Below are 144,179 nucleotides of genomic sequence, written 5' to 3' on the forward strand. Positions count from 1 at the left end.
GGGATTTTTATAGGATACCTATTCTCTCAGAATTTTCTACATTCTAGATTTTGTCGACTGTATCCTGGTGGTGTCATTTAATCCACTCCTTTGTTCTTTGTATATCCTATAAAAATTCTGGAGGAGTGACCAGATAGGGGCTGGGTTTGATCTGGGGGAGCAAGAAGACTTGACAGGTGGTAGTGTGCCCCACACAACTGCATCCCATGAGGAAGCCCAGGATGTCCCCAGCTGTCTCTCTTTTTGTGATGGTAAGAATGATCTGGGGATTCAGTGTTGTCTGATGAATCCACTGTAAAATTCCCCGCCATGTTTTCACGCACTCATTTTAGCAGCCATTAATGATCACAGCTAGATCTATTATCAAATGACCAGAATCAGTGACTTTTTCTGAAGAGCTGAGAGAATTCCATAATGGCACGTATGGTCTCTCGTTTGAAATGAACTACTTGTTCCTTTCATTAATGTACTTTATTAAATTAAATAACATTTAACATGAAACTTGATAACTGACCTTTTTTTCCCCCCTCCTTTTTGTAATTTGAGGTAATTTTGGAACCTTATGAAAGACATTTAAGGTGCTGTGTTCTTTCACAAGCAAAGCCAAAACGTTGTTTTTGGAGCTGTTTTTATCGTGCGTGTGTATTTTTCCCCCATTATTGTCAAGTGTAATTTTAACCTTACACAAATGATCTGTTGATCTGAAATATCATGGGAAAACTTTGACCTAGAACATTTTCAGAGAGGTCAGTTACTGGAAATGCAAGAAAGCTAAGGACACTTGGCAAGGTGGATATATTACATGCTTTAAATCTCTACACAAGTCCATAGCTTTCTTCTTCCTCAGACTTTTCAGTTTTAAATTTGGTTTCTCAATTTCCTGTTAACTAAATCTCAAGAACTCTAACAACATTCAAGACCTGCCTTTATCTGGCCCCAATTCCCCACTTCATCGGTTGTATACCCTACCATTTATGTGCATTTCCCTTCTAGCCAAGCTAGACAAATGTCCATTCCCCTTACACCTCTTCTCTCTGCAAGAATAAAGTACTTGTGCTCTGAACACGCAGGAGTTTTACTTCTCTACTGCTTAAGGTAAACACCTTCTTTATAGATTCACGTATATGCATGCTCTCTTATTGGACTTGCACTGGAAGTTACTCTTTCGTGGTTAACACCTTGTGTTTCTGCTTTTGTGTGTGTGTGTGTGTGTGTGTGTGTGTGTGTGTGTGTGTGTGTTCTTGCTTTTAAAAGAAATGAGCACCTTAATTCCTTCTGGGGTAATAATACCTCCCCCACATGGCCTTGATAATCATGGTGTCCTTTGCCAAATGGTAGTGAGTTCTTGGTCCCAAGCTAGATGGATTGAAATATACTTTCTCCAAAAAATTTTAATTATAAGAAAAGTAACTAAAATATTGATAATAGTTAGAAGTGATTATTGGCAGCCAGATGAGTTTTGCAAGAATAGCTAACACTCACTGAGTGCTTGTCGAAGAACCCTACGTGCTATGTAGAGACTCCTATTTGCAAATGGGGCAGAACTACGTCTTAGTGTTTATTTTGTTCTGTTCAGAGTATTTCTTATCCTTTTTTCTCTCTCATTTACACTTAATGGGTCATTTCTCTACTCCCAATTCATATTCACTCAGCAGCCAAGATTCAAAACAAACCTTAGCCCTAAAGTGCCAGATGAGTTCTTTCAGGCACACTTGGGGGGCTGTTTTCTCTGTCCCCAAAAGAACAGATAAAACTGGAAGGGGAAAAAAGAGTCAGAGGGAGGGTAGAGTGGAAGTCAACACGGAGAAGGAAATAGTCAGAAGGAAGAAGAACAAAAAGTTTCAGAGGTTCAGGGACAAAATGAAAGATTTTCTGATTTTTCCCCTACGAATAACCTGTCACTCAGTAATCCTGGACAGCCGTGGGTTCTCCTGAAGAAAAGGAATAAGGGAACTTGGATCCTTCGTATGAAGATGAGGGCGTTAAAACAACAAACCATACCAAACTTGACTGTAACCACAGTCACACTGGAACTGAATAAAATCCTATACATGAGGCAGTAGTAAAAACCAATATTAATTCTATTTCTTCCTTTCAAGTTAGCTGCACCTATCATATTTCTTTTATTTCAAACTGTACTGGCTTCAGCTTTCAGTACAATGTTAAATAGAAATGTAGTAACAATATAATAATAGCCATCCTTGTTATGTTTCTAACTTTTAATATTTCTTCATTAAATACAATATTGCCTATCAGTCTAAGATACCTGTTTTCATTTTGATGAGTTATCCTCTATTCCTAAATTTTTAAGTGCTTTGCTTAGAAATGGGATAGATTAGTGAGTCTTCCAGTTTTTTACTGGGATGAAAAAATATTTTTTTATTGGTCTTACTGGAGTGATGTTTTTTAATTAAATTCAATAACATTTGAATTGAATTAACCATGATAATGTTGAACAACTTTAAAAAATATAGAGAACTTGGTTTGCAGGTTTGACATTTTCACATCCACATTTATAGATGATTTGGCTCCTCTCAACCCCCCATAATTTTTGTTAGGTATCAAGATTAGCGAAGCTTCAGAAAAAACATGGCAGCATGATGTAGTTAACAACACAGGCTATCCAAGTTCACCTAGTATCCTGGTTTCAACCACTTACTTGCTATGTGACCTTCAACAAGTCACCTGACTGACAAAGATAGGGTGACAGAACAGAATGTAAATGCTCTAAACCTTATGGTTAAAATGGCACAATTAACTAAGGTTGAGAAGGGATGGGAAAGAAAAGATGCATTTGCTACTTCTTTATATTTTCATAGTGTGGGTTAAAATATGTAATTTAAAGCTGATAAATATATCCATCTGTCTATTCTGAGATTTATTAACATAAACAAACCCTAAACTCATATCCAGCAGTGGGGGAAAGGATGCTGAAAGGAAGAAGAAATATATTAATGTAATCATTATTCAGAATAGACTGTCAAAAGCATGGGTTGAAACATAAGAACCAGTGGCTAACTCAGGCATACCACCACCTGTTTTGGCAGATAAAATTTAATGAAATACAGTCATTTGTTTACATATTATGTATGGCTGCTTTTGTGCTACAACAGCAAAGTCAGGTAGCTGTCAGAGATAAGCTCCAAAGCAGCCAAAAACGTTTGTTGACACCTGCTCTAAAGCAACAGAGTACTGAGTAGAGCATATAAAATTACGATCATAAAGATAGCCTCTATTAAAAGATACAAATATTTCATATTATCAAAGAATCACTGACACACAAAATTGCCTAAAAGGGATGACAATGTGATTGACAGCCATCTTCTCAATAGAAACTACGTCAGAAAACAAATGATATATTTTCATAGTAGTGGAAGAAGATAACTAGCCAAGATTAGTTCCTCTACTAGACTATCGTTGAGAAAGAGATTAAAATAAAGACATTATTTTGACAGACAAAAAGTTAGAAAGCTTACTAGTGATAGATCCTCACTTGTACAAGGTTGAAAAATATGTACTTAAGAAAGTAGTTAATAATACTAGAAATAACATTGGAAACGAAGAAAAATGATGAACAAAGAAACTGGTAAGCATGTGAGATCTACATAAATATTGAATAAAACAATATTGATATTGTCTAATTCTAGCTAAAAATCAAAAGGCAGAGCTAAAATATTTGACACAAATACATGCAAGATAAAACAAAGTGGACTAAATCTATGAGGCCCATGTGTCATTCTGGTAGGCTTAATGAAATTAATTTAGATTTTAAGAAAAGATTCACTTTAAAAGTTAAAGAGTAGTTACCAAAAGAAATTCCAAAATAGCAGAGAAGGAAAATGGGGAAAACAAAACAAAACAAAACAAAACAAAACAAAACAAAACAAAAACACATTTGAAAAGCAACTGAAAAACAGGAGAGAGAAAACCAGTAGCCGAGAAATCGTGATGTATCAGAGTCTGTGGGATATGGTTAAAAGAGAGCACAAAGAGAAAACTATGTATCTTACTTATGTACACCATTAATCTAGAAAGTATAAAGCAGATATGCAAAATAAGACAAAAGAATTGTGAAACTGAGTCAAAGAAGAAACCTCATTTAAGGTGCCATCGGAGGACAGAAGGGGGAGCTCTCACCCCCTTGGGTTCCCCACATGAAGAAGCCTCCAGTACTGCTCCAGCAGGAGAGAGGAGGGATTTCTCCTCAACCAGCAACACGTTCAGACAATAAGAAAGTACGGCAACTGAGTCAATGAGAAGCCATCACCCTCCTGAATTCTCACTTCCCTCCAATGGACTTGTGTACAAAGTAGCGCCTCCCAATTTTCTCCTTTTCTCTATAAAGTAACATTCCTTTCCTTTGATCTCTGGACTTGCCTATGGTTTGCCATAGCTTGCATGTGCCGAAGTGCAATTCTTCTGCTATTTCTAAAGAAAGCCAATTTATTGGTAAAATAACTGGCCATTCTATTTTTAAAGGCTGATGGTGAATTACCCCAAATGTGCAGAGGTCATTTTAAAAATCAGAGATTACACTGTTTAGCTCTGTAAATAAAATATGTCATGAATAAAATGGTTACTTAAAAAAATGTATATATAAATTGAGTTCAGGTGAAAATCTAAAAAAATTAACATAGAAAACATAGGGAAAGCTGTCAAAATACACCACGCTGAAATATTTTTTTCAGACTTATTCTATCCACTAAAATCACATAGAACATTTTCATAAATGGCTTGAAGGTGTTTGATAAAATTCAACATCTATTCTTGATTTACAAAAATACACCTAAGTAAGAGGAATGGTTCTTAACACCTTAAGACATATCTACCTGCATCTAAATAGACAGCACTGGAAGTATTCCCATTAATGTCGGGAACAGAGAGGAGGTCCACTCTCAGGGCTATTATTTTATGTTGTCCTGGAAGTACTGGACATTCCAGTTAGGCAAGAGAAAGAGTGTTACAAAAACTAAGAGCAAGTAAATGATCACTATCTTAAAATGATATAATTCTGAGCCTGGAAAAATGGAAGCGAAATGATGGGATAACTATGAAAAACAGTGAGAGTTCGATAAGGTGGCTGAGGAAACTAATGATATACAGAAGTTCACAGTCTTCCCATACACCCACCATAACCAGTTAGAAGGTTAAAGAATTTACAACATGAATAAACCATTTATAACATTAATAAAATTTAAAACATGAGTAAAATCATATACTCTTTGGGAAAAAATCAAAGTCAAGAGACAAACGATAAGATGAATTTTGTTTTTTTGTTTTTGTTTTTGTTTTTTGGAAATCACGATAGACAAAGGGCTTATTTCCTGAACATATGAAGAGCTCCTACAAGTCAGAAACAAAAATACTACCAGGCGCAAATAATTATGGCCAAAAAACAGGTCACAGAAATGAAGATTCAAATGGCTGTGCTAATTTCTCTGACTTCAAATTAATGACAATGGACGTCAAACGGGCTCCTAAGGCTGCCCAGAATTCATACTGGTTTCTGACTTCAGTTATTCTCATACTTTTCATAGATTAATTCATACCTTCTCCTCTATAATCAGACATTACCTTCTCTCCCATTTTCATTCCCCATTGTTACTGCCCAAGTCCAAGCCATCCTATCTCTTACTCGGGTTCCTCTAATAGATTCCTAACTGGGAGCTGCAGCTAGTCAATTACAGGAGTCATTAATAAACTGAGGAAACTTGTATATAGCCATGATTATTTATTCAAACTAGTATTTATTCATATATTTATAGCATATGTATTCAAAAGGCAAATCTCTAACTGAGCACCTACTATATACTAAGCACTGGTCAAGTCTGGAACATGACAGAGAAGAAAACAAAGTCTTTGCACTCACAAAGGTGGGGAGGCTGACAGCTATATAAGTATAGCTTTAACGTGGTGGAAGTCAAAGAAGAAAAATCAAGTGAGGAGGCTGGAATAACCAGTTGATGTTTTCAAAGGCAGGTCAGAGAAGCTCTCCCTGACAGAATGACATCTGAGCAGAGACCTGAAATACTGACGGATGGACCAATCTCAAAGTGGAGAAAACAAATGCAAGCACCAAATAAAGTAAATCCTATGCATTAATCGTGCAATTATAGCACTTACAAAATCTGAAAAATTTGATAGGGCCTGAAAAACCTCTCCTTCTTCACAACTGGTGCCAACAATGAAAATACAAAATTCAGAACTAGTCCACATCTATTTAAGACACAAATAAGTTGGTTGTTGTTGGTATATGTGAGGACTATGAACTTTGGTCCATGATAGGGGGAGTTAAGCTAAACACTGAATTTTTATACCATGCTTAGTTTAAAAATAAACACAAATAACCTTCCTTCCTTCACTCACCCTCTAAGTTTTGGCTGTCTTTACTAAAAAACATCCTTTTAATTTAATCCTGAAAACAACATGGAGAATGACTTTCTTTCAAAACAAGTTTTCCCTTGAAGAGAAACACATGTTCAAAGTACAAACAACATTCCAGTGTCTGACTTAAGGCTACTTAATTTCTGCATGATGACGTCATACTTAGGCTACTGAACATGTTCCTGTATGTATCATTTCTTCTACAAGTCTAGAATTTAGGCCCATTCATGGAAACAGACCTATCATTTTATGCAACTAGAGAATAAAGAGAACCTGTGTACTTCCCAAGTCACAATTTCTCAGAGTAATCAAAATTAATATTCCAACATAATTTTTGAAAATAAAATTTACTAGCTACTTTTAAAATCTGTTTGTAAAGAAAAGGCCTGAGAAGAGCTAAGAAAATTTTAAGAAAAAAAGATCAATGATTAAACCAGGGTATTGAGTATCTAGGGAAAATATAAAGCTATAATAATTTTTAAAATATTTATTGTAGTAATGCTTTTTTTGATTTTGATTTTTTTTAAGTTTCTATTTAAATTGCAGTTAGTTAACATGCAGTGTAATTATTAGTTTCAGGTGCAGAATTTAGTGACTCAACACTTACCTACGGTAACACCAGGTGCTCATCACAAGTGCACTCCTTAATCCCCATTGCCTATTTCACCCATCCCCCCACCCACTGCCCCCTTGGTAACCTTCAGTTTGTTCCCTCTAGTTAAGAATCTGTTTCTTGGTTTGTGTCTCTCTTTTCCCCCCTATGATCATTTGTCTTGTTTCTTAAATTCCACCTATGACTGAAATCATATGCTATTTGTCTTTCTCCGACTAACTTATTTTGCTTAGCATAATACTCACTAGCTCCATCCACGTCGTTGCAAATGGCAAGATTTCATTCCTTTTTATGGGTGAGTAATATTCCGGTGTATATATACCACAAATTCTTTATCCATTCAGCTATAATAATTTAGGGTGTAATACTGGATCGGAGAGATAGATACAAGAGAGCTAGGAGCTAGGAGCAGTTCTGTAATTATAAGGTGACATTTCAAATGAGTAGTGAAAGGGTGGCCCAACTACTCAAAAATAGAATTCATATTCATATTAGAAAAACAGAATAGTTAGATCACCACCACTTATTATACATGTATCAAAATAACCCTAGCTGAGTAACAGATACACATCCTACATCTCAATGACTTAAACAAATACTCACTCACTTCTTGCTCATATGAAGTTCAATAGGTGGCTGGATGAAGTTCAGGTTATCTCTTCCATGCAGTCATGCAAAGACCCTGGCTGATGGAAACTTCATCTTCAAAAGCGATCCTGCAAGGGTGCCCAAGATGTCAGCACCCTGCTGGAAAACAAGGGAAGAAATGTGGAAGACTGCCTGGAACATTTTGTGGGGAGGTGAACATCATGTAATAATTTTTACCCACATTCCATTGGCTAACATTTGCCTCACTGCAATAGGCTGGCAAATGGAAGTTAGCCAGGTACCTAAGGAAACGAAGTAGATGAAGTGAGCACTTAGGTTTGACACAGTACATCTTTCTGGTTACCAAGTATCCTCTACCACAACTGGAACACATTTCTTTCTTTCTTTTTCTTTTTTCAAGGGAGACAACCCAAAGTTCTATCCAGTTACTGCAAACAGCTTCAAGTGCAAGATCTCTGAATGATGGCATGGTTCTTTCCATCAGCTCTGGATATGGCTCCTTGATCTTCAGTGATACTTGCACAAACAACACAGTTACAGAAATGTCTTTACTGCCACCTGGCCCAACATACTATGATGAAACAAGGATAAACTTGTAATAAAAACTACATCTGGTATAAGGTATAGCAGAGACACACAGAAGGCACTGGTCTATAGTAGTTACAAAAAACTTCTGGCAGGAATTTTTAGTTCCCCCTATTCCAGCATTAAGGACATATCCTTGATTTCAACTTGGCTACCTGGGAGGAGCTACTTGTTCAACATTCTTCATAGCTCTGAATCTACTCTTTAGCAGGTTTTTTGTCTATTAGCACATTCGAGATACATGATGGGGACTGACTCTCCTTGGAGGACTTTAAAGTTTTGTAACCCTATCTTCCCTGAACAAGTGTAGGAGCCCTAAAATACTTTTAATGACAGAACATCCAAAAGCTGGTCAAGTCCAGGCTTGCAATTTTTTTTTTTTTTGGCATTACAAATAAGCAGGTTATTGTTTTTGAGAGAAAGGGGATCTATTCAGCTGCATAAGCCCATAGCACTTTCAAAGCTCTTTCCTAAATATAATTCTCAAGGTTGACTTACTTTCCCCCTCCTCTGCCCCGTCTTAAAGCTATCATCCTTAGGAGGAAATGCCACTGTTACTCAGATCTGTGCTGTAGCCAGAAGTCTTAATGGATTTTTGTGCATAATCTCTTGTCCTTTGGGACTAGAAGCAATGGCTTTTTCATCCTATTACTTTTTGTTTTTCTGTCCTTGCAGGCTAACAGGCTACTGTCACATCCCATCTCTTGTTTTCTATCACAATGATAAATGCAGGTCATAAAAGTCAACATTACATTTTCTAGCCTTTCCCTAGAGCTATGGGATCAAGGGCTCAGGTTCAAATTCCAAGTAATTGTAAATGACCTTTCTAAAAACTGTTCTGTCATTGCATTACACAAACCTCATTTTCTAATACTGGATATTAGTTTCCGTCTTGTCTGTGGGGGCAATGCCATGTACAGTACTTTGGATTTATTTTTACAGTAGCACCCTCCTTCCACCAGCCATTTCTGAGAGTAATGATACTTATTCTATCAAAATCTCTATCGAAATCTCTAATTTTTGCTGATTGAACACGATAGGTGTTTGTTATATAACTTAAATCCAATAGGCCTAAGTGGAGGAATAAGTAGAGGACTAGAATTCTCATAGCTACTTAGGTTCCTAGGCTGATGGCTATTCCTTCATTTTAAAAATGGTGTCTTCTAGTGTCTTGCTGGGAATTGACATCCAGCGGGTGGACACAAGAAGAGTGGAGGACAGAAGAGGAGTTTATGGGCTGGACCTGGAAGTGGTTTACAAAATTTCCACACGCATTCCACTAAGCAATTCTTAAGTCACAGGACCTCAACCTAACTTCAAGTGATGCTGAGAAATACAGGTTGGTTGCGTACTAACTGATTTAATTAAGGAGCATACCAATCTGTCAGAATACGTAGGGGTAAGTTCCAGACAAACTAAAGGCTAAATATAACATAAACCTATAAAGAGTACTAGAGGAAAAAAGACCTCTATTTACGTATGTTAATACATTTGCAGAATATGGGGATTCCATGGGCCTACACTGGGCACTCAGGATTCAGATGGGGAACAGAGTGGAGAAAAAGTTTTCATTGATGGTACAAGCCTGAAAGGAGAGGGTACTGCAGCAGGACACAAATGCCCACAAGGACTCTTGCTCCCTACTGAAAAAAGCTTGTCACTATAGGTCACTGTAAGGTCATCAGATACTGTCAAGAGGGCACAGGTAAAAACTCACCGTGGGTTGGGGAACGGTAAATGAAAAAGAAAGAAAAAAACCTGTATCTCTGGTAAGAGTAAGGAAGCTAATGTGTGCCCAGACTATGAGATAGATACCCTACATCGGGGTGGGGCAAAAAAAGTCTTCCAAACAAGACTCACCAAAGATGCAAGAAGAGTTTTGCTGCCACAAAGAGCTGCAGAATCAGTGGATCCACCCATAATCCTTTAACATATGAAAACCACAAAAAATTTCGAACATCAAGAACTTGAAGAATTCTTTCCATGAGTCCTTTCTTGAGGAATCTATTAGAGAATAAACCCAATCCAAACAAAAAATGACTTGGAAAACTCTAGCACTTCATTGAAAATCTAAGATTAAAACTAATCTCAGAAGCAGAGTAATGTTATACGATAATGCTCTATATCATGCATTGTAGGTTCCAATTAAGTAAAAATAATGCAACCAGAAATGGGAGGTGAATGGAGATGAGATGAGGGAAGTTAGAATAAGCTCATTAAAGGTTAATTTAGACAGTGAAATAGAACATGGGCAACACAGTGAATAAAAAAATGTGACAATGGGCATTAAGGTGTAACCACTAGAACAGAAATATTAATCTTGCTAAACACAAAACTAATTTTTTAATAGAAATTAGTTTGAAGAGAAAGTAAAATAATAAGTATGATAATTACAGTAGAAGATGACAGAATTGAAAGCAAACGTATTTGCCTTATCAACAAATGTGCATGGGTTGAATTTGCCTATTAAGTGTTAAGATTTTGAGCTTAGCTCATGAAGACCTAACTATATACTGTACTGAAGAAACACACATAAAACAGAATGATTCAGAAAGGCTAAAAATAAAGGGATGGACAAATGTATTCCAGGAAAATGGGAACACTAAAAACGCAGGGATAGCAACACTGACATCAGATCAAGTAGGAAGCAAACAATAGGGAAAGATTTTCTATGATTTCAAGCGCATATGCAAAAATGAAATAAAAGGAGAAACTGAAATATCTGACTACATACAGTAAGTGACAGAAAAACAACTTTGACAGAAAAACAAAGTAAATAACACAAAATCAGAAGAGTTAACAAACTGGGAAAAAATACTTGCAATACCCGTTAAGAGATAAAGGGCTAGTGTATGTAATATATAAATAAATCTTAAAAATTATGGGGAAAAGTCAAAAACAAAACTCACTAGTAGAAAAAAGGACAAGACATGAAAAAAATTCACAAAACCTGATGTATAAAGTATTTAACAATTTTGAAAATAGTATCCAACTATACCCATAAGAAAATACATAGTAAAACCACAATGGAGAAGTTGTGAAGAAACAGGCCTCTCTCTTGTACTGAAGCACAACCTTCATGTTGGAAAATTGGCAATTTTCAAACAAAACTACATATGCACTTACCTTCTGACATAACATTTCCACTCTAGGAATAAATCCCAAAGAGAGAACTCCAATAATATGAAAACATATACCGTTGTTTGTATTTTCTTTGCAATATTTTTTGTAACTGCAAGACAGGGAAAATAACTTGTACACCCAAACATAGATGAGTGGTTGAATAAATTGACAAGTCTACCTAATGGGGTACTAGAAAGTTTCTTTTAGTTGTTGTTCTTTGTTTTAAATAAGGAAAATCTTTATGGACAAATTTGCAGTGATTTCCAGGATACATTTTAATTAATTATTTTATTTGTTTTTATTTTATTTTTTTTTTTCAACGTTTTTTTTTTTTTTTTTAATTTATTTTTGGGACAGAGAGAGACAGAGCATGAACGGGGGAGGGGCAGAGAGAGAGGGAGACACAGAATCGGAAACAGGCTCCAGGCTCCGAGCCGTCAGCACAGAGCCTGACGCGGGGCTCGAACTCACGGACCGCGAGATCGTGACCTGGCTGAAGTCGGACGCTTAACCGACTGCGCCACCCAGGCGCCCCTATTTGTTTTTATTTTAGAAAAAAGAGTGTGAGTAGGGGAGAGGGGCAGAGAGGGAGAGAGAATCTTAAGCAGGCTCCATGCTCAGCGCCAAGCCCGACGTGGGGCTCAGTCCCACGACATTGGGATCATGACCTGAGCCTAAATCAAGAGTTGGAGGCTCAATGAACTGAGCTACCCAGCTATCCTTCAGGATATATTTTTAAATGAAAAAAGTAGTTTATAAAATCATCTAGGAGTGTTAACTTCTGCATTAAAAAAGGAGAAATAAATACATACACATTTATTCATCTGTGCAAAGAGAAACACAGAAAGGATACACCAGGGACTAATGAGATGGATTATCTAGAGGGAATGGGTGGGAATTGGGTAAAAAGAAAAGAAACAATTGGAAAGAGGAGTTGCCACCATCTCTCAGAGTATACCATTTTGTGCACCTCTGAGTATGGAACAATGTTCATGTTTCACACACATGAAGAAAAAATAAAGTAAAATTACCAAGGATGGAAGAAAAATCCTTTAAGGAAAATACATCAGAAACATGTGAACTAAAGTTCATTTCAAATGATGTACTTACTACATGGAAGGAAGGCATGGAAAATGCACTAACCCAGGTCACTTTTTATTGTTATTACTCTAAAAATTAAATATAATTCACATACCATATATTCATTCTCTTAAAGCACATAATTCAGTGGATTTTTGTATATTCACAAAATTGTGCAACCAACACCACCATCCAATTACAGAACACATTCGCCAACCCAAAAAAGAATGCCTCCATATCCATTAGCGGTCATTCAGTCACTACTCCTCCCTCCCCTAGCCCTTTGTAATCACTAATTTACTTTGGTCCCTATGGATTTACCTATTTTGGATATTTCATGTAAGTGGAACCATGTTTTTGTTTGGCTTCTTTCTTAACCCAATGTTTTCAAAGTTCATTCAAGTCAAGGTATATATCAATACTTCATTCCTTTCTATGGCTGAGTAGTATTCCATGGTGTGTGTGTGTGTGTGTATATATACATACACATACTACTATTGTTATCCAGTCATCTGTTGATGGTTTTTGGGTTGTTTCTTTCCAGCTATTATGAATAATGTTTTATGAACATTCATGTTTTACTTTTTGTTTGAACATTTTTCAATTCTTTTAAGGTCTACAGCTATTAGTGAAAAGGCAGTTCACATGAGACTCTCATTATGCTTGTTGGTACACTTGATGGTATTCCACACATCTTTGAATATCTGTTCATTGTCATTGTTTTTTTTTTTTTTTAAATAGGAAAAAAATTGACCAATCTTTAGCTTCACCAAATATTTCTTCTGCCTGCTCCAATCTGCTATTGGCCACTTATGTTGAATTTTCTGTATCATTTACCGTACTTTTCAATTCCTAATTTTTTTTTCTCTTATAATTTCTATCTCATTGTTGATATTCTCTATATGGTGAGACTGTGTTCTCAGATTTTATTTTAGTTTTTTAAACATTGTTTCCTTTGGTTCTTTGTACATCTCAAAATGGTTTATTTAATGTCTTTGTTGAATAATTCTGAAGTCTGGGCCTCTTGGGGAACAGTTTGTTTGCTTTTATTTCTCCGTATATGGGGCATACTTTGTTTCTGCAGGTCTTCTAGTATTTTAGAAAACTGGTCATTTTAAGTAATATAATGGTGCAAATCTAAAAATCAGATATTCCTCTCTCCCTAGGGCTTGTTGTTCCTGTTTTTTGTTGTCGTTTAAATGTACTTTTGTGAAACTGTCAAGTCTGGATTCTTTGTTGTGTATGGCCACTGAAGTTTCTGCTTCATTAGTTTAGTGGTACACTAATAACTGGACAGAGATTTCCTTCAATGCTGGAATCAACACTTCTCCAATTTTGCTGAGAGGCTCTGTGTGTGTGTACGGGGACACACCTTCAGCACTTAGCCAGGAAGTGGACAATTCCACCTGAGCCTTCATTTCCTGCTTGAGTAGAACCTCAAGGTCAGCTAGAAGTTAAGAGCTTAGCACCTTCTCAGCTCTTTCCTGAACAAAGACACAGCCCTATGCATGCACATGACTTGCTTAATTCCAAGAAATGTCAAAACTTATCAAAGTCCCTAAGGATACTGAATTCTCCAGATTTCCTTTTAAGCTTTTTGATAAACGCATTTGTCTCAACTGTTATTCACTGCCTTAGGCAGATGTGATGTTAAACAATTACCTCTGATAGTTTTTGATAAGTGACATCAGGAGAACAGGCTTTTCACACTGAGCAAGTTCTTGGTCAAGACAGACTTGCAAGTGGGGTCTTCCAGTGGATAACCACACTGGTCAAATAATGACAGTTCTCAGTGAATGTATCTTTGAAGCAGGTCCAACCCTGTTCTTCTTCCTCTAGTGGCTGCCAGGGTGCTGGTTTTCACTATGATTGTGAGCTGCTGGTTCTCAAAACTATCAAGGATCTGAGGAGTGAGAAGTTGAAAATAGGGCAAGTTAAAATGTCACAAAGATCACTGTTCCTATCAAGATGCATCCTTTCCTGAAAAATACTCCCTGGATTGCAGTCAACCTGTGGCTAACTCCATAGTTCAGAACAGGTTGATTCTGACAATATAGTTTTCTCACTGCTTTTTAGGGAGAGAATTCCGGTATGTCTTTACTCCACCATTTTTGCTGACATCATTTCGGGTAACTTTCAAACTTCGTTTTGAGACCATTTGTCCTTGAGCTAAAGAAAAAAGAACTCTAAAACTATACTGAACTTTGGCTAGCAGACTTGTATTTTGCAGAGGCATCAGTTAGCAATTTTGAAACTAACTTCTGTGTATTCTAGGGTTGAGAAAATAAGTAAATATACTGTGGATAAGGAGAACCATCTTTCTCACTGTTAGATAGCAAAAGGACACAAGACAGCCTGAGTAGGCTCCGACTGGCCAAATTAAGGACAATTTGAACATCAAAATAAACAATGGATTTCTAATGCTGACCATTATATAGTAATAGGAATCAGACTGGCCATTCTACATTAAATGACTAGAAGACTGGATAAAATATATAAAACTTAGGTTTTCAGACAATGGACAAAAGGCAGTACGATATAGTAATAACTCAGAGAAAGAAAACAAACCAGTTGAGCGCTTTAGCTCATTGCATGGAGTTTCCAACTACACTGCTGAGGGAAGGAACCCTAGAATAGCTCAGTGGCCTTACTGAAGAGACAGAGTTCGGAGTTTACATAGACTACTGTGACTAGAATTTGAAGCAAAATACTAGAGAAGAAGGAGATGAACAGAAAACAAGTGCTCTGGAGATCTTTGGCAGGACCCTGTCAAGCCTATGGCTTAAGACTGATCTGTGCAATGTATGAGGAATCTGCCAAGGCCAGGAAAAAATTCACCAGAAAAGAGTTTGTGAAACAACCTACAAAGGGCCAGGTGTAGTTTGTGTTCTCATCTCACCAGATATAACAAAAGGATTTGCTAAATAAAAGACAAAGCATCAGGCAGGATGCTCAGAAAGGGAATGCCTCTGGAGTGGAGCCAAATGAACCCTAGGCCAAGGTTTCTCAATCTTGGCACTGCTGACATTTTGGGATGGATAATTTCTTGCTGTATACAAAGTAGAATGTTCACTAGCATCCCCGGCCTATATTCACTAGATGTAACACAAAATATCGCAGATGTTGTGAAATGTTCCCTAAGGGTAAAACTCCCCAAAACTGAGAGCCACTGCAGACAAGATCATTAAAACAGCTATTAACGTCCCACGTGTTCAAGGAAGTAGAGAAAAACCTGAACGTGATAAGAAGACAAATGAAATATTATAACAAAACCAATGGCAAAGAGAGGGGGGGAGAAGAGAAGAGGAGGAGGAGGAGGAGGAGGAGGAGGAGGAGGAGGAGGAGGAGGAGAGCCACGGGTAAAGCAAATGTGGTAATGTTACTGTTTGGAGAACCTGGGTGAAGAATATTGTGCAGTAAAGAATTTGGCTTTGCCCAAAGAGAGAACTGCCTTTGCCACTTGGCTTCTTGGAGGTAATCTGAGGAATACCTGATAGAAGTCTCTTTGTTTAGGGCAGCAGCTAGCTACAATCATTTGGGCAATCAACTGATCATGCTTACATATTGCAGCCACCACAAAAATTCTGGACACCAAAACTTGAGTGAGCTTCTAACACTGGCCAAACTCTAAGCACACTGATGCCAGGATGGTAAAGTGTCCTGAGGACAACAGAAGCTTTGTGTTAGAACCCTCACAGACATGGTCCTATGCATCTCTTCCTTTGAGAGGTTCTAATTTGTACCCTTTCCCTGTAATAAACATTAACTCTGAATAGGTTTCAGTGTGTGTGTGTGTGTGTGTGTGTGTGTGTGTGTAGGTTTCAGTTAGTTCTGGGAGTTTTGTAGCAAATTTTTGAACCTAAGGGTGTTTGGGGAACCCTTCCCCCACAACCCCCACCTCCAAACCTGCAGAAGTGTCAGAAGTATCGGAAGTGACAGTGGTCTTGTGTCTTGTGTGGGCTCTTCCCTCTAACCCTGTAGCTGGGCCCTAATTCCTTGCAGTAGGATAAGAAGTCTAGGGCAGACTTGGTGGTCTGGAGGACAGTACTCTCCAAGTCACAATTTGGCTAAACCTGGGTAGGCATGGACACATTTTTCTTTCACCTTTCCTGTAATAATTTTTCATAATTAAAATTTCAATGGAAATTAATTTTAATTTTATATAATTGACATCTCAAAATAAAATTTTTAAAGCAGGGAAAGTAAATTTTGCATTCAACAGCAAAAAACAATTTTCTTTCTGTATACTCTCTTGAATTCCATTGCTTTAGTTATCTAAATTCTTAAGCTCTTGAAAATGACAGAAATGACTCTCCAGAGCTTATGAATTTCTGCTAACCAGAGGCCTTTTCCTGCCATTAACAGCAACAAGGAATTTCCTTATCTTTAGTTAGTTAACCAAGAACCTTTAATTTCTTCCAGAGAAGCCAAAGTGAAACATTTGAAAGGAGTTTCAAAATCCTGTCTTCCTTTGAAATAACAGTACTGTATAGCGAGAGTAGTCCCTTCCCCTGTGAGGCATCTCATAACCTCATTCAGTTCTCTGGAAATGCTCCTTCAATCATACCTCCTTCAGGATTTGTCCTTATAAATAAATTCCCATCCATGATTCCACAAAAAAAAATGTTTCTATAAAAGCACATTAAAGTAACTACATGTTATACATTCTTGATATAAACAAGTATTTCTATGCAGTGACATATATAACCAATTTTTTGGTCATGTTGCTACACTAAAACACGTATGTTTCCTAAAAACTAGAGATAAAATTCAGAAATCAAAAACTGGGAACTTATTTTAAAAGTCAAAGAGATCACAAATCATTAAAAGTATAATAAAAATTAATATTTATTTTTATAATTTATTGTCTTCATACCCATAATAAAAGTTAACTTAGTTTTGCTAAGAATAACTCTTAGGAAAGATGATCTATTTTAAATAACTATAATTTCCTCATATTTTCCACTGTAAAATATATCTCCTAAACATTCATTTTCAAGGCAAGAAACAAGAGCTACACTTGTCATATTCACTTCATGATAAGTGCACATGACCAAGACCGAGAGAGTTGTGATCTCAGAATTCTTGCACAGAGGGAAGAGTGCGGGTATATTATTAAGAAACAATTTAAGTATGTACTTGATTTGTGCACGGCTTATGTAAACATAACTTTAATAACAGGCTGGTTCACAGAAAGAAGTCCTAATCAATCATCAAATGTAATTTTTTTCCCCTGAAACACAGCAATTTTAGATTGCTGTTCTTTCCGCCTCCTGCTTGCTTCCCATGAAGGATGAAGAGGCAGCTGTGACTGCTGTTTTGTATTTTCAAGTCCTCTCTGTGCACTCTTATTAAACGGATTCTTGAGCTGAAGTTCACTTTGCCGAAAACCTGGGAGGAGAAAGCAAAATTGTGAAAACTAAATGCCTAAAGACCATACAAGAGAAAGACATTTCATTTTCTCACATCAGCGTTTAAAGAAGGAATTTAATTTTACTTCAATGGAATATACCACAATTTAAAATCTAAGTCTAACGGGAATAGTTTGAAATTGTAATATACATATGAATAGGCAATTTCAGGACACATGCCTTCTAATATTTTAAACAGATGTTTATTGTGTATCTCCTCATGTATGTTGTGCTGTCTTATTTGCATTGAGGAAACAGTTTAAGAAAGGAAACAATGCAGACAACATGGAAGGCCAAGAAAAAAAAAAGAAAAAGAAAAAAAAGAAAAGAGCATCTTATATTTTCAAAGGAACATCATTAGTTTAGGATATCTGTGTATGATGTAGCCAGTATTTACTAAAATACTCGATCTGACCATGGTGATGGGAGGAGAGATGAATTTTTAAAGGGCTACTGATTGATTCCACTGCCTTGTTATTGAACATAAAATTATTATGAGATAAATTACTAAATTCACTCCAATTTAAGACAAAGCTCTTTTTCAATCATAAAATTATCCACCAGATACAAGGGTGGCAAGTTGCTTCTAGTCCTTACATCCTCTTAAATTATAAGATACTTAAAACTACATTATTTTGAACAAGAAAGTAGCATTTGTGAGAAACACATCAGCCAGAAAAGACATGAATTAATGCATGTTTATAGAATGAGGGTGGGGGAAAGGGAGACAAAAATGTAACAGAGATTTTAAGTAGCACATGGGAAGTGTAATTTCTCCACTGCAACTGAGACATCATTCACTGTCAAAAGCGTTCTCAAGATCTCCTTAAAAAGTAAATGTCGTAACATTACACAAACAAACGCACACAGTTTGGGACAACATTTCCAAAACATTTATTGTACACAGAATTCAAAACGTCCTGCATGCTACACAAATCACATGTGGTCTAAAAATCTGATATAATACTCAGATTGGCTCTAGTGATGAAGAACAAAGAGTTTAAATGTTAAAAGAAACTGCTTCATAAAAAATGAGATTTAAATAAGGCAGTATTCTAAACTAATATATATTTTAGATAATTAGGTAAAGTATATTTGTAGGTGTAAACACATTATAAATTAAATTCTATAAATATATAAGCTAAGCGAAAAAACAAAAGCCCTTCCACTTGGGTCTCCTCACTGGGAAAATGTGGGGGGTGCCTGCAGTTTACAGTTACTCTGTGTCTGAATACAAGGTAAATGAGGCAGATGCCACGTGTCTGCCAGACCTACTTTTCTTTTCCTCCTGGGTGCACAGCCAGGATGCATTCCCCATCCTGACCACAGCTAGATGAGGCCATGAAGCTGAGTTATAGACAAAGACATGTGAACAAAAGGTCTGATCAGAAAAACCTCACATTCGATCCTTTAATCTCTTTCTCTCTCTCTGCTCCCAGAGAGCACAGAGAAATCCCAGAGGCACGAGATGGAAGGAGGCTGCAAAGAGCACAAAGGCTGTGACGAATGAGAATTCAATCACCACGATTTGGTGGCTGCTTGCTACAGCAGCCAGTCTACTACGAATAAGAGCAAAGTGCCACTCGGAAGGAGGATGCAGCCATCACAACATGTGCATTTGGCACTGGCTCGGCCATTCAGTGGTAGGTGGTAAGGAAATGGATACCCGAGGCTGAAAAGTGGGCACATCTCCCATGCCAATGAAATGGGCAGAACTGTGGCCATTCTCACTGTTGCCAAGTGAGAACCTGGGAGGCAGGCTGTATGCCTATGGAGTTCCCAACACCAGGGTAGGTGGTGGGAAAGAATAAAAGAATTAGTGTACTGATGGCTCTTTGGCAACAGACTACAAAAAAGAGCAGCGTCCAGGAAAGAACTGGCCAGCTCACAGACAGAAACTGAAAGCAACAGAGAATCCAGGTATCTGGGAACTAACTTAAGGTTAAGAAAAGCCTTTGGACTTTGAAAGTTAGACGGGAGACTAAGATTTTAAGCAGTAAAGGCCTCTGGAGATTCAGCCCCAGAGCAAAGTTAAGAGTAGAGTATGGCCTTCTCAACCAAACCTGAGAGTCTCAACACAGCAGACACATGGAATGATGCTTGGGGTGGGGAAAAAATACCCTCAAACATAAAGAAAGCAAGTTTGACAACTTGCTCTAGGAAAAAATTGGTGGTGTGGTGACTAGCTCATGGATGGACTAACGGGAAATGAAGAAGTCAGAAACCCACTAAGTTTTGGAGGGACCTGTGTTGTGAGAGAAACCCTAAGTCTGGGCTGGAAAAACTCTCTTGAATGTTAAAGACTCTGAACGGTCTCCAGGACAATATGTTTTTACCAGTCACTTGGTGCAGCCCCCAAGGAAATTATACCAAATGTCTGCTTCAGGTGTGGCCATAGAACAAAAACCTCCCAAGAAGACAGTCAGAAGCCAGGAAGAACAATGGATAAGGAAGTTCCTCCAGCTCCTCTACAATTTTTGCTCAGTAGTGGTAGACATGTTATGTGCCTCCCAATTCTCTCTTAACTGACTGGAAGTTTATATTGTGGTTACCTTGTCCCTGATCTGCCACTAAATATTTGGTTATGAGCTGGGGACGGGCAGTCTGTGTTTAAGTGGCCAGGCCACCAAACTTGGGGCAGTCCCATCCAGGAAACCGGATGGAAAGTACCGCCTCATCCAGGGGATGGATGATGCTGGGCTGGGACTCTGAGGTGGATTCCCTGGGAAGGAGAGAAGTGTGCTCTGTTTGGGGGAGGGGCAGTGAAATGGAATCTCTCACATCCGGTGAGGGACGTGTTTAAGAAATTCCACTTTCTTTTTTCCTCCTAACCACACAATTAGACAACGTTTCTTAGCTCCCCTGTGGCTAAATGGCACCATATAATTGAATTGTGGCTAATGAATTGTGAGTGTAACTGATTCCTGCCACTTTCTGGCCTGGCCCATGAAAACCTCGTGCACAATTCTCCATGTACTTCTTCCCTTCTGCTGGCCAAAAGGAAACTGCAGGAGGAAGGAGCTACGAGATGAAAGGAGCCTGATCCTTGAATTACTCTATGAAACACAGCCCCTCTGTCAATTCACAGTGGACTGTGATGTGAGTGAAAAATAGATTTTCATTATTTTAAGCCAGTGAGAGTCGGGGATTATGTATAGAAATGAGACTACCCAAATATATTTAATTTGACTTGTTATGAATTAACGTGAAAATACTTTGATTTTACTCTTAACCCAGAAAGTAACATACTTGTTACTGAATATTTAATGGTATGGTGCTAAGACATAACGTATCTCAGTTCAAGAGAAATCAAATAGAGCCAATATGTCCTGGTAAGTTTTATTTACACCTTTCCTCCTGGCACAGATAGGTAATAACAACAACAACAGAAAAACCAATTACAATTTAAAAATCACACTGATAATTAGAAAATGTTCTGTTCCCCTTTCTGTGGGTACATAATTCATTCAGACTATTAAGCAACCCGGAGTTTTTATCCTTCCATTCTGGAAAAGTATCAGTTAACTGTATAGAAAGGGCAGAAAGCCAGTAATACATACCTGGGGTTTTGCTTTTTGGAGCCTGTTCTCTGTAATTTCCAAAAGAAGAAAAGACCATTAGGACTTTAAAAAGATAAATAACTTTACAAAGATAAAATAAAATAAACTAGGGATAAAACTCAAAGGACTATCGCACTCCCTCATCCCCCCAATCAATAAAAAAATGATAACCCCCCCCAAGTTTTAGCTATATCAAAGTTTGATTTTACAATCAGTATTTACAACCAATATTACAACAGAAACATGTGAATTTCCTTCTCACCCCACTTTCTTACAGGGACTTCTGGTCATAAAATATCCTATCTTGGTTACATATGTACTGTCTCCACTCTTGAAGACCATCCAGACAAAAAATTTCGAAAGTCTTCATAAAGCAGGAAAGAGTCACATGTAACAAAAATTAAGATTTACATTTTGTGAGAGATGGAAGGGATAACGGTATGTTATTCTCAAGTGAGAAAAGAAATGGAGCCTTGTGAGGCAGGTTTGGGACACATAAAAACGATTTTAATTAATTTTAAGGTTCCAAATATGGTTGTGTGTCTTTCTACACTTACTGCCCTGGAAAATGTTAACATCACAAGTTTCTGTTCTATTAAAAATTATCCTTGACTTTACAAAAACAATTTTCTGAAGAAAATAGCTGTTACTGAAGAAATAAGCTAACCGTGTGAAGCTATCTCCTACCAGATTAGAATTACAAATGAAATTAAACTTACTGACTTATCACAGGAGAGCTGTGGAAAGTGGTGGTGAATAGCAGGGACAGAGGCAGCAACATTACCAAATACATAGGAGTCCGGAGAAGCTCAGTGAGAGCAAACATTTCATAAGAAAAAGACTGATGTTTAAAATAATGATGGCTCTGGGTTGTCAAAAACAAAGCCCACTGTTCTTTTTTTTTTTATTTTTTTTTTAATGTTTATTTATTTTTGAGACAGAGACAGAGCGTGAACAGGGGAGGGGCAGAGAGAGAGGGAGACACAGAATCGGAAAGAGCCTCCAGGCTCTGAGCTGTCAGCCCAGAGCCCGACACGGGGCTCGACCCACAAACTGTGAGATCATGATCTGAGCCGAAGTCGGATGCTTAACCGAATGAGCCACCCAGGTGCCCCAAAGCCCACTGTTCTTTTCAGAAAGTTCTATTTAAAGAGTAAGATATGTGAGACGTTTTCAAAAGGTTTTCATCAAAAGCAAATTCAAAGTTTGAAGACTTTGGTCATCTAAGGGATAAACTTAAATTAGCTGGACAAATTACCTGGCTACAGGATAAATGTGGCACTGCCATTTAGGTATTTTTAAAAATTTTTATTTTAAGATGTCCCCCTTTTTTTTAAAGTTTATTTATTTATCTTGAGAGAGAGAGGACAAGCAGGGCAGAGAGAGGCAAAGAGACAGAGAATCTCAAGCAGGCTCCAGTCAGCGCAGAGCCCAACATGGGGCTTGAACCCAGAACCATGTGTGATATCATGACCTGAGTTGAAAGTGAGTCAGATGCTCAGCCAACTGAGTCACCCAGGCACCCTCCCATATGTGTATTTGTAAATATGATCCGAATATAACATTCAAAAGGGCCAAGTCTAAACAAAGGATGTGTTCTATAAACTACATGTATGTATGGGAGAGATTCTGTCGTAGTTAGGATGTGCAGATATTTCTTATCTTTAAAAAAATTAAGAACTAATAATTATTTTAGGATAGAAAAAATACTCTTACCTTCTGGAGATTTTAGATCCAGATAAAGAATGGAAAAACACTGACTCAAACTTCCTTGATTCTGTACTTGGCGGGTTTTTGTCTTTTCTTATATTCTGATGGGTTTCAAGTAGATCTTCTTCAGGTAACACTTTTTTGGGGGGGTTTTGTTCCTTAACTGAAGAATGGCAACTACTTTCCTTCTTTCGTGTCCGTCTGACTTTCCCAATGAAGAAGTCATCGCCACTGTCACTATCCTCAGACATTGAAGACTGTTTGTAAAACCTTTCTTCTGTGCTATCATCAAAATACTCCTTTTCTTCTTCCTGTAATTCTTCTCCATCACTGTTATCACCAAGGGAGCTATCGGACCCTTTCCTTTTTTTAGTTTTACTTATTGTTTTCATTTTTGGGTCAGCAGGTGTCTTCCGCGGTTCAGACGGAACTACAGAATCCCTTTCAGAAGGCTTTGATGGAGAATCTGGAATGTCTACAGCATTGGGTCCATGTTCCATCTTGGTTATTTTTTCTTTTGAATTTCTTGGTTTCTTTGCCAATATTTTGGCTTCTTTCTCTTTTTGCTCACTGACAATAGTTCCTTCATGCTGTAACTTACTGGCATCATCATTTGAACACAAAGTGTCCTTGGAATGATTTTCTACTGAAGCATTCTTTGATGAGTTAATTTCAACAACATTTTGTCTTGCATCTTTAAAAGCTTTGACAGCAGCTGCAAAAGAAATAGCACATGACTTGTTTCAGCATTAAAACAGATAATAAAACATAACTGTTTCAGTACAGTATTTCTTCAACTATTTGGATATACTTAATAGGAGAACTGCAATTACATTAAATATATATGATAGATCTGAACCCACAGAAGAACTCTAGTGACTTTAAAAACCAAACTGAGAAGAAATGCTCAGAGGTATTCAATTTAAAACTCTAAAATTAACCATCCTTTCAGGCCTTGGAGTTATGAAAAATAGTGGAAACTTCACTGAATACAAATAAGAAAAATAAAATGGCCACTTCAATTTCTTTAGCAAAATTGTGTTGATATGATTGTGGCACATTATAAATTGTGCTTTCAAACATAAAAATAAATATCTTCTAATCTGTGACAACATTTAATTCTTTCAACGCATTTTATAATAATGAAAATTATGTGAGTACGTGGCCACATCAAAAGTAATATTATGAATTACATTAATATTTAGCAAACCAATTGTATTCAAATTTACCATGAATATATGTTATATATATAAATACATACATATTTATATATTAGAATTTAGGAAAAAATACAGATTTAATTTTTCATTAGACATCAGATAACTTCCATATTATCAGGCACCTTACCACATTTAAAAATATTTGAAGGAGATATTTATAAAAGGTCCTCAAAATGAAAAAAAAAAAAAACCATAGAATAAATAAATCAATAGCCATTTATTCAGAATCATATACCCAAGTGCATTTAGGTACATGGCTTAAAAGTCATTTAATTCATACCTTTTAGCACATCTATTTTTTTCTTCAGAAGAGGATGCACTGCTAGTCTAGCAATTGCTCTTTCAGTTGCAGTAGAATCAGGCTGCAAATTGAAATAATAAACATGGGAATAAAAGCCAGATAGTACTATTAAGAAGTGAATAAAAGAAAATCTATTGTAATTTTTTTAAAACGAAGAGCTAGGTAACAGGAATTTGTCAGTATTCTCATTAGATAAATCACTTGTATAATCCATGATGAAGAAAAAATAAAGCTCATGGTGACAAAAATAATACTGCCCTGAACAATTACATCATCTAATCAGGAACACCTTGGTGGCTCAGCTGGTTAAGCAGCAGACTCTTGCTTTTGGCTCAGGTCATGATTTCATGGTCTGTGAGATCGAGCCCAGGGTTAGGCTCTGTGCTGTCAGTGCAGAGCCTGTTTGGGATTCTCTCTCTCTCTCTGCCCCTCCTCCACTCATACTCTCTTTCTCAAAACAAATAAACTTAAAAAAATTATCATGTCATCCATTAACAAATATTCTTTGTGGTCTTAGTATATTTCCAGAACTGTGGTAGGCATCCTGTGTGATTGGGGGGGGGGGGGGGGGGAGCTCCTGCTTTCAAAGAGCTTAAAAAATCTAGTTAAAAATAGACTAAATCAATATGAAAGAACCAAATAACATATTAGTACTAAGCTGGGTGATTCAAAATATTGTAATGTTTGAAATTCCAGTTAACAGAGATATAGAAATTATCTGATGTTAAATATCTGTATTTTGAATGTCTGAATATCTCTACTGTACTCTCAGAATGTTCTACCAGTGCTTGGCTGATAGCCAACACTTCATAAACTTGATGATGCCTGAATGGAAGCTGATTATATATAATAGTTAATATATTTATGAATTTAGAAAAACCAATGATTTGGGATAATTTCTTTGAATATCATCTGTAGGCTGACAACTTCCAAATTTCTAACTGCTACTCTAACTTGAGATTGAGGCTCCTGTATGAACCTCCTGCTTGACATATTAAAAGAGAATTCTTTGATATCCTTCCCAAAGCTACTTCTTCAGTCTTTCCTATCTTACTGTAATTTCAATTTTGCTGGTTGTTCAGAACTAAAACTTTAAGAATTCTTCTATCACATTTCTCCTTCCTTCACGGCTCACAATTATTCCTTTAGCAAATCCTATAGTTCCAAATGCAAAATAGATTCAGGGCCAGTCACTTCTCACCACTTCTGCTGTTAAGACTTTTGACCAATTCACTGACACCTCTCACCTGCAGCACCAACGAAATATCCTCAAACCTGGTCACTTGCTCCCCTACACCTGATTTTCCATATAGCATCACAGTGAGTTTTTAAAAGGTAACCAGATGATGGTATGTCCTTATCTCTTCTTCTTCAAGCTTTACTGCCTTCTGATGCTTAGGCTATTCCATTATAAGCTCTTCTCTACCTGGAATGGTATACTCCCAAATATATACATGGCTGATCATCTCGTATTATTCATATATCTGCTCAAATGTTATCTGAACTAACACAACACTTGCCATAATTCTTTATTTACTTCACATCACTTAGCACTGCATGTCAGTGAAGGTATTTTCCAATCTGTGAGGCAGGGGCTTTGTTTTCCTCATTGCTACAGACATAGTGCTTGGATCGGTAACTGGTAACAGGCTGGATTCGATAAACATCTCATAAAACAAGTGAATACATTTCACTAGGGTGTCACGTAGAGCTGTCAGCCTCAAATGTCTTTATTTTAAATTTACTCTTCATTGTTAATGGACCAATATAAAGCTTTTTTTTCCCTTAGTAATACAAACTTATGAGCACATTAGTATGTGCAAGATGATGGCAGTTTGAAGTCAACTGTGTTTGAAGGACTTATCCAGGCAATGTACAAGAATCAGTTGCTTTTCTATGAAATAGCTAAAAGGAAAATAAAGAAAACAATCCTATTTACAGTATCATAAAAAATGATAAAATACTTAGGAATAAATACAACAAAGGAAGTGAAAGATCTTTACACTTAAAACTTGGTAAGACTTTAATAACATGAATCAAAGAGGTTGCAAATAATTGTAAAGGTATCTGTAATTATAGATTGGAAAAATTAGTATTGTTAAAATATCCGTAGTTCCAAAACTACCTATAAATTCAATGCAATCCCTATAAAAATGCCAATGGCATTTTTCATAGAAATAAAAAAAAATCCTACAATTTGTATGAAACCACAAAAGACCCCGAATAGCCAGAGCAATCTTGAGAAAGAAGAACAAAGCTGGAGGCATTATGCTTCCTAATCTCAGACTATAGTACCAACTTTTAGTAATAAAATAGTATGGTATTAAAATAAAAACAGACCCATAGACTAATGGAATAGAAAGGAGAACCCAGAAATAAACATTTGCATGTACAGTAAACTGCTATTTGATGAGGGAGTCAAGAATACATGATAGGAGAAAAGACAGTCTTTTAAATAAACAGTATTAGAAAAACTGGATATTCATATGCCAAAGAATGAAACGAGACCCATATCTTACCACTCACAAAAATTAACTTAAACTGGACTAAGAAGAATGAAATGTGAGAAGTGAAACTGTAAAACTCCTAGAAGAACACGTAGGGAAAAAAATTCCATGACACTGGTTGTGGCAATAACTTTTTTTGGATGTGATACCAACGGCACAAGCACCAAAAGCAAAAATAAACTAGTGGGGTAAGATCAAACTACAAACTGGCTGCGAAACATAAAAAACAGTGAACCAAGTGTAAAGGCAATCTACAGAATGGGAGAAAATATTTGCAAACCATATCTCAGATGAGGAGCTAAAATCCAAAATATGGAAGGAACTTATACAACTCAACAGCAAATAAATAAAACCAAATAAAAATAAAATCTGATTTAAAAATGGGCAGAGGACTTGAACAGATACTTTTCCAAGTAAGAAATGGCCAACAGGTACATGAGAGGAAGCTCAACATTACTAATCTCTGGGGAAATGCAAATCACCCAAAACCCCGATGAGAGATCATCTCATACCTGTCAGAATGGCTAGTATCAAAAACAAAAGAGCTAACAAGTGTTGGTGAGCATGAGGAGAAAAGGGAACCCTGGCACACTGCTGGTGAGAATAAAACTAGTACAGACACTAGGGAAAACAGAGGAGGATCCTAAACAAATTAAAAATAGAAGCAAATGAAGTCAGTTATCTCAGAGAGATGCTGTGTTCAATGAAGTATTATTCATGATAGACAAGACATGGGAACAACCAGGAGTCCACTGATAAATGGAGTGAATAAAGAAAATGTGGTGTCTATATACATATATATGTAAGTATATACATATATATATACACATATATATACACAACTGAATATTATTTAGCCATGAGAAAGAAGAAAGTTCTTCCATTTGCAACAATGTGGATGAACCTGGTTGGCATTACAATGAGTGAAATAAATCAGACAGAGAAAGACAAATACTGCATAGTAGGACTTATAGGTGGAATTTAAAAATACCCAAACTCACAGAGACAAGACCAGATTGTTGGTTTCCAGAGACTGGTGTTAGTGGTGCAGGAAAAGTGGTGGAGGGGGAGACTTCGGTCAAAGGGTACAAACCTCCAGTTAAAAGATGAACATCTAGAGATCCAATACTCACCAGGTGATTATACATAACTATACTTTATTATATACTTGCAAGCTTCTGAAAGAGTAAATCTTAAATGTTTTCACCACACAAAAAAATTTAATTATATAAGGTGATAGATGTGTTAATTAATTAACCTTATTATGGTGATCTTTCACAATATATATGTGTATCAAACCATCAAGTTGTAGAACTTAAACTTACACAATGTTTGCTATATGTCAATTATATCTCAATAAAACTAGAAACAAAAAATAAAAAAAAAAATTACCAAAATATTTAAAGTTACTATATCAGCATCTGTAGACAAAAAGAAAAGAAATAGTTTCTCAAATTCTCATTCATTTAGCTGTAAATCTATTTAACAATAACATTGTCTTGTAGTTAATGTGACAAACCTACTTTGTGCACTATGATATCTGCAAATATACATTTCAACATGTCCTTATTACTTCTAATTTTTATAAACTGGAAATTTTGATAAGGTCAGCTACTTAACACCACCACCAAATATCTTAGAGAACAAAGTACTCCTGTTCTACTGAAATCTGAAAAAATGTCAAAGCTATTTAAGAATACTTAAACATCAAGAGATAATACAGTGTAGAAATTTCATGAAAATCTTGGTGAGTATGTGAAGGTGCACAAAACATTTCATTTTTCTGGCAAAATGAAATTGAACACTGAGAGGATCAGCCCTGTCATTTTTAGATCTGACACAAAAAGGACTTTGGAAGGGGTTGAAAATGCATTACCAGAATGTTTGATCTAGAAGAGTTTATTAGAGAAATGAAAAAACACAACAAACAAACACAAACAAAACAAAACAAAAAAAAAGCAGAGCCAGAGATAGTGCCCTGTCTAAAGCCATGCAACTAATGGCAAATCAACAGTAGCCAGAATGCAGAAACTCCTAGAAATTTAAGCTTCTTCCCTTTGCTGACCAGCAATCTTTGTAAAAAGAATGCATTGTACAGATCTCCTTAAGGTACATCTAGTCCTTCAAACTTCCTTACATTTAGTTGCCAGTTGTTTTTAATTAATTTAGATCTGTTCTTGATGGTCTGTTACTAATTTGCAAATCTGAGTAGCTTATGATTTGGGGAGTAGAATTCTAACTGGGAAAAAGGGCAAACCGAAAAACTGTTAATGGCATATACATACTTACATGCTTTATCAATACTAAGGATTTCAGTTAGACCAATAAAAAATGTGACACATGTATTTCTTAAAATATTTGGTTTTAAAAAAGTCTTAGTTAAAAATATCACCTTTTATAAGCGAAAACAACCATTTAAATAAACTTTATTTCTAAGGAAACAATGCCAAATTTAACATTTTAAACTTCTTTTGAAGTTTATTCTTAATACAGCAATTTGAATTCATTCAATGTTTTTGAATTCAAATTTTAACAAGAGGTAAAGGGAATACAGACCAATGATTTTACCCAATAATTACACTAAACAGTCCTGACTTGATTTCAAGATTACCCAGCAAGTTGGGAAGAAGCTAAACTCACAGTCCAGTTTCTGAACTCAGTCTAGTATTCTCTATCAGTTTTCTTCTAAAGTATGTGAGATCACTTTTCTCTCATTCTGTGACTCCCCTCCAAGCCCCCTCCAAGCTTTCTGGAAAGGAATCAAACATAATTATGAACAAAGAGGCTTGTGAACTGAGTGGGTGCAGGTTCGTGGCGCTGGCAGTGCCCTGGGTCTCCGCTGCAAGCCGCCAGGTCTCCATTCTGCTGAGGACACTGGGGGAGGTGTAAGAGCTCACAAGAACAAGCAAGGCAGAAGCTGGCATGAGACCCTTCAAATCCTTTACCCCTCCTTATTTTGTTACTGGTCACCTTTCTGCCTCACTTACGTTTTCCCTCTTTATATTTACTGATACTTACATTTATATAAACATGCCTCAATATGTGAAAGCACGGACTTACACATTAAGGACACAAACATCCTCTTCCGAGGCTCACAATCTTGCCCTAATTTCAAAGGTTAAGACAATAATGTACAAAATAAGTGAATGTGATAAACCTCCTTGGAGAGATGAAAAATGTTATGGTGGTTTATAGAAGAAATTCAGTCATATACCTTAAATTTAAATGAACTCATTTATTGTGAAGCTTAAAATGCTACGTATTCTCTATGAACAGTTTTTACACCTGCATGAAAAAAGCCTTCACAATATTAGAGGATGTGTGAAGGAACCACAGCTTTCCTTATTTAACACTGACACAACATTTGCCATGGAAAATTCTCAGGAAACTGTGGTTTTCACACACCTCCAGATTCTTCCATTTCAAATAAATTACATAAAAAAAGGGAAAACACCTCATCTTTTTATGGAAAAATTTTATTTTGGCATCTGGGTATTTATTATGAACACAAGCATTTGGTGTTCAATTCTGAAAGGAATTTTGAGAATGTACATGTGAATATAAACAACAGTCTAAAAATGAAAAAGCTCTCTTACATGCACTATTCATTCCTGTGAAATGCTGCCTAGAACAAACGGACTCTTAATGCAGTGGTAGAAGTAGAATGCTGGTATGTTTCTGACATTAATTAGACTTAATTTCAATTCTAGGTTTTACCTAAAGATATATGAATGTTTGTATTTATTAAAAATATCTAGGGAGGTAATATGAACCAGTCCTTTCAGCTGATTCAGAAGAACTGTGGCAACCTAAGGCTCTGAGTCCACACTTAAGGCAACGGGAGACCTTTCTAGATTTGTTCAGGTTGTATAAAACCTAGGACACCATGTTTCCAAGATGTAGTCTGACCGACAGGGGACCCATTCCAGCATTTTCTCTTAAACTTTTGTTTTATGGGCAGGACCAGGGTTTAGACCTTGGACCTGCCATCTGCTAATGACTGACTATAGGGGTATTTTTGACCCTTCTGGGCCCCTGTGTCTCATTTGTTAAATGGAATTATTATCATCTTCCCAGAGAAAGCTAATATATAAAAAGCATCTAATGAGTCAGGCAACTAGTAGATGTTAACAGATATTAATTTGCTTCCCCTTATCCTGTGGTTGTTTACTATAACTATCTTTTACTCCCCAGAAGATGACATATTCCTCTAGAAAATACTCTGTGTCTCCTATTCCCTTCCTATATTCCACACTGCCCGGCTGATGGCTTTGCAAGCAACAGATGTTTTTAATTGAGAAGCTCCTGAAATTCTGGCACCAGCTGTCTGGAAATGTCAGAATTATCATCCTTCAACTCTCTAGCTTTAAAATTTCATCATATACATATTAACTGCCTACTTAACCTTTCCACCCCTTTTCTGCATTTCACTATTACGACTACACACACACACACACACAAACCCATGTGTGTGAACATATACACACCTGAATGCTTTCCACATGAGATCACTGTTGTAAGATCAATTGAGATAAGACTGTATATGGAAGAACTGTGCAAGTTGTAAGATATTACACACATTAGTTTGCTCTGCTCTGCTCATCAGACAGCCTCAAATGTGCAGAGCTCTAGGTAACAGACTTCATTTCTGTGAGGTTATCTTCCACTGAGCAGCTTTTCTTTTTTTTTTTTTTTTAATTTTTTTAATGTTTATTTATTTTTGAGACTGAGAGAGACAGAGCATGAACAGGGGAGGAGCAGAGAGAGAGGGAGACACAGAATCTGAAACAGGCTCCAGGCTCTGAGCTGTCAGCACAGAGCCCGATGCGGGGCTCGAACTCAAAGACCGTGAGATCATGACCTGAGCCGAAGTCAGATGCTTAACCGACCAAGCCACCCAGGCGCCCCATGAGTAGCTTTTCTATGACACACTGAAGAACAATCAGTCCTCCCTCCACAACACTGCTATCTGCCTCATTTTATAGAAAATTAGCAAATTTTCATACACAAGAACCAAATCCAGTGGAAGAACATCACAAATGAAATAAAATACTAACAGAACAGGTGAAATCAAATAGCTTGGGAGGAATCTGAAATGGTTTCTAAAGCAGGGCAGTCTCCCTTGGCTTTAAATCCCTGCAGGATTCCATCAAGAACTTTGATGAAATAAAACAATTTTTCCTCCCTTCCTCTCTACCTTCCCATCCTCCCTTCCTTTGTTTGGAGGAAGGTACTAACAGGGCAAAAATATAATCAGGTTTCACTTGACACTTCACAGTGAGATCCTAAACTTTTTACCTGAACTGCTATTAAAAATCTCATGACTACAAATATGGTCCTATGCAAATGATTTTACTTATACAAAGTAACAATGATAAGCTAACATAGACATTTGTTTCCCCATTTTTTGGACAAAAGATATTTCACACAATGGAAAAGCTGAACAAAGGGTTGTACGTAGAAGATACTCTAAAAAACTGATGTGCTTTAAAAAAAATATTTATTTTTTGAGAAAACGCGCACGTGTGCGAGCAGGGGTAGGCAGAGAGAGAGAGAGAGAGAGAGAGAGAGAGAGAGAGAATCTCAAGCAGGCACCGTGCTGTCAGTGCAGAGCCCGATATGGGGCTTGATCCAGCAAACCATGAGATCATGACCTAGCAGAAATAAAAAATCGGACGCTTAACTGACTGAGCCACCCAGGCACTCCTAAAAAATGTACATGACACGTGTACTAATATTAACCTTCCAAAGTGAAAACAATCAGGCTAGGAAGATTTAAAAAAAAAAAAAATACAAACATTGGATTTTTTTATCGTGGGTATTTTCAAATACTGCCAAGTTTTACTGTTAAGAGTTTAAATGGAAACGTTATTATTAGGATACTACATTGCTTTTTAGTCTCACCGTAAGTGAAACATTAATGAAATACTTCTAGAATTCAAATTTAGCATCCAGAAAGTTCGAAAAATTTATTTCAGTAAAATCTTAAAAGATTATTTTTTTAAACTCTCAAAACAAAAATACATTCTATGATATTTTTACAGTTATCACTATTCTATTTAATATGTATGTCACCATTATGCCTGAGATACAGACCAAACTACAGTTTAAAACCATAATAGGATCATATTTTTTCCTTCTCTTCATGAATAAAATCCTATGAAAAATTACTGTAAAATTATGCTGCTACAAAATAGGCTGTTGTAAAAAACCACATTCAAGACTTAAGTGTTTTTTTTTTTTTTTTGGTTAATGTTGGACAATGACAACAACAACAAACTCTCCCTCCCTTCAAACAAACAAAACTCTTTTATGTTCTTACCATCTTAAAATGCTTTAAAATTCAGGGGTGCCTGGGCAGCTCAGTCCAGCTCTTGATTTTGGCTTAGGTCATGATCTCATGGTCATGGGATCAAGCTCTGTGTAGTGCTCTGTGCTGAGCATGGAGCCTGCTTGGGATTCCCTCTCCCTCTCTCTCTGTCTCTCTCTCTATCCCTACCCCATCTGTGTGTGCACTCTCTCTCTCTCAAAATAAATAAACATTTTTTTAAAAAATGCTTTAAAATTTGACATGTCTCATACCAATTGTAGAGAAGTCAGTGGGCAAACGGACATTCATAGTTGGAGATTCCAACACGTGTCTCTTGGCACTCAATAAAACAAGTAGGCAGAAAATCAGTAAAGAAAGTAATCACCTGAACAACACCAACAACTAAAGTGACCTACCTGACATTTTAGGACACTGATCCCAAGAGAAAACATATCGTTTTCAAGTACACAGGAAATATTCACCAAGGTAAGGCACGTTCTCAACCATAACACAAATAAAAATCAGAGAAAATGTGCTCATGGATCATAAAGGGAACAGTAATGAAAAGATACCTAGAAGATCCCCTAATTGCTCAGAAACTAAACAATACACTTAGAATTAAACCACAGGTCAAAGATTAAGTTTCAAAGGAAAATTAAGTTCTTTGAAAAATTGAGTTCTTTGAACTCAAAGAAGACGAGAATACAACATACCAAATTTAAGGGTGCAGGTAAAAGAGTGCTTAGAGGTAACTTTATAGCACTACGTGCTTCTGTTACAGAAGAGGAAAGGTCTAAAATCAGGGCCTGAAGTTTCCACATTAAGAAACTAGAAAAAGAGCAAAATGAACACAAATGCATGAAACAAGAAGCAATATGGGTTAGAACAAATGCCAATGAAAGTGAAAATAGAAAAACACAAAAACATCAATTAATCCAAAATCTGTTTTCAGGTTGGAACTCTTATATGTAGACACTACAGAGTGAGTGGAAATGAAAAAGGGGAAACAGGAAGGGAAAGAGAAAGCGAGGGGGGGGGAATAGTACGGAGCAGAACTGGTTTGCAGTCCTAACTGTGCCACATAACAGTAGTCTCCTTGACTCAGCTCACTCCATGCTTTCTGATCTTCCGTTTCCTCATTTGTAAAAACAGGGGTAAAAATAATCTTTCACAGAGCAGTAAATATGTTGATTAAATAAATTAGTAACAAAAATTACTTGGAAAAAAATAAAAATACTCTTTGTACTCATTAGTAAGAATAAGAGACTAATTGTCTCACATAAATGCCACATTTTAAGTTCAACATACCTTTGAGGACTTTGAAGGCGTGATGTTACAAGCAAAGTAGTATTCATAAATTACCATAAAATATTTTTTTAGTGGCAATATTGGAGCTCAAGTGGGGAAAAATCATCATACATTAATAGTAACTGGCTGGTTGGTAAGTTTTCTCTTCAAGGAAAAGGGTGACAAGAAAAAGAAAGTCAACCAATTATAGATATACCTTTTTGCAGATTTTTTCGAAGTTGATATCATCACCGAGAGCAGATTTAGTTACTATATCAGGTTTCAATTCCTATAAAAAAAATAAAGTAATTTTAGTTATGAATCTAATTTTAAAGCATCATTCATTACTAATTATTATGAGGTACATTCCTTCCCATGTTTTGCTTTTAAGAAATTTGATATTAAATAAGTTCTTAGTTTTTAGACAAGAATAACTCCTATCATAGTAATAAATTATCATACTCTGAAAAACCACAGAAAAAGGAATTTAAGAGCTAATCCTCCTAAGATAATTACACTCAGATTCCAAGGAAGCCAGAAAATTCAATGTGCCAAGAAATCTCTAGCATAATAAAAACTCTTTAACTGAAATAAGATTAAAATAATTCAAAATGTTAATTTAAGATTTCAAGATTCAGGGCGCCTGGGTGGCTCAGTCGGTTAAGCGTCTGACTTCAGCTCAGGTCATGATCTCACGGTCCATGAGTTCGAGCCCCGCGTCAGGCTCTGGGCTGATGGCTCAGCCTGGAGCCTGCTTCCGATTCTGTGTCTCCCTCTCTCTCTGCCCCTACCCTATTCATGCTCTGTCTCTCTCTGTCTCAAAAATAAATAAACGTTAAAAAAGAAAAATTAAAAAAAAAAAAAAAGATTTCAAGATTCAAAGAAATTACTTATTTCAACGACATTTCAGGACATAGGCAATTATATCATTTTATATCAAAATGTAAATCTTTATAGAGAAATACTTAATTTTAATTATTTATTAAAAAATCTAACCAACACAATACTTTTATATTATGCAAAGAGTTTATTTTAGAAAATTGAAAAACAGAAAAGCAGAGAAAAAATAAGTAAAATTACTAGCACTGTTTATTTACATGGTTACAATTCTATTACACACTCTACTACATGCTTATTTAAGAGAATTTAAGTTTGATATACATTTCACTAAGTAACAAAGGGTGACTTTAGACCATACAAAAATGAAGTTTCTCTTAACAGCTATCAAGTTATTCTATTGTGCAGGAAAAAATACAGTGAACATTTGCATATTTTTTTTTCATAATATTGTTGAGAAGACAGCTAAATAAAAAATCAGCTAGTTGGTTTTAAAACAACATTGACTGACAGTGAGGTAGACGTGTGTGATATGGTAAAAATTGTGTAGGTACTATTACACGAAAATGATTTAATTTATATTTTAAATAAAAATAGAACCATAGCATTTTGTGAGCTAGCTTTATCATCTAATGACAGAGCAAATGTTTATCCTTTTTTTTTTTCCCATTCTCTTACATCACTGTCCTTATTTGTTTAACCAAACTTTTATTATTGGACATATTTTCTGATTTTTATCTTTTAATAAATAGGAGCAGAATGATATCCTTGTACGTACTGACTTGTGTATCTCCTGAAAAATGTCCACATATTCTATATTAAAGAGCTGTGTAAAACTATGTTTTTGGAAAGAGGAAAATGGAAAAAAAATTAAATATTGATAATTATGATCCAATGTCATAAAGATTAGAAAGCACGGTTTCTGAGAATATTCATTCTTATTGTATATACACTAATATGACTGTACACTAATATAAATATTAAAAAAATCTATATAAGCAGCATAAAAAGACTCTTACTTTTAAGTGTGTGTGTGTGTGTGTGTGTGTGTGTGTGTGTGTATGTATACATAATACGTCTTCAGGAACTGATGAATTAATATGAAAGATTAGCTTCCCCGAGGTAGTTTAAAGTCAGTAAAATTATTTACAGTACAGCTAAAAAAAAAAATCCAAATCTTAAGACTTGCCCTGCTTTTGTCAATGGCTGGCTCTAAGTACTTTTTTCTACTCTGTAAGTGAAAAAGTCATTCTAAAGAGTGAATCAGTTAAATTTTATTGCAAATATGAACATAATGCTTCCAGAAGGGAATGATGTTGCCTAAGTCTCAAACCATCCACATACTCCTTCCTAAAGAATAAATTCAACAAGGACTACAAGAACCATGCCTTCTTCATTATTAGGAGATACAGGATAACGGAAACTTCAAAACATCAAGTTGAGAAACTTAACACCAAATTCAACAGAGCACTCACTGCATCACAATCTTGTGCACACAAAAAGCCAGGGAATACAAGATTAAGAAGACACTGGGAGAAAAAAAAACGTGAGTGAAGGACATACACGAATGACAGACAAAAAGCACCACTAGAAAACAAAAACTACTACAGAGAGTCAAAATGGATACAAGACTGAGACTTGGTAATTTATAGCAGTGGCTACAAGGGAGGACTTGAAATCAAGTGGTTCTGAAGGCAGGGGCCTCAAGAAGCAGGCACAGAATCAGATAAATAGGGGCTTTGTTCCTCCTTTCAGATATAATGATGAAGGTAAAGGAGGAAAGAGAGAGAAATTAAGGGCCCTTTGGAGACAAAAGAAAAGACAGGTAAACTAATTCCTCCTTATCAACATTCATTAAAAAAATGATATATGGTGGATCCAGATGGCTAGGATTTCAAAAAAAATTAAATTCATATAAAATTAAGGAAAGAAGAAAACAGAAAATGTAAATAAAAACACTTTATTTCATAGATTCTCTCCTAAAATTATGAAACAAACAAAAACTGTAAACACCCTCCAAACTGTATTAGGGAGTCTCAAACAAACATTTGGATTTATACAAAAAATATGCAAAATTAGAAATTAAGACACTAAGAACAGAAACAGGTAGAACAAAGAAATACATGAACAGCTGATAAAGTTTAGGAAATAAAAAGAAAAGAAAAATAAAACATCTCAGAGATGGAGAACAGATTCAAAGAAAAATTCAATAAAGCATCTTGAAGAAAATCAACTGGGGCAGTTAGGTGGTGCAGCTGGTTGAGCGTCATCCAACCCTTGATTTCAGCTCAGGTCATAATCTCACAGTTTCAATGAGTTCGGGCCTCATGCTGGCTGTGAGCTGATAGCATAGTGCCTGCTTCCCCCCTCCCTCTGCGCTTTCCCTGCTTGCATGTTCTCTCTGTCCAAATAAATAAATAAACTTAAAAACAAAAACCAAAACCTGGGAGGCTCAGTTGGTTGAGTGCCCGACTTCAACTCAAGTCGTGATCTCACAGTTCGTAAGTTCAAGGCCTTCATCGGGCTTTCTGCTGTCTGTGCACAGCTCTCTTCGGAGCCTCTGCCCTTTCTCTCTGTGCCCCAGTCCTTCTCATGCTCTGTCTCAAAAATAAATAAACATTAAAAAAAGAAAAATAATTTTTGAAGAAAGTCAAGAAAACTACCAAGAAAATGAAAATGAGATAAAGAAAACAGCAAAGGAGGATCCCACATATCTATAATTGATATCTCTGAAGATGAAAAACAAAACAATGAAAGAAACCAATACTTAAAACTGTGATTCTAAAAATCTGGGAAAACAAACAACAGAAAACTTAAAAAACAGAAAAGCTAAAATGAGTTGCAATGATCAATAATGCAACCTATCTTTGTAAAGCCATTAGACATTAAAAACAAAGAAAAAAATCTTCAGAGACTGGAGGCAAAAATAACAATTTAGTTTAAGAGTAAGAAAATAAAGGTTGTTATCAAGAATAATATTCAAAGCGAGTTCAGAGAAGCATTTTCAAGGTAAGCAGGTTCAAGCCAAGGATTTTATACCTAGTCAAGCTGCTCTACAAGTATCAAGTCTACAGGAAAAAGTTTTGAACCTGCAAAAATTCAGAGAATGTTGCACACATCTGCCTCTCCAGAGGAATCTTCAAGAGGAAAAGCTTTGGCCAACAAGAGATAACTTTGGTAGAAGGACTGATGATGAGTATCTATTTGCCGAGCTATAATGAAAACAAATATGGGGGCACAGGATAAAGAATTGAAGGTAAACTTGACATAATCTAAGTAAGATGAAAATGCAGTTGAAAAAATAGGAGAGAAAGGAAGAGTAGAATAAGATCACTCATTGACTACTGTTTAGGTAATATGCAGGAGTCAAAGGACAGGGTTTAAAATGGACTGAAAAGTAAAATATTACATAAGAAAATGGGAAAGTAAGGGCACTATATAAAATATGTAAATACAAAGATAAATAAACCATGGAACAAAAATATGTATCTTTCTAAATACCACAAACTTCTTAAACATTGCAAAAAGAGACATCTAGACAAATACAACATAGAATACCCAATAATTAGAATGTAAAATATTATATGACAGAGTTGAGAACACAAGGAGTATATTTTAATGTGAATTAGTTTAATGTACCTACTAGAAGGAAAAGATGTCCAGACTAGATCAAAAAGCAAAACCTAAGTCTACGACATATATATGAGACACACAAAAATGTTATTCAAAAACGCTAAAAATAAAGGAATTTGCAAAGATACATGAGGCAAATAGAAACAATTAGAAAACAAGAGTTGAGATCATGTATCAGATAAAAAATAATTTAGATAAAGACAAAAAATGGGGCGCCTGGGTGGCTCAGTCGGTTAAGTGCCTAACTTTGGCTCAGGTCATGATCTCGCGGTCCGTGAGTTCGAGCCCCGCGTCGGGCTCTGTGCTGACAGCTCAGAGCCTGGAGCCTGTTTCAGATTCTGTGTCTTCTTCTCTCTCTGACCCTCATCCGTTCATGCTGTGTCTCTCTCTGTCTCAAAAATAAATAAACATTAAAAAAAAAAAAAAAGAAAAAATGAAACAAGACAAACAGAAAACTACAGGATATGGAGAAATAGAAATACGTTACTAACAGAAGACTTTCACACAACACTCTCCATTCAACAGATCTCAAAATAAGAGGAAAAAGGCATTAGAAAGTCTTAACCTAATAAGGTATATCTATCTGTCTTATGGATTTGTTACAAACATTATGCTCTTATAATACAAATTATACCTTCTCAAGCATACATGGAACATTAAACAATTGATCAAATATTAAGTCAAAGTAAAGTAAGTATTATCAAGCAAAATATGAATACTCCCCGATCACAATGAAGAAGTAGGAATTAAAGAAAATCAACCTATAAACAAAAAAGCTCTCCTACCAGGAATTTTTTAAAAAACAACAAAATCCTCAAACAACTCTTCAGAAAGGGAAAATATAAACAGAAATTTCAGGGTTTCTGAAAATTAATAAGGAAACACTATATTTTGGAATTTATAGGAAGTAGTTTTTATTCTTTTTTTTTTTTTTTTAATGAAATGAGGATTCCTGAATCTTTTAAAAATGTATTTAGTTTTGAGAGAGGGCATGAGTGAAAGAGTAATAAGCAAGGGGCAGAGAGAGGGAGGGAGAGAGACAGAGAATTCCATGCAGGTTCCATTCTGTCAGCGCAGAACCTGAAGTGGGGCTTGAGTTCACTCGAAGCGAGCCTTGAACTGATGAACCGTGAGACTGTGACCTGAGCGGAAGTCAGACGCTTAACCAACTGAGCCACACAGGCACTCCTAAAGTGGTTTTTATTGTTAAAACAACTATATAAATAAAAATAAGGTACGAAAATAAATGAACAAATGCTAAATAAACTAAAAGGAACCCAAATTATCTTTGTTCAATTCTTTATCAAAGGGAAAAGAAGACCCAATTAAATCATGTGATTTGTCCAAGGTCCTATAGTTATTTTGTGGTAAGACCAATTAATTAGTGCTTCTACTAGATCACTACTTATTTTATTGCTTCTATGATGTAATCCAAAAGATCTTCACCATATTTAAAAGCATTCATGTGAAAACTAACACAAAAGTAAACCGTATTTCATGGTTTCCAATGTCATATGACCATTTGAACATCATAAGAACCTGCTACTGTGTAAGAACCTTCTAGTTTTAAATGAAGCAGTAATGATTTCTATAAGCTGTGTTTGATGTACTTTTCAACACAAAAAAATAAATGTTTTTTAATAAATGTGAGGTGCTGAGCAATCCCAGTAGGTAATTTTGGCAACTTCTGTGGTCTTTCAGAACTACTACAGGGAAAATGTTACAAAGGTTCAAAATAAACACAATACGGGGCGCCTGGGTGGCTCAGTCGGTTAAGCGTCCGACTTCAGCTCAGGTCACGATCTCGCGGTCCATGAGTTCAAGCCCCGTGTCGCGCTCTGTGCTGACTGCTCAGAGCCTGGAGCCTGTTTCAGATTCTCTGTCTCCCTCTCTCTCTGACCCTCCCCCGTTCATGCTCTGTCTCTCTCTGTCTCAAAAATAAACGTTAAAAAAAAAAAATTAAAAATAAACACAATACACTTAAAAGAGAAGTACAGACTGAAGTTGATCTGAATTTAACAATGTTGAATATATTTAAAGAAATGTTGCCACTAAAAAAGACTGGGCATTTTTTGGGCTAATTATAAACAACAGCCATTATCAAGATCTGTGAAGGGTCTGAGAATTTACCCTCCTTGAAAGTTAACAGGTTAGCCTGGCATAGTCTGATGGATGACAGCAGTAGACACAAAACTCCTGGGCCAGAAACAAAGGACAGTTTATTACTCAAACAGCAAGAACCAGAGTACCTGCTTTTTATCTTATCCATTGTTTTGCAAAATATCAAAGGCCCCAGACACATAGTAGACAATAAACTTAACAAATGCTGCAATCAAAACTAAGGGAGCTTTTTAGGAATATAACACCTTTGAAAATTGACTATTAAGTACGGAGCATATTCTCAGAATGAAGAAGGACAACTGTTTACATTTGTATCTTTGATAGTACAACCCGCAAACACAAATTAGGGTTATAATAAACCCCTAGTTTTACAACATAAGCACCTATTATTTACACATTCTGTACTAGGCTGAATGGCTTCCCAAACATGCCTTGAAGATGGAGGAAGGGGCCATGAGGGCAGGAAGGCAAGTGGCTTGTAAAAGCTGAAGACGGCAGCAAAATGATTCTTTAGGGTCTCCAGAAGGCATACAGCCCTGCTGACAACCTTGTTTTAAGACTTCTGACTTTTAGAACTCTAGGATAAAATATCCTTCTTGTTTTAAGCCATCAAATCTGTGATAATTTGTACAGCAGCACTAGGAAACTAACAAACTTTCTATCTCCTACCAATCTTCATATTACAAAGTAATTCATTACACTGTATTATTTGGACAAGCACAATGTACCATAAATAATGCCCAGAATTAAGTATCTTAATACCAAGTTATGAAATTACCAAAGTAAATTAAGATGCAATATGGATGGCTTAACCTTTCCTTATGACAATACTCACTCTTGGAGCCAAGTTGGTTATTGCCTTAGTTTTAAATGTAACCACATGACAACATAGGGAATGCTACCTCCCAAGTTATAGTTCATACAAAACTTTTAAATCATGTTTAAATAGCAAACCTATATGGGTAGGGATGCTGTACCCAAACTAAAATTTCGGTTTAGTGCTATCGTAAGTAGGCACGGAGAATCTAATAAATCCAATGTCTTTCTAGACCATGCAAAAACACCATTAAATATTATATTATGAAGTTATCCTCCCTTCCCATATGTTTATTCACAAGAAATCAGGCACTGCCTTTTAAATAAGACTCTTCTTGATGTATTATCACAAATGGATAGATAGCACCTCAAATGTTAGTATTCCCTTCAGCATGGTAAGAGGAAATTTAACCCATAACCTTTTTGCATCCTTCTCAGAGTGTGTTGTGGAGTTTACTTGGGAAGTTCATGTTAAACTTTCAAAACTCACAAACTGTCTCTCATTGCTCTAAATTCTAGATTTATGTACTTTCTGACTCAGAATATCTAATATACATTTATTTATTTATTTGTTTATTTATTTATTTATTTATTAAAACTGTTTATTTACTTTGAGACAGAGAGAAGGAAAGACAGTGCAAGCAGGGGAGGGGCAGAGAGAGGGAGACAAAGAATTCTAAGCAGGCACCATGCTGGGAGTGCAGAGCCCAATACAGGGCTTGAACCAAGGAATCCTGAGATCATGACCTGAGAGAAATCAAGAGTCTGATGCCCAAATGACCGAGCCATTCAAGAGTCCCCTCTAATACATTTTTAAAGTGAGAAGTTTTAAACAACATTTTCATTTTTCTTGGATTGTATGAAAAACTAAATAGGTTATAATTTGGCCATATGATTTTAGTCATATTTTAAGAATGAATTACACTTCAAATGGATTATGAAAGCCAGTTGCTATAGCAAATTCCACTAAGGTCCACTAGATCAGTGATTTTAATTGCGAAGATAGGGAATTTATTTATTTATTTATTTATTTATTTATTTAAAATTTGAAGTAATTGACAATTTTCAAAGAATGCTTTGGATGATGGGTAATTTTTAGGATTTTCCGCTGTGGTGTGTCTTACCTGACAATACATCTACTCTCTTTGTTATAAATGAATGGCTCCCCACAAAAGTTTGAAAAACAAGTGAAATTGCAAGGTTTGGGGATAAAACTCCAAAAAGCCTTAATTTAGTTAAAAAAGTAGAGAGCTCTGAAAGTACAAATGATATTTAGAGGCTTGAACAATAAAGAGATGAGACAATTCCAGCTTTTTGGCTAACTATTCAGAAGTGAAAGTACATTCTAACCAGCTTGTTGGGAACAGTTCTGCTTCAAGAACATAAGAAGGAAGCAAACTTTAACATGGCCAGGTAGTAAGCTATCTAGTCCAAACGAAATGGTTTTAGGCATTATACAAAACAGTCACTGAATAAGTTATGCTTATATTAACCTCTGCCTTCCATTTTCCTGATATAAAAAAGGAATGAAAAACACAGAGTGTAAGGTTCTTCCAGGTTAAGAAAAGTGTCTTACACATCTTTGCCCCTAGGTTCCAGTATAAGACATTTGTTGAAAGGACTGGACCAGAGTAAAGAAATTTAAAATGCCTATTTGTTAGTGAGAAAAGAGAAAATCTAAAGGAGGTCAGTAAAATCTCTTATCAATAGAAATGGCCAATTCAGGATTTGCGAATAAAGTTTCAGTTGCACGTGTGGGCATTTTCTTTATGAAGCAAAGGTAAGAACAAATAACTGGGAGAATGGGAGAAGGTAAAATATGACTTAGGGACTCATTGAAACCTACATATCATATTATGAATGGGTGGGAAACTACCTTAGCTAATAAGCCAGCTAAAAGATTTATATTCTTTCTGAGAAAAGATTTCATACCAACTGTAAAACTAAGATCCATTTTTACACCCAGCAACAGATATTTTACATAGCAGCTAAGTAATGTATTTTATATGTACTTGGTGTTGAAAGGTTATCTGGTCCCTGCACGCACCACACATGAACATGGTGAAAAAAATATTCATTAGAAATCGAAAGAAAACACACCAGTTCAGGGCTTGTATGATAATTTTGCACTACGATATTTCTAGTGTATGGGGTTAATTCTATATAAAATGACTAACCAGAAAGGAACACTTAGCTTTCTTTCATACAAAATAAATTCCAAAGCCTTTTTGCAGAGAAAAGTATTTCTCTTAAATTTTAAAAAGGTCCGGGCACCTGGGTAGCTCAGTTGGTTAAGCGTCCAACTTCAGCTCAGGTCATGATCTCACGGCTTGTGAGTTTGAGCTCCGTATCGGGCTCTGTGCTGACACCTCAGAGCCTGAAGCCTGCTTCAGATTCTGTGTCTCCCTCTTCCTCTCTCCCCTTCCTCGCTCATGCTCTGTCTCTCTCTTCTCAAAAATAAATAAAAACATTAAAAACGATGAGAAAAAAATTTAAAAAGGTCTTTATTTTAGATTGAATATAATCATCTCAAATATTCTACAGTTTCAAAAGAACAAAATCCATTACTCCATATGGAAATTTGATTTTGTATCAAAGTCATATGCTACAGACTTAGGGAAAAAATACCTAGATATATTTCAATTTAGGAAAACGTTTTGAACATTTCTGAGTCAAATAAGTATGGCCTAACACATTAAAAGACACCCCCCCCAAAAAAAAAGGAAAAACGTTACAAAAGACAAAAGAAAAAACAAAAAACCACAAATGAAACCATTCTCAACTAGAAAACCACGGATCACGGATAAATAATGGGAAAATGAAGATACCACAGTTATACTGCAGGTGCTAAATACGGAATACTGCACTAAACAACTTTAAAATGAGTGCAAGAAAGACTCACACTAAATTAGACAAGCAAAACTTGAGCAATTTTACTCAACAGTACAGAAATCCTATAAAGGGTTTTCATTTTTTGAAAAAAAAAAGGTCTTTAAATTTATCACCAACACAAGAGAAACAAAAATGATCAGTGATTTACTAATCAAATACTAACTAAACTTAGCTTCTGAAACTGGGCTTAAGTAGTTTCTTTTCCTTAGGTTTCCTTAAAATTACTGAAGTTTGAAAATCTTGGAGTTTATTCACTTGGGAGTTCATTCGTCAGGGGAGCAGGGCTCTGTGTTGACTTGTGCAAGACACACCTTCTTTTACTGTTAGACATTCAATCCAGCTTTATTTTCTAGCATCAGTATAATTTCTTTTATTTAAGCTTTCAAATAGAATTATCCAAACCATTTTAAACATTAAATAAAGCATTAAATTCTATACAATTTATATGAGAGTAGTTAGCAATCCATTCATTAAAACACTGGAAATATAAGAGACTTAAGCTAATGAATAATTCTACCCCCATGCAGGAAAGGGCTAACTCAGCAGACCTGGGATGCTCAAACTTCATGTAACTGAGAAAGGTTTATCCTCAGGACTGGCCACTGACTAGCTCTTTGGGATGAGTTCAGAGCGCTTGGATATGTACACATAGAACCAATGTGATCAGATAGTTTATGTGATTGATGGTGGCTATGTCTTTGCTCTGGGAGGCTTAAGTCTTAGCAGTTGAGGAGGACAGTCATGCAGATTAATTCATGCCTACGTGACTGGCTCCCAACAATGTGGGCACCATGACTCAAGTGAGGTTTCCTGGTTGGCAACTCTTTGCAAGTGTTGTCACACAACATTGCTGGGAGTGTGACCATGTGACTACATTGGGAGAGGATGCAGGCTACAAGCTTATGCCTGGTGTCTTCTGGACTTTCCCCTCATGTGCCTTTTCCTTTTGTTGATCTTAATTGATATCCTTGAACAGTAATAATCTGTAACTGAGCATAACAGCTTCTCTTGAGTATTATGAATGCTAGTGAATCAATGAGCCCAAGAAGAAATGATAATCCAAGAAAGTTTAAGAGATCCATTCAAAGAATTACAATAGAGCTAAGCGTGGAATCCCCACAGTTTGCTTTTTGCCATATCCTGTCAGTGGTGATATATTAGAAATTGTTTTCATTCTTTCCTAATCACATTCAACTAAAGTTGCTCAAGTTTCCTACATTAAAAGTAGTCATCCACCAATAAGATTCACCAGAATATTCCAGTTCCTTTATTCCATACTATGCTGCATGCTACTGCTTTGCTTATATTCAAAATAGCAAATGTAACTGGAATTAGGTAATCCCAATTTTGACTATTTGGCTATCTCCTTGTCTTTGTTCTCTCCAGAGTACTGAGTATACTGACTCAAAACTAGATAACCAGTGTAGTGTTGTCTCTCACTCAAGGGAGAAAGTATGTTTGCATCCAAACTGTTCTGTATCAGGCTGTGGGGAGGGAGACTGAGTCAAGACAAAAATAACTTGGACGCAGTAACCATGCTGACATTTTTAATTCCAAGAGGCTCTCATTAAAGTTGGGCTTTTAACTTAATAAAATACAAAATATGTTTGTATTCTCCAAAATGTGATTAAAATTGGAGTATGTTTAGCTTATGAGGGGCTAATACTGGACACAAGGAATTAAAGGGTGACAAGAGAAGTCTGAATTCTTAAAGATTTTTTTTTTTTTTTTTGTCTATTTGGAAATGAGGAAAGAAACGCATTTCTCTGAAATAGAGAATCTGAAATAACCCGTGAGAGCTACTGACATCCAAATCTTCATGCTTTTCCAGATGGAAATCTCATTATGGTTACCCTTCAGTGACAACAAAAAACTCTGTTCCTAAATATTGTTCTACTGTTTCCTAAATACATTTCTACCAGATGGAACTTCAATAAGGTATACTCTGTCATCATACTGCCAAAGGATTTTTTCCAAATAAAATATCTCCATCTTCCTCCTTCACCTATTCCTGTGTTCCCGACTGCAATTAATGGCATCTCCAGCCTCTGCTACTCAGATGAGACAGCTTAGAGTAATCTGACACTGTGGGCCTCTTCGTCATGCTTCTGTTATGTTCCTACCCTCCCCACCTTTTACTTTCTCTCCTGTAATTCTGTTGAATTTGGTCCCCTCTTTCTGACTACCCATAGGTTCAGGATTTCATTATGGATTATGTGTATTGTAACAGCCTAACTGGGTTTCCAGCCTCCAGGCCCAACAACTTCCAAGGCCCATTGTGTCAATATGCTGAATACAGAACAAAGACAAAGACCTTCAGTCTTATATTCAAACTCTTTCATTATCTGGTTTCCATGTATCTTTCCTATATGTATTATTATATACTATATAGTATATATAATTATACTATAGAATATATAATTATATATATAGTATAAATATATAGTATATACTATATATACTACATAGTGTATATAGTATATATAATTATTATATTATATAACAATATATAATATATACAGTAATAGTATATACAATTATATACTATGAAGGGTCTCATAGGCCATCCAGCTTTACATAACATTTACAAAAATTTTACCTCCTCCAGTGTCAGTATCTTTAGTAACTGTCTGCTTTTTCAGTTTTTATTTGTGGAATGCCTTTCTGCCATCGGTCACCTACCTTTTACACTCCCTTGGTCTCCAGTTAAAATCTATCCATGTTTCAACTCTTGGTTTCTAAATGCCACTGAAATGAAGCAGGGCTTCTTAGAGAAATGGCTGATTATAGATTGGAAATATGAAATGTATAATCCCTACAACATTTTGTTATGCCAGAAAAGGAAGAACTAATCAGATTCTCTCAAAAAGACAATGATTCTCTCAAAAGTCACATAGCCAGCTTAGAAGGGATACTACTGGTCAAACTTGGGTGTCAAATAAAACAATGACAGCAAGAGATCATAAACCCAGTGACCGCATAATTTGTTGTTCAAAACAGAACACATGTGGGAGTGACATGATGCCGTGTTAAAAATTAAACTGAGACAGGTGGTAATTATCAGAAGAATCCTGGGGAAATCTAGCCTTTAGGGAACCATATAACTGTAACTCTAGTTATCTCCAAAAGCTCTTTATCTTAAATCCATTGCAAGTAGGCTTCTGCCCCCAATTATTCCCCTATGCATATTTTTGTGAAAGTCACCAATGGCTTCCATGTTGCTCAATCTCATGAACAGATCTCAGTACTCCTCTTACTCAGCGTATCAGTACCATCTGGCTCTTCCCCTACTTGACAATCACCAGCTTTTAACACGTTAATTCCTCCTTCTCCTTAATTTCATTTGACTTAGAGGACCCACAGTCTAGGCTGTTCTATCTTAGCCTCCTTTGCTAGTTCCCCTTCTCCTCTCTGGCTTAAGAGTGGACCAAGATTCTGTACTTGGTAATTTTCTATTCACTAGTATTTAGTATTTAGTGATTTCATCCAGTCTCCTGACTTGAAATATCACATAAATGTCAACAATTCCCCAAAGTCACTATCTCTAATCCAAATCTCTTCTGCACCCCAGACTCATTTATCAAACTGCTCTTTCACATCATCTCTCCTAATCCTTCCTACTTTACTCTGTTTTTTCCATTGCACATTATCTATTAGCATGATATATAATTAACTTAATATGTTGTCTTCCCTTGGCCAACAGACACATGAAAAGATGCTCGACATCACTCACCATCAGAGAAATACAAATCAAAACTACAATATCACCTCACACCTGTCAGAATAGCTAAAATTAACAACACAGGAAACAACATGTATTGGCAAGGATGTGGAGACAGGGGAACCCTCTCACAATGCTTGTGAGAATGCAAACTGGTGCAGTCACTGTGGCAAACAGTATGGAGGTTCCTCAAAAAGTTAAAAATACCTATTGTCCTTTGATCCAGTAATTGCACTACTAGGTATTTATCCAAAGAATACAAAAACACTGATTCAAAGGGATACATGCACCCTGATGTTTACAGCAGCATCAACAATAGCCAAATTATGGAAAGAGTCCAAATGTTCATCGACTGAGGAATGGATAAAGTTGTAGTATATATACACAATGGAATATTAGTCGGCCATAAAAAAGAATGAAATCTTGCCATTTGCAACAACATGAATGGAGAACAGAGTATTATTCTATGTGAAATAAGTCAGAGAAAGACAAATACCATATGATTTCACTCATATGTGGAATTTAAGAAACAAAGCAAGTGACCATGGGGGGGGAAAAAAAGAGACAAGGACTAAGACACATACCCTTAACTATAGACAACTGATGGTTATGACAGGAGAAGTGGGTGGGGGGATGGATGAAAAAGGTGATGAGGATTAAGGAGGGCACTTGTTGTGAGGTGCACCGGGTATTGTATGTAAGGGTTGAATCACTAAATTCTAAACATGAAACTAATATTACACTGTGTATTAACTGGAATTTAAATAAAAACTTGGAAGAAAAAAAATACGTTGCCTTCCTCAATTCTCCCAAAAAAGAAGTTATGAAAGATTAGGAAACTCTGTCTAAATTTCCCCCCCTCAGATGTATCACAGGAGCCTAGAAAATCACATGGCATGTGGTAAACGCTAAAAAAATACTTACTTAAGCTATACATGCTTGCTAGGTATTATGAATTGTTAAAGAAAGATCTTTGTTATCTCACTATTGGGTATATAGCACAATCCAGACCTGCCAGCAAACACTGTCCCTATTCAGGAACTATGGCAGAGAGTACACTTAATAACTATGTCTTTCATTCAAGTTTACTACTTCTTATTTTTCTAAATTAAAAAAAATGGGGTGCCTGGGTGGCTCAGTCAGTTAAGCATCTGACTTTGGCTCAGGTCACGATCTCACAGTTTATGAGTTCGAGTCCCACGTCGGACTCTATGCTGACAGCTCAGAGCCTGGGGCCTGCCTCAGACTCTGTCTCTCTCTCTCTTTCTGCCCCTCCCCCACTCGTACTCTGTCTCTCTCTCTCTCAAAAATAAATAAAACATTTTTAAAAAATTAAAAAAAAAAACCCACCAGTTAATTTTTACTCTTGCCCACATTGAGATGTGACTATAAATATCGAACTTAACACAGAACTTCTTGTAAGAAAACTAGAAAAATAATCTAAAAACTGTATTTCTTGGTTCTCTAAGTACTTCCTTCACAACCTTTTCAAACTAAGAATAAAGCAATATAAATTTAAATCTACATTTTATTACTTGTGAAGTCACAGTCAGTCACCTTTTAAAGGCTCAGCTTCATGCTACAGAAAGCCTTCCTTGAATCCGCAAAGCTATATTAAATGGCCCTCCTCTGATACATCTATGAGTGTTTTGTACATTGTACTGAAATTCTGTTCATATGTCCATCTCTCTCTTTATACACTTCTCAAGGGCAAACATATTAATTCCTACATTTGTATACAGTAGCAGAGCATCTGGCATAAAAAAGCAGAGACCTAATGTATTACTGTTGACCTGAAATAAAGAGCCTTGGTCGTAAGAATAGCCCAGATAGGACATTATAAAAGTATGCGAAATTTTCTGGCAAATTACAGGACTAAATAATATTAGGTAATTTTTTTTTTTTTTTAAATCCTGCAGTACTAACTAAATTAATAAGAATGATTTCAGCTTCTGGTCTAAAGTCACGACGCAACGTGGACAATGATGATGGATTGTGTAGTATAGTGGATTTCTAAGAGATCTCTGTTCAAGAACACTGTCACTGAATAGTTTTAGCATAACTTTACAAAAGGCTATTAAAGGCAACAGCTATCTTAAATATTTTCTCTAGGGGCGCGTGGGTGGCTCAGGCTCAGGCGATTGAGCATCTGACTCTTGATTTTGGCTCAAGTCATGATCCTGGGATTGTGAGACTGAGCCCCACATTGGTCTCCGTGTTGTACATCTCTCTCCCGCCTGTCCCTCTGTCCCTCTCCCCAACTCATGCTGTCTTTGTCTCTCTACAAAAAACAAGTTTTTAAAATTTAAACATTTCGTTGTCATTTATATAGAGTAAAAAACTACAGATTCAAAATCTTACAAAGCATAAGAGACTCTTAAAAACTGAGAACAAACTGAGGGTTGATGTGGGGTGGGAGGGAGGGAAGGGTGGGTGATGGGTATTGAGGAGGGCACCTTTTGGGATGAGCACTGGGTGTTGATGGAAACCAATGTGACAATAAATTTCATATATTAAAAAAATTTTTAAAAAATCTTAAAAAAATATTAAAAGAGTACTATGATAGGAAGACTGATGTTGCATATTTTATTTAATCCCCACAGCAGTCATATAGGAAATATTTCCAGTTTTAAGATGAAACACACAGACGAGAGTACAAAAACGTATCAACCCAACTTGTTAAACATTTCAGGAAATGACACAAATGGCTTTAATTGTTGTTTTTTTTTAATTATATTTTTCCACATCTTAAAAGTTATGAACACACTGCCAAATTTATTTTGAAATTCAAATTCTTAAACCTGAAATGAAAAATTAACTAACAACAAAGTCTAAAGCATTAACGTTAGATAAAGGATAAAAAACAGGAAACTAGAAAATTCACAAACAACTTTGATAAAGACTTATCTTCATTCTGATTAGAAAAATGTAATGGTTTGGGGTGCCTGGGTGGCTCAGTATGTTAGTCCTCCAACTCTTGAATTCAGCTCAGGTCATGATCTCACAGTGAGTTTGAGCCCCATGCTGGGCTCTGTGCTGGCTATGTGGAGCCTGCTTGGAATATTCTCTCTGTCTGTCTCTCTCTCTCTGCCCTCCCCACTCATGTGGTCTCTCAAAATAAATAAATAAAAACTAAAAAAAAAAAAAAAAAAAAAAAAAAGAAAATTTAATGTTCTTTGCTATAGCCTCTTTAAAAACCTATTTATAACAGATATGCATATGAATATTTAAACATATTACTGAGTTTTCTATTGTGCAGAATATCAGGCACTGAGTGAAAAGGCAACCAAATACAATATTACTGTTAGTACATACCTATCAATAATTACCTTATTTATTTATTTTCCTACCAATAATTATTTTACATGTAAACAGACTAAATGCTCCAACCAAAGACAGAGGATGAATAAATGGATAAAAAAAAAATAACACCTACCTATAAGCTGCCTAGGAGAGACTCACTTCTGAGTGAAGGGATGGAAAAAGATAATCTACACAAACAGAAATGAAAAGAAAGCTGGGGGAACAAAACTTGTATGAGATAAAACAGACTTTAAAACAAAGATTGGGGACTTCAACGTTTTCCATGTGTAGTATAAGACAACAATAAACAATGAGAGTTTTATTTTTTCCTTTCCCATTTGGAGGCCCTTCTTTTCTTTTTCTCGTCTGTCATGGCTAGGACTTCTAGTATTGTTTAATAAAAGTGGTGAATGTGGGCATCCTTGTTGTGTTCATGATTTTAGAGGGAAAGGTTTCAAACTTTCATCACTGGGTGTGTTGGCTGTGGATTTGTCACACATGGCCTTCATTATGTTCAAGCACGTTTCCTCTTTACCCTCTTCACTGAGAGTTTTTATCATAAGGGGATGCTGAATTTGTCAAATGCTTTTTCTGTATCTCTTGAGATAACCATAATCTTTATTCTTCATTTTACTTATGTAGTGTATCATGCTGAATGGTTTACAGATACTGAACCACCCTTTCGTCCTTGGAATAAATCCCACTTGACCATGATATATGATCCTTTCACTGTACTGTTAAATTTAGTTTCCTAATATTTTGAATTGAGGATTTTTGCATCTTTGTTCATCAGGGACACTGTCCTGTTAAGTTTGTGTGTGTTTTTTTGTAGTGTCTTTTTGTCTGGTCTATCAGGGTAATGCTGGACTTGTAGAATGACTTTGGAAAAGTTCCTTTCTCTTCAATTGTTTAGAATAGTTTGAGGAAAAAAGGAATTAACTCTTCTTTAAATGTTTAGAATTGTGAAGCCATCTGTTCCAGGACTTTTGTTTGTAGGGGGTTTTTTGATAACTGATTCATTTCATTACTACCAACTGGTCTGTTGAGATATTAAGTATCTTCCTGATTCAGTGTTGGAAGATTGTAGGTTTCTAGGAATCTATCCATTTCCTATAGGTTATCTAATTTGTTGGCACAGAATTATTCAAAACAGTCTTATGATCTTTGTATTTCTGTGCTATGTGCTTTAACTTCTTCTCTTTGATTTTCGATTTTATTTATTGGGGGCTGTCCCTTTTTTTTGAGGACTCTTTGTAACGACTTACCCATTTTGCTTATCTTTTGAAGGAAAACACTTCTTGGGGTGCCTGGGTGGTTCAGTTGGTTAAGCATTAGACTTTGGCTCACATCATGATCTTGTGGTTCAGGAGTGTGAGGCTGGTGTCAGGGTCTGTGCTGACAGCTCTGACCCTGGAGCCTGCTTCAGATTCTGTATCCCTCCCTCTCTCTGCTCCTCCCCCATGTGCACTCTGCCTCTCACTCAAAAATAAGCAAACACTAAAAAAACAAAACAAAACAAAACAAAGAAACACCTCTTAGTTTCTTTAATCTTTTCTACTGTGTTTTTTTTTTTAAGTCTCTATTTTGTTTACTTCCACTCTGATCCTTATTATTTCCTTCCTTCGACTAACTCTAGGCTTTGTTCTTTCTCTAGGTACTTTAAGTGTAAGGTTGCTTGTTTTGAGATTTTCCTGTTTCTTCAGGTAGGCCTGTATTGCTATAAACTTCCCTCTCAGAACTGCTTTTCTTGCATCCTATTGATTTTGGAGCATTGTGTTTCTATTTTCATTTGTCTGAAGGTGTATTTTGATTTCCTCTTCGGCTTCTTGGCTGACCCACTTGTTGTTTAGTAGCATGTTGTTTAGTCTCTATACATTTGTGTTTTCTCCAGTTTTCTTCTTGTATTTGATTTCTACTTTCATACTACTGTGGTTGAAAAAGATGCTTGATATGATTTTTCTTGAATTAATTGAGACTTGCTTTGTGGCCTAACATACGATCTGTACTGGAGAATGTTCAATGTGCACTTGTGAAGAATGTGAACTCTGCTGTTTTTGGATGGAATGTTCTGATTTATCTATTAAGTCCATCTGGTCTAATGTGTCATTCTAGGCCAGTGTTTTCTTATTAATTTTCCGTCTGGATGATTTATTCATTGATGTAAGTGGGTTATTAAAGTCCCCTACTATTACCTTATTATTGTCAATGTCAAATTCCCCCTTGGTGTCTGTTAATATTTGCTTTATATATTTAGGTGCTCCTATGTTGGGTGCATAAATATTTACAAGTGTTCTATCTTCTTGTTGGGTTGATCCCTTCATCATTTGGTAATACCCTTTTTTCTCTTCTTACAGTCTTTGTTTTAAAATCTATTTTGTCTGATATAAATAATGCTACTGAATGAAATCAGTAAAGTTGTAGAATACAATAATCAATATGGGCATACCTTGGAGATATTGTGGGTCTGGTTCTAGACAACTGACATAAAATTAATATCACAATAAAGGAAATCAAATGATCTATTAAGTGTCTAATAGTATTATGTCTAAAATACAATGTACATTCCTTAATTTTAAAAAAAATGTTGCTAAAAAATGCTAACCATTATCTGAGCTTTCAGCAAGTCATATTCACTGAACACAGATCACCATAACAAATATAATAATGAAAAAGTTTGAAATATTGCAAGAATTATCAACATGTGGCACAGAGATGTGAAGTGAGAAAATGCTATTGGAAAATGGTGCCAATAAGCTTGCTCAACACAGGGTTACCACAAACCTTCAATTAGTAAAAGATGCAGTATCTGTGAAATGCAATAAAGTGAAGCACAATAAAACGAGGTAGGCCCGTATAAAAAGTCCGTTGCATTTCTACACACTAATAACAAGCTATCAGAAAGAAAAACTAACAAAACAATCACAATTACACCAAAAGAGTAAAATATCTAAGATTAAATTCAACCAAAGAGATGAAAGACCTTCTCTGAAAACTATAAGACACTGATGAAAAAAATGGAAGATGGCACAAATGAAAGGAAAGTTATACCATGCTCATGACTGGAAGAATTAATACTGTTAAAATGTCTATACTACCCAAAGCAATTCACTGATTCAATGTAATCCTTATCCAAATACCAATCACATATTTCAGAGAACTAAAACAAATATTTCTAAAATTTGTATGGAACCACAAAAGACCCCAAGTAGCCAAAGCAATCTTGAGTAAAAACAAAAAGCAGGAGGTATCACACTTCCAGATGTCAAACAATACTACAAAGCTATAGTAATCAAAATAGTATGGTTCTGGCACAAAAAACACTTAACCAATGGAAAAAGAATAGAGAGCCCAGAAATAAACCCATGCTGTATGGTCAATTAATCTATAACAAAGTACACAAGAATGTACAATGGGAAAGAGGCAGTCTCTTCCATAAATGCTGGGAAAATCGGGCAGCTACATGCAAAAGAATGAAAATGGACCATTTCCTTCCACCATAAACAAAACCAAACAAAACCAAAACTCAAAATGCATTCAAGCCCTAAATGTTAAGACCTCAAACCCTAGAATAAAACATAGGCAGTAAGCTCTTGGACAATGGTTTCACCAATATTTTTTGGGATCAGCCTATAGGCCAGAAAAACAAAAGCAAAGATAAAGAAACAAGGACTATAGCAAACCAAAAAGCTTTTGCTTAGCAAGGGAAATCATTAACAAAACAAAAAGGCAACCTACACAATGGAAGAAGACACTCACAAATGACATACATGATAAGGGTTTAAAATGCAAATTAGAAAGAACTCCTAAAACTCAATATTAAAAAAAAAAAATCAATCCTCTAATTTAAAAGCAGGTGGAGGACCTGAATAGATGTTTTTTTTTCCAAAGAAGACCTATAGATGGCCAATAGGTACATTAAAAAGATGCTCAAAATCATTAACCATCAGGGAAATGACAAACTACAATGAGATACTACACCATACCTGTCAGATTAGCTATTATCAAGAAAAATAAATAAATAAATAAATAAAATAACAAGTGTTGATGAGGATATGAAGAGAAGGAAACCCTCATGTACTCTTGGTGAAAATGTAAACTGGTGCAGCCACTGTGGAAAACAGCATCCTCAAAAAAAAAAAAAAAAAAAAAAAAAAAAAATAGAACTACCACATGATCCAGCAATTCCACTAAGAAAATGAAAACACTAATTTGAAAAGTCACATGCACCCTAAGTTCACTGCAGTATCATTTACAATAACCAGATATGGAAGCAACCTAGGTATCTACTGATGGACAAATGGATAAAGGAGACGTGATGTGTATGAGACAACATGGATGGACCTACATGGTATCATGCTATGTGAAATAAGTCAGACCAAGAAGGACAAATACCGTATGACTTCACTTATACGTGGAATCTAAAAAACCTGCTAAATGAACACGCAAAACAGAAACAGAATCATCAATCCTGAGAATAAGCTGCTGGTTGCTACAGGGGAGGGGAGTAGTGGAAGGATGGGTGAAATAGGTGAGGGAGACTAATAGCTATGACTTTCCGTTATACAATAAGGAAGTCACAGGGAAGAAAAGTATAACATAGGAAATATAGTCAATAAACTTGTAATAAGTTTGTGTGATGACAAAAAAATAACTAGATTTACCACAGTGATCATTTTATAATGTGTACAAACGTTGAATCTCTATGTTGTATACGTGAAATGAACAGAATGTTGTATGTCAACTATACTTCAATTAAAAAAAATAGGGGCGCCTGGGTGGCTCAGTTGGTTGAGTGTCTGACTTCGGCTCAGGGCATGATCTCGCGGTCCGTGAGTTTGAGCCCCACGTCAGGCTCTGTGCTGACAGCTCAGAGCCTGGGGCCTGCTTTGGGTTCTGTGTCTCCCTCTCTCTGCTCCTCCTTGACTCGCACTCTGTCTCTCTCTGTCTCTCAAAAATGAATAAATGTTAAAAAAAAATTTTTTTTAATAAAAGCCAACCAAAAAGAGAGTTTAATTTTCAAAGTAACATCCAAATGACCTGAACTGGTAACACAAAGGAAGATACAATGCACCACACTGTTAAAAACTCCTTAGCTAAGTACTTTTGTGCATGAAGATGAAGTTAAGCAGGGCAACTTCTGGTTAGGACTGTACTTCTCAATGGTGGGAACAACAGAAAGATACAAATGGCTGTGGGACTGTTCTCAAATTGTACATATTTCCCATCCATTATGATATTATTTCCCCAGGCATGAATCTTCATGCATTTATCCCCTGCCTCCCCCAACCAAACCACTGTTTGTGAGGTTGGTGAAGGCTGTGACAATGATTTACTCTAGTTTTCTAAGAGTGTGTGTGAGGTGGTGATGACTGTTGCCTTTTCGGAGCTAGAGTCATAAAAACAGGAATGCACCAAGTACATGTGGGAAATATAATGGTGACTGTTATATGCAGACAGAAATAGAGATGAAAGAGAAAGCTGCTCAATATGAGAAAGGCCAAGTGACAAAAAAGCTTTTAATACCTATGAGGAATTAGACTTGGTGTGGGAGACCAGAGGAAGCTAATTTAGGCTCCTGAGCAGGAGAGTGATACAATAAAATAAATCAGTCTTACTACTGGGAAATTTTACTAGTGTCAGGTTTTCTGCTGGCAGCCAGTTAAAGAATTACTAAATGTCTACAAATAGTACTGTCTCACTTCAGTTCCAAGTTGACTTTCATGTTTAAAATTACATCTTCATATTCTCAAAATTAAACTGCATACATCTTTCTACTATAAATTATTTTCATCAAGATAGGAAAAAAAATTACTGATACAAAAATAACTACAATCTCAGGGAGCAAACGCTAAAACAATTTATATAATTCAGTATTTCTAAGACTTGCATTTCACTTAACAGTAAGTATCAAATAATTTAGCCAAATGAAACTCCAAAACCATCTTGTCATTACCTAGTCCTAGCTCTCACAGCAGAAATACGTTTTAGAAAACAAGACAAAATTGCTTGTTTAACCCAAGCAATCAAAATGGGATATATCTTTTAAGACAAAAAGAAAAAAAATCTAAACTCTTCCTAACACATAAAATTACTCACTTCTAACATGTCCAAAGAGATAGTCAGAGATAAGGTCCAGCATTTACATCAACCTGAAGATTCTACCAAGAGCACTTCTGCATTCTAACAAGCCCGAGGAGACAGATTTTTTCGCTGTAGAGATTTTTTTCTAACAAAATGGCTGGCGTTGGGGAGAAAGGTTTACTCTTTTTCCTTTGTTTAAAAGAACATATCGTGGTCAATTTATAAGGAGTAAATGAAATACTTAGAACCACTTAATTTTTATGTCTTCTCAGGATAACGTGTTAAGAACAAAAATAATCAGTAAAAGTGAGAGGTTTATAGATAGTACGTGTTATTACTCAGTACGTCAAAGAAAAAGAGGACAAAATTACAGTGTGGTATGAACATACTGTATTTGCTTTTTTACTCCGAAAATATTTCATGCTAGTTTTTCTTGCCCAACCATAACCAGAAACAAAGAAAACCTCAAACTCAATAGACAATTACATAGGTCTATAGCACATTCCGCCCCCCTCTTCCCTCCCCAACAGTGAATCACCTTGAGAATTCATCAGAAAGACTTAGTTAGGGAAATTACATGAGGTGATTGAGCCAGCATTTTCCTGTAATTTCGGAGTTATGACTAAGATATACAGCTGTGCTAGAAGGAATATAGGAATGTATTAAAAGAGTGGTTTTTAAAAGAATGAGAGAAAATTTTTCAAACTCCCAACGAAGTCAAACTATTTGTTATTATAAAATTCCTTCAAAGTATTTTCCCTAGAATCGTCAAGTTTCTGTAATCTTTTTCAAGGGCACATGATAATGAAATCCATATTCATTTCTTAATTATGTGTTAACAGTTTAAAAAGCCTATACCAATTAATACTGGAGTCGTGTTACACTCAATGTTTTTATACTACCAAATTTGGCAAGAAATGGGAATTTTTTTCCCATTTAACCGAATCATTGTTACTAACTCACGGTCTCAAGGGAATTATTTTGGTCTTTAGCTTCCAGATAGTATTTCTGAATGTTAAAATCACACACAAGACCTTTTATAGATATTGAGGCACTCTGTATCCTTAGGAAGGCCCAACTACTCTAATTAGGTCAAAATATGAACCGATCCAAACTTTTTCCCCCAAGAGGCAATGATGATATCTCATCTTTATTTTCCCTTTTCTATTAACATTGATCATTCAAACTATAATGCACAAGCACATTTCTCTACCATACGTAGTCATTCTTGATAAAATTATATATTTAATACTTTTAGGGGGTTAGGTTAGTAAAGTGTTAACACATGGACTACCAGTTCTGACAGATTTGGATTGAATTCTGGTTTTATCAAGGGTGTGTGACTTTGAACAGAGCAATTATCCCTTAAACCCTGGTTCCCACATCAGTAAAATGGAGGAGCTCAAGAGGAACCTTGGAGAGATACTGCGAAGATGAGAGATACTACATGTAGGCTGCAGCAAAGTGCCTCCTGGCGCGGGGTAGGCGCTCCACAACTACTAACTAACATTATTATTACATTGCTTATGAGCAGCGGTGCTCTTACATCCCAAGGTGAGCTTCCTTGTGCTAGAAATAAGTAAGTCTGGGATATGAAGTTGTTGCATTGTATCCTGCTATCTATCCTTCAATTAAAGAATATTAAAGAAATAATCAATTTGTTTAATAAGTAACATTAATATTTTGTATTAAACTGTCAGCTTTCCCAGGAAACCTTCTAGCTAAAAGCAATCTCTTGCTCTTTAAAAAATTTCAAACCACCCATTGTAACTTACAGCCTGTTTTTAGAACTGTGTGTCCCAGATCCTTTCTCTGACAGGGTTAAGATTTTTGCAGAGCAGGAACAATGAATCACATGGCATAAGACCTTGTGTAAAGACATGTTAAGTAAATGTACATGAAAAAATGAAGTCAGTCATTGCTTTCTGTCTAGTTAGGTAGTCTTCAATGTCTTTTCCCTCTAAATCAATCTTCCGTGGTCCTTCAGATTGGTCTTGCCAGAAAACAAATATGATTACTTAAAAACCTTTGGCCATCCACGTTTCCTAAACAGCTTTAAAAAGTAACTTCATCTACCACTGTGATTACTATCTTCAACTGTCTGTGACTCCATTCACCCCATATTCCATCCAGGACATTAATTCACTCAAGAAGTCCTTGGCTGAATGTCTGCTTTTTGCCAATTAGTGCACTAGCACTGGGTAAGGTCTTATTCTCAAAAAAGGTGACATACAAAGAAAAAGCTGCAATTCAACTGGCAAAATACTATAAAAGACAGAACTGAATACTCGTCCCAAATCACACCATGTACTTTTAGGCCTGTATACTTTGTACTCAATGTGTTCTCTTTACCTAGATGGCCTTTTCCAAACCAGAATCCTATCTATTCTTAGAGCTGCAACTCAGTGTCCCCCATTCAGTAAGGTCTTTCCTAAGTCCTATAAGTAATTAAATTAACTGATCCCTTTCTGGACTTCTACAACTCTGTGGTTACAATACTGGAAGAGTATGTATCCTAAACAGACACTTACACTTATTGCTTGTTTCCCACAGAACAGTAGGTCCCCTGACAGAAGAAATCCATCCATCTACATACACAGTAGGAGGTTCCCAATCAAAATTTATTTAACTAACCTGAGCACGTAATACAGAATTTATTGTAAAATTTACAAATTTTATGGATCTTAAGGTAAATGATCATTAATAAACTGGGATGCTATCTTACATTGTGATGAACAGAAGAATAATTTTTATTGGTTAACTAAACCCAAACCTACAAGTTCTATTTTAATACAGAGTTTTAACAGATATCAATAATTAGAAAAGTGAGTATTTCCCTCTCCTCCTTCTCACCAGTATATAAAATGGAACACCCTATAAAGGGTTTGGGCAGTGTTTATAAAAAAGGGGGGGAAGTAAACTATATATTTTTATTGTAATTTCTAAAGAAGCATTTTCAATTGAAACAATCACTCCCCTTAGAATTACTGTTATTTCTTAGAAGACTACACAGCTTACATAATTTAGTGGCAAGTAGAGAACACAAAATAAAATTCTTCATATTCAAGAAAAAAAGCTAAAATAATATTTTCTCTTGTGATCATAAAATAGTAATTCTTTGAGGAGCCGAGACTCTAATACCAGTTATTCTAACACGTAGGAAAGAACAAAAAGAATACAAGGTTTGCACTGCGATAGAAATCTAGCAAAGTTCAAGTGTGTTCAAGTTTAGGAGTGTAAACGTTTGGATGTGATTTGTCTCCATTTAACCAAACTTCAGGTGACGTTCAGTTAAATAAAAAAGAAAATCCTATTTTGCAAGACCCGTTATTTACTCTTCTTATTGTTGCTTTTCTCTAGGGCCTGTTCTCTTCCATTGTGTGTTTCCAACAAAGTATGTTGTAATATTTGCCTCTTTTCTCAAACACCACATTATTTCGTACTGGAATTATGATAGTACTATTGGTTGTCCAAATTTTTAAAATTAATAGTTGAAAAGGGCTTTGGGTACTTTCACAGTTAGTAAGAATGTTCTGCCAAGGTTGTAAGTTCAAATTTCCAGAATTACAAAACTTAAAAAATTAAATAAAAACAATACAAAAATAAGAAATATTTTTTAAAAGGTCATGGGATACTCCTTTTTTACTTCCTACTCCTAAATCCTGTTTATCCACTCAGGAGCCTTTGAACTAGGCTGATCTCGAATGAAGCAATTCCAAAATCAGTTTTTTTTTAAATTAGGTGTGTAGAGTGACTCAGTAAATGATAATCACATATTCATCACTTTTGCCAACAAGAACCTCTAACTTAATCTCCGTTTTCAAGCAGAAGTAAGCAGGTTCAAAGTGAGGATGGGCACCACTTTTATTTGCCACAAATACTCTTACTTAAAAGATAAAAATAAAATCTGTTAAGGCCACCAGAGACTTGATACACTATCTTCCTATCAACACAGCTTAATAATGCAATACTGTTAAGGGTTTCCGGAATATGACTTACTCAGAAAGCTGGCTTAAAGCTGCAGAAACCACATGCCAGGAAGCAAACTGAAATTCCAATGTCATGATCTGTTTCTAAACGCTGTTCCATGAGTGTGAGGGGAGCGGTATATACTGATCTTTTAAAATACCGCTATGACTTCCTGTTTATCATTTCAAATACCACAAGTTGGGTATACAAGGCATCCTACACTGCCTTGGAAGCAATATAAATTCTGGCTTAAAAAAAATTAAATTAGATGGAAAATGGTCCAAGAGCAATGGCTAAGGTGACTGTGAAATGAAGAGCCTATTCATCTTCTGTTGCTGATATTTAACACTAAAAACGACTCTACGATTTTAGACTGTTCTCAATAATGGGTGAGTGTTCTACTTGTCTACAAAGACACAGAGCAACCCAATAAAAGTAAAAAAGTATGCTTAAAATTCACTCAGTCAGCTAGCTAGGCAACATCCACTATGTACCTCACACATTAGTAGGTGTGGGAACAGAGAGAACTGAATAAAACCACCAATTTTCTTCTTTTTTTCCTTAAGGACTGATAGCTATTTTTTTAAATGTTTATTTATTTTTGAGAGAGAGAATGTGTGAATGCACAAGTGGGGGAGGAGCAGAGAGAGGGAGAGAGAGAATACCAAGCAGGCTCCATGCTGTCAGTGCAGAGCCTGACGTGGGGCTCCAACTCACCAACTGTGAGATCATGAACTGAGCAGAAATCAAGAGTCAGATGCTTAACTGAGTGAGCCAGCTAGGTGCCCTAAACCGCTAATTTTCTTAAGGTCTAAGTAGTAGGAATGGCATGAAAGGAGAATGTACTGCTATGCAACAGAAGAAATACATACAAGGTAAGGGGGCTGTATGGAGGAGGTGGTGAATAATTCTGGGGTCAGAGTGGTGGTATGAGAGACTGTTTCCAAAAGCAAGGAACCTAGGTGTTAAAGAAGAGAATAAGTCTATTCAGGACAGAGAATATATAAAAAGCCTGATCAACAGCAAGGAGGCATGAAATAGACTGATACGTCTGGGATTTGGTAGAGCTGGCACAAGAAGTATGGGGTACATGGAAGGGAGAGGAAGAGGAGAAGTGGAGCCAGAGTTCAGATCACACAGGGCCTTGTGTGCCACACCAGAGACTCCTGATCACATCGGCATTTTAGAGAGGTCACTGATCACAGTGAAAAATGTGATTTGAAGGAGGTGAGACCAGATGCAGGAAGTCAAGGTGAGAAAGAATAAGCACCCAAGCTAAAAGTGGTTACATACTTAAAAGAGACAACAGATTTGACAAAGGACAAGATTTGGGAGCAGCAGGTAACTAAGGGAGAAGGGAATGCAAAAGGATTCCTAGATTTCTGGCTTAGGAAACTAGATGAACAGTGTCAAAACCAAAATCAGGAACAGAAGAGAATACCTGAATAAGAGAGTCATGGTGAGTCATAAAACGTTAGGGTCAATATTCATATACTGACATCTTTTAGACTATCTGGTCAGCCACCATCTCTTCTCTATGGTACAAGTGAAAGCTGTCTGGAGAGTCAGAGAGAAGGGGAGGGAGAACAACGGGACAAGTGGGTGAAGGGATGGAAAATGAGGAAAAGCAGAGACGAGCAAAAAATGGAGGCAAAAGGGGCAAGAAGGAAACATGTGTAAGAACCAGCTGAGTTTCTTTTCTTTTTTTTTTTAATGTTTATTCATTATTGAGAGACAGAGCATGACAATGGGAGGGGCAGAGAGAGGGGTGACACAGAATCTAAAGCTGGCTCCAGGCTCTGAGCAGCGAGCACAAAGCCTGATGCAGGGCTCCAATTCGCAAACCACAAGATCATGACCTGAGCTGAAGTCGGATGCTTAACTGACTGAGCCACTCAGGCACTCCACCAGCTGAGTTTCTAAGAGCTCTCTACATTTTGACTATAGTCCCCAGCAAGAAACTGCGTTCTTGCCCTTAGGCTTCTTAAGAAACTCCACAATCCTAACAAAAGGCCTTTGTAGCTTAGCTCTGTGAGTCATGTACAATGTTGAATTTCAAGTGCATGCACAAATACCTAAGTGGAGCTAATATAAGCGTGCATATCTTATACGAAAGATTTGCATCAAAGAGAGATTATAGTGTCCAGAATAGTGATCGTAGTTCAACTTGCAAGCAGCTGGGTTACAGGCTGCCGTGTGAGAAGCTAAAGAAAGAACTGAAGGGGAGGGGCATCTGGGTGGCTCAGTTGGTTAAGCATCTGACTTCTGCTCAGGACATGGTCTTATGGCTCATGGGTTCCCGCCCCTTGTCAGGCTCTGTGCTAACAGCTCAGAGCCTGGAGGCTGCTTCAGATTCTGTGTCTTTCTCTCTCTTTGCCGCTCCCCTGCTTGTGCGCGTGCGCTCTCTCTTTCTTTCTCTCTCTCTCTCTCGTAAAAATAAACATTTTAAAAAATTTAAAAAAAAAAGAAAGAAAGAACTGAAGGGGAGCGCCATTATACAGATAAGAGTTAATGCTACTCAAAGAAACAGAGGAACAGGGAGGAGCGAAACTCAGTGGCTACCAGGGGAATGTGAACTGAGGAGGTCAAGGTCACAGAGGCTATACTAGTAGGAACAAAGATGTTATTCTAATAAGGGGAAAAGAAGACACTGAGGGGCAGTTAAAGGAGGATGATGGGTGTTCAGGCACAGACTAAACAAGTTTATTAGCTGAGGAACAAACAGAAAGAGGGAGAGTTTGAAGCTATTGGTGAAAAAAGGCATAAGTAATAAAAGAGACAAAAGGGACATGGCAAATTAAGAGGGATGGGTCCTGAATAGAAAGTGGAAAAAAACAAAAAACAAAAAACAACAAAAACAACTTCCCCCTCAAGACCAATGAGAACAAACTATCAGTCTGGAGTTAGTTTCTGAAGAAACAAAGACCTATAATAAATTTTAGAATCACCACATGTCACTTTTTAAATACCAAAGTACAAGGAAGATTGTATCTAAAACAATTATTACCATCACAAAAAATTAGATGTTAAAAGGGTAAATGTCTAGAAAGGCCTTACTCTACCAAAAATATAAAATAAGGAATTGCTGATTTAGTAAAATAGGTATCTAAGGGGTGTAAGTAGTATCATGACAACATGTCAAAACATGTCAACTGCTGCTCTGTAATTAAAAGAGAAATTCCAATTATTACACTACTTCAAAATCTAAATACTATCTCAGTATGAAGCTATAAAGGCACTCTTGCTCATGCCTGAAAGAGACAGGAAAGTAAAAGTTGTGAGTAAGCAAATTCATATAAAAGAAAAGAATGTGGGAGCAAGAAATGACTTTTTGAAAGCTTAATCCATTTGATCTTCTTCATTTGATGGTTGCAAAACGGAAGCCTAGAGAGAGGTCCAAGTTCATCACATGAATTATAGTTGAACTCTACAACTTAGATCTCCATTTTTTAGTTATCAATTTATCCTTACTTTTTTTTCTTTTGGCCTAAGGACAGGGGTGGAAAAACTCTTACTACGTTCTAACGAAAAAGTAGGCAGAAGCATCGAAAGAAAAAACCTACTCACCTCAGCAGGATAAGACTGCTTGTTCATGACTGATGTCCTCTTCAGCAACAGATGCTTTTCAGATTTACCTTAGTGCAAGAGCCACTGAATCTGACTTCGTTCAGTCTCCCTGTTCACCTATTTTATAAGCTATCTATTCAATAAAGTGTCCACCAGAACAGATACTACCAGGAGCTACCGTAAAAAAGAAAAGCAAACAAGGGAAAAAGAAGCAAAAATATGATGGGACAAGTAGGAATAAAGGAGAAAAATTAAACAGTCCCGCAGGTGGAACTGTTCTCATCGGTGCCTGGATGGCGAAACTGTTTTGGAGAAGAGTGTTACTTCTCTCCCTTTTATGAATGAATACCATGCTGAGTTTTTATTGGGGATCTTTAAAGTTAACCTAAAGGTTTCAAGAAATCATTTATTACTTGATTTCCTTAATGCACTACAGAAAAATAACCTAATAAAAAGTACAGATTTATGAAAGTTACTTTCAAGTCACAGTATGGATTGTTGCAGACCCCGGGGCCATAAAAGATCATAAGGCACACACATATTCAAGGAATCTGGGAAGTAAATGAGAAAGAGAAACACTATACCTCTTCCATGCTTGGGCCAATGTCTGCAGCTTCTAGGTTTCAGAACTGAAGAAAAACAGGGCTTTGAAACAAATTCAGCCTTCAGAGTTGTCAGACATCTTTTTATAGGTACAAAACAGGATGGGGACAGGGAGGAGGAAAGGCATACTCAGGATCGCAGGAGTAAGAACAAAACCCATTTTGTTGCGATCAGCATGGTTCTGCAAAGTAGGCTAGGCCGCAGAAGAACTATAACTTAAAAAACTCCTCAATAATCATCATCAAATAATGGAGTTTGCACACTGAAAATGATACTGCTAACTTTGAAAACACAACCACTACCACTGCTAACAAAGACACCTAGATGATCACTCCCTTGTTGAACAAGTCTTTTGGTTTCCCAGATATCAAACTCTCTTGGTTCTTTCTCCTCCTATGGCTATCCTTTCTCAGTCTCTTTGACTTATTCTTCCTCATCTCTCTAAGATGTAAATCTACATTGTCTTGGAGTGCTCAGGTCTCTTTCCTTAGCTAGTTACAGTTACTTCCAGCTTTGGATACCTTCATTTCTGGGTAGGAGACTAAGATACTAACAGATCATACAGTTAACTCCCTTGTCCCTCACTTCCCCCAGCAACAGCCATAAAGCTTGGACATGCTAGAAAAAACCCTGCCTGAAGGTAATAGGGAGTAAATGAAAGCAGAAATATGGATAGGGAGTGGAAGCTGACTAAGCTAACGTAAAGATGGGAAGCTTTACAAATAAATACATTCTCTTCAAAGTATACTCTTCAGAGTACGGCCCAAGGCTAACTGCAGTCTGCATGGTTACGGTTCAAGAGCAGTGGCAGGGGAACATGTGGAAGAGCCAGTTTCAAGCAGGTCACTGAAGCAGAAGAGACCTGAACTGAGGTGGAGCTGCTATCTAAGAAACAAAGTTTGTGGATAAAGCCTAACCAAAAAAATTAACTGCTAATACAACCACTCTTTGCAGAAAACCAATCAAACCCAGAATCTCTACTATCTGACCTCTATTATGTCCAGGGTAAAATCCTCATATGAAGAACCAAAAAACAGAAACACCTGCATTCTCCAGAGGCAAAAATGGCTATTATCAATAACCTCAATGATACATACCTGCATATATTTGTAAAAATTCCCCTCAGTGAATTACAATTTTATCAGAGAAAAAAATCTCAGCAGAGAAACAGAAACAATAAAAAACCGTTGACTGATTTAGCCACAGAACATCTATCACTGGGTGAAAGACTACAAGATATTCATATTGTCTCAAACTTGTAATTTCACAAATTTACTTAATAATTGCAAACAGAAAAAGGTGCCTTTAAAATGGAGAAATTGAGACAACATCCAAACCAAATGATTAGAACTCAACATCACCAATAAACATGGATATGACACAATGTAGCATTATTCTTATTATACTGCACAATCACAATTTTTCTATAGGTTTGAAACATTCTCCCAACAGGTGGAGGGAAGCACAAACAAAGGAAGCCAAAAGACTATTACAAATCCGGGAAGAATTAAAGCAGTTGTCCCGGGATCCATTCACTTTATCAGAAAGAAACTCTAAGAAAAGTAGGTAAAGGAGTTTAATGTACTTGTTAATAATAATATACTGTTAACTGGTCCTCCGGTAAACAGATTAGTGATTTTTGTTAAGAGGAAAATCTTTACATGAGGAATGCTCTTAGTAGGATGTCCCCTGTTAAGGATGCTTACAGTAAACAAACTCAAAAATCTACAGACTTATGAGGCATGGCCCACTGGAGAAAATCACTTAAACTATACAACCCTGGGGAATAGAACGGACAAGTTTCAAAATCTATGTGCTCTCTGCTATGAGGTAATAACTACACTTCCTCATTTAAAGACCTCATCTATTCTGGGCCAGAAAGTGCCTGCCTGACGTAGAAAGGACGGACATGGGGCATCGCCCAGAGTTCCAGATATCTCTCCTTGTTCCAGATATGTGCCTTCTGACTGCATATCCTTGCAACTATTAGTAAAGTTGGATGGTTGGTAAGATCTTTAATATGTGTCTGATTGATTCTTTGTACTGGCTTATAAGCAAAAGATGAAAACATCAAAAATAATTATGATCTAAGATGAATTTAAATAAAAAGTAAAATGTTAGTAGAATAAGTGAACTGTTCTATTGATTTGATAAAAATAGTTAACACAGTATACTTACAGGAAACATAAGGCATCTTTTATCCTATGGCAAAATTTCTTTTTAAGCATTCACAGAAGAAAACTTTAACTAAAACCTAAGTACACGAGATTTCTCCACCAATTTTTAAAAAGCAAACATAACCAGAAATATCACAAAATTTTAACACATGAAAATATATGATGATAAGCCTGCAATTGAGTGGGTGTATGTAGCCCAGAACTCTTCTCAACGTGTCCTTTGAAATAGGAATATGCCTAATTTACAGAGTTGCGGTGAAATTCAAATGATATGACATAAATATTATCATAATCTACACATTTTTCCTATCTGTGGTCCACAATGACAACCACTTAGAAACAGGCTATGAAGGAGCCAGAGACAAGGCGATCCTAACAGCTGATGCCAGCTCAAAGGCTGCTTTGAGTAAGAGCCCTGAACATGTAAAAAATAGGGGATGAAACAAAATTAGAAAGTTTTAAAACAGAGAAGTAAGGGCAGCAGGCCGGATAAGGTCTCCTAGAACGTGCAAGTTCTCAGTGTCCAGGAATACTTGGCACGGGGAAGAGTAACAGCCTCAGTGAGAAACAAGTAAGAAAAGACATGCAGACACAGGTAACTGAACATATTTAGCTGGGAGGAATCAAGGAAACGGAAAACATGTTGCACGTCTTTGGGCCTTAATCCTCTAGAGGACAGCTACCGTGTTTATTATATTATCTCATCTGGGAGAGCAGAATCTAGATGTATTTCAGGAAATTCTTAACTTACTGAGGCAGCACCATCAAGAAGCTACCTCCATTCACTTCAAAATAGTTAGGAAGCCCATCCTCTAATAGCTGTGTGACCTTGGTCAACCTGCTTAATTTCTCTAAGCCTCAATTTTGTATTCTGTAAGACTGAGACAATAATCATGTCAACTTCATTAAATCATGAATATAAAATACACAATACAGTACCTGGCACATACTAAATGCTCAGTAAAAGCCAGTCATTACCTTTATTACTTAAAAAGGAATTCCTTGAGCATTTTGGTTGGCTGCATGTTATGTCTTAATTTTACTATCTCCTTCTCTGGCTAGCTAACAAGAATCTGTAAAAGTTAATAAGCTACTTTAACTTCCAAAGAAAAAGGAGCTGTTTCAGAAGACAGTACTTACATCAAAGTTTTAAAAGTATGAATACTATTAGCAAAGACAGCAAAGACCTGGTATTCATACATTACAGTCTATAAAATTAGAACCTATGATTTTGAAGTAACATAAAGATCAGGACTTTTTTTTTTTTTTTCTTGGCCAGAAAACGCAAACTCCCATTTCTAAAAATATCTCAGGTTTTCTTCTTGAGGAAGTCAGCTTGCAACAAAATACCCTATTATCATAGAAGGCAAGTATAGGACGATATGTCATGAACAAGTCTATAAAAATGTAGTGGTATAGGAGCTAAAGAAAAAATTCATCTGGAAAAACAATTATGTAGAGGGTTTTCTCCAAATTTAATTGAGACTGTAAGTTTTCTGTTTTGTAGCTATTTCTTTGATACTTCCATGTAGATGATGAACATTTCCTTAAGAAATCACAGATGACCTTTCAGTTTTGAAAGTCCTCTACGACTTGCTTCTTTTAGAAAAGTACACTGATTGTGTAGAAGAATCCGGAGCGAGAAATTTCAATGTAAGGAAAGCATACAGTCTTTCTAGTACACTTTTTAGTCTGTTTTTTAAATTTAAATGTAATCCAGTTTTTAAGCAGCATTATGAAAGAAGTTGATGTCAGAGTAACCAATCTAGACCACTAGAACCAAGAATTCAAAGAATATATACACTATTAATTTTACAAATACAAAGAACATACAGGTGATAACTTTTAGCTTTCTATGAGCCAACAATTCCATAGCGGTCTTATATAATCTAGGAAAACAAACAAACACACAAGGTCATGACACAGCAATTCTGTAAACCTATAAACTTTAATTATCACTGGGCCTGATTTCCTATTGCTGATGAGGTTTAAGAATAACAGAAAACAACTTTCACATGCAGACCAAATAGGCCTATTCTTTTTAATTAACTAAACTAAATTTATCATTGAGAGCTACAGAAGGGAAAATTAATGAATATATTTTAATCTCAAACTTCATACACCACATATAGGCTTATTGTATACAAAACATCCTTTCCAGGGTAAAATAAAATCAGCAGTTATACAGTAGTTCAAAGCATCTCAATAATCTAGGACTGCAAAAATGACTATTTGGAAGAAATTACAGGGAAAAATTTAGGTAAGGAATGTAATTTAGTAAGGACCTTGGTTAAGAGAAAGTGAAAGAGAAAATGGGATAAATCATAATTTCCTATCTCAGGGTTACACTCAAAACAAAAATCTCGAAAGATTTTATTTCTCATAGGAATTTCACAGGAAAAAAAAAAGGTCTATGGAAAGGCCTATGTGATGTGTAATCCATAGTCAGACAAACAATAATTAGGAGTCACATACAGAATATTTTGACTGAATGTCTTGATAAAACGGGGATTAAAACTACGAGAAAGGAAAGATGTATCAAATGAATTCCATGATTTTTGTAGACCTGTGAACATAAATAAAATTACCCCACAAAAAACATAATTCACACCAAAGGAGAATCATGTCCTACCTTTATTTCTAGTCAGATTAACTGTGATAACTTTGTTATAAAACACTTTACAATCCCTTCAAAAGGAAAAAATGGTGAGAAGCTTTGATGACCTAACTCAATTAGAATACTGTTAGAGAAATCTCTTGCTCTTTTATCTATCTCAAAACTTGGAAGATATACCAAAACGTAATAGTCAAACATACATGCAAAATGACCCTGCAATTAAGATAATTGCTGGTACCAAATGTTGTTTTTAAGTTCTGCAATAAAACAGTCTCCCAGACATTTAATAGTATGTCATTTGGTAAATGAAAGTTTCCACAAAGTAAGAGCAGTGAGAAGACCTAAAAATTATGCTAGTGAAGAGTCTGGCTGAAAGAAACAAAAATACGGATCATTTTGGTCCAACACTAATTTTATTTCAAGTTACTACAGAGCAGAATAAAATGCTGACACCACCACACAAAAATTTATTGAATTGGCAATAGGCAAAGCATGATGTCAGCCACCAACATCACCATCCGCATTACCGAACAGCATAAACGCTTTAATTCTAGAACTTAACGTGGACTTGATGTGTGTAGTTTGGGTAAAAATAAAAATCTTAGGCATGAGGCATTATTAAACATAGATGAGTTTAGTTTGGCAGAGTTTCGATGCAAATTATTCTAATGCTTTAACAACTTCAGTAAAAAACATGGAAAAATGTAAGCTTAAACATACAATTTTGTAAATGTGCTACATTCTTCAGCAAAGAGACCCATAAAAATAAGTCTCAAACAGCAGTAATATTCAAATAACAACACACACACACACAGCAGGCTGAGAGGAGACATGGAAACACACGTGTATATTCACACTCACACAAGGCCTGACCTTCATTGCATGAATTTCTTCAAGCAATCGTTGTGCCCGTCTCTGGTTTTTTAACAGTGCATCTTCAGTACCCCTGTAAAAATTACATGAAAATGTACAGCCAGGAAAAGCATTTATTTTAGACTCACATCATAATAAGTCTTCATTTTTTCTAGAAGAGCACCAAAAGTCTTTAAATAACAAGCACTATTATCCTGCATTGTCCTGAACATCCACTGCATAACACATATCCCGATTCCATCAACAAACCCAAGTTTTTGGCAAATTATAAGCATTATCTGGCATTATATTAATGACTATTACTACTGAGAGACAGTATGCCTTTTAACTCCTTAATGGAAAGGCGAAATAATATTTTTTAATCAAATGATTAACAGCACACTGCATTTAACATAACATAGGCTAATGAGCTACCATTAAAGTTTGGATACAATTATATTCAACAAAATTTTATTCTCTGCAATAAAAGGAATACAGAAAGAGAAATACCTGATTATATCAGAGTAAAAGGTTATTTATGATAGAAAGAACAAAAAATTAAGCAGGAGCAAAATATCTTAAGACTATTCATGCTTAATGAGTAAAAACTAAAAGTAACACATTTACTTTAATATTAGTGACAATGAGGTTTCAAAATATTAAAAAACTGATGGAAAACAATGCTTTGATAAAGACTTCCACAAGGTTCTAAAGATTTCAACTTACGTAGCAATTCAATGGATAAAGTGCTACAAAATTTTTATTACTGATTCAAGGTATTACCAGATTTATTAAACATCAAACATCTTAAAATAACTTCTAATAACATAAAACACGTAAGTAACTCTGAAGGACTTTCACTCTGCAAAGGCTTCCAAAACGAGAGCTCTGCAAGAACAGCAGAATTCATCGTGTATCTTAAACAAACGTGGCCCAGACCACGTGAGGATGTGCTGACATAGCACACTGTATCCCACTCAGACCCCCTCTCCGTATAAAAAAAAAGTGCTGCATGAGTAAGATACTTAATTATTCCTCCAGGTCCCACCCTCAGATTTTGTAAATATTGAATAAAAACAACTTCTGACATTTCATTAGTCATAGGACCATGACTTCAAATGACTAACTTTTTTGACTTGAGTCTGCCAACGCTTCTGACAAGTTTTCGGATAACCAGCACTCGGATTCTCTTCACATCTTTTCTCATCTTCACAACCTTTGAGGAATGAAACCAAAATTAGAAAGGTATCCTTTTCACTCAAGGAGAAACACACTTTATTTTGAATCTTAATATTAGAGATTAAGTCTAGTCACTCTAACTGAATTTTTAAGCACAGTTACAGTTAGATGAAATCCAACTTGTTCCATCAACACTGAAGCAATAAATCAACATTCTAAAAATGTGTCTGAGGGCTTAAGAGAAATGAGTTACAATTTTTTAAAAAGTCACAGCATTCTCGGTGATTAGTATTTTAATACTGCACTTGTGTTTTGAGCTCCCTGAGATGGGAGAGCATCATATTCATCTTGGTACCCTTGGGTTTAAAACAGAGCTTCACCTATAATGGTAGGAATTTAATTTACTGAGTGTTCCTATTACCAAAAACAAACGTGTGAAAGTGGTAACATTTTCCTTATTTATGCAGCATCCCTTGCATTTGTTTCCAGTAACAAATTTCAAGCATAACTTTAAAAGAGATGTGAAAAACACAAGGGGCATGCGCACACGCACGCACACTGACAGATGCTTTAAATCATCCTATTAGAGAGGAGTGTTGAACTCTAAGAATGAAACAACAGAAAGATCAGCCAAGAAATGGAAATATTCTAATAATGAAGAACTACATGTTATAACAGTACTTAGTACAACACGATGCTATCATTCTGAGTTTGTATTTCGTCTATCATTATTAGGAGTCATATATCATTCCTTATAATGCCCTTCTTCCCTTCTCCACTTTAAGAACTAAATAAAATTCAGTTCAGATAAAATCTTTCCTGAGACAATATCCAATGACTTCTTCAGATAGAGATAACCCGTCTGACGTTTGCATCCCTAGTAAACTTTGTAGGCAGCATCTATTTCAGTGAACTGTCTCTATTTATTCACATGGCCATCTTTTTATTTTTAATTTTAACGTTTATTTATTTTTGAAAGAGAGAGAGAAACAGAGCACACGTAGGGAAGGGGCAGAGAGAGAATGAGACACAGAATCCAAAGCAGGCTCCTGGCTCTGAGCTGTCAGCACGGAGGACGCAGGGCTCAAACTCATGAACTGTGAGATCATGACCTGGGCCGAAGTCGGATGCTTAACCGACTGAGCCACCCTGGCACCCCAAGTGGCCATCATTTTCAATGCTCTGGGCACTCCCAAGAGGACAGGGGCCTTGTGGGACTTACATGATGCTTTCTGGTCCTTGAAAGAATGCCTGGCACATACAATCCCTCAAATTCTCCTTACTGAAATAACAATATCAACATAATCCTGTCTCTTCAAGTCTCTTGCATTTGGCTATTCTCTTACCCTCAATACAACTCACCTGCTTATTCCTTGAAAATACTGGCAACCAACTTAACAATTTATTTCCGCCCTAACATTTTCCACCATTCCAGGTGACGTAGATGTCCATGTTACAACCTAGCCATTATTATATCCTTACTTCTTCATTTCCTCTTTATGACCTAAACTATTCTATCTCAGCACCCATTAATTCAAATACTCCACACTAAGACTACAATGTCTATTAACTTCCTTTTTCAAGTCTCACCACTACAACCATTTTTTACTTCATTGTAACCACCAGTTCACTGACCCCTATACATTCTCTCATATGATTAGTCCTCTTCTTTTAAACTTTCCTTTTATTCAAGTCATATGCATCATCAACACTTGTGAATACCTGAAACTCCCCTATCCCTCCTTTTAGCAATCCCTCTAGTTAATCCTGGATGAAAACAATATCCTGAGTTCTTTATCACAGCACCCCAATAGCTGGGAAATACATTCTATCTACTTTAAATTCATCACAACTAAACTGAAATGGGCCCAATACTCTTAACTCCTATCCTACGTTTTTGATTAATTCCTTCCACAATGACTATTTTAAATTTTTTTTTTTTTCAACGTTTTTTATTTATTTTTGGGACAGAGAGAGACAGAGCATGAACGGGGGAGGGGCAGAGAGAGAGGGAAACACAGAATCGGAAACAGGCTCCAGGCTCCGAGCCATCAGCCCAGAGCCTGACGCGGGGCTCGAACTCACGCACCGCGAGATCATGACCTGGCTGAAGTCGGACGCTTAACCGACTGCGCCACCCAGGCGCCCCCACAATGACTATTTTAAACCTCTGCTCTCTAAAACAAGAGACCTTCCTCTTCCTCTCTCTTTTCCAATTTCCTAGAGAAGACGAACATCAGATGGGATCCATCATCTTTCTACCACCTACCACCATGAATGCAAATTATCCTCTATTCATAAAGTTACAATGTAAGAAATTCCCCTACACAGCATCTGATGGTAATGTTCTAGTTGTGTTTTGGATCTCATCTTTTCTGCCCTCTTAGAACCTTTACTATAGACTGTCCCTTTACTCTAACTCTGTCAATCTCTTACATGGATGTTTCCATTAATTGTTTTGTTTCTATTAATTTTTATTCAAGCTTGACTCATTTTCACTAGAGACAAGACAGACAAAACATCCTCACTATGAAGATCACTAGGAGTACCTTCTCTCTACAAATGCCTCAGAGCCAAGCTTTCAGACAGGTTCAAACTCCCTATCTCCACCTCTGAATATCACATAATTTCAGTTGGATTTCCATCCCCATTATTCCACTAAGAGCTGTCACAAAAGACACCGATGATTTTTAAAAGTCCCTCAAATCCAACGGAAATGTTTCAGGCTTCATTTCACTTGAAGTCTCAGAAGCATTTGACACTGTTGACCACTTTCTCCTTCTTGGAACACTTTCCCCTTGCTTTCCATAACAGAATACTCTCCTGGGTTTCCTCCATCATCTCTAGCCACTCCACCTTGGTCTTCTTTGAAGGCTCATCCACTTTAAACCAGTCATAAAGTTCAAAGGAATCCTAAACCAATTCTTCTTTTCACAATATACTTGTTAGCCCTAAGTGATCTTACCTATGTATATTGTAATTTGCCAACTAAACAACGGTGACTCAATAATTTCTGCCTTCAGCTCAGATTTCTTTTAGCTCCAGACCTAAGTGTTCAACTCTCTACTTGACAGTTCCTTTTAAGCATGCTTAAACTCATCTACAACTTACATTTAAACTCATGTTCTTCACCCCCAAATGGATTCTTTTTGTTGTTTCATATTTCATGGAAAAGAACAATCCTTTTGTTCAATTATAAACCCCGGGCTCGTTATAAGTAGTTCTCTTTTTTAAATCCCTCACAATGAATCTGTTACCAAGTTGGGTTAATTTTATCTCCTAATTATATCTCAAACTGTACTGCTTTTTCCCCTATCTTGACCTCCTAGCTCTCCTGGCTGACTTACTGCTAACTGGTTTCTCTACATCCATTCTTGCCTCTGTCCAATCAGTTATTCACAACTTAGAATACATTTTTTTAACACAGAGATCTGATGACAGACCTTTACTTTATTCTCTTCAGTGGCTTCCAATTTATCTTAGGATGGCACACGGGCTTTCTTTTATTCCTTGGTCCTCACCATGCTCCCACCTATTACCAAGCCTTTACACTTGCTGTTTCCTCTGGTAGGCATGCTCTTTCTTATCCTTCTGATTTTGGCTCAACTGTCATTTCTCAGTAAAATCTTTTCTGGCTTTCTTAAGTGGGTCACAATATGCCTATATAAACACTTAAAGAGTGCTACTAGAACTTATCATGACCATTATTTTAAGTTTAATATTTTACTTGTAATCTGATTACAATCTAATTTGTCTTCTTCCCAGGTTATAAATTCCATACGGATCAAGTGTCTGGTTTTAGTCAACATTACGTCTTAACAGCTAACATAGTGATGGTATAGTGTAAGTTTTCAATAAACATGTGTTAAATAAATGACCAGAAAGTCTACAATACTCACTTGTTCATTCACTGTTTCATATGTATAATATATTAACAAAGTGCAGAGTAATCAGGTTTTTTTCCCACTAGATATGCTAACCTCTTTGGAATTTATTTTGAAGTTAGATTGAAAAAAAAAAATTTACTTGTACAAATAAAAAGCCATTTAGACCAGGTTTAAGTGAGAAAAGCTTACATTTCATACACAGCAAAGTGGGAGTTTAGGATACATTTTTTTTGAAAGTCCTTTATAAATCGATAGTGAGTGACAAATTATGCATTAAAATATATTAACAACTGTTTCTAATTGCTGCACCCTGAAGTTGCATGAAGTGATTACATGCTCTTTTGCTATCCGCTGTGAGCCAAACGTAACTAAGAAACTACAGTAAGCAGAGTTGGTCCTCAGTTATGTTCCGACCATGGGAAAGCTAGATGCCAATTTTAAAACTCCAATTTAAGAAGTACTATGTTCGTCATTACTGCATTAGGGAATTCTAAATGAAAAGGGAATGCTTTACGTGTGTAGCTTCATGTCAAAACCAAAAAAAGCTTCTCTAACGTATTGACTTTTCCAGGATTTCTGTGGAAGCTATAAAAAAACGTCATTACTATATTAGAAAACTAAGTACATTCATTTTATGTAACAATGGAATTATAATTTTATTTTTCTCACAACTGCTTGCCTCAAGCACTTCATTTTCTTCAAGCACTTAACTTTATTTTTGCAAAAGTGACAAACAGGTACCATGAGCCTCTTAGTTACAAATGCAAAATTCATTTGCACCTAGGAATTATGAAGTTGGTTGACAGAAAACCCACAAGTCAACAAATAGTCCTAAAACATTCAATACTGTCAGAAGGCCAATGCACTACTTAAGGGCAATGTTCTTGGGTTTCCCAACCCAAAGCAAACAGAACTATCACTGCTAGAAATGTGAAATAAGTATGATACTGTCTGGGAGGGAAGGAAGGAAAGAGAAGTAAAGACAACAAGGAGAAAACAGAGGCATAATAATGGAAATGAAATGTGTTGACAAAGAAGAAATAAAAAGGAGAAAAAGTAAAAGGAAAGAGCTTGAAGAAAGAAACTGAAGGACAAATCTGTAGGTCATGACCAGCAAGACTGCCAAATCCAAGCTGAGGGCTTCCAAGCAGCAAAAGAATGTATTTAATTTGTAAGAGCAGAAGAAAAGGACACACACACACACACACACACACACACACACATATCTGATGCATATGCTCGAAGTGAGGTGTCAATGAGAACTTAGGCATATGGATGCTCTCAGTTAACCTGGTAAAATCTTAACACATTAACGTAACTTGGGTCAACTCTTGGGTAGACAGTACAAAAATAAGATCATAACTAAATTAAGTGGAAAGCTAATACACCTGCTTGAGGAAAGACATGTGGGCACATGGGGAAGAATCAACATAAACACAGGAAAGGGAGTCACAAAGAGCAAAAGCTAGCAGTGTCTCATTCAAGGAGATTCCAAAGAAGATTACCCAGTTCAGAGACGAGTAATACAATTTGTACTGGAATAACTGAATTATGGGGACACATGTATCAGAGCCCAACAATGAACTGTGTGCAGCCAGTGGAGGTCAGCAGTGAAAGAATCTTTTGCAATGTAAGCATTACTGTCCTACATTAGATGCATTTAATAAACTAGCTTTCTCACTTATACAGACTCTTATAAGCTATGGTTAATGTGAATTTGCTTTTGAAAGAGTGAGCTATACTTTTGGGGTGACAAGGATACCAAGTTTCTGATATATAAAGCTGAGAGCAAACTACGGTCCCAAGATAAAAGTAAATACTACTCTGAATTGACCCTTGTTAGCTATCTGAGAACCAGACTACTAGCCAGCGTCTTTTGGTAATTCATTGACTTTGTCATGCATTTAAATTAACCTATAACAAAATCCCATAGTTATTAGAAAACAATTGCTCCTTAGACCTTGTATTGCTCTAGGGGAGCTTGCAGTGCTAAGAAAAATCTGAGCATACCTGTGTTTCATTACACATCTATCAGACCGTGACACACACACACACAATCATGGCACATCATGTCCATGAGGCTGTTAGGAAATAGGCACTCTCACGTGCTATTGATAGAGGACTACAAACTGGTGTACTCCTTCTGGAGGGAACTCTGGCAACACCTGATAAAAATGCTATTTCTAGGAAATCTATCCAGAGGATACATCTCCAACAATAGGAAATGGCTACGCACAGGACCGTTCACAGCAGCCTTCCTATAAAATGCTACATTAGACATAAAATAATACATATAAATAAAGCACAAACAATGTGGTATTCTAAATCAATGCAGGACATATGCAAGTATAATTAGGAGTAAACTCTAAAAGTGATGAAAAGTAATTTTTAGAACAATACATGTGGTATGACACTGCATTAATACAGTAACACACGTAAAGTATAAAAATATACAACATATACGTGTACTGTGGGTACACATAGCATAATACATGCTGGTAAATATGCTACTAAATTAAACATATAGATAATAAAATAACACTGAAAGAATAATAATTACTTCTGAAACAGAGAAGAAGGTAGTGGAATTAAGCATTAGAATATGGCAAAACATTGATACTTGCTAAACACAACAATGAGATTATAGGGACATTTGTTATGTCATTTTCCATATGACTGAACAATTTCATATTTGATACAATTAATTATGATATGATAACTTATTATTAGTTATTATGGTATTAATTATACAGAGGACTTCTAATTTGGCCGCTTGGATAATTTACTGTTGAATTATACTTTTTTATTTTTGACGAGCAACAATTTAAAAATTCTAGAATACTTGGTGATTATAACTTAATCATTGAGCATATGCTGCCACCTAGCACAACTTCTCAGAATAGTTTAACAACAGAACAGAAAACAGTTCCTTCTTTTGGACAGACCCTCATTTACTATTTCAGTAAAAAATATTAAAAAGGACTACACACTCAATTACGAAATAGAAGCTTTGCAACTTCAAAAGCACATACAAACACGGTTCTTGACATTTTTATCTTTTACAATACGTGGAGACAAATCACTTTGTTCTCTGGCAATTGTTTCACGTTTAGGATCTAAGAGGAGGTAGAAAGCAATTTTCTAATGAGCTTCTTGGTAATGTGCTATCAGAAACAAAATAATGTCTGTTTCACATAAAGGCCCTTGGCCCCCCCCTATGGAATTAAAGTTCATAATGAGATTGTTTCACCTCCTAATTCTGATTGTGCATGTCACTGCTGCCTAAAGAAAGAGATGACTGGAGCAAATCCAGCACTAGTTTTGCAAATTGTGTACTTACTACATGCTAGGGCATTGTTTCCAATTGTGCATCCTTTCTCTAGTTCAATGGAGAGGGAGGAAAAAAAAGTCTACAGTTAGGAGATTTCCATCGTTCATGTGAACATGAAGTACCTCAGGTTGAGCTATCCATACTGTCCTCTGCCCAACACTATTTACTCATTGTTAACTGTACAAACTAGGTACTATGCTTCAAGTCAGGGAAGCTGCTATAAGAAGTCAGTTAGATAGTCTCACTTTGAACTCCACATAAAGTACAGGTCAAGATAAAACATGTAATAAATAATCATAAAGTGAAGTATAAAGTGATTTTTTAAAAGAAAAATAGAGGTAAAATTAAAAAGGGAAGATTTTACATACTTAAGAAGAATAAACATTATTTTAAGAACTGAGAATCAGGAAGTCGTCTATAAATGTCAGCTTTTCTCCTTGGAAAATTTTTGAAAAGAATAAAAACATTAAGGGTAGAAGACAATGAAAGTCAGTACAATAGGTGCCTGTGCAGGCAGGCTTTTTATTTTCACAAAAGATATTTTGGAAAATTAAACATGCTATAAATTAGATGGCCACATAATTTATTAAAAGAAAAAGCCTTAAAAATTTTGCACAGATAATGATTATCAATATCGCAAAAATAATACCAGAGATTTATAAACATTTGAGAATCTGGGTGTGTGCGTGGCTCAGTTAACCGTCTGACTCTTGGTTTTGGCTTAGGTTATGATCCCACAGTTCATGGGATTCATTTCTGTGTCAGGCTCCAGGCTGACAGCATGGAGCCTGCTTGGGATTCTCTCTAACCCTGTCATTCCCCTGCTCGCACATTCTCTCTCTCAAAATAAGTAAAGTTAAAAAAAAAGAGAGAGAATCTGTTGAAACCTGTGAACTTCCACCCCCCCCCCCAGCAGAGACACACATATAAACACCAATTTACACATAATTTCAGGCAGTTATTGGATCCCTGAATTCCTAAATCTCAGTTAGGGAGAGCTAATCTAAGTTATTAAGAAGCATAAAAATGATGGCTCGAGTTACTCACTGAACAGATGGGTAGTGAAGATATGATGGTGAGCAAAAAACTTCCAGATAAATGGAGGAAATAAGAAACCTCTCTCACATTCACACACATATACCCTAAGCAACTATTGTAAGAGCTAAAAAGTAAATGGAGTTACAAACGCTTATAGAAGGGATAAAAGGATAAAGTCAAACTCAGTTTTCCTGAGAAAATAACAAGTAAAGTAGAAATATGAAATGGACTAATGAGAAGAAAAGGAGTTTTGGGTACAAGGGAGAATACGCCCAAAGGAGGAGTAAGAGTGCGACGCTTCCTAGTAGAGGAAGGCCAGTGAGGCTGAAGTGGGGTGTGGGGTGCGAGGCAGTGGTGTACTAGAAGGGGGAGAGGGGACTGGTCTTGTTTAGGCAGGTTTTTACCAAAAGCAACAGGAAGCCATCAAATAGGCTGTAAGCAAGGGAGTCATGGGATTAGATTTCTATTTTGAAGCGAGCACTCACTGTAGCTGCACTATGGAGATCAGACTAGAGGGAGAGAAGAATCAAGGAAAATAGTTGGAAGGCTAGTAAGCAGTTCTGGTCAGAGATATAACTTGGACTGGGATGGGACGGTAATGAAAAAGTAATGGATTAAGATAGTGAACTCTTTTTCTGATACATTTCTTCCTTGGAGGAGTTATTTCATTTCTTTTACCAATTTTCTATGAGACGGTTTCTCCTAACTCCTATTTAACAGTAATGACATTAGCCATTTATCTGTCATATTTTATATATATATATATATATATATATATATATATATATATATATATATATATATTTTGTAATTCACGGTCTTTCTTAAATTTCAGGATATTTTGCCATTTTTATACGGACAACTCTATGCTTGTTTTTCCCTTTGCAAATTTTCCCTCCCATTTATTTTAAATTATAATGTATGTTTACAAATATATGCTAAGATCTTCAGGATTTCCCCCTTCAATGTATCTGTACTCCACTGCCAAGTGAAATCTAGACTCATTAACCTGGAAGTAGGGCAGTATGTAATATATTTTAGTTTAATTTCCGACTTCATCCACACGTTCTCATCAATGGAGAGTTACCTAGCCCTATACTACCCAAGGGGGTCCCTACTACCATCTCTTTTTGGTTTACACCAGTCCTTTTGCCTGGAATGCCTTTTTCCGTTCAGTGAATCACTGACTGCAATGCCAGTCTAAGATCCTTAAAGACAAAGAATAATCACTTCATTTAGCCTTCTTTGGAAACTTTTCTGCACTACTTGTCTTTCTGGGCATTATTCTATACCGTAGGCGGGTGCTGCTTACCCTTTCCTATCTGAGTTGCAACCTACAGGTTGCCTGAAAATAGAAAGTATGTCTACACACAACTGTGCAAGGTGAACAGTAGATCATGCTCATAGCAAACACAGAGCCACTGAATACAGGAAAAAAACCTCCTTTGCATTAGCTGGGAGGTCCTCATTTGATTCTTGCTTCTCCAGCTTACTTTAAATCTTCAGATGTCTTATGATTCCTTAAATAGAACCAGAAACTGGAAAGGGGATGGCGCTAGAAATGGTAGCCTAGTGACACAGACACGATACGTTAGCAGTGATAAGAGCAAATACCTGGTTTCAGACTGAATTTAAGAGAGAACGAGAGAAGAGGAGTTAGCGACAGCAAGTATAAACAACTCTTTTTAAAAATTTTGCTGTAAATGAAAGGAGAGAAATGGGACAGTAGTTGCAATAAGAAACGTGGTATTGAGTGTACCTCCTTACAAACGACACGATCTCACTGTAGATCAGGAATCTCTTAGTATAAGCTATAGTTCTTAACCTCCCGCCTTCACTTTCAGCACCCGATAAAAGGCAGGTAATGCTTAATGAGAGTTTACTAGCTGTCCAGCACCGTGCAAACACTTCCCATATTCCAATTAATTGCTCACAACATCCTTGCGAAGAAAGTAGGATCAAGAGCTTCGTTTTACAAACGCGGACAGTTACCATAAAGATTAAATGATACTCCCAACGTCTCAGAGATAAAAATTCATGGGGCCCAAGGGCAAGAGACAGGTCTCTTGCTTCAGCCACCTCGGAACCGTGAAGGGAAGTTACTGTGACCAGGCTCCGAGTTCCGGTAAACCTGCCTGGGCCCACCCAGCGGCTCCTTCAGCCGTACTCCTTACCCTCGCCCCCAGGAGACCACGCGCCTGTCAGAAAGACCCAAAGACCCGTTCGTGGGGGGAGGGAGGGTACTAAAGGGCAGTCCCACAAATTCCCAGACCTCGGCGCCTACCTCGTTATTGAGGTTTAGACTCCCCTGTTCAGCCATGGTGGGTTCAAGAAGCGCTGCGACTAGCACGTGAACTCTGCGAATCAAATCGCTGTTGCGTCGCCACGCCCCTCTACGGCACGCTCTGTGGCCCAAAACTCACCGACCAACCTTCCGCGACGACGCTTGAGGAGAAGGGAGATTGACTCTTTCGGGGACAGAACGGAAGTGAGTGGAACGACTTCCGGAGTGAAGTGCTACGCGCCGGAACTGCACGTTCCTATGGAAACCGAGCCTGCGCAGGTGGCTTAGAGGAGGCTCTAACTGTTGGCAAATTTGGGAGTTTTTTAAGATGCTTATTTATTTTATTATATTTGTTGGTAGACTTGGCTCGGCTGTTAAAGACCTTGTTTTTGTGTCCCAGTGGGGAGTGAAAAGACGTTTTATGAAAGGAACAGTTGAGTGACCAATTTTTGCACCGAATTTTTATCTGGGGTTTGTGAACATTCTTGCGCTTCTCACAAGGAGCCCTAATTAGATGCAGCTCTCCCCAACGCCCCCCCCCCCCGCCCCCCAGGCTCATACTATAGCTGAAGCGTGGACCTATTTTTTCTGCACACTGTAATAAGGTTTGAATTTAGGTAACGAACGTTTAAATAGATTTAATACTAATATAATAATAGTAATAACTGTTTAAGTAGATTTAAATAGATTTTTCCCTTTAGAAAAGGAAACAAATAATTGAACATTTGAGGAAAACTTTAAAAGCACGTTTGCAACTGCCTAAGGGAATGACTGTTTTGAAGTATTTGCCTGCAGGTTGAAGAGACATTAAGGAGTAAATCTGAATTAGATAATCTTTGAATTAATACTTAACACCTGGTAGTATTGATCATTAAAATGGGTCAGAGGCTGGGGCAAAAGCTTTACATGAATTATCTCCAAAATACAGACATGCGATGAGATAGGAACTATTCTTATTTTACAGATGTGGAAACTGACTTCGGAGGAGCCAAGGGTCTTACCCATAGTTTCCTAGCTGGGGCCAACCACTGACACAGGACTGAGGGAATGGTTACATAAATCTGCGGAGCCCAGTGCAAAATGAAAATGTAAGACCCCTCATTGAAAAAGTAGGAAAAAGGTGTTTTTGTTTTTGTTTTTGTTTTTTTCATTTCTTGCATGGTGTTTCTTGACCTGTCCTTTGTTTTTATTTGGTATGTAATGTAGTGTTCTGTCAAGCACAGGCATATTGGTGAATCTAGTGCAGACCTTTACAGGTGCCTGGGACCTGTACCCCAGGACTCAGGGTAGGATGCGTGTTTTGTAACAAGATGGCAGCAGTTGCTGAGCAGAGGCAGGAAAGTGGGAAGCCGGAGAATCCAACTGGAATATGTGGGAGGCAAGACCAAAAATGATCCAGGACTAAACCCTTGAGATATGTTTCATTGTCACACTGGACTTCACTTACAAAACTCAAATTCACAGATAAAATTGACAATTTTAAGACTGATGAAAGAACATTTAAGCTAGTCCTCCTTAGGCGCCTCTGTCCAAAAAAGACAGCTGTGTCCAGAGTCTGTGCTCTTAACTGATGATTCTGTATTCAAATTACATTAACTCAGACTTGTATTGTGGTTGTTTTTTTTTCTTCTTTTTTTAGTTTATTGTATGATTTGGGCACAAATCATTGATGGTTGACTTCCTCTTTGAATAATGTTGCACAAAGGTAGTTTTGCCATTAATAAGCCATACACTAAATTGTAATTGTCTCCTTAGTCATCTGTTTCTCTTTCTTAAAGCTGAACTCCTGGAATGTAATGGCTTCTTCAACCTCGGTAGGTAGTAGGCACTCCATGCATAAGTACGTAGGAAAGGGCATCTTAAAGATAAGTGTAGAGCTTTATGGAAAATATGTATTTTAACTTGGGACAAGGTGTTTTTATGATTCCATAATAATTCAGAAAATGTATTCTTAATATGAAGTTTGTCTGTAGTTCTTAAAGGCCCTGTAGTGTTTTCTCTGGACGACTCCTCTTGTCCAACACTTCAATCTTCTCAGGTTCAAGGTTTGTTTTCTACCTTTTCTTGGCCCAGGCTCTCTCCTTTGCCTTTTCACATGCCAGATCTGCTTTCTCAATGGCTACTTTTCAAGACTGGATTAAGTTCCATCCATCCTTTTAAAGAATCCTTTCCGTAACTCCCAACAGAAGTTAATTTTTTTTCATCAGCACCTCATTTTTTATATTACTTACAATAGTCTGACTTGAAATTTCTTCTGTAAAAACTATTCTCATACATTATAAGCTTTTAGCAACCTTAGATGCTCATTTTAAACTACTAGTAGTTTTCCATTGTCCCTGATACATCGCTAACAAGTCAAACCATTTCCCCCTTTTGATGGTACAATCTCAAAAATTATCTTGATTCTTTGCAAAGATGGTTCTACTAACCTGCTCTTTTAAGCTACATGCATTTCCTCTAGTAATAACAATGTATTTGTATTAATCAGGGTACAGGTTTCTCTGGAAAGCAACACATGAAAACACCTCTTCCTTTTATTCCTGAAGTGTTGACCTGGATCAGTTAAATGCTGCCAGATACATGAAAGAACAATTCTATTATCATTAAAAGCAACTACTGTGAGACCTCTTACCTCTTTATTACAGTGTTCCAATTAGTGGAAGGAAGGATCCAACAACATGTTCAATGGGAATCAAGTTTTCCATTTTTAGGTTTCTCAAGAGTTTGTCAAATCACACTATTTTTGTCTATGTGGGTTGCCATAACAAAATAACACATATGGGGTGGCTCAAACAACAGAAATTATTTTCTTAGAGTTAGGAGGGTACAAGTCCAAGATCAAGGTGGCATCGTGTTTGTTTCTGGTTGAAGTTCTCTTCTTGGCTTGCAGTGGCCACTTCTTGTTTTGTCCTCATGTGGCCATTCGAATGGACACACCTAGAGGGAGACTTTTGTGGTGTTTCTTGCTTTTCTTTTAAGAATACCAATTCTGTTGGATTCAGGCTCTACCTTTATGACTTCATTTCATCTTAGTTACCTCCCTAAAGACTTTATCTTTAAATACCAACATTTTGGGGATTTTAGCTTCATTGTATAGGTTGGAGTAGGGGTAGAGGACACAATTGAGGCCACTTTCTTTGAGAAAAGAAAATTACCTAAAAAGTAATCTTTTCCAGGGCACCTGGGTGACTCAGTCAGTTAGGCATCTGATGCTTGATTTTGGCTCAGGTCATGATCTCAGGATAGTGGGATCGAGCCCTGCATCTGGCTCTGCTCTGAGCAGTAGCCTGCTTGAGATTCTCTCTCTCTCTCTCTCTCTCCCTCTCTCTCTCTCTCTCTCTCTCTCTCTGCTCCTGTCCCTGACTCATGCTTTCTCTAAGGACTTTAAAAAAAATTTTTAAAGCAATCTTTTCCTTATCTAACGTGCCCATTGATCTCTGTTTCTATCATTAGATATTGGGTAACAATTGATATTAGGACATTTGCTAAGTGAAATAAGCCAGACACAGAGGAACAAATACAACATTAAATATGTACATTATGAATTGAAAGCAGTCATATTCAAAGAAGAAGGACTGGAATGGCGTTTGCAAGGGGTTGGAGTGAAGGAAATGTGGATGGACAGGTATTAGTCAAAGGGTACAGAATTTCATTATATAAGATGAATAAGTCCTAGAGATCAACTATGACGCATAATGCCTATAGTTAACAATATCATATACTTAAGAATTGCTATGAGGATAGTTCTTATGCTGAATGTTTTTATCCTCAAAAAGAAAAAAAAGCATTAAAGAGGGCAGGATAAACTTTTGGAGATGATGAATATGCTAATGGAATAGAATGTGGTTATGGCTTCATGGTATATACTGTGCTTACCTCCAAAGTTATTAAGTTGAGTGTGTTAATTGTGTACAGTTTTTTGTAGATTAATCTTACCTTAGTGAAGTGCTTTGAAAAAAGAAAGTTATGGGCTGGTACTAACAAGGTGATTGTAATGCTCCGCCTTTCTCTTACTTGAATGAGTGGGTAAAAGAGAAGTTTTGGGGAATCCTTTCACTTTTTAAGAATGTGGTGTAATTTATAATCTTTATAATCTGATGAATTTGTACTCAAATTACATTTGAACAGTTAGTAATTCACTCACAGGAGATTGTAGTATAGTTGGGTGTTTCAGTGCCAACTGTTAACTACTGCATTAAGTTTTTGCTTTTATGGCTCTGCACTTTGAGTTCTCTATCCCTGGATGGCAGTGTTGTTCTCCAAATTTGACACTACAATTGAAATTTGGAAAGGTAGGGGCACCTGGGTGGCTCAGTCAGTTAAATGTATCAGACTTTGGCTCAGATTTTGGGCTCTATGTTGGCAGTGTGCGGCCTGCTTGGGATTCTTGCTCCCTCCTATCTCTCTGCCCCGCCCTTGCTCATGCTTTCTCTCTCTTAAAATAAATAAGTAAAACCTTTAAAAATTTTGGAAATGTATAGAAAGCAATCTAAGTAAATGGCTTATGACAACATTTTTTAAATTAGAAAGAAAACAGTTGAATCTATCAGATTTTGTATTTCTTTAATGACTAAGATTAACTGCTCAGTTTTTAATTTTTGATTTGAAGTGAATTGCCAACAACAACCAACCCTTTAGGTGAACTGCTAATGGGTTTTTTTAAGATACAACTTTATGTGTATGTATATATAAAGATATAAATATACACACACACACACACACACACTGAAGAGCGTAATTGGTTAGTATATAGAAGGCAGGTAATTCGCAAGTTCCTAGGCCAATATGTTTACTAAATTAATCCTATAACAAATTGCTTTTTGCCTAGATTTTATTTTAATTTTTATGGAGTGTTTTGAATAGATTTGTTATTATATCTGTGGGAAATCTAAAGAAAAGTTTGTACTTTAGGAATTTTAGATACTAAAATTTGAAAAAAACTGGTTAATGTTACATAATCAAATTTTACAAAATCTCAGGGAATGAGCTGACACTGAGTTAGCAATTTAGTATTTTGGCTAAGAGGTTTAGCTCTGGAGTCAGACTATCTGACAACAAAGTTTAATTCCATTTTTTAATAACTGTATGCCCTTGGGCAAGTTATGTAAGCTCTCTGTGACAGGTTTCCCTTATAAAAATGAGAATGATAATCAGCCTCATAGGATTGTTGTGATGATTAAGCAAAAACACAGTGTAGTTTCTTAATGAATATTTACCTCTCAATAATTTAAACTGCTATTATTTTCCATTATCTCATTTCATCTTGACAGAAACTTTGTAAGATAGGCATAGTACGTAAGAGGGAGTTGTGTCTTATGAATAACAAATATTCCTGAGGTCAGAGAGGTAATAAGAGGGCAATCCAAGTCTCTTGACATAAAATCATTGGTGGCAGTTTTATAACAATTCCATGATATGAATGTATAAACTACATTTATAATTTATGACTACCATGCCATTCTTTCCCATTCATCTAATTATTTATTGATTGTTCAGTAATTAAAGACTGAATACACTTTATAAACTATAAATCCCTTCCTATATGATTTGTTTTTTTTTTAATTAGTTGCCAGTTAACCCAAGATAAGCTCAAGATTATGCAACAAAGCCTATAATGATTTAAGTTGAGAAAACATTATTAAAGCCCTGTATATTCACTTTAAATTTATGGCTGTGATTCACTTTAATCAACATTGTGGAGCATCTATTGTGCAAACCGGTGTACTGGTTTCAATAGGAGATAAATGATTAAGTCCTTGTGCTCTCCATGTTTACCATGGACTTACGGAATAATGACTTTAATAATTCCAATGCCAAGACCAACTATATTGAGTGCCATATAAAGACTATTACAGGGAAGTGAGAGAACAATTTGATTAGAAGACTTCCTAGAGGAGATAGGTTTTGAGCTCTATTTTGAAAGAAGGGTGGCCCTTAAATAGGCAGCTATAGAATAGGGAGAGAATTCTCAGCAAAGGAAATTAGTCATATAAAAGCAAGGTGGCAAAAGACATTGTATTTCATGAAGTAATACAAAGGATTTGTCACACTTTCTTAAAGTTTTTAAAAACATTGTTAGGCATAGAAATTAAAACCTTTTAAATTTCTTAAGCGTATTTCCCCAACACACCCCTTAAAATGATAGTTCTCTTAAAGTTACTGAAATTTGTAAAAAGTGAAGCAAAATCTTTTAAGGCAAAAATCATACTTTATGAATCTTAATAGACTGGGAGAAGCAGGTCTCGAAATACCTGAGGATTTATACATTTGTAAGTGACTGAGTAATATTTAAGGGATATTTTGCTGTAGTTATATTTAAACAATGAGATGGAAATTTGGGACAGAATAAAGTGAATGGTGTAAAAGCCTGTTCAGAGAAAACATTTTTTATTTGTAGCAGATATTTCGGTCACTTGTCCATTGAGGCCGAGAGAGTGATAGAGTGTATAGGCTGGGGAGTTGCCTTTAGCTGGTCATTTAGCCTCTCTTTGAAGGAATGCCAGTTTTGTTTCTGGTGAGGATTAGGGTTGGAGAAAGAAGCTCTGTTATTTTCCCCAACTCCTACTCAAGATTCTCTAAAGTGCTGTCTCTGCTTCTTCACTTTTCAGCTGTTCCTCAAAGCCCTGCTGTTTGAATCCCTGTTACCACTCCACTGAAACTGTGTTTGTCACTGTTACCAGTGACCTCCCAGGTGCTCACTGTACTTTTGATTGTTCACAATATGAGATATCACCCCTTTCTGTCGCCGGGATTGACTCACCTGAATGTGTTGGCTGAGCCAGTGACCCCCTTCCTCTTTTGTCTTCTCACATTTATCATTGTCTAAGCTAGAAGCCTTGCCAAATAGATGGACTATGTAGAGGTTGCTTCATGCTAGACTTTTTCATACCTTACCTTGGTCATGTGAATACTATTGATTCAAGAGAGAGTTACCCAGCCCCACTGGTGATAGTGCTGGACTTGAGATCTGCCTATGTTCATGTCTGTAACAACTACTTTAGAGCGCAGGGAAGTTCCAAGCAAGGGCCAGGGTATGGGAGAGGTCAGCTCTGGATGCAAGAAATGAGGGAAGGGGCAAGAATTTTTCTGGAGAAAATTTAAAATTATTTACAATCCTGACTAAAGTCAACCTGCTTCTATTATCACCATGCACTAGAAATGCTAAAAAAAAAAAAAAAAAGTGATAAAACTCTCCTCACTGAACAAATATTTTGTCTGTTCTAAATAATTACCACAGTTTTACTATTAAGTTTAAAAAAATGTAGGGGCGCCTGGGTGGCTTGGTCGGTTAAGCGTCCGACTTCAGCTCAGGTCATGATCTCACGGTCCGTGAGTTCGAGCCCCACGTCGGGCTCTGTGCTGACAGCTCGGAGCCTGGAGCCTGTTTCGGATTCTGTGTCTCCCTCTCTCTCTGCTCCTCCCCTGTTCATGCTCTGTCTCTCTCTATCTCAAAAATAAATAAACGTTAAAAAAAAAATTAAAAAAAAATGTAGATGTAAGCTTCAAAATTACCACACTTTTATTAACTTTAATAAACGTATCTTATATGAAAGTAAGTTGGAGAACTGCCAGGTATGTAATTGGCCTCTGATACACATAGACTCAGATACCTATTCGGTAGTAAGTTTGTGATTGTTTGGAATCAGCTGAGCACACTTTTCAACACAGCTGATTTGCAGTCTCTGTGATACTATATATTCCCACATTTAATAGCTTTTGGAGTAAATGATAGAATAATAGCTGTGAATTTTGTAGTTCTCTATTTTTTTTCTGATGTGAAGTTTTAGGTGAGATGTATCAGATTAAAAAATTTCAGAAAGCTGGAATCATCCTTGAATGTTGTACCATGAAATGCCAAGCTTTAAAATCATTTCTTGAAAAGAGGCATACAGGAAATGTGGAAAGTGATATGAACCATGCAACACCAACAAGTGAAAAAAGGTAAGAGAACGGACATTCACATAGAAAAAAGAATCAAATTTCAGAGAAGAACGGGAGAAGAAACAACAGAAGATGCTGGTTAGCAGAGCAGAATAGCCATAGGTGAATGCCTCAAGGGTTTTCACTAAAAATGGACGCTTGCTCTGAAACAGTGGATTAAATAATGTGTGTTATCCTTCAGCCAGTTTCTCTGATTTTTGCAGAAGAAGAAAATGTGTAGTTGTAAACAGTATTATGATAAACCAGAAGTTTATGATGAATTTTAATGTGAAAATATTTTAGTGGAAATATTTTTAACTGGAACCATTTAGCATACATCCTGAAGAAACAGAGACATGGATAATATTACAGTTTCTGGAATTTATTGTGAATGAGATTATAATGATTCACTGCCAAATATTTTCTAAGGTTTAAGACTTAGACTAGTAGCATATAGGTACATGTCGCTTCTTGTGAAAGAAACATCAACATTAAAATTAACTGAAAGTGTTCTTGAGCTATAAGTGAAGAGAAATGGACAAATATGGCTATATTATCTATTAAACACGAATATATGAAGATCAATTTTGTATAAAGTTTTTGATAAATATGCAGAGAAGTTCAAGCTTGAAAATAAAAATAATAATATTATCATTGAATGCTCTGACAGACCAATATCTAGTAATAAATTTTCAGCTTTGTAGTATATTAATGTAGTTAAAAAGTATGGTTTCAGTTGAGGAATGAGCATAATTCTGACATGAATATTGATTGGTATTTTTATTTACATTAGTGAGTAGATGAAAGCGAAAGTAGTGAAGATATATGCTGAAACTTCATTTGTTCATAAATGACAAGAGCACTTCTCACTGAATTGGCTATGGTTTTTGATTACAGGAAGAACATTGCACTATCCACAGTGAATGACGTAGACAAAGCAAACTTTTAAACTTAATCTGTGTTGTTAAAATTTTCTCCTTCGTTGTCATAAGGTTAGGGTCAATCAATAAAACAGTTAAGCGAGCCCTGATTTGTGGTATTTGCTCTTATTCGAAGTGTAAGTGCTCCCCCACTGTTACCTCTTTCAAGCTGCTAAGGAGATGTCCCTGAGTGGGGTGGAGATCAGAAGAGATTTGCAGTAACACACTATTTTATGGAATCCACCATGAAGATCAATCAGTCATAAGCTCAGGAATATAGATGATAGTATGATGTAAAAAAATTAGGAATGTTATCCATTTTTTATTTTTGGGTCTCTTTTGCCTTTATTTCTAATATAATTTATTAAAGTTTATATAAATTGACTGTTAATGATACCTGTGTTTTACAACAGATTATATTCTTTTTTTTTTTTTCCTTTTTGGTGTATTTTTACTCATTGAGGGAGCTCATCTACCCTGAATATTTCAACTTTCTTTTGAAACATTTCCCAAATTATATTTGGCATAAAACTTCACATTGATAGATCTGGCTAGGAAAATGGTTCTCTAATGAAATACATTTAGAATTTGTATGATTCATAATATAAAGTAACATTCATAATGTAAAGTAAATCCTATGATAATTCTAATGTAAAGAACCCTCTCAATCATCTTTAAATTAGTTCTTTCCAGTCTCATTGGAGCATAAGTCATATCGTGTTGTAGTTATTAAATCTACTGAAACTTTGTATACTACTTTGGGAAATATTGTCATAAAAGTTGTAAGTCCCCAGTATGTGTATATATCTGATCCTTCTTTTTACCTGAACTCTAAAACTCAATATCCAACTGTCTCATACACCCAGAATTTCTTCAAGATTGTATATTCAGTATTAGGCTCATTGCTATGTCAGTGATCTCAAGTCAAAGGCCAGTGAAGCACACTTATGGTTTAAAAAGTTGGGACTATTACTTGTTGCAATGTGGAAGAATGTACAACATAGTGAAGTGTAGGATGTCTCGCTGAGGGGATGTTAGAACTTACAGGATTTGGATTTAGTCTGAGTAATTTTGGAGGAGATCTAAGGAAGCAAGGAATAGCTGTATATTGGGTATTTTCAGAAAGCAGAGAGAAAATCTATGATTAGGTATCTCAATAAATTTTATGTATTGGAAGGGAGTGAGGATAAAACTGCATTTGGTAAATAAGTAGTAGTCACTCATTTTGGCTGAGGGAGGGGAATATTTGGTATTTTGTAGGTTTCATGATGATTATCTTTTTGTCTTAGTTATGGTCTCAGCGTTGCTTTGTTTGATGTTCATGTTTGGTGAGATTGTTAGCATCCACGAGCAGATCATAGCTTCACTGTAAATATGAGATGGATGTGTAGTAACACTTAATCCAACCTGTGAGTTTCAGAGCAGGTCACCTTATCAGGAGCTGCTTTTTTCCTCCTCTGATTTTTTTTTTTTTTATAGTACCTCTTTGTTCTGTCTTATTTACTGGCACAGTCTCAGTCATCTAAACAAGAAACATTTGGTTAACTATAATCTCTTATGTTCTTATCCCTGATATTTTAGTAGATTATTAGCCATCCATCTCTCAGAAGTATCTGTGAGATGTCTTTCCAATTCATTCCTGCTCCCGTTGTGTCACTGTTACATTGAGGCCCTCTTTACTTCTCATCTGAACTCTTGTAATTGCCAGCAAACCTGTTTTCCTGATTTTAGTTTTACAACCAAGCATAAGCATGTCACTAGCTATTATCAGTGTTCTTTCCAAAACAAAAATAAGATTATGTAGGGGCGCCGGGGTGGCTCAGTCAGTTGAGCGTCCAGCTTCAGCTCAGGTCACGATCTCACGGCCCGTGAGTTCAAGCCCCGCGTCGGGCTGTGTGCTGTCAGTTCAGAGCCTGGAGCCTGCTTTGGATTCTGTGTCTCCCTCTTTCTCTGCCCCTCCCCCACTCACCCTCTGTCTCTCTATCAAAAAATGAATAAATGTTAAAAACATTTTTAAAAATAAGATTATGTAGTTCCTCTACTTTATAACCTCTAATGGCTCATTTTGTTTATACATTTTGTTATGCATAGTATAAGCACCTAGCTTCCGTTTAAGGTCCTTGACGATGTGATACATCTTAACTTTACAATCTCACTTCATACCAGTCCTAACAGTCGCATTGTATGATCTGTGTCCCAAAATTTATTCAGTAAACTTTTGTTGAAAGTCTTTATTGCGTGCTTTCACTGGACCTGTTATCTTCCTTAAATAACTTTCAAAATTATATGGCCAATAATGTGCTTGTTTAGTATCTGTCTCCTTACTAAACTCTAAGCTCAGTGTCAGCAGGTTCCAGGGGTAGTTTGGCTACCTATTTTACTCTCTAGCATCTAGCAAAATACCCAGGCTATTAATAAAGACTATTGTGTGATTTTTGTCCCCCAGAGTTATGTAGCAGTGCAGGCTGAGACTGAGTACCTGGTTGTATTCAGAATATTTTAAACAGAAAAGAGTCAGACTTTCTGAATACCCAAGACTATTATTAATAGTAAAAGACGAATAAAAAGTTGCATCAGTGTGACCATAATGGCAGATTGAGCAATGGATTAAATGAATCCTCGGGGTGCCTGGGTGGCTCAGTCAGATGAGCGTCTGACTTCTTTATTTTGGTTTAGGCCATGATCCCAGGGTTGTGTGATTGAGCTCTACATTAGGCTCAGTGCTGGGCATGGAACTTGCTTAAGATTCTCTCTCTCTCGCTCTCGCTCTCACTTCCTCTGCCCTTCTCCCTCGCTCACATGCTCTCTCTCTCTCAAAAAAAAAAAAAAACACATACACATAAAATCCTTAAAAAAATGTAGAATTTAGGTAATACAGAATGATTGTAGGTTAAACTGGCTTTTTGACTCAATGTTGCATAGATCCTGAATATAAGAATTCTAAATTGATGTACCGAGTGAGATCTTTTCAAGGTTGAGCAAGCTAGAATTTGATGAATAACTAGATTTTGCCAAGACAATATTTAGCTAGATTTAAGATCCATGTAATGGAAATAAAAACGTTTCTATATCTAGTACAGTTGACCCTTGATAACATGGTAGGTGTAGGGACACCAACCCCTACACATTCAAAATCCACTTATGAAATTGATCCCCAGAAACTTACCTATTAATAGCCTTTTGACCGGACGGCTTACTAATAATAGTTGGCTAACACATATTTGTACATTATGTGTATTATATACTGTATTTCTAGAATAAAGTAAATGAGAGAAAATTTTCAGAAAATCATTGGGGGAAAAAATTACTTTTATAGCACTGTGCTGTATTTATTGAATAAAATCTGTGTGTAAGTATACCCTCCCATTGTAAACCATGTTGTTCAAGGGTCAGTTGTACTAGTATTAAAATTTATTAGCTCTCTGGCCCTGGGTTAGTCATTTCATTTTCCTGAATCTCAGGATCCTTACCTGTAGAACTAGGGTAGTGGGTGGATGCTCTATGTAGACTATCTTAATTCCATCAGATAAAAGGTGTCCCTGTACACCAAATGCTTTTGAAGTCCATCCCACACATCTTGCATGAAGTGGAATACCCTCATTTTGTTCTAATTAACCTAAAGGAATTATATATCAAGGGTAATTTAAGGTGTTTCCTACTTGTCACTTCTATTTAAAAGCATAAATCTTATCCAGTGAAAGATCAAAGTAGGTCTTTGAGGGGTTCAGCATGCATAGACTTAGCTCCGGGGCACTAACCTCTTTATTCACTATTGCATTCCCCCGTACCTTATCTTTAGTTGGTCTTACTTTGCTTGGAAATATTGATTGGAAATATTGATTGCTGAGCTTTCTAGTTTCAGTCTAGTTAGCTTTCTAGTTCCCAGTCTCTAGATTGGTAATTCTATAATTGTGGCAGAGATTGAGAGTTCCTCATCTGATACTGCAAAACAATCATTGATTGATTTTAAGGTAGGACAGCTAAAAATATACTCAGCCATCCAGAATACAGACTCTGTTTTAGCCTCCTTTACCAATATCTCTGACCAAAAGGATATAAATGTAAGTTGTAGGTACACTTTATGTTGAAGTGAATGTACCTCCTGTTCTTCCTCCTTACCACTGGCTGGAATGTTGACATAATGGCAGGGCTCCAGCAGTATTTAAAAATATACAGATGAAGGCCACATACATAATGGTGAGCTCAAAATTTGGAAGGAATATAGGTCCCTAACTACTTCATTGAATGGTTATACCAAATCTGGACTTTTCCTTGAGTGAAAGAAATAAAAAACAAAACTTAGGTGTTTGAGTCCCTGTAAATTTGGGTTTTATATAACAATAGGGTGAACCTGATTTTGTCTGATGTAATGATAATGGTAAATGCTTATTTATTTTGAAAGGGAGAGAGTGCATGTGCATGCACACAAGCGGGGGAGGGGCAGAGAGAGGGAGAGAGAGAAAATCCCAAGCAGGCTCTGAGCTGCCAGCACAGAGCCCAATGTGGGGCTTCATCCCACAAACCTGTGAGATCATGACCTGAGCTGAAATCAAGAGTCAGAAGCTTACCGACTGAGCCACCCAGGTGCCCCGATAATCGTATTTTTAAAAATTCTGTTCACTTATCTACTCATGTATTACTTTCCTTCCCAGTCATTTTTCTTGTTGTTTAGTCTATATCTGTCCTATAAAAATGCTTATATTTTTGTGTTCTATAGCTGGAGGGTATCCTAAGTTTTGATGAAGCAAAGTGTTGTTTCAAACTATTAAAGATCAGGTTAGAAAAACACCATAAATAGATCTATATTCATTTGTTTGCTTTCTTTCAGGGATTACAGCCCTGTGCTGCCTGTTACCTAATATATGAAAGTTATATATAAGTTACATATGAAATTCCATATATTTTATTCAGTTTTCAAGTTGTTTACAACAGAAAGTGAAAGGAACAGCTTTGAATCCAAATGACAGCCCTGCCTTAGTTTAAAGCTAGGTTCTCTTTTCTGCTTATTATGGATCTTTGATAAGAAATACAATTGCTGAGAAGTCTGTTTTGCTTGCTGTTTGCTATGAGCATTGTGAGACCTTTCCTGATTGTAACCCGCTGTGTAGTAGAATGGGCTGTAAAACTTCCTAAATGTAGTCTGATATGTAATGGAATGAGTGATTGTACATAAACTAACCGGCATTTCTCGCTTCTGTAAACCTGCTTGCTTAGCACATTCCTCTCCTACCCCCTTCCCCCTTTCTTCCTCCCGCCACAAGTAACGGACAAAGCCTTCCCGCCAAAGGACAGACAAAGGACGCCCAATCAGAGAACAACAAATGTCCTTACTTTAAAATCAACTAATCAGGCCCCTCATAATTTGAAACCTCCCCTGTGCTATTTGTCTCTGCCTATAAAAACGCTATACCAACCCTGATCGTGGCCTCTTGCGTCACCGGCGACGAGTGCGCAGAGGACCAGGTTCGAACCTGCAATAAACGACCCTTGCCGCTTGGCTTTGACTTACGACTCTGGTGGTCTTTTGTGGGAAGTTTTGGAACTTCAGGCATTACAAAAGTAATCCCAGACCCTATTATTCTCTCAAGGTTGAGAGATGAATGTCCTCCCTGCCTTTTTTTTTTTTTTTTTTTTTTTTTTTTTTTTTTAGTGTTCTCAATGTCAGTATTAATTATACTTCTTCTGCACAACAGGATGTATTTTATGAGTATTTGCATTTTGAAATTATTTTATTGTCTTATTTTAAGAACTAAAATACTTCCTAGATACCATGGTGTCATGGTATTTAATTTGTCCTCTAACCCTTATGTTTCTTATGATTTGGTACTTAGATCTGGAGGCTGAATGGGACTCTAACTCTTGAAAATAAAAACACTTCATCAGTAAGATTGTGTACTTCCATTCGAAGACATGGGTATTTGACTCCTCTGTGAAATTAGTACCTATTTTGATCATTATCTAGCTCTATTAATTTCTTAATGGTTCAAAAATGGTGATAATTTAAGTGCATTATTTGGTATTTATTTAGGCGATATCCTGCTTCTATAAAGAGAAACTTTTCCTTCTCAACTATTTTGTTATCTTAGGATATGATCGTGTAGAAGAGGTGGGATAAATACTAGATAGCCTTTATCAGTTTTAAAAATGAATTGGTTTGCTAGCATAATAAAAAAGTTGACTAAGGAGTTTTCTGTTTTTTGTTTGTTTTAATACCTATTTTAGAAAGTAAGCACCAACTTTGGGGGAAAAAAATCTACCTATCTGGGTTCTTAATCCTGCTCTGTTGACCAGGTGGTCAGGGAATAAGTAAGGGTAGGTCATGTGATATAAGAAGGTACATGTAAGCTGCTCAGCAACTTTCTTTCTCTTTTCCTAGGTACAGTCAGACAAATTGAAATGTTACTGCTCCTTGATGGTTTTTCCTTTCTTCCTTCCTTCCTTCCTTCCTTCCTTCCTTCCTTCCTATCTTTCCTAGCAGAAAAAGTAACAGGAACGAAAATCATAAAGAAAAAATAGGATTTTTTTTCCGCAGAGGGTTTCGAGTTATCTTGAGGTGGAGATTCACAGACCAATCAGGTTGCTAGGAGAGGCTGCAGTTAGGCTGCAGTTTGATCAGACATATTAATTGCCCAGAGTGAACTAGTATAGAAAGACTCAGAGAGGGAGAACCAACTGTATTTTAAGACACCGAAAAGTTAAAAACAAAACAAAACAGGAAAACCAAGTTCTTTTACTAAATTCCGGAAGTAATTGCTGGGCTGAAAACTGGAGGCAAAGGAAAGAACGTTAGAGACAATAGGCTGTAGGATTCAGAGAGATCAAGATCAATTGTAAAGTCAAAGGGCCTAAGATAATTGCTTTAAAAGAGTTGGAGAATCCAAAGGTTATTTTCATTGAGCCATTTACACAAGACTTGACAGAAAGATGTGAAAGGAAGAAATTCTTAAAATACTGAAGTGCTCAGTGTTTAATTTATTCTGGGGTGACCTAATTTGTTTCAGATTTTGGGGATGTGGTTGATTATATATATTTGATTATATGCTGATTTAAATTCTGTATATATCTTTATTAGAATAGAACCCAGTTTTAAATGGAGTTGTTCCAGTTTTGCTATTTGGATGATAAAAAGACCGTTAATTCTAGGTGCACCTGGGTGGCTCAGTCAGTTGAGCATCCGACTTCGGCTCAGGTCATGATCTCACACCTTGTGAGTTCAAGCCCTGCGTCAGGCTCTGTGCTGACAGCTTGGAGCCTGCTTCTGATTCTGTGTCTCCCTCTCTCTCTGCCCCTAACCCACTCGCATTCTGTCTCTGTCTCTCTCAAAAATAAATAAACATTAAAAAAATTTTTTTAAAAAGGCCGTTAATTCTAATAGTGGTTAAATTAAACAATCATGAACAATACCTCTTGTCAGAAATGTTAGATGGAAGAATAGCAACTGCTTGTCAGCATCATCAGCCTGCCATGTTAAAAACTACCTTCTCTATTTTCAAAGTAGAGATTCAGCAGTACCAATGCAGGGCTACAACCAGACTCTAAACACTACAATTCTTCCAGTTGCCTGAGTTTTATTATATTGGTTGTAGCTAAGCAGAATTATATCTTACTTAGCATATGTGCAATCATCAATGTAAGAAATACTAATAAATAAATGAAAGAAACCTCCCCCACCCTCAGGTTGCAAATGTAAGAGCGGCCAAAAGAGCAGTAGTGTAAACAGTGTGCCATGTCAGTGGAGACAGATCAGCAAGGTTGAATGGGTAGAACAAAAGTATGTAATCAGAAATCATGAAAAAGTCTGAAAAGAAGTTGTATTTCATGGGAGAACTCCAAATGTTTCTTATTCCTTCTAGTATGTCAAATCCAAGTAGTGACAGAGTAGTTTAAGTAATGTCAGTTTTGGTTATAATTTTGACAGTGTACTAGATCTATCTATCTAGTCTAGAATACTGTTATTTAAACAGAAATGGGAAAAATGGACTCATGAATTTGGGAGAATGATGAATCACCCATGTTTAATAATTTTATGTCAAAAAAGAAGTGTAAAGCTATGGTTTTAGATGTGAATTTCACCTTATGAAGATTTTTGCAAGGCAGTTTCCACAGCAAAGACATGGCCTTTCTGTTTCAGATAAATGTGACAATTTTTTTCACTTTTCAGGAAGTGGACTTTAAATTTTCATGTTATCATTTTTAACACAAGAAATCTTCATCATATTTTTAAATGTAGGAATTAATTACAATGTATGGTTGTATATTCTTAATAAAAACTGATTTCTACTTGGATCTACTATCAAAGATATTTTATGCCCTCAGAATATTGGAACTTGTTGCCAAAAAATTTTTTAAATGCATGTATGAAATGATGCTAAACTTTTAATTGAAGAGACAGATTTTCTAATGGTCATACATATTTAATGTATTTACTAGAGTTTAAGTCCATTTTTCATTGGCTTTGCACTGAGGTTTTCAGAATAGCACCATTCTGGTGTGACAGCCAAAAAATTAGGTCATCACTGCTTGTGGGATAAAGGAAATGTGTGAATTTCTAGGTTGATACAAGCAAAGGTATTGGAATAACATTAAGCTTTCTTTGATTCAACTCTGCAGCCATTCTAAGTGAAGACCATGCTTCCCATTTTGTTGCCTCCATAATATATCAAGATCTAATAGTAATAGGCTCATAATGAAAATGTTATGGCTCTTAAAAGTATTACTAAACTGGAGCACCGGGGTGGCTTAGTCAGTTAAGTGACTGACTTTTGATTTCAGCTCAGGTCATGATTTCACAGTTCATGAGCTTGAGTCCCATATCAGACTGTACATCTAGTAGTATGGAGACTACTTGTATTCTCTCTCTCCCTCTCTCTTCACCCCTCTGCTCCTCACGCTGTCTCTGTATCTCTCAAAATAAATGAATAAAGACTTATAAAAAAGCATTACTAAATCAAAAATGTTCAGATCAGAACTACACTTTTTTACCTATTTCCTTATTTTAACTTATTGAGTGTTATATCTTTCAAGTGAAAATCTCTCATAATAATTAATCCTATAAGTCTCCCTTGTTTTTCATGCTTCTCTCATACTGATTTGTGTTCTTTGATTGTAATGTTTGGGCTAGCAGTGGACAGGCAGCAAATGATCAATTCAGTATTTTAGTTCAGTGTTGAAAACTGCTAAAAGCTATTTCCCAATCCTTGTTCACTTTCTGATTCTGTAACCCAAATGTTACTATACACATTCACATTTGCATTCAAGCTCATGTTACAAAAGCAATTTATTATACTTTCCCTAATCAAAGCCTTCTCACTTCCTTTAAATCCCCCCAATATCCATTACTTCCTGTGTATTACCGGCTCCATGATCATCCCAGATACCTGAGTCTGTCATGAATTTTTCCCATTATCTTGCTTTTTGCATAAATTGCTGTAGCTTTTTTTTTTTTCCCCCTGAAGCTTGGTCGTTTTTCCTAAAGACATCTCATATCTCTCCATGCTTCTCCATCCCTACTGCCACATTTATAGCTGAGGCATTAATCATTTATCACCTGCTCTAGGAACAATCCTCTTAGCTGGACTTTTTGTTTCTAGAGTGACATCATCCAATTCAGGCCATACTGTGTCCAAGGTAATCTTTGTTACAAGGTTATACATTCTTCAATGGTTCCACACCTCTTACAGGATAAGTTTTAAACCCCACATGGCATATAACACCCTGCTTCTGTGTATAGCTTCAACCATTAGAACTCTCACCTTTGCACTTTATACACCACAAGTGTTCAACTACCTGTAATCCCTGAAACATTCTACTGTTAAGAGCCTCTGAGCATTTGCTCAGTCTATTTACACTGCTTGGAAATCTCTTCCCTGCCTGTTTACCTGATAAATATCTACTCTTTCTGCATGCTTTTGGCAAGATACCCCCGACTCTTATTCCCCTTCCATCTTTCAGAACTTCATCACCCAGTTGGTCTCTGAGACCCATCACACTTTTGATTCCTGTGTATTTTGTCCCCCACCAGAAGATCTGGACTCATCCTTATTTGGACTCATGGCTCATTTGACTTTATTTTTTACCCCTATTCCCAATTTCATTTTCTAAATTCCGTTAGCATACCCTCTGGAACTTGTGATTTGTCCTTATCAAAATATCCTTCAAACTCTTTTTTTTTTTATTTTTTAATGTCTGTTTTTGAGAGGACGAGACAGAGTGGGAGCAGTGGAGGGACAGAGAGAGAGGGGGATACATGGAATCCAAAGCAGGCTCCAGGCTCTGAGCTGTCAGCACAGAGCCCGACACAGGGCTCGAGCTCATGAACCATGAGATCATGACCTGAGCCAAAGTTGGATGCTCAACCGACTGAGCCACCCAGGTGCCCCTTCAAATTCATTTTTTTAATTTTTTTTATTGTCTCTTTATTTTTGAGAGAGATAGAGACAGAATGCGAGTGGGCTGGGGCAGAGAGAGAGGGAGACACAGAATCTGAACCAGGCTCCAGGGTCTGAGCTGTCAGCACAGAGCCCGATGCAGGGCTCAAACTCACAAGCTGCGAGATCATGACCTGAGCCGAAGTCAGACGCTCAACTGACTGAGCCACCCAGGTGCCCCCAAACTCTTTATTAAACATTTCCTTTACCTTTGTCCTCTAGCCAGGACTTGGTTGTACCCTACACTATTTTTCATGTAACTTTCTCAAGTAGTGGCTAATTTTTCTCCTCTGGCCCTTGTGCCCCTGAGCCTGAAATTGGAATGAATTCCCTTATTGTTCCTTTCTCTTGTGTCTAGAACATTGACCCTCTCTCCCTCCTAAAAGCATCTAGCACTGAAGCTTCCCATCAGACTGTGTCACTCATTATTGGCCAATTTCCCATTCCTTGAAGGTTTAAACAGTGGTTAACTATACCTTTCTGTAGTACAACAAATACAAAATTTTGATGATTTCAGTATCTACAAAGATTTAAGTAAATGAATTTTCCAGTTCCATGCCCTGGTTTCTCAATTCCTTGATTTTCATTTATTTACCCTATTTTCACCCTAAAACAGCCAACCTCTCATGTTTTTACTCTAAACTAGCCATAACTAGCAACTGCACTCCTTCCTCCATAATTTCACTTGTAAGCATCCTGCTTTCTTTTCCTTTCCAGCATTTTGTTATAGAAAGTTCAAACATACAAAAACGTTGAAATAATTTTACAGTAAATACCTGCATAATCACTACCTAGATCATATCATTACTATGTTACTATATTTGTTATAGAACATACCTATTTGTTTTGCTTTCCATCCCTCTATCCATTCTTAATTCATCTTCTTTTAGAAGGTATTTTAGGTGTATTTAATTCTTCTTTTAGGTGTATTTTAATTTTTGTAAATGTTTATTTTTGAGAGAGAGAGACAGAGACAGTATGAGTGGAGGAGAGGCAGAGAGAGAGAGAGACACAGAATCTGAAGCAGGCTCCAGGCCCTGAGCTGTCAGCACAGAGCCCAACACGGGGCTCAAACTCATGAACTGTGAGATCATGACCTAAGCCAAAGTCAGACGCTTAACCAACTGAGCCACCAGGTGCCCCTTAAGGGTATTTTAAAGTAAATTATAGACATCAGTATACTTCCTGTTTAATATCTCATTATGAACACCATTAACTACAGTTTAATATTTGTTACAATAATAGTAATTCTCTCTGACACTCATGAATAATCTGCATTCTACTTTGCCACTGGACTCTGATCTCCTTGAGGGCATACACATGATCCACTTATATTTGTATCTGTAGTGGCTAGCTCAGGAGTGTTTTGTAGGTGGCAAATAAATGCTAGTTGAATGAATGAAGGTTTCTTCTACAGTAACACTAATCCAGTCATGAAGATAATAGAATAAATTCCACTGGATCTCACAAGTCCAGAATTAAGTTCCCTTAACAAATCAGGCAAGGATGTCAGGACGCAGACTGAGTTTATAGACAAGTCGGGCTTTTCCTTAGCATGTTTTTCTTACATTTCACTATGTTCTAAAGAAATGACAAAACTGAAATTTGGTGCCAGAAAGGCATGCTTATACTTGTAGCCATATTTATTTTCTATTATGGCTAAGTAAAGGCTAATACTTTTTATTATTAGGTTAGTATGCCTAGAAAAATTATGATGATAGTCTCTCAAAATAGAATTACTTACAGAGTATCCTTTATCTACAAGCTTGTTTAAGCAAAACTATATGGTATATAGCAGAAAGAGACCGCTAAGAATAAAATATTCATGTCAAATCTTGTTTGGTTACATGGATCAGGCATTTAATAAACTGGACACAATCTGACTTGGCTTTTAGACATCTGTGTTGATTTTCCATGGTTGCCTCTAGTAGAAGTTATATTGATGTCATGATGTTAATAAGGAAATTAGGACTGTGTAATATACTGTCCTCCCAGCAATGTAATTGGATAATTTATCCCTCCTGGTATGAGAATCAGTCAGCCTACTTACTGAACAGATGCAGAGAAAGAGAAATGTGTGAGATACTCTGACAGAATGACACCATCCACAATGCTAAACAAGAAGCATGCATTGTGAATGCAAACCTTACATAATAGAATAACACCTTTTAAAACACAAGTGTGATCATAAAACCATCTGCTTCATAATCGGTTTGCAGAGTACATCTGGTATTGCTATATTGGCTCACCAAATTATTCCTAGATGCATTTTAAAACATAAAAGGAATACAGATAGTCTATAGGTTGAAAGACTAAATGTCCAGATGGCTTCCTTAGTACCTTTCTAATTTTATCATTGTACTTCTTAATTAAGCTCTCTTAGTAAGCATGTAGCTGTTACCATTAAAAACACATATTGATTAAATGAGTGTTTGAAGGACTCAGATAAGTGGTGTTTTCAATTTAGTTGTGTAAGTTGAGTCTATTTTTATTTCTCTTTAATTACTCCTTCCTATTAAAATAAAAGAAAATGCAACACAGAAGAGTTCTTATTCCAGTGGTAATACCATACATGATTATATTGTTAGAGGAAATAGCAAAGCTTAAAATGATGGATTAATGTAGAGCACACAGTTGGTTCTGACTTTGAACAAATTTAAAAAGGTAGTTAAAAAGGTAGTCTAAACTCAGAAGATGCCCTTAACTTTTATTGTCATTGACATCAGATAAATTTGTTACTACATCCTCTGTAACAGTTACGCTTGAGTTGGAAATAATTATTTTCTGGTTGATCAGTATTTCACAGGCAAAGTTCTTTATTTTGGAGAAAAACTGCAAAGAATTGATGCATGTTAAAAGATTATTTTAAAAACCATGTGGACTACTGTTTTCATTATGACCCTTTATCATTTCCTTAGTTTGGATTTTAGGATTCTCATTTGCATTTGTGTCTGTCTCCTGTCAGTATTGTTTTTTCAAAAAAATTTATTTTTACGGGCACCTGGGTGCCTCCGTCGGTTAAGCGTCCGACTTTGGCTTAGGTCATGGTCTTGTGGTCCCTGGGTTCGAGCCCTGCAGCAGGTTCTGTGCTATCATGACAGCTCAGAGCCTGGAGCCTGCTTCAGATTGTGGGTCTCCCTTTCTCTCTGCCCCTCCCCTACTCATGTTCTGTCTGTCTCACTTTCTCTCTCCCTCAAAAAATAAACAAACATTTAAAAAATTTAAAAAACGATTGTATTTAAATATAATATCTACATTCAACGTGGGGCTCGAACTCACTACTCCAAGATCAGGAGTCCCATGCTCCACCAACTGAGCCAGCCATGCACCTGTCTCCTGTCAATACTGGTATTTTTAGTACAATTCTATTCTTTGTGCTGTCCTGAGGGGATAGGAAAGAGTGTTTTTGATAGAATGTTGTAACAACTCTTAAAATCAACATATTTAATTTCTTATCCAGTGTTGAGGACAATGTGGGAGAAAGGCCACTGCTTTTAATAGTTTAATATTCTAGTGTTCTAGTAATTTTTAGAGAAATTTAGTGATATGCATTAAAATACAAACTTTTTATACCCTCTGATTTGGCAATCTTATTTTGAGGACTATGGGTACACTTAAATGTACACATACATTTACAGAACACTCATATCATTTGAGAATATTCATCATACTCTCATTTGCAAATTGTGAAAAATTGGAAACAAGAAATTGTTGCCTAATAAGGGGCCAATTAAACATATTGTGTCCCATCTATGCCCTTGTTTTGTCAAAAGGAATCCCAAACTATTAAATGTTGTAAATGCCTAAAAACAGACAGAAACACAAAACAAATTAAAAAAAAAAAACATTGATAAAGTGTGTGTATGTTTTTAAAAAATCTAATTTGTTTTCTTTGGGCTTGGATCATGGGAGACTTCTTTCTATGTTACAAAGTTCTATTATACTTAAATATTTTATAACCAGCATGCATTAGTCTTGTAAACTGACAAATAGTAAAGATAATGAACAATTTTAGTAGTTGCAATGGATACTTGGAATGATTTTAATTCCTTTATTCCCCCTCCTCCCTATATGCGACAGTTGTTAACCCTGTTAACCCTTTCATACTACTTCTGAAATCTTTCCCACCTTTTGCTATCTTAAAATCCAACCCTTCCCATAACTGTTATTTTTTCAATGTCTATTTTTTTCAGTATTATTATTCTTACTGTGATTTCCAATTTACATTTCTTTTTGAAAATTTATTTTGGGTTCAGAATAATTTGTTTCCTGTACAAAACTGACAGATACAATTTGGGTGGTCTTTGGTTTTTGTTTTTGTTTTTGTTTTTGTTTTTTGTGAGACAGAGAAACAGCACAAGGGTGGGAGGGGCAGAGAGAGAGGAAGACACAGATTCTGAAGCAAGTCAAGCTCTGAGCTGTCAGCACAGAGCCCGACAGGAGACTCAAACTGGCGGGCTCAAACTCGTGAACCGTGAGATCTTGACCCGAGTCGAGGTCGGATGCTTAACCAACAGAGCCACCCAGGTTCCCCAGTGGTGATCTTAATTTTAGACACTTCTGCAACATAGTTATTCTAGCACATCCTAGGCTTTTTCTCCCCCTTGTCCTAGAATTCTGTGCTATGAAAACTGTGAAATTGATATGTCATACAATTAAAGGCCATTAGATTGATAATACGCACTATATCTGAGAAGGCAGAGTTTTTTAAAAGGTAATTGACCCCGAAAAACTTTGAAATAAAAAACAGTTCAGGATTTAAGTAGTATATACACTTACAGACTTCTTGTCTCTAAGCAAATTTCAATTGAATGCACCATACTTGCCACAGACAATAGAGGCTTTGACATCTGAAACTTTACCAATGAGCATTCTGTAGTTCTTTAACGAAAAGTATGGAACAAATGCAATTAGAATTAGAGCTTTTATTTATTTATTTATTTATTTATTTCTTTATTTATTTAATATATGAAATTTATTGTCAAATTGGTTTCCATACAACACCAAGTGCTCATCCCAAAAGGTGCCCTCCTCAATACCCATCACCCACCCTCCCCTCCCTCCCACCCCCCATCAACCCTCAGTTTGTTCTCAGTTTTTAACAGTCTCTTATGTTTTGGCTCTCTCCCACTCTAACCTCTATTTTTTTTTTTTTTCCTTCCCCTCCCCCATGTGTTTCTGTTAAGTTTCTTAGGATCCACATAAGAGTGAAACCATATGGTATCTGTCTTTCTCTGTATGGCTTATTTCACTTAGCATCACACTCTCCAGTTCCATCCACGTTGCTACAAAGGGCCATATTTCATTCTTTCTCATTGCCACGTACTACTCCATTGTGTATATAAACCACAATTTCTTTATCCATTCATCAGTTGATGGACATTTAGGCTCTTTCCATAATTTGGCTATTGTTGAGAGTGCTGCTATAAACATTGGGGTACAAGTGCCCCTATGCATCAGTACTCCTGTATCCCTTGGGTAAATTCCTAGCAGTGCTATTGCTGGGTCATAGGGTAGGTCTATTTTTAATTTTCTGCGGGACCTCCACACTGCTTTCCATAGCGGCTGCACCAATTTGCATTCCCACCAACAGTGCAAGAGGGTTCCCGTTTCTCCACATCCTCTCCAGCATCTATAGTCTCCTGATTTGTTCATTTTGGCCACTCTGACTGGCGTGAGGTGATATCTGAGTGTGGTTTTGATTTGTATTTCCCTGATGAGGAGCGACGTTGAACATCTTTTCATGTGTCTGTTGGCCATCCGGATGTCTTCTTTAGAGAAGTGTCTATTCATGTTTTCTGCCCATTTCTTCACTGGGTTATTTGTTTTTCGGGTGTGGAGTTTGGTGAGCTCCTTATAGATATTGGATACTAGCCCTTTGTCCGATATGTCATTTGCAAATATCTTTTCCCATTCCGTTGGTTGCCTTTTAGTTTTGTTGGTTGTTTCCTTTGCTGTGCAGAAGCTTTTTATCTTCATAAGGTCCCAGTAATTCACTTTTGCTTTTAATTCCCTTGCCTTTGGGGATGTGCCGAGTAAGAGATGGCTACGGCTGAGGTCAGAGAGGTCTTTTCCTGCTTTCTCCTCTAAGGTTTTGATGGTTTCCTGTCTCACATTCAGGTCCTTTATCCATTTTGAGTTTATTTTTGTGAATGGTGTGAGAAAGTGGTCTAGTTTCAACCTTCTGCATGTTGCTGTCCAGTTCTCCCAGCACCATTTGTTAAAGAGACTGTCTTTTTTCCATTGGATGTTCTTTCCTGCTTTGTCAAAGATGAGTTGGCCATACGTTTGTGGGTCTAGTTCTGGGGTTTCTATTCTATTCCATTGGTCTATGTGTCTGTTTTTGTGCCAATACCATGCTGTCTTGATGATTACAGCTTTGTAGTAGAGGCTAAAGTCTGGGATTGTGATGCCTCCTGCTTTGGTCTTCTTCAAAATCACTTTGGCTATTCGGGGCCTTTTGTGGTTCCATATGAATTTTAGGATTGCTTGTTCTAGTTTCGAGAAGAATACTGGTGCAATTTTGATTGGGATTGCATTGAATGTGTAGATAGCTTTGGGTAGTATTGACATTTTGACAATATTTATTCTTCCAATCCATGAGCAGGGAATGTCTTTCCATTTCTTTATATCTTCTTCAATTACCTTCATAAGCTTTCTATAGTTTTCAGCATACAGATCTTTTTACATCTTTGGTTAGATTTATTCCTAGGTATTTTATGCTTCTTGGTGCAATTGTGAATGGGATCAGTTTGTTTATTTTCCTTTCTGTTGCTTCATTGTTAGTGTATAAGAATGCAACTGATTTCTGTCCATTGATTTTGTATCCTGCAACTTTGCTGAATTCATAGATCAGTTCTAGCAGACTTTTGGTGGAGTCTATCGGATTTTCCATGTATAATATCATGTCATCTGCAAAAAGTGAAAGCTTGACTTCATCTTTGCCAATTTTGATGCCTTTGATTTCCTTTTGCTTGATTGCTGATGCTAGAACTTCCAGCACTATGTTAAACAACAGCGGTGAGAGTGGGCATCCCTGTCGTGTTCCTGATCTCAGGGGAAAAGCTCTCAGTTTTTCCCCGTTGAGGATGATGTTAGCTGTGGGCTTTTCATAAATGGCTTTTATGATCTTTAAGTATGTTCCTTCTATCCCGACTTTCTCAAGGGTTTTTATTAAGAAAGGGTGCTGGATTTTGTCAAAGGCCTTTTCTGCATCGATTGACAGGATCATATGGTTCTTCTCTTTTTTTTTGTTAATGTGATGTATCACGTTGATCGATTTGCGAATGTTGAACCAGCCCTGCATCCCAGGAATGAATCCCATTTGATCATGGTGAATAATTCTTTTTATATGCCGTTGAATTCGATTTGCTAGTATCTTATTGAGAATTTTTGCATCCATATTCATCAGGGATATTGGCCTGTAGTTCTCTTTTTTTACTGGGTCTCTGTCTGGTTTAGGAATCAAAGTAATACTGGCTTCATAGAATGAGTCTGGAAGTTTTCCTTCCCTTTCTATTTCTTGGAATAGTTTGAGAAGGATAGGTATTATCTCTGCTTTAAACGTCTGGTAGAACTCCCCTGGGAAGCCATCTGGTCCTGGACTCTTATTTGTTGGGAGATTTTTGATAACCGATTCACTTTCTTTGCTGGTTATGGGTCTGTTCAAGCTTTCTATTTCCTCCTGATTGAGTTTTGGAAGAGTGTGGGTGTTTAGGAATTTGTCCATTTCTTCCAGGTTGTCCAATCTGTTGGCATATAATTTTTCATAGTATTCCCTGATAATTGTTTGTATCTCTGAGGGATTGGTTGTAACAATTCCATTTTCATTCATGATTTTATCTATTTGGGTCATCTCCCTTTTCTTTTTGAGAAGCCTGGCTAGAGATTTATCAATTTTGTTTCTTTTTTCAAAAAACCAACTCTTGGTTTCGTTGATCTGCTCTACAGTTTTTTTAGATTCTATATTGTTTATTTCTGCTCTGATCTTTATTATTTCTCTTCTTCTGCTGGGTTTAGGCTGCCTTTGCTGTTCTGCTTCTATTTCCTTTAGGTGTGCTGTTAGATTTTGTATTTGGGATTTTTCTTGTTTCTTGAGATAGGCCTGGATTGCAATGTATTTTCCTCTCAGGACTGCCTTCGCTGTGTCCCAAAGCATTTGGATTGTTGTTTTTTCATTTTCATTTGTTTCCATATATTTTTAAATTTCTTCTCTAATTGCCTGGTTGACCCACTCATTCCTTAGTAGGGTGTTCTTTAACCTCCATGCTTTTGGAGGTTTTCCAGACTTTTTCCTGTGGTTGATTTCAAGCTTCATAGCATTGTGGTCTGAAAGTATGCATGGTATGATTTCAATTCTTGTAAACTTATGAAGGGCTCTTTTGTGACCCAGTATATGATCTATCTTGGAGAATGTTCCATGTGCACTCGAGAAGAAAGTATATTGTGTTGCTTTGGGATGCAGAGTTCTAAATATATCTGTCAAGTCCATCTGATCCAATGTATCATTCAGGGCCCTTGTTTCTTTATTGACCGTGTGTCTAGATGATCTATCCATTTCTGTAAGTGGAGTGTTAAAGTCCCCTGCAATGACCACATTCTTATCAATAAGGTTGCTTATGTTTATGAGTAATTGTTTTATATATTTGGGGGCTCCGGTATTTGGCGCATAGACATTTATAATTGTTAGCTCTTCCTGATGGATAGACCCTGTAATTATTATATAATGCCCTTCTTCATCTCTTGTTACAGACTTTAATTTAAAGTCTAGTTTGTCTGATATAAGTATGGCTACTCCAGCTTTCTTTTGGCTTCCAGTAGCATGATAAATAGTTCTCCATCCCCTCACTCTCAATCTAAAGGTGTCCTCAGGTCTAAAATGAGTCTCTTGTAGACAGCAAATAGATGGGTCTTGTTTTTTTATCCATTCTGATACCCTGTGTCTTTTGGTTGGCTCATTTAATCCATTTACATTCAGTGTTATTATAGAAAGATACGGGTTTAGAGTCATTGTGATGTCTGTATGTTTTATGCTTGTAGTGATGTCTCTGGTACTTTGTCTCACAGGATCCCCCTTAGGATCTCTTGTAGGGCTGGTTTAGTGGTGACAAATTCCTTCAGTTTTTGTTTGTTTGGGAAGACCTTTATCTCTCCTTCTATTCTAAATGACAGACTTGCTGGATAAAGGATTCTCAGCTGCATATTTTTTCTGTTTAGCACACTGTAGATATCGTGCCAATCCTTTCTGGCCTGCCAAGTTTCAAAAGAGAGATCAGTCACGAGTCTTATAGGTCTCCCTTTATATGTGAGGGCACGTTTATCCCTTGCTGCTTTCAGAATTTTCTCTTTATCCTTGTATTTTGCCAGTTTCACTATGATATGTCGTGCAGAAGATCGATTCAAGTTACATCTGAAGGGAGTTCTCTGTGCCTCTTGGATTTCAATGCCTTTTTCCTTCCCTAGTTCAGGGAAGTTCTCAGCTATAATTTCTTCAAGTACCCCTTCAGCACCTTTCCCTCTCTCTTCCTCCTCTGGGATACCAATTATGCATATATTATTTCTTTTTAGTTTATCACTTAGTTCTCTAATTTTCCCCTCATACTCCTGGATTTTTTTTATCTCTCTTTCTCTCAACTTCCTCTTTTTCCATAACTTTCCGAGCAGAGCTGTTAACTTATGACCTCCCAGATGCTAAGTCGCGCTTGCTGTCGGAACACAGTCCGTCCGGCCCCTCCACTTTTGCCAGCCAGACTCGGGGGCTCTGCTTGGCCGGCGGGCCGCCCCTCCATCCCGGCTCCCTCCTGCCAGTCTGTGGAGCACGCACCGCCTCGCTGCCCTTCCTACCCTCTTCCGTGGGCCTCTCGTCTGCGCTTGGCTCCGGAGACTCCGTTCTGCTAATCCTCTGGCGGTTTTTTGGGTTATTTAGGCAGGTGTAGGTGGAATCTAAGTGATCAGCAGGACGTGTGGTGAGCCCAGCGTCCTCCTATGCCGCCATCTTCTTCCAAGATCCGAATTAGAGCTTTAAAAGTCAGAATGGATTTTGGTGATGTAAGAATACTGACTTTTAGTTTTAGGTCATGTCTGAACTAATAGGTAAAGTAATAAGTACAGAGTATTATTTCAGAAACTTTGAAGATAAACACTTGAAGTAGAAGTTAGTTATATAACTAGTCCAAGTTAGGTGATAGAGAAGAAAATGAGGAGAGAAAAATTAGCGTATTAAAATTTCCTAATTATTCATAGTGAGTGGCAGTGGTAGTCAAAGGCAACTTTCTATAAAAGTATGGGACCAAATATATTTTATAAAGTTGTACTTATATTGGTAAGTATATAATATAACTAAAAGTAAATGATTAAACTTGTAAATTATTCCTATAGATTACTGTAAGGTTCCAAAATATTCCTCTAGATTCCAATAAATTCCAAATTATTATGACAAAACCAAAATAGCTTGATTTCAAAAATAAAGCATCCTTAGAAAGAATTACTAAAGGATTGTTCCAGTAAAATAAAAATGAATGAGCTATTAGTGAAATTCAAAAATCAGCAGGGAGAAAATAAATTAGGAAGCTTTGCTAACTCTAAGTATAGAATCTTTAAAATGCTTAAAAACAATATGAAAAGAAAATTCCAAACCATATCAACATGGGACATTGAGCAACAGAAGCAAGTAGAGAGAAGGAATACGATATAGCATGTTAATGTTCTGTTAAAGTGGAGAATATTGATGAACTCTAGATGCTATTAAAAATAAGTGCAAGTGATGGCAATTTCCTAATGACTAGAAGAAAACAGAAGTATAATGTAAAACCAATAGGGGAAAAAAGAACAAAAAGACATAAGACCCCCCCCCAACAAAAAGCACAAAAGAAGAAAAAACAAAAAGTGCAGTAAAAATCAAAATATAAAATGATACAGTAAGAAATACAAACATAGCAGTAACCACAATGAATGTGAATACGTTAAATATACTTATTAAAAAAATTAGGAGTTCAAATTAATTTAAAACCCTTTAAATCCAGGTAAATCCAGTAAGAGACATTTATACACGTGTTCATTACAACACTAAATAAGCAGAGGAACATAGAGGACTGTTTCCCCATCATAAGAACAATTCATCATGAAGAAAAAAAATTTGCTTGGAATTTATTACACAATTTGAAAAATATAAAATCTACAATCATAGTGGGAACTATTTTTAAAAATATTTAATTTTTTTAAAAAAGTTTATTTTTGAGAGAGAGATAACTAATGCATGCATTAGTGAGCAGGGGAAGGGGAGAGAGAGGGAGAGAGAGAGAATTCCAAGCAGGCTCCACACTGTCAGTGCAGAGCCTGACATAGGGCTCAAACCCAGAACTGTGAGATAATGACCTGAGCTGAACCCAAGAGTCATACACTTAACTGAGCCACCCAGCTGCCCCCATACTTGAACTTTTAATATTTATCACTTGGAAAAATAGCTTAAAAGATTAAAATAAATTAAGATTGTTGAAAATTACAACTTTAAATGCTAGGGTTGATCTAATAAAATTGCATGAATTTCCTATTCTCAAAATATAGAATATGTATTTTTTCAAACATGTAAAAATAGTCTTCAAAAATTTATGTTTAACCTTGGAAGAAATCTTAACAAACAGGAAGAATTTTTTTCCTGCAGATCACATTTCCTGATCACAATACAGTGCAATTAGATATCAATAATCAGGAAAGTACACGACTAGAAGATAAAAACACAATTCTAAATGATGTTTGTGTTCAAGGGGAAATGGAGATGGCTATTATAAGGTGTTCATAAGTGAACAAATATGTGTGTATCACATATCCCAATTTGTGGTTGTGGCTAAAGCAGAGCACTCAAGAAATTTAGGACTTAAATACATGATAAAACTAATGAAATAGTGAAAGTAAATGAAATGAACTTTAAGAAGACTAAAAATAAAATACACCTCCATCGAGTTCAGTACTGAAATTAATAGAAAAGAAGGCAGAAATATTAAAAATAAAACATAAAAAAATCTCAGAAGATTTTATCAGTGAAACTAATATTCTTTTGAAACTAATAATAAAAAGAACATTTGGTAAATGCCATCATGAAGAAAGCAGAAAGCACACATAACTTCAGCTTGTTATTACTTGCAGTGCTACCAGGTAGTGGTACAAAGGTGATGACAGACTTTATAAAAAAAATTAGGACATCTAGAGACAGTGACAATTTTCTAGGGCCATATAGAAAGCCAAAATTAACCAAGAAAAAATTAAAATGAGTAGACACATGAATTGTATGTGTTGGAGAGTTCTTCAAACTGGAAAAACATGAGGCCAAATGCAAAAATTAAAAACATAATTTTCTACATGTCTTTATCTCATTAATCAATTTATTTACCTCAACAATAACCACTTACAAAATGTTCAGTGGACGCGTGCCTGGGTGGCTCAGTAGGTTAAGTGTTAGAGTCTTGATTTTGGTTCAGGTCATGATCTCACAATTCGTGGGATTGAGCCTTGTCTTTGTTTCTGTGCAGACAGCGTGGAGCCTGCTTGGGATTCTCTCCCTCCCTCTCTCTCTGCCCCTCCTCTGCGTTCTCTCTCTCTCTCTCTCTCTCTCTCTCTCTCTCTCTCTCTCAAAATGCATAAATAAACTTCAGAAAAAAAAATAATTTAAAAAAAAGTTGCATGGAAAAAGCAAGTTGAAGTATTAGTTCGACAGTGTGATACAATTTATGTAACCACTCCCTTCAGTTAAAAGATAATACTTTTTTTTATTACCGCTAGACATGTATATAGGTAAATATGATACACAAGGAGTTACCTGGATGGTTTCATGGCAAACTCACTGGGGTGTTTATACTATTATAGGAAAGAGGACTAGGATGGTGGGTGGTAGTCAAATTTTAAACATTATCGATAAGACTATGAGTAGTCTAATTGGTAAGATAAAAGCAGAGGTCTTATTTGTAATTAAAAACAATTTTATGAGATTACCTTTCTCTTACTCTCACAATTAAATATTAAGTTAAAACATAAATATTCAAAACATGAATATTAAAAATAATACCCTGTTGTAAGGATATTTTACTAGGAGAATGTAATGGAATGTTGAGTCCCACATTGCATTTTGCCTGTGACAGTGTGGGGCTCCTCATATTATAAATGATGAGTGTCCTAGGCAAACTGGGACATATGGTCACCAGAGTTATGTGAATATGCAGCTCCAAAAGCTGGCTGGCAGGTCAGTCGCTTAAGATGACAATAGGTATCAATGATATAGCCTAAATAAATAGCTTCAAGCTGTGGGATAATAGGTTTTGGAGAAAAAGAGTCATAGTATAGGGACCAGGTATTCTTCATTTTTATGACCAGTCCCCTATACTTGTTTTGCTCTTAAACATGAAATGTTGAAGTTGAGAACTCTCAGCAAGTAGTTGGAAGTGCTTTTGTGTATGTGCTCACCCCCCCGACAGTAGAATCTTGGTTTATTTTTATGCAGTCTATTTGAATTATACCCAGAACATGTTGGATCTTCATGAATGAATCAAGGATCTCTATCCCTGAACTCACACCTGAACTCACTATTTCAGTTTTAAATTGTTCATTCAAAAATAATTTTTGAGTTTCCACTGTGTTTACATCACTCACTTTTTTAGAAGTTTTGACAGGAGATATTGTCACTACACTCAAGTAAAAATTCTTTAAGAATAGTCACATGAGAAGACTTTGTTAAAAAGGTGATTTGTCAGTTGGCTAAGATTTTGGACACTTGGTCATTGAGGAAATCCAAAATAAGAAAGAGACCAAAGTGGGATTTCAAGAAAGAGGAGATGGGAGGAGAAATTAATACGAATTTAGTACTTTTTACTAAGCACTACTATGCTAGGCACTATCCATATGTACTTTATTTACCCCCCACAGCAGCTATGTGAGGTTAAGTCATCTTAATTCATCATTTCCCAAATATATATTCTTTTTTCTTGTAGTTCTAAATTCACGTTTCTAGTTGGGATGTTGTAGTAGTACAATTAACCTAAAATATAGAGGTCCTTAGAACAAAGAAATGGTAGCAAAGACTGACAGTTTTTGTTAAAATCAATTTTTGATGCCTTTCTCATCAAGCTAAAGAACTTGAATTTTGGTCTAGAGATTTGGTAGTCACATTAGTAACATATTCTACTGTTGTTAAGGTAATAAGCAATTGGAGTCCATAAGGGAAAGCTAGAGAGTAGAAGGAAGGGTTAAAGGATCTCATTAAGGTACTAAAATGTCCGGTAGCAATATTTCTTTGACATTTCATATGTATCCTTAGGAACTCATCAAATATGTCCTATGAAGCTTTCTGGCTCAAGGACATCTCTCCACTTTTTCAGAAAACAAAAGACTGTGATAAATTGCGTGGGAAGAAGATAATTTGACAGTCTTTTTCTGCTAAAGGTTAGTTGTGAAAGATTAACTACATGCTTTATTTATTCATTATGTATATCTTTCTCATTTTCAGAAATGAAAGGACTTTAACTTGTTATAGGATTAAGGAGTAGACACGTTAGAAAAAAATATATTATTTTGAAATCAGCAGGTTGTGTTAAACAAATTTAATCACAGCAGTAACAACCTTATATTGTTAGAATTTCTATTTCCCAGGAAGATTAATTGCTGTTGGGGTATTGGACACTACCAATGTGCCGTATATATACTTTGGAATACTATGTAGAGGACAGAGAGTGAATTTAGATTGTAAATAGGGAGTAAAAAACAAAAGATTAATTGAACACCATCTTTTTAAATTCTAAGTTATGGTCACATTTGGCACTATCACCTTTCTTGGGTAAATCTATATGAAGCTAACACCTGAATGTTCGGTAGAAGAGAATGATTGAAGGGAATAAATGATACAAACAATATAACAAGAGATACAAAACCAGAGAGGCCCTGTAAGGACCATTGATCAGGACCATTGATAGTCCTGAACAATATAATATTATAAACAACTGGATTTAGTCAGAAAGAAACAAAAAAAGAAACTGAGAAAGAGGGAAGTAAGGAAGGAAGAAAAGAAGGGAGGGAGGGAGAGAGTGAGGAAGGAAAGAAGGAAGGAAGGAAGGAAGGAAGGGAGGAAGGGAGGAAGGGAGAGAGGAAAGAAAAGGCAGATTGAAAGAACCATGTGAAAAGGAGGAAAAAATGTTTATCAATAAAATATCAGAGTGGTAAGAATGAGTACTTGATTCAAACCCTACTTTTATAAATTGAAGGCAAATAGAATTATTGTCTACAGTCTCTTCCATTTGCTCCTCCTCTGGTGGAGACCAGAGAGGGTTTTGTGATGGTGCTTGCTGTGTGTACATGTTGTGTATTTCTACAGTTAGCCTTAATGACTTTGCCAATCCCTTTGCTGTACTGAAGCTGTATACATTAATCTCGATGGACATACGTTTGATTAATCTTACAAGCTGGCTAGAGTTCCTGAGGCTCAGCTCCCTGATTCCCACCCCCACCCCCCGGCTACTGTCTGTGATAATTTTTATGACAAACCCTTTAAATAATGTTTTTACATTTATTTATTTATTTTTGAGAGACAGAGACAGACAGAGTACAAGTTGGGGAGGGGCAGAGAGAAAGAGGGAGACACAGAATACGATGCAGGCTCCAGGCTCTGAGCCATCAGCACAGAGCCCAACGTGGGGCTCAAACTCACAAACCATGAGATCATGACCTGAGCCGAAGTGGGACGCATAACGGATGGAGTCACCCAGCTGCCCTGATAAAGCCTTTCAAAGTATAATTTGTTATTTTTGGATTACCTCCATGAAATCATTTTCAGTCAGCACTCACTATTATCAGGAGCTGTGATTCTCAGTGCACATCATCCTATAATATTTCTGACTTTTTTTTTTAATGTATCATTTATATAGAGTACATTATACGAATTTTACATTTGGAATCACATATGTCTTTTATGCTTCTGAATTACCATGCTATTGACTTTTTCAGAAAGTATTGAAGCACTTGTATCTTGAATATTCTAATACTGTGTATTTTAAATTTGTATTTATAGTTTGGCATTATCTTCTAAAAAGAAGAGCGCAAAGTGGGAGCTTATGTCCCAAATAGAAATAAAGGCCATATATCATATATTATTTAAAGAATTTTATTTTTAAAAATTAACTGTAGGGGTGCCTGGGTGGCTCAGCTGGTTAAGCATTTGACACTTGGTTTTGGCTCAGGTCATGATCTCATGGTTTGTAAGATCGAGCCCACATTGGACACTGAGCTGATAGCGCGAACACTGCTTGGGATTCTCTCTCTCTCTCTCTCTCTCTCTCTCTCTCTCTCTCTCTGTCTCTGTCTCTCACTCTCTCCCTCTCTCCCTCTCTCCCTCTCTCCCTCTCTCCTTCTCTCCCTCTCCCCGTCCCCAACTCGCACACGTGCATGCGCTTTCTCAAAATGGATAAACTTAAAAAAAAAAGCATTAATTGTATTTAATTTCCCCTACGAAATAAAAAACACATTTCACACAATTTGAGAGAGTGGTCAAAATTTAAAACTTTATCTAATCTGACTTTTACAAATACAACATTGTTCTCCTTTTCCTTTGCACCTGTTAAATGGAACCTGCTTTTTGTCACATTCTTACTATAACACAGTGTCAGGAATGCAATCTACTTTACTCTTAGTTTTGCTTTATTTTACATTGTACCTAATATTTGTGGCTCAAATAAATTTCTAGAAAGGCTTTTAAGGAGCACTTAAAAATCTTTTCAGGCCCTTGGTATTTATTGTCCTTTACAGAGTAAAGCACATATCTGAGTGGGAGAAAAATCTATAAATATTATACATTATTTAAAATGCAGCACATTTATTTCTTGGCTTGGTTTGTAAAAGTAAATGCTTGTAATGTCACATTGAATAAAACATTAGCTTCGAGATATGCCTGAAGATATTACCCACTAATATGGAACCAAATTATTCTCTTTTTTAACTTCAGTAACAACTATGAATTAGTTATGGTAATTTAAGATGTCCTGATTTTGATGCTTCTTTTGAGACCATAGCCAACCTTCAACTATTTTTCAATTATATTACTGTTTTTCGAACTTAAGTCATTCTTACAGAATTTTCGTAAGTTTTGCATTGTCTTTATGCCATGCCCACCTATTATTTACCTCCTTATTGTCTGTTAAAATGACCTAAAACAAAACTTATGTATTATTTTACCTTGTCCTTACAATACTATCACAATTTTGATGTATTAGTAATATGTTTTTATATTAAAATGTAGTAAGTACATTACATCAGAATTAAAAATGTGGGAGTGCCTGGATGGCTCAGTCAGTTAAGCATCCAACTTCAGCTCAGGTCATGATCTCGCAGTTTCTGAGTTCAAGCCCCGCATCAGGCTCTGTGCTGTCAGCTTGGAGCCTGGAGCCTGCTTTGGATTCTGTGTCTTTCTCTCTGTCCCTTCCCAGCTCGTTCTCTGTCTCTCTGTCTCTCAAAAACAAATAAACATAATTTTTTTTTTAAATGTGTACTAACCGAATCATATCAAGTATTCAGTGTTAAGTTCCCCACATTTGGGGAACAACTGTGTTATATTATACATTTTTATGTTATGAGGGAATGAGGTTCCTTTGGTCACATCTCTAACTTCTAACTGTAGTGCCATATAGGTCTACTGGTGTTTGGCAATTATGGGGCTATAAAATCTGGTAAAAGGATCAACCATTTGGAATCATAGGTTTCAGTGTATGGAAGTCTTAGGCAAATATAGTTAAACTACCATATTTTTTTATTTTTTGTATTTTTTAAAAAATACTGATTTTTGAGAGAGAAAGAGAGACAGAGAAAGAACCAAGCAAGGGAGGATCAGGGAGAGAAGGGAGCGAGAATCCCAAGCAGACTCCATGCTGTCAGTGCAGAGCCCAAAGTGGGGCTTAAACTCACAAACTGTTAAGATCATGACCTGAGCTGAGATCAAGAGTCCGAAGTTCAACCAACTTGAGCCACCCGGGTACCCCTAGATGAACTACTTTAAGTTTCTGTTTTTTAAAAAAATGGTGTTTTACATTAAAATATAAATTAAGAAACTATGATCTGGATAAATGAAGAACAGTCCCACAAAAATGAGTACTTTCTTTGAATAAATCCTGAATGCACAATCTTATCTGCTATTTATTTGTGTGCAGAAACAATCAGGAAAAAAAAAACGGAGATAAAGCTTCTCAAAAGGAAAAAAATGGCCATCTAGGATTTTGATAAGTAAATAGCAGATTCTCTTGGGGTTTTCATGAAGTCCTTATTTTCATGGTGTTTCGTAAATGTCCATTTCTGTGGGTATGGGTATGTGTAGATATTGTACAAATAACTGAGGTTGAATTATCAGATAGGTTCTAAATAACTAGCTTGATAGATTTTGAAAGTCTTCAGGAGGATCAGTGAAAATGCTTTCAATGTAAAGCTGTCTAAAAAAAGTCAGTACATTAGAGAATCAAAGGAGGCCCATTGGAAATGTTGTGTACAATTTAAGAGATTTAGGACGTATTGGACATCATGAAATTTAAAAATTACTATGCTGAACCATGTAATGTTTAATGTTTGAAACTAGTTAAAGTTTTTACTAAAATTTGACATGAGGGGTATGAGATTCTCTTTTCTGCTCTTAATAATCTATAAGTGTCTATAATTTAGACATTTAATGTTTAATAATTATTATACATGTTTTAGCAAAGCATCTATTTCTTTTTTTATTTACTTTTTAAAATTTACATCCAAGGTACTTAGCATATAGTGCCAAAAAACACTGTTTTTATTTTTATTTTTTAAAATCTTTATTTATTTATTTATTTATTTTTACTTCAAAATATATATGTAAATTTTATTTTCTATTTTTTTTCAATATATGAAGTTTATTGTCAAATTGGTTTCCATACAACACCCAGTGGTCATCCCAAAAGGTGCCCTCCTCAATACCCATCACCCACCCTCCCCTCCCTCCCACCCCCCATCAACCCTCAGTTTGTTCTCAGTTTTTAAGAGTCTCTTATGCTTTGGCTCTCTTCCACTCTAACCTCTTTTTTTTTTTTTCCTTCCCTTCCCCCATGGGTTTCTGTTAAGTTTCCCAGAATCCACATAAGAGTGAAACCATATGGTATCTGTCTTTCTCTGTATGGCTTATTTCACTTAGCATCACACTCTCCAGTTCCATCCACGTTGCTACGAAAGGCCATATTTCATTTTTTCTCATTGCCACGTAGCATTCCATTGTGTATATAAACCACAATTTCTTTATCCATTCATCAGTTGATGGACATTTAGGCTCTTTCCATAATTTGGCTATTGTTGAGAGTGCTGCTATAAACATTGGGGTACAAGTGCCCCTATGCATCAGCACTCCTGTATCCCTTGGGTAAATTCCTAGCAGTGCTATTGCTGGGTCATAGGGTAGGTCTATTTTTAATTTTCTGCGGGACCTCCACACTGCTTTCCAGAGCGGCTGCACCAATTTGCATTCCCACCAACAGTGCAAGAGGGTTCCCGTTTCTCCACATCCTCTCCAGCATCTATAGTCTCCTGATTTGTTCATTTTGGCCACTCTGACTGGCGTGAGGTGATATCTGAGTGTGGTTTTGATTTGTATTTCCCTGATGAGGAGCGACGTTGAGCATCTTTTCATGTGCCTGTTGGCCATCCGGATGTCTTCTTCAGAGAAGTGTCTATTCATGTCTTCTGCCCATTTCTTCACTGGGTTATTTGTTTTTCGGGTGTGGAGTTTGGTGAGCTCTTTATAGATTTTGGATACTAGCCCTTTGTCCGATATGTCATTTGCAAATATCTTTTCCCATTCCGTTGGTTGCCTTTTAGTTTTGTTGGTTGTTTCCTTTGCTGTGCAGAAGCTTTTTATCTTCATGAGGTCCCAATAGTTCATTTTTGCTTTTAATTCCCTTGCCTTTGGAGATGTGTCAAGTAAGAAATTGCTGTGGCTGAGGTCAGAGGTCTTTTCCTGCTTTCTCCTCTAGGGTTTTGGTGGTTTCCTGTCTCACATTCGGGGCTATTCGGGGCCTTTTGTGGTTCCATATGAATTTTAGGATTGCTTGTTCTAGCTTTGAGAAGAATGCTGGTGTAATTTTGACTGGGATTGCATTGAATGTGTAGATTGCTTTGGGAAGTTTTGACATTTTATCAATATTTATTCTTCCATTACATGAGCACGGAATATTTTTCCATTTCTTTATATCTTCTTCAATTTCCTTCATAAGCTTTCTATAGTTTTCAGCATACAGATCTTTTACATCTTTGGTTAGGTTTATTCCTAGGTATTTTATGCTTCTGGTGCAATTGTGAATGGGATCAGTTTCTTTATTTTCCTTTCTGTTGCTTCATTATTAGTGTATAAGAATGCAACTGACTTCTGTAGATTAATTTTGTAGCCTGTGACTTTGCTGAATTCATGTATCAGTTCTAGTAGTCTTTTGGTGGAGTCTGTTGGGTTTTCCATGTATAGTATCATGTCATCTGCGAAAAGTGAAAGCTTGACTTCATCTTTGCCACTTTTGATGCCTTTGATTTCCTTTTGTTGTCTGATTGCTGATGCTAGAATCCGACACTATTTAAACAAGAGCAGTGAGAGTGGACATACCTGTTGTGTTCCTGATCTCAGGGGGAAAGCTCTCAGTTTTTCCCCATTGAGGATGATATTAGCTGTGGGCTTTTCATAAATCGCTTTTATGATGTTTAAGTATGTTCCTTCTATCCCGAGTTTCCCGAGGTATTTTATTAAGAAAGAAGGCTGAATTCTGTCAAATGCTTTATCTGCATCGATTGACAGGATCATATGGTTCTTTTCTTTTATTAATGTGATGTATCACGTTGATTTGTTTGCGAATGTTGAACCAGGCCTGCAGCCCAGGAATGAATCCCACTTGATCGTGGTGAATAATTCTTTTTATATGCTGTTGAATTCGATTTGCTAGTATCTTATTGAGAATTTTTGCATCCATATTCATCAGGGATATTGGCCTGTAGTTCTCTTATTTTGCTGGGTCCTGTCTGGTTTAGGAATCAAGGTAATGCTGGCTTCATAGAATGAGTCTGGAAGTTTTCCTTCCCTTTCTATTTTTGGAACAGCTTGAGAAGGATAGGTATTACCTCTGCTTTAAATGTCTGGTAGAATTCCCCAGGGAAGCCATCTGGTTCTGGACTCTTATTTGTTGGGAGATTTTTGATAACTGATTCAATTTCTTTGCTGGTTATGGGTCTTTTCAAGTTTTCTATTTCTTCCTGTTTGAGTTTTGTAAGTGGGTGGGTGCTTAGGAATTTGTCCATTTCTTCCAGGTTGTCTAGTTTGTTGGCATATAATTTTTCATAGTATTCTCTGATAATTGCTTGTATTTCTGAGGGATTGATTGAAATAATTGCATTTTTATTCATGATTTTATCTATTTGGTTCATCTCCCTTTTGTTTTTGAGAAGCCTGGCTAAAAGTTTATCAATTTTGTTTCTTTTTTCAAAAAACCAACTCTTGGCTTCATTGATCTGCTCTACAATTTTTTTTAGATTCTATATTGTTTATTTCTGCTCTGATCTTTATTATTTCTCTTCTGCTGGGTTTGGGGTGTCTTTGCCGTTCTGCTTCTAGTTCCTTTAGGTGTGCTGTTAGATTTTGTATTTGGGATTTTTCTTATTTCGTGAGATAGGCCTGGATTGCAACGTATTTTCCTCTCAGGACTGCCTTCGCTGCATCCCCAAGCATTTGGATTGTTATATTTTCATTTTCATTTGTTTCCATATATTTTTTAATTTCTTCTCTAATTTCCTGGTTGACCCATTCATTCTTTAGTAGGGTGTTCTTTATCCTCCATGCTTTTGGAGGTTTTCCAGAGTTTTTCCTGTGGTTGATCTCAAGTTTCATAGCATTGTGGTCTGAAAGTGTGCATGGTATGATCTCAATTCTTGTAAACTTATGAAGGGCTGTTTTGTGACCCAGTATGTGATCTGTCTTGGAGAATGTTCCATGTGCACTCGAGAAGAAAGTATATTCTGTTGCTTTGGGATACAGACTTCTAAATATATCTGTCAAGTCCATCTGATCCAATGTATCATTCAGGGCCATTGTTTCTTTACTGATTCTCTGTCTAGATGATCTATTAATTGTTGTGATTAGAGTATTAAATTCCCCTGCAATTACCACATTGTTATCAATAAGATTACTTATGATTGTGATTAATTGTTTTATACATTTGGGTGCATCAAATTTGGTGCATAGACATTTACAATTGTTAGCTCTTCCTGATGCATAGACCCTGTGATTATTATATAATGCCTTTCTTCATCTCTTGTTACAGCCTTTAAAGTCTAGTTTGTCTGATATTAGTATGGCTACTCCAGCTTTCTTTTGACTTCCAGTAGCATGATAGATAGTTTACATCCCCTCACTTTCAATCTGAAGGTGTCCTCAGGTCTAAAATGAGTCTCTTGTAGACAGCAAATAGATGGGTCTTGTTTTTTTATCCATTCTGATACCTTGTGTCTTTTGGTTGGAGCATTTAGTCCATTTACATTCAGTGTTGTTGAGAGATATGGGTTTAGAGTCATTGTGATATCTGTAGGTTTCATGCTTGTAGTGGTGTCTCTGGTACTTTGTGGTCCTTGCAACATTCCACTCACAAAATCTCCCTTAGGATGTCTTGTAGGGCTGGTTTAGTGGTGATGAATTCCTTCAGTTTTTGTTTGTTTGGGAAAACCTTTATTTCTCCTTCTATTCTGAATGACAGACTTGATGGATAAAGGATTCTCGGCTGCATATTTTTTCTGTTCATCACTTTGAAGATTTCCTGCCATTCCTTTCTGGCCCACCAAGTTTCGGTAGATAGGTCTGCTCCTACCCCTATGTGTCTACCTGTGTATGTTAAGGTCCGTTTATCCCTAGCTGCTTTCAGAATTCTCTCTTTATCCTTGTATTTTGCTAGTTTCACTATGATATGTCATGCAGAAGATCGATTCAAGTTACGTCTGAAGGGAGTTCTCTGTGCCTCTTGGATTTCAATGCCTTTTTCCTTCCCCACATCAGGGAAGTTCTTAGCTATGATTTGTTCAAGTACACCTTCAGCCCCTTTCTCTCTCTCTTTTCCTTCTGGAATTCCTATGATACGGATATTGTTTCATTTGAATGCATCACTTAGTTCTCTAATTCTCCCCTTATACTCCTGGATTTTTTTATCTCTCTTTTTCTCAGCTTCCTCTTTTTCCATAATTTTATATTCTTATTCACCTATTCTCTTCTCTGCCTCTTCAATCCGAGCTGTGGTTGCCTCCATTTTATTTTGCACCTCATTTATAGCATTTTTTAGCTCCTCATAACTATTTCTTAGTCCCTTGATCTCTGTAGCAATAGATTCTTTGCTGTCCTCTATGCTTTTTTCAAGCCCAGCAATTAATTTTATGACTATTATTTTAAATTCTTTTTGCATTATATTGCTTAAATTGTTTTTCATCAATTCGTTATCTGTTGCTGCTTCCTAGAGTTTCTTTTGAAGAGAATTCTTCTGTTTTGTCATTTTGGGTAGTCCTTGTGGTGGCTCCAAATTGTGAGCACTTCCCCTGTGCTATCGGGAGTAACTTGTGTTGGTGGGCGGGACCGTAGTCAGACCTGATATCTGCCCGCAGCCCACCACTGGGGCCACAGTCAGACTGGTGTGTACATTATCTTCCCCTCTCCCAGGGGAAGGACTCACTGTGGAGTGGTGTGGCCCTTTTCTGGGCTACTTGCGCACTGCAAGGCTTGTGGTGCTGCTTTGATGAGATCTGGCGTATTAGCTGATGGATCCACAAGGTGCACAGGGCTGGGAAGGGCAGGCTTAGCTTGCTTCACCATCAGTGGTCCCTTGCGGGAGGGGCTCTGCAGCACTGGGAGGGAGGGAGGGAGGCAGGCCTGTCAGAGGGATGGATCCACAGAAGCACAGCGTTGGGCCTTTGCACGGTGCCAGCAAGTTCGGTGACAGGAACTGGTTCCCTTTGGAATTTCGGCTGGGGGATGGGAGAGGGAGATGGCGCTTGCCAGCACCTTTGTTCCCCTGCCGAGCTGAGCTCTGTCTTCTGGGGCTCAACAACTCTCCCTCCTGGTGTCCTCTCACCCTCCCCACTCTCTGAGTGCAGAGCTGTTGACTTTTAATGTTCCAGATGGTAAGTCTCACTGGCTGTCAGAACTCATGGAGTCTGGCCCCTCCACTTTTGCAAGCCAGACTTTGGGGGCTCTGCCTTGCTGGGCGGGCTGTCCCTCCACTGCCCCGGGAGTATCATGCACCACCTCTTGGCCCTTCCTACCCTCTTTGGTTGGCCTCTTGTCTACGCTTGGCTCCAGAGAGTGCATTCTACTAGTCTTCTGGCAGTTTTCTGGGTTGTTTAGGCCGATGTGGGTGGAATTGAAGTGATTAGCAGGATGAGGCGAGCCCAGCATTGTCCTACGCCGCCATCTTCCATAAAGCATCTATTACTATAGAATAAGCTGAGATTGAATAGAAAAATTTGCTCTGATCTTTAGTACAGGATGTTTATGAATCTGGTGTAAATTGCTGATGGTAATACTCTGAAAGGGTCAAGATTTAACAGTAGTTTTGCTCAATAAAGCAATCATCTTTCTGCATTTTAGGAATTTCATTTTCCTGTTTATTGTCTAACTTAAAATTAATATTTTATCAACAATAGTCATTAAAATGATATTTTGAGTGGTATCATCATGTTTTTTATTCAAGCAGTCTAAATTTGTGGCTAAGCATGAGTTCAGGAATCAGATCTGGGAAGGGCTTAAATTCTTCTGGTAACCAGACCAAGAAACCTTTCCTAAGCCTCAGTTTTCTCATCTATAAAATGAAGATCATAAGAGTACCTCTTGAATTCGATTCTCGTGGAGCTGAAATGTGATAATTTCCATAAAGTTCTTGGCAGAATGCTAGGGACAGAGTAAGCACTCCACAAAACCTATTACTTTAAATGATAATACAATAATAAATAGTGAAAATGAATGTAAACCAAAACCAATGACATGATTTAAAAGTGTAAAATTTGTATAAGTAATCAAAGAGAGGTTCCTAGTTAAGATGATCTTTACCATATTGAAAATCCACTAGCAGTGGGTCTAAACCATTCAGTTTTCAGGGAAATAGAATCTTCCTTGTTGGGGGCCGGGGGTCCCCAGCACTGTGAAAGCCAAATGGTGACAATGCAGTTTGTATAACTTACCAACATTCTTTGTTGATTATTTAGAAGAGGTAGAAGTGAGCTTTTTATTTTTAAATTGAGGGCTACAAGTTTTTCAGATGACAACCCAGTGGCATTTTGTTCTATAGGGGTCAGTTAAATTCTGTTTATTTTTAAGTTGACAGCTACAGGTTTTTTCAGATGACAACCCAATGGTATTTTGTTCTGTAGTGGTCAGTTAAATTGTGTTCCAAGTTAATGATGGCTCACTGCACCCCTACTGTTCATTCTTGACCTTTTCTTTTCACATAATGTGTACAGTCAGATTTGCTGCCTTTTTACCTCTCCTAAAATTTATAGTTGCCCTGAGTGTCCCACATGTTAGAGAAAAATGGTATTTAATCCCTAAATCAATTCATTTTTTCTGATACATTTTAAGAAACAAATATGAAGAAATGAGGATTACCGCAAATATGGATAGTATACAAGGTCAGGGAAAAAATTGTGATTGAATACTTTTTTGCATCAACTACTTTTTACAGGTTTTTTGATGCATCTACACTATTATTCAGCTCCTCCAGAGAAACTGAATGATTGTAAGAAATAAACTTTTTGACTGTGCATCTTCTCCCTTTTTTTCTCCTTATGTATTACTCTTTTGGGAATTTATAAACAATCTACTGAACTTTTAGAACAGTGGTCATCAAAAAGGAAAACTGCAATTTTGAGAATCTAAATTTCATCTTTTATATAGATGAACATTTACAACAATTAAAAATAATTGTCAGAAATAAAATAGCATCTTGTCAACATGCTTTGGTTTCTAGATATTTGTGTTTTTGAGCTATTAGAAACAGTGCAGTTTGGGCTTAGACCATGAAGCATTTGTAGTTGTAAAATATAAATGAAAAACAAACATAAATATGAATGGTATGCCTTATTTGTTACAGTAAAATTTTGCCATTAACAAATATTTGAAATCTCCCTAATGGTTTCTTTTTAGGCTTAAAATTAGATATACTTGATTTCATTACACTGATAGTAAAGAAAACTTGAAACGAAATTGTATTAAAGTATGTTTTGAAATGAGCTTAGTGATATTATTAACACTGGCATTTTTTTTCTTATGTAATATTAAATACTATCTTATCAGTAAAATTAGGTGATTTTCTATATAATAGTATATATTTATATCATGAAAAACATGTACTTCCTAAACTGCTTTTATATTACATTCTTATACATTATTCATTTATTATTCAAAACTCAATTATAAAAACTGCTGTGACAATGATGATGTTCATTTTCTCCTTTAATTTCTGAAATCATTAAAAGAAAGCATTTATAGTGACTTGACTATAAATAGCATAATTGTGTTTATATAAATACCTGCGTTGCAATTAAGCTGATCTATGGACCATAAAAACAATAGATCCCACCGTGTAGTCCTCTTTTAGCAGGAAAGGATGTAGCTAGATTTCTTTCCTTCATGTACAGTTTGTATTTTAATGAGATTAAGCATTATTCCAAAGGTTTTCATATCTGTAGAATAAGATTTACCAAATATGCCATTTGGTTGTCATAAACACCAGTATTAGAACAGAATCTTTTTTTATTCATCTGTCCATCCATTCATTAGTTCACTTATTGAGCTCTTAATATGCACAAGACTATATTAAGTAATAAGAGTAGCATTAGGAATAAGACACAACCTGTACAAAGAGCTCTTAGGCCAAGAGAAGAGATGGGTAGATCAGCAAGAACAGTAATGACATAGTGTGATGAGAGTTATGGGAGAGACACGCCCAGGATGCTATAGGAGCACAGAGAGGGTACACTAGAGCAGTTTGGATGCTTCTAGGAAAAGGTAATGATTGAGTATATGCTGATAAATAAAAAGTCGGGCAGTTAACAGGAGGCAGGAATTCTTTTGTTTTTTCTTTCCCTTCCCTTCCTTCCTTCCTTCCTTCTTTCCTTTTCTTTCTTCCTTCTTTCCTTTTCTTTCTCTTTCTTTCTTTCTTTCTTTCTTTCTGCTGCACAAAGTAAACTTGATTTGCAGCAAATAAGGAGATCATGAGGAAAGAACATTTCTGACATGTACAAAAGTATGAAGATAAGAGAGAGCATGATATGGTCAAAGAAAAAAAGTTCTTTCTCAAAGTATAGGTGTGGATAGATGGATAAACATGGCAGCTGAAGTTTGGAAGGAATAAATAACTTGATCAAGGACATAAAGCTAGTTAATGACAGAGAGAGAGGATTATAACAAAGTTTTAAAATTTTTATTTATTTAAAAATGTTAATTCTAGTATAGTTAGCATACAGTGTTCTATTAATTTCAGGTGTACAGTACAGTAATTCAGGAGTTCCATATATCAGTCAGTGCTCATCAAGGTAAGAGTACTCTTAATCCCTTTCACCTCTTTCATCCATCCCCCCACCCACTTCCCCTTTGATAACCATCTGTTTGTTCTCTGTAGTTAAGAGTCTGTTTTTGCTTTGTCTCTCTTTTCTCCCCTTTGTTCATTTGTTATGTTTCTTAAATTCCACGTATGAGTGAAATCATATAGTATTTGTCTTTCTGTGACTGGCTTATTTTGCTTAGCATTATACTCTCTAGATCCACCCATGTTGTGGCAAACGGCAAGATTTCATTCTTGTTTTATGGCTAAATGATAACCCTGTGTCTCTGTGTGTTGTGTGTGTGCATGCATATACACACACACAACACATACACATATACCACATATATATCACATCTTCTTTATATGTTCATCTACTGATGGACACTTGGGCTACTTCCATAATTTGGCTATTGTAAGTAATGCTGCATTAAACATAGGAGTGCATATATCACTTTGAATTGGTATTTTTTTTTTATTATTTTGGTAAATACCCATTTCTGCAATTACTGGATCATATGGTAGTTGTATTTTTAATTTTTTGAGGAACGTCCATACTGTCTTCCAGAGTAGCTGTACCAGTTTGCATTCCCACCAACAGTACAAGAGGGTTCCTTTTACTCCACAGCCTCGCCAACACTTGTTGTTTCTTCAGTTTTTAATTTTAGCCATTTTGATGGGTGAAGTGATATCTCATTGTGGTTTTGATTTGCATTTCCCTGATGATGAGTGATGTTAAACATCTTTTCATGTGTCTTTTGGCCATCTGTATGTCTTTTTTGGAGAAATGTCTGTTCATGTCTTCTGCCCATTTTAATTGGATTATTTGATTTTTTTTTTTTTTTTTTTTTTTTTGATGTTGAGTTGTGTAAATTCTTTACATATTTTGGACACGAATGCTTTCTTGGATATGTCATTTGCAACTATCTTTTCCCATTAACTGGGTTGTCTTTTAATTTTGGTGGCTGTTTTCTTTTGTTTTGTTTTTTTGTTTTTTGCTATGCACAAGCTTTTTATTTTGAAGTAGTCCCAATGCTTTAGTTTTGCTTTTGTTTCCCTTGCCTCAGGAAACATATCCAGTAAGATGTTGTTATGGCCAATGTCTGTGAAATTACTGCCTGAGCTCTCTTCTAGGATTTTTATGGTTTAGGTCTTACATTTATGTCCTTAATCCATTTCAAGTTTATTTTTGTATATGGTATATAAAGTGGTCCAGTTTTCCCAACACTATTTGTTGAGGAGACTTTTTCCCACTGCATATTCTTGCCTCCTTGGTTGAAGATTCATTGACCATACCGTTGTCTTTTGCTTTGTTTTGATAATTAAATATCTCAGGCAAGGAGTTTTTATTTCATTTTCTATTGTGGATTTCAAATCCCACAGCTCCAAGGAGTGTAGTGATTTCCCTGATGTACAGTATGCTTATCACATCTTTGTTCAAATTTGGAGACCACTTCCTTTAGACTCTTCTTACCAAAATCCATTTTTAAGTGAGATATAACCTACATAAGACCAAGCCTTAACTCTGCTGAGTGTCTAACAAAAATTTGGATTGGAAAGGTGAAATAAGGGTGGACTATAAGTAAAGGTAAGGCTAACTGGTGTTTGAAGCTCTGAGAAAGAACAAGCTAGGTCACAGAGGTTTTGCATGCATTAAAGTGATTTCTATATGGTGTACTTCAGCAAAAAGGACTTAGAATATATTAATCAAGTTGTTGATAATGGCAGTACTCCTGACAGAATCCGTACTACCGATTAAATTAATATTCATTGTTCCATGGTTCTCGCTTTAGACCTCAACAGACCTAGTGAATTATTAGAGAATTTGGAATAATCGGTGCTGCTATGTAGCCTACTTGATAGCCTTAAGGAGGAAATTTGGTAAGTAATACAGATAGTTTGATAGAGACTTAGGTGTGAACTAGAGTAGGACATAAAAAGGGTCTTCAAATTCAAGTCACATTAATTTATATCATGAATGCTCCTGAGTGATATTTCTAATTTTAATATAAATTAATTTACTAAACCATTACTGAGTGCTACTTATATACCAGATGCTTTTAGGACTCTGGAGATACAAAGATAAAAAACATTTTCTGACTTAAAGGAATTTACTGTAGAGTGAAGGATGCTTGTGGTACTAATAATTACCTTCCTAAAGGTCATTCTCCAAATAACTGCAAAACTGACTTGTCCCTCTCTTTACAATAAACTCTATGAATTTTAAAAACTCTTTGTGGGTGCCTGGGTGCCTCAGGTGGTTAAGCATCTGACTCTTGGTTTTATGCTCAGGTCATGATCTCATAGTTTGTGAGTTCGAGCCCTGCATCTGGCTCTGCACTGACAGCGGGGAGCCTGCTTGGGTTTCTCTCTCTCTCTCTCTCTCTCTCTCTCTGCCCTTCCTCCACTCTTTCTATCTCTCTGAAGGTAAATAAACTTCAAAAAAAACCTCTTTGTGTATTGACATATGAAATATGTTCAAACATATTTGTTGACTCTACTATGTATGCCAGGTATTTTATAAGATGTTAGAAACACCACATGAATAAGATTTAGTTCTTGCTTTCAAGAAACGTTTAGTCGTGTGTGATACATTATAGAGCCAAATGCATGCCAATTTTAAAATTTATTAATAAGTTAATCTGGAGCTAGTCAGAAAAAGGAAGAAAATACTATGTACAGTCTTGCTTTTCTCTTCTCTATCCTTCTCTAAACTCTTGAGTGCTATTTTAGTTTTCTTCTTTGATGTTTGTGTGAATGTGGATTAGTTTTGTTTAGATGAATGCATCAGTTAGGATTCTAGGTGACCGGTAGAAACTGAATTTGGTTAAATTTAAAAAAAGAAAAGGAATTTATAGGAAGGATAATGTATTACTCATGATACCGGATAGTAAGTTCAACAACAGGTTTCCAGGAAAGAAGAGAAACCTACTAGAGTTCCATTGATCTCAGTAACAAGGACTCATAGTTATGTTCCTTGGAAGTAACTCAGTTCTATCCATTTGATACCTTTATATATCTCCATCTCATAGTCACAATCCTGGGAGGGAGAATCTGATTTCACTAATGTGAGTCATGTGCCCATATGGTGGATAAGGGACAAAACAGCAGCATGATTCATTCTTCTACTTCAACCATGTGTAACAGAGGAGTGGTCTTCCAAGGCATGAATGGGATGCTATTACTAAAGTTAGGACAAAAGATGCTGGGTAGGCAAGATCAACTTGATTCTCAAAGTTGAGAAGTTCATGGCACCTTTTAAATGAAAACAAAAATGATCATATCCCTCAATGTAGTTTAAAATTATTTTTCTTCTTCTTTATTTTCAATATTTTTAAGGGTTCAAGATTTTTGGCTTATTGTTGGGTATACTACTCCTTTTTATGAGGTTGTTGAATGGAGAAGAGTAAAAAAATAATGACTGATTTTTGTGTCTTGATTTAAAACAGCATAAAAAATTACATGTTGATGGTACAGTTATACTGTGTTCCTGTTTTCCTTCCTAGTGGTGCTGTCAATTGGTAGCTGGTGGTGGACGGTGGTTCCTCATAATCTCCATCCAGCCTTTCCCCCCATAATCTCCAAAATAATCTTTTCAATCAATGCAAACAAAATGAAAAGAGAACAGAAATTTTTATTTAAAAATATTGTTTTACTATGACAGATGATGTTGTTTGCTAAAACTTAATCAGTGCTCAAAATATAAATATGAAACAGGCTGCCACAAGGCAGGTTCTTTTAAATTTGGCCTATCTTTTACCTTCCCTTTGCTTGCTCAGGGATAACTCAAAAGTCCCGTCACTTGTCTTCATGGAAACATATATATAACCATTGTTTCTAGAGTGTTTATTGATATCCATCGAACATTCGTGCAGAGTGAAAATATTATTTTTATATTTACCTCACATCTGTGCTTTTAGTCATTAGCTTCAGCAAATTGGTGAACTGTTGGGTTTCGGTATGGTAGGAAAGACAGATACATGGGTACTGAAATGATGAAGCTACACTGAAGTACTGACAGATATCCAGAATGTGCTTATGTATAAAATCTTAGATTGTTAGTAAAATAAACACATGAAATTAAAAAAAAAAAGTATCTTCAGGGCCGCCTAGGTGGCTCAGTCAGTTAAGCATCTGACTTTGGCTCAGGTCATGATCCTCCAATTCATTAGTTCAAGCCCTGCATCAACTCTCCACTGACATTGCAGAGCCTGCTTGGGATTCTCTCTCTCTGTCCCTCCCCCATTTGTATGCTCCCTCTCTCAAAATAAATAAACTTTAAAAAAGTATCTTCATTGTAACTCACATGCCCTAATTGGAAAACACTGCTCTGGGCAGTCTGATTGTAATGAAGGATGGCAGGAGCAGAAGTATAATCAGCATGGGCGGGACACGGACTCCATCTCTGCCTGCTTCTCTCTCCCTCATTTTGGTTCAGCTTTTGTTAGCAGATGCAAACAGCTTTGGTTAAGTTTCCTTTTTCTCTTACACAGGTTTTTATTAGGTGGGTAAGAATGAGAGAAGCCATATATTTTACAGGATGACTTACTCTATGATATTTCTTGATGCAGATTGGGAAAGCACTTCTCCAAATAAATAGGTAGACTGATTCATTTGTAAGAGAAGGCCGTTGTCTGCAGTAAATCCTGTTCATATGCTGAGGGGACTTGAACAACTATTGCTAATAAAAATTATTTTAAATTTGAACTTTGCATAAATTAGCATTTTTTACTCAAAGTAATAGAGCACCTGTTTCCTCAGTAAATATACTACCCCCTTTGCAAGATTGTTGACTGTGGAAGAATGAAAAATGGTTACATCTGGAGAAAATGAAGTCATTTATCTTGAAGAAATATCTGCACACCCATATTTATTGCAGCATGATTCACAATAGTCAAGATATTGATACAACCTAAATGAACGGATAAAGACTATAAGTACACACACACACACACACACAGGAATATTAGTATGCCATAAAAAGAAGAAAGATCTTTTATCATTTGTGACAATATAGGTGAACTTGGAAGGCATTCTGCTAAGTAAAATAAGCTAGACAGAGAAAGATAAATAGTAGATTGTGTGTGTAATCTAAAAACAAACAAACAAACAAACAAACAAACCCCCCCACCCCCAAAACCTCCTGCTGATTTCATAGAAAAACCAAGAATAGAATGGTGGTTGCCAGGGAGCTAAATGGGAAGATGTAGATTAAAGAGTACAAAGTTCCAGTTATAAGGATAATAAGTTCTGAAGATCCAATGTACAGCATGGTAACTAGTTTAAAACACAGTATTGTATACTTAAAAGTTGCTGAGAGTAGATCTTAAACATTCTTACCACACAAAAATAAAAAAAGATATGTGAGGTGATGGATGTGTTCATTATCTTGATCTTGGTAATCATTCTGCAATGTATATGTATATCAAATCATCACATTGTCCACTTTAAATTTTTTTTAATGTTTATTTTTTAGAGAGAGAGAGACCGACAGACAGAGTGCGAGCAGGGGAGGGTCAGAGAAGGAGACACAGAATCTGAAGCAGGCTCCAGGCTCTGAGCTGTCAGCACAGAGCCTGACGTGGGGCTCAAACTCACTAATGATGAGATCATGACCTGAGCCAAAGTCAGATGCTTAACCTTTGAGCCATCCAGGCACCCCTCACATGGTCTACTTCAAGTATCTATGATTATATTTGTCAGTTATTCCTCAATTAAGTTTGGAAAGAGAAAGGAAAATGATTGCCTAATTTTTGTTTCTAAAGCAACATGAAAAATTGTAAATACAGTAATACTAGGTTTTACTTGACCTGGCCAGTGGTGCCATCAGTTGTTAGTGTGGGAATATGTTCCCCATAATCTACATTAGCTTCCATCCAGGCCACTCCAAGTGGACATAGAATTTTAATAGAAGTAGCACATTTATTACGAAATTACACCTTAAAGACAAGTCCTCCAGTGATACTATATAGCTATAACTATATTGCTCACAATTTCTTGATAGAAATTCTGGAGCTGCTGTGGAAATGCTAGAGCTGCTGACACATTCATTCTCAAGAAAAGCTGGTTGAATGGTTTTGACACGGGGAGACTCATGGATGTAGCAAATATTTCATGTTGCTGAAACAATTGGCCTTTTAGCACACTGATATTTCTGTACGCAGTTGTTGAATATGCATACATGAGAAAAAGAGTTTAAAAGACTTTGAAAGGAATTTGTATCATACAGATGTGAAATAAATTCTTCTTGTAGTGTAAACATGGTAAACATAAAAATGAATCTATTTAAAGTGATTAAAGGGTCAAGGTTTAAGACCTCTTTAATGGCAGAAAGTATAAACTTCATTTATTCTCCTTTAGATAAGACTTTATGTGATTGGAAGTCAGAGCCAATAATCCCAATTTTCCAAAGGTCAATTTTTACTTGTAGGTTTTACAAACAAACAAAAAGCCTCCCTCTAAACCCCCCAAAACAAAGCCTTCATTTAATTATTTTTCGATTCAACTACGTTAAACATTTACTGAACACTGCAAAGATTTGTGCAGGGTGCTGTCAGGGAGACAAAGGGTGAATAAAGCCTGAAGGCTGCAGATAAGATGCATACACACATCATCATGACACATTGCTGCAGTGCACACACAGTCTGAGAGCACTTCTAGGACAGGGACAGAAAATTGCACATAGGTGGCAAGAGGGCATGATCACTACATCCCCCGGTGCTGGGAGTACAGAATTAAAAACAGATATCAATCACTCTTTGCTTTCAGGTCACTCACTGTCTTGTAGCAGAAACAGAATAACTCAAGTAATTATGCAAATATTTAATTAATGATACATGCCATAAGAATTACACGGAGAAACAGATGTCAGAAGTGTATAAAACTGAGGTCCTAACTTCTTATGTGTTGTCAACAAAACCTTTCCTGAGGAGATGGAATTTGAGATCTGAAGGAGGCCTTATGAAACTGGCAAGGGATTTGCTTCCGACGTTGTCGAGGAGGCTAACCATAGGGAAAGACGCCTGTTGGGCAGTGGATTTGGTGGACTTGGCCAGAGAAGGAGGGGTTTGCAGGGCAGATCCAAGAGAGCCATCTAATTGTTGGATCCTAGGATTATTTGAAGGGAGAGCAGTGGGGAAAAGTATGGGAGAAGTCGGGTTAGATCAGAGTGTGGACTTGAATGCCTTCCTTGAATACTTACCAAGGCACTTGGCCTAAAGGAGGCTTTCAGGAATTATTGAAGCCACTTAAGCAGGGGATATAACCAAAAGCAGGCCACAGGAAGAGGATTCTCTCAGGAATTTGCACAATGCCTTTGTGCAGGAAGGAATCAGCATTAGAGAAGGTGGGTAGAGGCTGTTACTGGAACTGAGAGCAGTCTGAGCGAGAACAACTCCGGTGGTAAAACGGAAGGAGGGATAGGGTTAGATGGAAGGGTGAATGAAGTAGCAAAAGTGACGTCATGACTTTGCATCCGGATGGTTGTTTGGGGCCAATGTCAAATGTCAAAATTAGAGGACATGCTAAAAAAGAGTAAATTTTTACTCTTTTTATGAACTTAACTAGTGATTTATGAGCTTAAACTAGTGATTTATGTGATCACTAGTTTATGTGATTTATGAACTTAATGAATGTGATTTGTGAACTTAAACTAGTAACTGCTTATTTTTAAGGAAAATAGTAACATCTAATAGGCAGAAATGATGGGTAAATTCATGTGACAAATCTTTCATACAAATACAGAAAAAAAATTATGTTTTTTTTCTGTTATTGCCCTTATTTGAAAGGAATAGGAATTTTTTTTAGTCTAGAAATCATATTCATTTTTTAACTTCTCTCCCTCCCACCACCCCCCCCACCCCTTGTTTCTCACTACTGATAATACTTTACCACTGTTAAAAAGTAGGGAAGAAACATGCAGGACGGCTGTATTGTAATTTCTGCCATGTAGCCAGCATTCTAATGGCTACCCTCCAGGGAGATGCTTGGCGGCTGGTTCAATAGTGTGAATCAAAGGGCCGGCTGGAGCCAGGTAACTTGACTATACCTTTAATGAGGCATTTTCATGCACATTTACAGTGGCTTCTTTATTCTCTTTCCAGAAGCTGGATTTGTAACCCCAATCAATTTCCCAGTGTTTATCTAATTAATTTAAAAAGAAGAAAAGATCAACTAATCCTATTCCTGCCTAGAATAACCAGCTAGGTTGAAATAATTCCAATTCTTTAAAAAAAAAAAAACAAAAAACAACTTATTTTGCACGTATACAATTTACAAAGAATGTCTTGCTAGTCCACAATTGATTTTTATTTGTTCATTCTTAGCAGTCTTATTCTGCCCACTCTACAGTATGGACAGAGTGAATATCTTCACTCAATCTGAGTTCACATTTTATCTTTAATAGAAGTTGCTTAGTGAATCGCCCCTTAGTTGCTGGATGGGAGAAAGCTGGTCCAGAAAGTAGACTTGATTCTGATCATTTGGGGATGGGCAGAATGTTTGAAGGAGAGGAAAGTTGGATATTTTCTCCTTTCCAGCATATGTCTTTGTCTCCTGGAAGAATAAATGACGATAGTTTTACCTTGAAGCAGCTTCTGGAACTCACTTGGGGTAGATGTGTGAGGCCAAATAATTAGAGATGCTCTCTTGGGTACTGAAGAGTGGTGGTGGTGGTGGTGGTGGTGGTGGTGGTTCTTCTTCTTCTTCTTCTTCTTCTTCTTCTTCTTCTTAGTATAATTGATCACAATTTACACTAATTTCAGGTGTACAAATAGTAATTTCACAAGTATATACATTTATGCAGTGCAAGTGTAGTTACCATCTGTCACCATACAGTGCTACTATCATTGACTGTACTCCTTATGCTGTGCCTTTTATTCCCGTGATTTATTTGTTCCATAACTGGAAGACAGTATCTGCCACTCTTCTTTATTCATTTTCCCCATCTCCCTACTCTCTCCCCTCTACCAACCATCAGTTTGTTCTCTGTGTTTGTAGGTCTCTTTCTGCTTTTTGTTTGTTTATTCATTCTTTTTTAGATTCCACACGAGTGAATTCATAGGATATTTGGCTTCCACAGTTGACTTATTTCACTTAGCATAATACCCCTCAGGTCCATCCATGTTGTTGCAAATGGCAAATTTTTTTTAACGTTTATTTATTTTTGAGACAGAGAGAGACAGAGCATGAACGGGGGAGGGTCAGAGAGAGGGAGACACAGAATCTCAAGCAAGCTCCAGGCTCTGAGCTGTCAGCACAGAGCCTGACACAGGGCTCGAACTCACTGACTGTGAGATCATGACCTGAGCCGAAGTTGGATGCTTAACCAACTGAGCCACCTAGGCGCCCCAGGATCTCTTTCTTTTTACAGCTCCATGATGCCCCTCATTTTCCTTATCCATTTGTGTATTGATGGACACTCAGGTGAATTCTCTCAAACATTCGAAGAAGAGTAAATGCCTATCTCCTCAAACTACTCCAAAAAATAAAGAGGGAGAGATTCCAAATAAATTCAATGAGTCCAGTGTTACCCTGATACCAAAACCAGAAAGATACCACAAAAAAAGAAAACCACAGGCCAGTATCTCCTATGAACATAAATGCAAAAATTCTCAACAAAATATTAGCAAACCACATTCAACAATATATTAGAAGGATCATTCACCACCATCAAGTGGGATTTATTGTAGAATGCAAAGATGGTTCAATATTTACAAATCAATCATTGTGATGCATCACATCAACAAAAATCATTTCATCTTAACAGCTGCAGAAAAAGCATTTGGCAAAATTCAACATCCATTGGTGATAAAAATTCTCTTCAAAGTGTGGTTACAGAGATTATACCTCAGCACAATAAAGGCCATGTATATATGACAAAACTGCAGGTAACATCATACTCAGTGATGAATCACAAAACTTTTCCTCTAAGATTAGGAAAAAGGAGTGTATCTTTTGAATCTTTCAAAGAAAAAACACAGCTGCTATAATTAATTGAAATTTTGGGTCAGTTTTATATTCATAATAGACCTGCTTTTAAATGGAGATTTCCATTCTGTTGTGTGTTGACAGCAGTGGAAAGACTTAAACCATCTGAATAATATAAATCATGCATTTTTTATCTTTCCATTTTTAAGATGACGCAGATGAAATATGTATAATTTGAAGAGGATAGGGCAAGATTACAAAGAAAAGTTGTCTAGTCCTTACCGTGCATGAAGTTGAGCCTGTATCTCTCCTCTTCCCCCTTTGACACTTATTTACCTTCTCTGTGAGCTCAGTGTAATGATCATGCTTCACTTGATTGAAGATACACCTTTATGAAAATTTACTTTAAAGGCAACACTTGACAGACATAGAGTTTGCCTTCTGTAAAAATGCTTCAAACACTCCTGAAGATATAATTTTAAAAGGAGAGGCTCAAAATATGATATGAAATCTCAAGAAGTTCCACAAACAAAATCTGCTGAAAGATCATTTGCCAAAAAGCATATTAACATTAAGCAATTTTCAGAGATCTGGAGTTGAATCAGGACTTGGATAAAAATAAAGTGATGTGTTCCCTCAACTAGGGATGAAGAAGTTAAGTTTAAACATATATGTCCAAGCATTGGATTTTGGCTTATTTTGCTCTCTGCATTATCATGTAGGAATGGATTTTATTTGACTATTAGATGTTTCATAATAAAATAGATTTCTCTAAAATGTAGGCAGATCTTGATGAAAGAATATGCCGAATTTGGTTTACTGTAGTGACGGTAAGGCTTTGTAGCTTTGCCAGTGTTTCATTTTATCAAATTATACTTTCTCTCTGATGGTTTATAAACACTTTAAAAATACATAAGCCAGGATAAAAGGCTGAAAAGTTGTGAGATTTAAAGTTTTCTTTGCATTGTAATTATCCTGCAGGCAACTGCACAGAGAAGAATGTTAGTAGTGTGTCCTATAACATCATATATTGTGCTATTAGCAAAGTATTTCATAAATACTTCCTTGTATAATTAGAAAGATTAAAATAGGAAATCACGTGGAAAACTGGTGTAAAATTTCCTTAGCTTATTTAAAAATGGCATACTCTAGTAATATTCAAATAAAAAGATAAATGTTTTTATTTTTATGTATTTCATTCCTTTCACCAGTACCTCTTAGTCCTGAGATAATTTTTCTACTTTGCAATCAGAAAATGGCATGGCCAGGGTTCTTGATGAAGACAGATTTCACTAGGTCTTACCAGGCAACAGATTAAAAATAACGTTATAAAAAAATAAAAATGAAAATAAAGATAATATTTTTTTTTTTAAGAGTATGTGATCACCACTAAATAACAATTAAGGCCATCGAATAAAATATCCACAGGCATATAAAGTGCCAATAAATGTAATAAATCATTCATGACTTTGAAAGTTTACTGACTTTTCATAATCTCTCTCTTGAAAAGTAAGCCTTAGTCTGAAGAGATGTGGTCTTCCCGCTGTGTGCACATAATTAACAGTAATGGGAATTAGACAAGCACATGTAGTGCAAGCTCTTCCTCGCTTTAAGTTGTGCTTGTCAAGTGGGGATATAAAATGAAATGTGCTGTTAATGCTTCAGTGTGTCATGGACATATGGCAGGCTTTTAGCAAAGTGGCACCCTGGGAGGATATTTGCTTATTCTCCCTACATGGCATTGAGACTCACAGCACCCTCTCTCTCCTAATGTCTAATAGAGGGTACTGAGAGAAATAAGTGGCTGAATTTATGACCTAAAAGAGGGTCCTCATTTATCATAAATTAAGTCTAATACGAACCTTCATAATTAAAGGTTATTTATGCATTTTCAGTCCATGGTGTTCTTATATTCTGTCCTAAATTTTTGTAGAAAAGACTGTAACCTGAAAAACAAAAACAACTGCTTCAGAAATATTGTGGACTCTTGGATGGAGGAGAACATGTGGCTAAATTTTTTTGAGAATCTACTAGGAGTTCAGTAATGTTTTAATATTATATTGTTTAATCTTTACCATATTCTTTTGAGGTAGGAATCATTCCCAGTTCATAAATGAGGAAACAAGGTGCTTTTATGCCTTGCCAGTAATCACAAAACTAGTGAATGACAAAGTTGTGGTTGAGCCCGAAATCTGTGGGACTCACTCTCATTGTTGCTCAAAGCTTCTCATTCATCCTTACCTTCTGCATCTCCTGGCTTGGAGGGATGTGGTTAGAAGTCTAGGAGCTCTGTATCATGATTCTCCCATCTTGTTACAAAAATACTCTTCCTATGAAAAATCACACACTCTGATTATATAATTGTTCATAGAGTCCCACTTTTCCCCAAAATCCAGTGAAGGTTTTGGATCTGGTTCAGTATTTATTCTTTGAATATTCTGTTGTTCTGAGTGATTCCAGTGTGCATGTGCATAATCTATCCAACTTCTGCACCTCAAGTATTTCCAAGTTCCTCAGTATCAGTATCTTTTATATTCTCTCCACTTGAACAAAATAATACTCTTGGACATTATTATCATCCAGAATGTCTCTAACCTCTGAAATGTTAAATGCTGGAAGAACCATGGCAGAGAGGCTAGTTACCTATCGCTGATGTTCTTTCTCTTTCCACCTTAAGGATAGAACCCACAAATAGTGGTAAGCATAACTATCTGGAAACAAATACTGTACTTTCCAGCTTCTTTTACAGCTGATCTTATCCAAGTGACTAAGTCTTTTCTGGTTAATAATATGTAAGCAACATTTTGAGTAAAAGTGTCCTTGAAGTGAGTTGAGGGAAGGGATTACCCTGTTTCCTCCTTCTAGTTGGCCTGACAACAAATGTGATATCTGGAGCTCCAGCTGCCATTTTGTACTATGAGAATTAAAGTATGAGCTGAAAATAACTGAACGACAAGATAAAAGGTGACTGACTCCCTGATTCTGTGGAATCAGACCTGTACTATTTATTTCTAGATATCTTTTGAATGACAGAAAGGAAAACTTCCCTTTTGTTAAAGGTAGTATTCTTTTATTTCCTTAACTTCCACCAAACCTCAACTTGATGTGTTTACTCTCAGATTCAGTATTGAGTTGTTCATTTTCTCACATTTTAACAGCTCTTTTCTTATGTTCATTCTTTTGCTAGCAAGCCTGGAAGCCAAGGTTAACCACATGAATAACTCTTCCACCCATACTATACCCACTACTTACAAGAAATTCAAAGACCACTATCCCAGCCTTGATCTATCAATCTGGGACTGCATGGATTTTCTAGAGTATACCTTATATGTGTACATATTTTTCCTTGGTCTAGAATGTCAAGCTGTCCTTGACTCTTTGGAAAATCATGGCTTCTTAAATATCACATCTCTGATTATATCTTTCTTGAGTGATGACATGGTAACTCAGAAACCTTTTCAGAAAGATTCCATAATTCAACACCACTTTCTCCCAACCTGGGACATTCAGCTGTTTATGTTGTTAGGCTTACTGATTTTCAAAATTTATTTTACCTGGGTTTTTTTTATCTTCAACCAGTCTGTCATTTCTTCTTCTTCTTTTTTAAGGTTTATTTATTTATTTATTTTTTACTTTGAGAAAGAAAGTATGAGCAGGGAAGGGGCAGAGAGAGAGAGGGAGAGAGAGAATCCCAAGCAAGCTCCATGGTAACAGCCCGGAGCCCGACTCAGGGCTCGATCTCAAGAACCATGAGATTATTCCCTGAGCCAAAATCAAGAGTAGGATGCTTACCCAA

General features: G+C 36.5%; 1 protein-coding gene and 1 long non-coding RNA gene across 2 annotated transcripts; one reads left to right on the top strand and one right to left on the bottom strand.

The window, feature by feature from the left end:
- Positions 1-13,111: 13,111 nt before the first annotated feature.
- On the bottom strand, positions 13,112-83,787 carry SRFBP1 (serum response factor binding protein 1). Its single transcript, XM_060636293.3, has 8 exons — positions 83,609-83,787; positions 73,017-73,105; positions 71,911-71,983; positions 34,918-34,989; positions 24,576-24,657; positions 23,082-23,790; positions 21,366-21,394; positions 13,112-17,785 (listed from the first exon to the last, which is right to left on the bottom strand). The coding sequence occupies exons 1-8, from the start codon at positions 83,642-83,644 to the stop codon at positions 17,601-17,603; spliced, it is 1,275 nt and encodes a 424-aa protein (XP_060492276.2). The 5' UTR covers positions 83,645-83,787; the 3' UTR covers positions 13,112-17,600.
- Positions 83,788-83,874: 87 nt separating this feature from the next.
- On the top strand, positions 83,875-84,696 carry LOC132680199 (uncharacterized). Its single transcript, XR_009610574.1, has 2 exons — positions 83,875-84,225; positions 84,573-84,696. It is a non-coding gene; the product is annotated as an uncharacterized LOC132680199 (long non-coding RNA).
- The last annotated feature ends 59,483 nt before the right edge of the window (positions 84,697-144,179 follow it).

Source organism: Panthera onca, chromosome A1 (assembly GCF_046562875.1).
Source record: "Panthera onca isolate mPanOnc1 chromosome A1, mPanOnc1 haplotype 2, whole genome shotgun sequence".
Lineage (NCBI taxonomy): Eukaryota > Metazoa > Chordata > Mammalia > Carnivora > Felidae > Panthera > Panthera onca.

Coding starts and splice junctions, on each gene's coding strand:
- SRFBP1 (XM_060636293.3), bottom strand. CDS start 83,644: ATGGCTGAACAGGGGAGTCTAAACCTCAATAACGAG. Junction 34,990..71,910: donor AAGAAATTCATGCAATGAAG/GTCAGGCCTTGT, acceptor TTTTTTTTATAG/GAATTGAAACCTGATATAGT. Junction 17,786..21,365: donor TCCAAAAAGCAAAACCCCAG/GTATGTATTACT, acceptor TTCTCCTCCCAG/GTTTTCGGCAAAGTGAACTT.